General features: G+C 38.1%; 1 protein-coding gene and 1 long non-coding RNA gene across 2 annotated transcripts; one reads left to right on the top strand and one right to left on the bottom strand.

The window, feature by feature from the left end:
- Positions 1 to 42,691: 42,691 nt before the first annotated feature.
- LOC307107842 lies at positions 42,692 to 68,623 on the bottom strand. The gene is made up of 3 exons (XR_013814261.1): positions 68,468 to 68,623; positions 44,524 to 44,672; positions 42,692 to 42,827 (listed from the first exon to the last, which is right to left on the bottom strand). It is a non-coding gene; the product is annotated as an uncharacterized lncRNA (long non-coding RNA).
- A 3,027-nt stretch (positions 68,624 to 71,650) lies between these two features.
- AHR (aryl hydrocarbon receptor) lies at positions 71,651 to 123,955 on the top strand. Its single transcript, XM_079785681.1, has 11 exons — positions 71,651 to 72,361; positions 84,649 to 84,836; positions 105,385 to 105,488; positions 105,823 to 105,912; positions 108,009 to 108,132; positions 109,041 to 109,171; positions 110,800 to 111,002; positions 111,719 to 111,828; positions 112,035 to 112,176; positions 113,594 to 114,821; positions 117,033 to 123,955. Exons 1-11 carry the CDS (start codon positions 72,297 to 72,299, stop codon positions 117,174 to 117,176), a joined length of 2,529 nt encoding a protein of 842 aa, XP_079641807.1. The 5' UTR covers positions 71,651 to 72,296; the 3' UTR covers positions 117,177 to 123,955.
- The last annotated feature ends 20,224 nt before the right edge of the window (positions 123,956 to 144,179 follow it).

The following is a 144,179-nucleotide window of genomic DNA, read 5'->3' as shown; positions in this document are numbered from 1 at the left end:
CTGCAATGATCCCAGGACCTGGTTGCATATGATGATCAAAAGTTGCCACACATTTACTAGTAGATCAATGATTTTCAACCTGTGTGCTGCAAGAGTTGTTAAAACATGCAATACCTGAGTATTTAGTCAGGGGCACTGACTTTTGTCCTTAGACTGTCAAATAAAAAAAAAAAATGACAACAGCCAATACAACAATAACTGTTCATTGTGAATGAATCAAAATTAAACCTTTTTTTGTCAGATTGGCATAAAATGTAATATATTTTTTGGTGTGCCACAAAATGTTAGTAATTAGTTTATGTGTGCCATGAGATGAAAAGGGTTGCAAATCGCTGATTTATATGAAGGTGTATCCTGTGACCTATCTTCTCTTATGGTCTGCTATGCTGTTCTAGACTCTCTCCTCTGGACTTACTTTCCCATTATCAGCATCCCTCCATCTCATGTTGCCTTGGAAATAACTTCTCTGTCCCTCCCACTTCTCTATAGAGTGCTCGATTTAGCGAATTGCCTTCTCTGAAGTCTGATTCTGCCCAGAGAGTAGTGCTTTCTTGCAGCTCCTTCTAGATGAAGGTGCTATTCTCACATGCTCCAAGAACTACCTCCTCCTACGTCCATAACACAGATCCAAGGATCTGCCCTTTCAACTCTTCTACGTCACGCTCTGCTTTGATATACTATTCACCCAGTTCAACTATTGTGAACTGGCCCCTACGGGCCTCCTCCTCATTCTGAACACGTATCAATGACACCGACTCATATCATAATCTCTCCCTCTCACACAGCTGCAGCCACCATTTTGGGGATTCCTAAACATCTCCAAGATGTTTTCTCTCTGTAACCTCATAGTTCTTTTGTGTGATCCTCTGCATAGAAAATTTCCTCCATATCAGCAATACCTCGCAGGGCCTTTTGTTAGAAATATTATTAGCCGGAACAGCGGCATCTCCAAAATCTATGACTACAAGAACTGACGATTTGACCACAGCATCCTTTGCTTCCTGCGCTCTCACACAGCTTACTCTCACGACACTTCCTCTGATCACATCTTGATCTCCAGTCTTGCTCCACGACCTCCTTTCTCCAAGCCCAGAGGTTCTTATTGGCTTCACTTCCATCTACACTATGGGGCATCATTTCAATCACTCTCTTGAAAAGGCCTCAACCCCCTCCACTCTGGGGTTCTTGTGTCCTCCATACACAGAATACCCCACCAAAGACCACAATACACTTTCTTATCTTTAGAGCTGCTAAGTGTTCCTGAAAACAACTATGCTGCTATGGAGCTTGTTGTTAATGAAAGTGGGTGACCTCCAAGCTCAGGTATTTGGTAATCTCTCTCGGCAACTCTGTTATTATTTTTGCTTGATTGGTTTCATGTTAACCTCCATTACTCCTCTAAATGTTTACTACTCTCTACCTAGGCATTTTGTATTCTCTTTCCTACTTTTAGCACATGACCTTCCACGCAATTTTATGTACAAAATAGGAGCTTTAGGAATGAATTCTTTCGTTTCCCCCTTTCATATTATCACATATTATCAAATGCATCTTTTGTAAGTGCAGTATCAGAATATGAAGTGTTCCACCTCATAATCAGAACCAATTTTTTCATGTATATTTTGGCTCTGAGATATTTCCTCCCCCCCCCCCCCAAGATCTTGATCCAGGTTTCAAACTCTCTCTTTTCAAACTCTTCAACTGATTGGCTCTCCTCAGTACCCAAGCCCATCTTAAAACAAAACAAAAAAACCACTCCGCTTGTCCTGAGTCTTTCATCTATCACTCTATTTTTCTCTTTCCAATTATAACCAAACTCCTAGATTTAAAAAATTGAGATTTTACTTTCCCATTTCCTAATACTTTTCCATCCTGCTCAAATAGCTTCTACTTACATCAGGTCCCCGAGATCGCTCTTGCTACTTGCCGATGCCCAATAGCATTTTTTTTCAGTCCACATTTTACAGTTATCCTTTGCCATTCTTGGCCTAGTTTTCATCCCATACCTGTCTGGCTGCATCATATTTAGCCTTCTTTTTACTACTTCTCACTCTTTAGATGAGTGTTGTTCAGCATTTTACTCTTGCCCCTCTTCGCTTCTTACTCCTGATTCTTGCTGGGTGATCTCTGCTCAGTGTTAATGAACTCCTCCACACAGATGACTTTCAAATTTATATTGCCAGCCCAGACAAGGCTTCTGCAACTCATACCCATATACTCAACTTCCTCCTACTCATTTGTAACTGAATATTCTATGAACTTCAGGTATAAGAGTTGAAAACTGAGCTCATTGTTTATTTCTCCTTCCCACTGACCTATAAAATGTAGTCATCTTCCGTTCTCATGGTGGGTGTTAAGCACCTCATCAGGGCTTCCACTAGCCCAAATGGAACTTTTGTGGGAATTAACACTGAGCAGAGATCACTCTTTTTAAAAATATTAAATGCAGATTTCCTCAAAATCTATCACTGTTTGCCAGAACATTTTTCATAATAAATATGTACACCTATCATGCCTGAGATTGGAATGTGGCCCTTGAGGGTTGTGAAATCCACAAACTCTTCAGCCTTAGATAATGACCTGACCACTTCACCTAATATTCTATGCCAAATAGAACACCTGGGGGTGTTCCCAGACTCCTCCATTCTTTATGAATGTGTATCAGTTAGAAAGATGTCTTGCCAATATAAGCATCTCAGGAAATGTGCATTTTGACCCTTCTTCTCCATAATTTAGAACCATGCCCCATTTCAAACTCTTATTCTAGATCAGTACATCAGCCTCTTAACAGCAGCCTCGCTCCCTAGTACTTCGCCTCAGCATTGCCTCCTGACCACTATTCTGTGGTTCACAAATATGATCATGACACCTAAAAACAAACTAATTCTGTATAATATACATTCCAAAAGGTAAAGAAAGCAAATCCAAATATGCAGCTCATTTTCCCCCCCCACAAAGTTAATACAGGTAACTACCTCCAGGTCAAGAAATAGAGCTTAACTCATTCCCAAATCACTCTAGTGACTCTCACTGTCACTGGTCTCTCCAAATATACCACTAATCATGCTCAGAACTGTGGAACTATTTTTGTCTGGTTTTGAGTTTTATTTAAGTATAATGGTTTGGTATGTACCCTTTTGTGTCTTGGTATTTTGATTCAATGCTTTTTGAAAGTAGGGTTGCTAGGTCTAGGACATAAAAATACAGGACACCTAGTTAAATTTGAATTTCTGATAAATAATTTTTTTAGTATAGGTTTGTGTTACATGTGATACTTAACTGTGTGGATTTGATAGTATTTTATATTTAACAATATTTATACAGTTAAACAATATTTAACTATATTTTATCTGACAACCTCTCCCTTCATCTACCAAGGTCCATATCCTGGGATCTTTCTTGGCATCAGAATTCTGGTCCGGACTTATCATTGCTCTAATGCAATAGTGAAATATGTTGTTCTTTCAGCTACTTATTATAATACTAACACACAATAAGAAAAGGTCAGACAAAGGTTTCATGCTTTATTCAACTTGATCCATATTCTTAAGGGCTTTATAACACTTCCTCTAAAGTGACTGAGTTCTTGCATCAAAACTACAATAAGTAACAAAAGAAAAACTGACCATTGGTGAATGCAAATTACCTTCATGTCCAAGAAAGTAGGAGAAAAACTTGTGAAGTATCTCTTACCCTTTAATTACATAGAATAAGTTATTAAAATTAATAAACAGCATTTCAAAGGCACTTACTGGCTGATCTAATCTAACTATAAATGTCAGCTTGATGACGTTATTTTCCATACTTGCCTGGTTATCTAGAGGCAGCCATCATTCAAATAATTTAGCAAAAAAAGCTTTATGTATTACTTAGAGAGAAAATACTGTTTCAGAATAGTTGCAGTCTTAATTGAAAAACATAGTTTTTTGTCTATTGGGAGAGGAAAAAATGGTAAAGGAGCATTGGTAGTGGTAAGGACCTGAGATTTTGAAGCATATAAATCAGAATTTGAGTCCCACTTCTGTAACCATGGGCATTTAACTTAATATCTCTGAACTTGAGTTTCTCCCTCCTGTACTTCAGGATCATAATACCTAGCTACCTCACAGGATGTTGTAAGGATTAGAGAGAATATATTAACAGTACCTACCACCCAAAGTCAAATCATCTTCCAAAACCATATATTTGGCTTCATTATCCTTTATTAGTGTCATTCAATTAGTAACTAAAAGTATTTCAGCCTCAAAATTTATCATGTGAATCTGGCATGATGCATAAAGTTTTCTCTTCTCAGCAGTTCTATTTATATCTACAGCCACTTTTACTTATTGAAACCATCAAATAAACAAGGATGTCAATTGTTTGGTGACCATGATCTCAAACACAGAGGAAAGTCAAGAAATTTATTTTAATGCTGATTCTTGTGAAAGACAAATTTTCATTGAAAACAGGGCAGTAAGACACATGGGATCTGTTTCTCAAATAATCATGAAATGATTCTGTTAAAAAAAAATAAAAAGACTCAAGACACCTGCAATGAATCTCTAATCACTAACAAATCCAGAATATACCATAAACAAGATATGTTTAATTGATTACTACCTTATTCTGTCTTTAATATATATATATATATATATATAATAATTTTTAAATACTTTAAGAAATATAGATGTATTGTCTGCTGTTATTTTTTGAAAACTTGGTTAGTAACATAAGCCTTTGTTAATATTTTCTATGGGGAAATGAAATTTAACTGACATCATCTTTCTTATCTTATTGAGCAGTAGCCTTTTGAGAGTTAGTTCTGCTGTTTGAGAAAAGTATGGAATGTGTTCATTCTGCTAATATTTACCTACAATCCCATGTTCTTTGCCTGTGGCAATTTTGGGGGCAATTTTTAGAGCACCTTTAGAAATAAAAAGAAACAAAACCTGTTCTGCTATTGGTATCTGGCTTCCCAGATTTTTTTTTCCTTTCCTGTAGAGCTGGTTGGTAACTAGTAAAATGAGAAGCTGGGAAATTAAGGCTACTTGAATCTCCACATTCATCAGCTAAACATACCGTGCAATTACAGAAAAATTCTAAAATCAGAATTATCTCCGAGGATATAGCCTTACAATTTACTCTCATCCTTCTTATCTGGATGAAGCAAAATTTTAGAAAGATAATCCTGCATTAGAGAATTTCAGGTTGCTTTGAATAATGATTAGACATTGTTTTCATTGTATCCTATTTTAATATCTCTTATTATTTCTATGGAAGATGGTATTTATGTGGTTTTCAGTATTGGTGCATTAAGTGCTTTCTTAAATCACCCATAAGAGTGAAACAACCAATCATTAAACACAAAGATAGATAGATATTTGGACTGTTCTTAAATATCATATTTTAAATTCCATACATATGTGACCCGTTGACATCAATGCGATTATGCTTTGAGGTGAATAAGAAACAGTAAACCATTTTCTCAGAAAAAGACTAGCTTTCCTAGCTTTATCTGCAGCTTACTTCCTCAATTCTTCTCTTTTTCACAACAGCCAACAACAAGGGTCCACAATTTGTGATCCTTTGAAGTCCTACCTGGTGAATCACCATGAAATTTCCAAAACTAAAGTCATGTACAAACAGCAATTGTTATATTTTAGGAATGAGAGATAAGGTTAAAAAGAGTAGAATCACTTTCAGTGTGTGATTGTTTTTGTTTGTTTAATTCACTCAACAGATAGGTATGAAATAGCCAGAACCGCCTTAGTCCCAATGACTGAATCTCAAATGGTTTCTCTGTTGGAGTAAGGGCACTACAGCGCTTTAGAGCATGGCTCTCAATTCCTCTGGCCAGAGTTCCAATTCTCCAGTCTTGATCAATCCACTTCACTTTGCTGAGTCTCAGTTTTCTCCTTTATAAATAGTGGACAATGCAGTAGCTACTTCTTAGGTAGATGGGGACATTGAATGAAATGGAGCACACCAAGTGTTTATGACAGTGCCTCATATATAGTAATTATTCATTATGGGTATAATAATAATGTCATTAGCCGAAACCGGTTTGGCTCAGTGGATAGAGCATCGGTCTGCGGACTGGAAGGTCCCAGGTTCGATTCCGGTCAAGGGCATGTACATTGGTTGCGGGCACATCCCCCGGTGGGGGGTGTGCAGGAGGCAGCTGGTCGATGTCTCTCTCTCATCGATGTTTCTAGCTCTCTATCCCTCTCCCTTCCTCTCTGTGAAAAATCAATAAAATATATTAAAAAAAAATAATAATGTCATTACAACTATTACCATATATAAATATACTAGTGACCGGGTGCACAAATTTGTGCATGGATGGGGTCCGGCTGGCCCTCCCCGATCGGCCCTGATTGGGGCCCAGCCGGCTGGGGGAAGGGGCCAGGGGAGGTTGGCTGGCTGGGGATAAGGGCCGTGGGAGGTTGGCTGGCCAGCCCCGCCCCCTATTGGGCTGGTTGGCTGGCTGAAGTGCACGTCATAGCGACCAGTCATTCTGGTCATTCCGGTCACTTGGCTTTTATATATATAGATTATTCCTGTTTGCTACTACTTGCCTACCTTAGAGAAAAATAAAAAGCAAAGCCTACTGCACTTATCATGAGCACTCTCCTGCTGTAAAACTAGAGTTATAACAAGGAGACTAGATCAGACAAGAGGCCAGGAATGTCCATAGACCCATAGACACACAGAGTTGTTAGGTGCCTCAGCTCCCTTGAGCATGCTATGCACAGCACAACTCCACAAAGCAGCTCTGGTAAGCTGCAAATTGGTGACCCCCCAAAAAAGCATCACATTGTTTGTACAAACATTTAACTGTTGCTAGGTTAAAATATTGCCACTTTTGGTCTTCAACTGTATTTTGAGAAACAATGCTTTTAAATTTTTAGAAAGAAAATATGGGTTGACCTTTTCTAATATAGGGGTGTCAGAATCAATAGAAGGATGGAATTACTAAAAATTTAAAGAAGGAGCATTGTCAATGAGAGTTATAAAAATTGAATGAAATTATCATGATGTTAATGATTTAATGGTTAGGTCTTCCTCTCCACCCTACCTTCCACTCCCCAATACATGTTTGCTCATGCCTTTTGTACTGTTGCAGTAGCTAGGGCAGTCCAACCCCAGCCTTTATCTGCAGGAAGGAAATGGGGTAGCAATAGCTGAACATAAATGAAGTCAAACAGAACGACAGCCAGCTCTACAGATAAGCCTAGGGCCAAGCCACATATGCAGGATTGGCTAAATAATATGTGGGGCTCAGTTCAGTATGAAAATGTGATGCCCCTTGCTCGATTATGGTTAAGAATTTTAAGGTGGTGTCAACCAAGCATTCACTCAAGCACTAGCCTCTTTTAAGTATGGAACCCTGTGCAACCACCCATACTGCATGGCCATGGGACCAGCCTTGCACGCATGTTTTTTCTTCCCCCTGAACACTAGTCCTATCCCTATGGGAAACACCTCTTGTGGTCCAGCCTTTAGCGTGTCTATGGACATTTACCTTAATTCAAACCCAAGCAAATATTCAGGATTTAATGGCGGATACCTGACCCACCTAATGATTTAGGATTAAGTAATCCTCTTCTTTTTCAAAGCCTCAAAGATGAGGCCCTTTAATCAACTGCCATGCCCTCATTGTCTGAAAACTAGACACAGTGTATAACATATGTAAATGTGTAGAAAGAATAACCCTCAGGAATTACTTAATCCTCAGCATGCAATGGAAAATATAAATGGAAATATCATTTGTAGAGAGGAGGCCAAATGTTTAACAAGGAAACCATGAGATTCATATATAATACTAGAGGCCCGATGCACAAAATTCATGCAAGAGTAGGCCTTCCTTCCCCCAGCTGCTGGCACTGGCTTCCCTCTGGCACCCAGGACCCAGGCTTCCATCATATCCCTGGCTTTGTCCGGAAGGTCATCCGGAAGGATTTCCAGTCTATTTATCATATTATGCTTTTATTATTATAGATATTTCTTTATTTAGAATGTTTTAATTATATACATATTAATAATTACAGAACCAAGTCATGTGGTTGGAAAAATAAATACAATCCTTTAGCAATAGGTGCATTTCTCTATAGTGATGTCTTACGCATTAAAGCCACATGGGTTGTTTCTTTCTTATACTCCAGCAAATACTCAAAATTAGATTGCATTTTAGTTTGCAATCTTACCCTGGAAATCCTGTCATTAATCTTTAAGAATTCTTGTTCTCTGCTCCTTTTTCACGTTAACCTACTCTTCTTTCATGGAAACTAACCCTCTAATATGTTTACATAGAATTATATATATTTGTTTAAGTTTCTTTTGAGTTTTAAGGATTTTTTTAATCTTCCTTTAAAAAATAAGGTCAGTGCATTTACATGGTATGAAAGTCAAAACTATATTTTAAAAATGTGTACCTAGATGCCTCTCCTGACCTTTCTTCCTCACTTACCCCTCCTGCTCTCTAGAGTTAACCATTTATTAGCTTTTTAAAAAATCATTCCAATGTTGTCCTGTTTGCAACAGATACATTTCCCGTTTCTTATATAAAAGATAGTATACCATATATATATTATGTACCTTGCTTTTTCATTAAGGAATATATCCCAAAGCTCTTTCTATACCAGTACATAAAGATATTCCTCATTTTCTTTTATTGCTGCATATTACTTTATTATATGGATGTACCATAGTTAGTTCAGGCAACTCCATATTGTTAATACTTGAGTTATTTCTAATTCTTGCTACACAAATAATACCACAATGAAAAACTTGGATCATATTTCATTTTGGACTTGTGTGGGTGTGTTTATAAGCTAAATTCCTAGGATTGCTGGCTCAAAGTGTAGGTGCATCTGTACTTTGGTTAGACTTGCCAATTCTTCTCCATAGAGTTTGTACCATATTCTAGTCCTCCCAATAGCATATGATAGTTCCTAGTTCCTGACAGTCTTTGTTTTCTACTTTGGTTTTGCTAGTCTGATGGCTGAGAAATATCTGTGCAATTCTTTTTTTTTATGTTTGAAATCAAACATCTTTTCATATGCAAAAGGGCCAATTGTATAATTTTCTTATGATCTATCTTTTCATTTGTTTTAATGCATTCTTGGAAAAATAAGGGGAAAAAAGCCCTGGCCTGGAAGGTGGGGACTCATAAACTGTCATGACTTTTCAGTGAACTAGTCTTGGTTCTTTGGCAAACCATAAAACTTCTCTGAGCCCAATTACTGTTTACCATCCAAAGGGTTTCTGAGGATAAAACAAATACAGTATGTGAACAGGATCTGGGGATCTGTAATACACAGCATACTCTTCCTCATCTCAGTAATCTGTATTTCACAGTTGATTCAGTACTCTTTCCTCTCTCCTAACATGTAGCATCTGTGTCCTATAGCGTATAGTCGTCATAACATCTGGAATGAAACACTCATGATTTTTATATGTCCAGCTTCTCAGACAACTGGTTTTTTACTGATGATCATTTAAGTTGGAAGGGAGTCTTCTACTTCAAAAACATCTAGAAATTCCTTTTACCTTTTAATGTTATGCCTTTTGGGTTATTTAGATAATAACTATGGTATGCCTTTCAAAGATTGAAATGTATTTACTCGTCATCTAGAATCTGAAGACTGGTGAAGGAATGCGAGAGGAAGTTGATAAATAAGAGTGCCAATCTTGACAACAATCAGACCAAGTATTGCACCGAGTCTTCCTGAAGTTTCCCCGGGTTTGGGCAGTGGCTGGTGTGCATTGCGATTGCTGGACCCTTCCTCAGAATGCACATTCTGTTTTGTTCTTTCAGAGGTTCTTACTTGGGGGTGGGGGGGGGAAGAGAAATGGTGAAAGTTAAGTTCTCTCTAGATTAGCCTTTTTGATACTGGCAAATGGCAAAATTCCTTGTTGAAGAAGAAATGACAGCTGTTTATATAAGCAGATTCCACTCACTTTAATTATTGCTTTTGGCAGGGCACAAAGAGTGTAATCTTTCCTAAGCCCCACGTAATGCCTGCCGTCTAAGAGTCTCAGTTATCCTGGACTAGATCTTCTTCAGCTACTTGCTATGCACTGATGGCAATGTTACTTGACATGGTTAAGCCTAGTCGAAGGGCTAATTAAATTAATAGCCAAAGAAATAGGGGATACATACAAATCCAAGTCTTAAACAGATATCCTAACAAACATTTAGATCACTGACCTTATTTTCTTTCACTTTCATGATGGAGGTCGAATGTTCATCAGACTTTTCTCATTTAGTCTCTGCAGAGCTAGAATATCTAAAAAAGCAAAATAAAACTAAAAGGAGTTTATTAAATAAGTAGACTGATTGGGACTTCAGGTCTTAATTCTATATGTGTGTGTATGTGGGGGGGGGGGGTGCTCTTTTTCTGTATTATTTTTTTTTAATTACTGTGCTTTTGTATAACTTCAAATTTTAAAAGATACTATGTAAAAATGAAAGCCAGTGTTTTAAATTTGACAGTCATCGATTCAAATAACAAAGGAGGAGCCTTGATTTCTCAAACTTCTTTCCAGATTTTTTTCATAGTAATTTTGTTAAGTGCTTATGTGGAACTTACTTTTCTTTTTTCAGGAACATCTCCACTAAAATTCAATGTTCTGAAAGACATAGAGGATGTTTCTTGCAAGATTAATAAGATGAAGGAAAAGGACAGGAAAAATCCAAGAGTCTATTATATAATTTGCATTTTTATAGAGATTTGCTTGCAAACCTTAACTGGAAAAAATGAGCCTTAGATTAGATTAAGTTAATAATCATTTAATGGAAGAAAAACAGAACTTCTTTTTTGAAGTTTTCATTTTATAGGCCAGACAGAAGGCTGCCTTTTTCTTTTTCTGCCTCTCAAGTTTTCTGAAGTTGGCAACATGAACATGATATCTAGAAGAGAGATTGCTTGCAATGAATAAAGGGGTCCAATGTTTTATGATTAATTCATTTTTATTTAGACTGATGTCTATAGATGGTTTGTTTGGTTTAATGTATTGAATCATTAGTAAAAGCATTCCATTGGCTAAGCAATTAGTAGGCACACAAGAGAGGCTAGAATAAGAAAAAGGTAATTAATTGTATAAAGGCATACCTTGTTTTATTCACTTTGCATTATTGCTTTCCATAGATGTTGCATTTTTTACAAATTGAAAATAAGACCCTCCATCAGCAAAAAATTACAACTTGTTTTATTGTGACACTCACTTGATTGCAGTGGTCTGGAGCTGGGATATATAACACCAGGTTTTCCAACTTCTCTTCCTACGTTCTTTTCATTATACCAAAGATTGAAAAAGACTTGATTATTTACCAAGAAAGAATTTGAATATCTCTGAAGACAAATCACTTGAAAACAATTGATTTTTCTATGATTTTGAGTCTCCAGCCAGCAGGAACCCACTCTTAAGGTTTTAAAAAGACCTTGTAATACACCTGTCACACTTAGACATACAGTTTTGCCAAGACAGTACTTACGTCTAGGCCCTGGGGATCTTTTTTCTTTCCTCTGAATTTTCCCTCTTACTTGACATTTCAAACCTATTGCAAGTGTTAATCTGATCTGATGACTCATTACTATAGCATGTCTTAGGTAATCAAATTTGAAAACAACTTTACAAAGCAGCTAGCTTTCAATCTTTATCTAGAGTTTAATCTTCAAGAGAAATAGAGAATAATAGCCATGGGTCTTCCTTAGAGTTTCTTTTTTAAAAATATATATATTTTTATTTATTTCAGAGAGGAAGGGAGAGGGAGAGAGAGAGAGAAACATCAATGATAAGAGAGAATCATTGATTGGCTGCCTCCTGCACACCCCCTACTGGGGATTGAGCCCACAACCCGGGTATGTGCCCTGACCTGGAATCAAACCGTGACCTCCTGGTTCATAGGTCAATACTCAGCCACTGAGCTGGCCAGGCTTCCTTAGAGTTTCTATTGCTGTCTGCACAGCTAATATGAACTGGCTACTCTCATACATGTTTTTGAGGTTACACAGTTAATTGGATTACTGACCTCTGCATATGACATCTTTGTAGCATTTTCATTAGCAGCCAGATAAGTTCTTTTTTGCAAAGGTACTATATGAGATTATCTAGATGATTAATACAAAGTATACAGGTATTTATAAGGAACACTGTACATGCAACTTAAGCACTGCTGATGAGTATTTGTTCATACAATCATTCTGAAGGAAATTTTGATAAAATGTTTTAAAAGCCTTAAACTCTTGACCCACCATTTCCACTTCCAGGAATTTGAACAATAGGAATCTTGAGACATATCTCCAAATATTTATTTAATAAAAGTTGACCAAAAGATTATGTGTAATCATAAAATTTTAAAAACAGCTTAAATGTCCAATAATGATGTTTTGGATAAACAACATTAAGCACACCCAGCCCAGCCAGTGTTTCTCCATGGTTGAGTGTTGATCCATGAACCAAGAGGTGGCTAATGTGATTCCTGGTCAGGGCACATGCCTGGGTTGCAGGCTTGATCCCGATGGGGGTGCAGATCAATGTTTCTCTCTCATTGATGTTTCTATCTATACCTCTCCCTTTCTCTTTCTCTCAAAATCAATTAAAAATATTTTTTAAAAATAAATTAAGCACATCCATGGTTTGTACCTTTTAAATTTATGATTTCAAAGTGTTGTCAGTGGTGGGAACAGCACTGGGTGTTAGTTTAGACCAGGGATCCTCAAACTTTTTAAACAGGGGGCCAGTTCACTGTCCCTCAGACCGTTGGAGGGCCGGACTATAGTTTAAAAAAAAACTATGAACAAATTCCTATGCACACTGCACATATCTTATTTTGAAGTAAAAAAACAAACCGGCAAAAACACCCTCATGTGGCCCGCGGGCCGTAGTTTGAGGACGCCTGGTTTAGACCCATAGGGCCAGACTGGATCTGGGTTCAGCAACTTTGGTACTTGAGTTCTGGCTAGGAAAGAATTCAGAGCCAAGATTCCAACTATGAGAGGACATTTCTGTATAAAATCACAGAGGTACAAGAAGTATTTCCTAGAAGAAATGGACTAAGGAAACAAGTTATAGAGGTTAAAGAAGGGCCCCTGGAGCTTGGGAGTGAGGGAGCTAATGGTTATGTGCCTGGGGCAGGGAGGCGGAGAGGGAAGGGAAAGGCAGGGGCAGGAGAGGGAAAGTGCACTGGTTTGGTGCCAGGGCGGGGATCATTGCTCATTGTGCTAGTCCTGAGGGCAGCCATGGGCTCTCTGGTCTGGTTTTGCTGCTGTTGTGGACCTAGAGCTGAAATACAACTGAGGCCTAGATGTTATTTCTAGGGAGGATAGGTCAGGGGGTCCAAACCTCATGACCAGCGATATGCTAGGGGAGCAAAAGTCACCCTGGAGGCAAAGTCCCACCCTACAATTGTCCTTACTAGGCACCTGGAGGTTTCCACCCTGGTGACTTTCTGTACCTGGCCCATCGTCCTTGCTCCGCTCAGGTCTGTGGAACTGCCTGCCACAAAAGGATGACTATTTGTCACATCTTATGTGAAAATAATGGGTTTCAAAATAGTATGCACAGCAGGGTTATATGATATTCTAGAAATGATTCTGTGTCTATGTCTGTAGGTAGGTATTTGCATTAAGCTTTGTCACTTGGGCTTGGATTTGCAAGGCATCATCTGTATACTCATTTAACCCATAATTCCTTCAGATCCATACGCTTTGCAAATCTCTGGACTTCTGAGCTGAAAGCCTTTCTTCAGAAACCATTGCTATCAGAACATGAGCTGTGAAGACAGATGGGGCTACGTTAGAGTTATTCTTTGGTCTATCATGTTACTACTCCATTGTCCTAAATTTCCCTCAATCTTTGGGCTATGAAAATGGAGATGCAACGACAATGTTTATGTAAAAGTTTTTATGAGTATTTTCAATGGGACCGATCATTGTGTTATTTTTCATTATATTTATTTTAAGCCTTGTGAAATATATTGATTTTTAAATAGGATGGGAAGTTTTGTCTTCCCTATGCGCTGTAGTGAACTTGAAAGAGATCCAGGTATCGTTTTATTAGTAACTCTGTTAACTCATCTACTCCAGGCTTTGCAGCTTTAGAGTTTTGCAGTTGTGTGGATTTTCAGTCTTTTTATGCCATGCAGAATTACAGGACATGTATCAGACAAACTATGTATTGGACATGATAGAGAACGGACATGTAACTCTTATGTTTCCATTTTGAGCGAAGTCTCCTCGGCTCCTGGGAATGCCTATTTTATGTTGGTAAAGATCACAAGGAAAAAAAAAAGATCAGAAGGAAATTTACCTCTTTGGACCTCATCATTTTAGCTAGCTCTGTTCTCTCTCCAAAAAAGAAAAAGCTGAACTCATAGGTGAACACGTAATACAGACAATATGAAAAGTGATTATACTAAGAAATAGAGAAGATAAAACAATTAAGATTCAGTCATGCTTCTTTCATTCCCCTTAGATGTGAGAGTGACTTTTACGTGACCGTGTTCCCCCACAATCAAAACAGTGGGTGTGGTCAGTGGTACACACCCTTGTCCTGAAGGCCTAGTCTCACCACCAAGTAGCTCTTCCCCTGAGTGTTCCTCCACCCGCAGGTCGAAGGCTTCCAAGTAGGCTGTTTCACAGAAAGTGTGTTGACACGAGCTTTAAAAAATTTCAAACATTTAAAACATCAGAGACAGTGTCAGCAAATTATAAAAATGAATGTTTCTCGATTTTTTTTTTAACTTCTCCTGGAAAGAAAATTGTATCAAGCAATAGAATAGGTATTTTGTTTTCCATGAGTTTTGAATGGATTATCTGAAACATCTTTACATTTTACACTAAAATATTCTGAGAGTCCAAAGGTGTTTTATTTTCCTAAATGATTAAAAATTTCTCCATGTCAGACATGATGTGTGATTCAAAACTCTTCCTAGCAGTTTTCACCATGGGACTCTTGCACGGACTAACATGACCCCATGCAGATTTTGAGAAATCCCAGTACTAACAGGAGAGCTGGACTACAGACGATGCTGGCTGCCTCCCCAAACTTAACGCTATAGACGCAATGTAACAGAGTGAGAGCAAGAAGAGTGGGTCCAGTGAGCCAACGTGGACACTGTGACAAACTCTGGTGGATAAAGGGCAGAGGTGGCTGTGTGTGAAGGTGACAGGCGGCCTGGAGTGCCAGGGGTCAGAATCTCCTGCAGGAAATAGGCTGGCAGAGGAGCTTCTGAGTTCTTCCTTTTCTCTTTCCATAAGAAAAAAGAGCAGGATCCTCCAAAACCACCTGATGCCCACGGGACCACATTGGTACAGCGCCCAGGGAGGAACAGAAGCAAGGCAGACAAAGGAACTCTACACGATCCCTACTTGCTTCCCAGCAATTTCTTCAGAAACTCCTAGATTATAACCCAAAAACATCATCACCTCTCAGGATTACTTTTTAATTTCCAAAGGACTTAATGACAATTTCTAAAGGACATATTTTCCTGGCAGCACAGAGCAGCATACATGAGACATTCACAAAAACTGTGGCAGAAAACAAGTAGACAAAAAACAAAACAACTCTTTGGTATTAAGACAAATAAACTTTCCTTTGTCCGACATTTATTTTCATTCAGAATGCATTATTCACATTCATCTATTCATTTTCATGTTTCTATGACACTTGGATAATATTGTATGAGAATATACAAATATACATGAAAATAAAGTGGTTCCAGAGTGTACCACTTTATTGTACAGTTATTACGTTCAGAGTGTTCTTTACATTATACATTTTGTGCCTAATTCTTTCTTTTAAAAAAATGCAAATCCCAGATTCAGGGAAGTAAGTAAGTAGCTCTTTGTCATACAGCCAATAGAGACAGAACCAGGATCTGAACTCAGTACTGCAAGATCACAAGTGGCTCACTCTTTCCACTAATCATCCAAGAGGAAGATGACATTGTCTAGAAGTGGATTTATAAAGAATTACAATTAAAAATAATTGTAAGAACTTTAGTATTCCTGTGTATTTAGGACTACACAATTTATTCATTAGGCCATTTTAATTGAATGTTTACCATTTGCAAGACATCACTGAGAGAATATTTACCGATAAAAAATTAAATTAGTAATATTTGAGATTTCATGTTTCATAAACCACTGTCATCAAATATCAGACACTAATCTCCTCTGAAGTCATTTTGAAATTATGCTAAAATGCAAGTTTCCTTCGGAACCGGAAAATCCACTAAATGAAATTACATTTGGTAATTTGTGTTCTTCAACAACCAGTAGGTTACATCATGGGGTTATGGAGATAGTAAAAACATGAAAGAATAAAGGGGAAATGCTTATAATCAAAACTGTTATTAAACTATTATTAAAACTATAAATGCCTCTTCTGCCTTTTGCTGATGCTATATGATGTACTAGGCAGGGTCTAATTTGCACTCTTTAAATGTCATCTCTAGATGAAAATCTGAGATTTGATCTTTTCCAGTAAACACTGAGGATTAGAGGCCATGATAAGAGGCAAATTTATCAAAGACTAGTCTTTTCATGGAGAAAGAATAAATAAGAGGTTTCCTCACATTGAACTTAAAGTAGCTTAAATGCAAAGAATTCCAACTGAAAATAAAAGCTTGATTCAGAAGATAAATTCAAATACAGTCTCTGTCATTTAAGTATATACTATTCAAAGAAAAAAATAGTCTTATAAATATCACGTGTAAAATAAAACAAGTTTTAAAAAAAATGTTTTTATTGATTATTTTAGAATGAAAGGAAAGGGATAGAGAGATAGAAACATCAATGATGAGAGAGCAACAATGATCGGCTGCCTCCTGCACGCCCCCTACTGGGGATTGAATCCTCAACCCAGGCATGTGCCCTGACCAGGAATCAAAGCAGTGACCTCTTGGTTCATGGGTCGATGTTCAACCACTGAGTCACACCAGTCAGGCTAACAAGTATTTTCTTATTCATTTCAAAAATTGCATCTTTGCTTAAGTCTTTGATCTAAACTAGTATCCTAAAACAGTATTTAATTCATCTAATTACTGCAGATATTAAATGTTTTCAAACTAGTTGATCTTGGAATAATATAAACCAATGTTTATAGTTGGAGATTTTATTTTTCTCATAATGAATGAAAAAATAATTATTTTTTTAGCCAAATGTCATATTACCTTTACTAATTTGAAGATTTATTCGGTTAACTTTAGATTTATGTTTCTATTTCAAAATTATTTCATTGTAATATAAACTATGTTTATTTATCCTTGATCATATAGTCAGTCATATTTATCCTTTATAAATTATTATCTTTGCTCCTATGTCAAAATATTTCTGACAAGAGATGGAAATATAAGATTGTAATAAAAGGACTATTTTTTTTTTACTGAATATAGAAATTCAAGAACCAAAAAGTGATTCATGTGAGAACTATTGTGATATTTGAGAATTGTACTTCTCTTTTTATCTGAAGATAAAACTTGTACCAATAAAAAGTCTGATGGAAAATATAGATTTAAAGCAATTTACACCAAACTTTGTAATTTTGAACAACTGACTGAGTTACAATTACATTGACGTAGTAAACCTCTCTAAGAATTTTCATATGATCTTTCCTTTAGGCAAATTAAACAAGTCTGACCCTTGGTACATTTGATTTTCTTTCTACTGTCATAACACATTATTTTGGAACAAACTGAAAATACAATAGAAGTACCTCTTCCAGTGACATGAAATGACATAAAATAGTTAAAACTCAGTTATCCACAGATAAGCATTTCAGCTTTCCCACCATCAAAGCTACGATTCAAAATCTTGGTTTGGAATAATTATTTGTGCCTTTGCTCTTTCAGTTGTCTTCCCTCTTTGGCCCCTTACGCCAGGCCACACATCAGCTTCACATAGCAGCAAGAGTTTTCTGGCCATTGTTTTAGGATGCCTTACCCACCACTGCATTTTATCTCAAGCTGCTTTAAGCTCACTGGTTGAGCTTTCTTTTTTTTTAAATTAAAAAATGTTCTTATTGATTTTAGAGAGAAAGATGAAGCGAGAGGGAGAGAGAGAAACTGTGAGAGAGAAACTGCAACCTGGTTATGTGTCCTGACCCGGAACCGAGCCAGTGTCTTTTTGGTGCACAGGACTGTGCTCAACCAACTAAGCACACTGGCCAGGGCTTGAGCTTTCTTGACTTGACAGACCAACATGTAGATAGTATGATTTTTCCATTTTGCCTTGTTTAGTTGCAACTATGTTTAGCTGAAAATTTCTTAACACAAGGGTTTTTCTGGGCAAGATGACTTTGCCAGTGCTTGGAGATCTTGCTAACAATATTCTTGGGTATCTGCCTGTCCGTTTTGACTGCTGGTTATGTAGCAGGTGTGAATTTAAAATGCGTTAATAGTAAAATTCACTTCACCTAGTGCAAGTTGAATTGTTCACTTGAGGGAGTTTTCTGAACTCCAAAGGTAGTTTTGATCATTAGCACCAAGTTTAGTTTCCATTCAGTATAGGTCAGTGGTCGGCAAACTCATCAGTCAACAGAGCCAAATATCAACAGTACAACGAATGAAATTTCTTTTGAGAGCCGAAAACTGACTTCTGCGCATGGGCCACGAAGTTTCAATTGCACTGTACGTTTCAATCGCACAGATATTTTGTGGAAGAGCCACACTCAAGGGGCCAAAGAGCCACATGTGGCTCGCGAGCCGCAGTTTGCCAACCACTGGTATAGGTGACCAACTGTCTTGAAACTAGATATGGGCTTGGAGATAGTCAGACCAGGGACTTCTTACAAAAGGATGGCTTGTTTCTCCTTATTGCAGAGCCTCATTTTGGCAATAACAAGTCGGGTTGGGTTGAGCAATTCCAGTACAGGGCACTATTAAATGTTATTTTTATTTCTTAGAATACTATAGCCTGACATTTTCTTAATTTACTCAGGCAGATTAGGAAAATAGGAGAGAGGGGTGAAAGGAAAGTTAAGAAGCACTTCATATTCTTATTTGTCCCAGGGGCTTATTCCAATCCATAACTCATGATACCATGACTAATAATTATAATGAGTTGAAATACAACCAGAGTCATGGAAGTTGGCCTGCAATGATGCTATGCAAGCTTGCCCAGTTCTTTTCTATAACTTCTATCGGCCCCCCCAAAAAAAAATTTTTGACCACCTTTATCCAATGCCCTCTATCCCCTCTGGTAACTACAAATCTGATCTCTTTTTCTATAAGTCTGTTTTCTTTCTTCTCTTTTTCTTTATATTTCATATATAAGTAAGATCATATGGTATTTGTCTTTTTCTGTCTGAACTATTTCACTTAGCATATGCCCTCAAAGTCCATCCATGTTGTCACAAATGTAGAGATTTCTTTCTTTTTATGACTGAATAAGATTCCATTGTGTGTTTATACACCACACCTTCATTATCAATTCATTCGTCAATGGACTCTTCGGTTGTTTCCATATCTCGGCTATTATGAATGACACTGCTGTGAACCTTGGGGTGCAGATATCGATATCTCTTTGACACAGTGTATTTGTTTCCTTCGGAGATAGTCCCAAAAGCAGGATTGCTAGATCATACGGTAGTTGTATTTTTTATCTTCTGAGGAACTTTCATATAGTTTTCACAGTGGCGGTATCAGTTTATAGTCCCACCAACAGTGCACCAGGGTTCCCTTTTCTCCACATCCTCACCAGCTTTTGTTTTCTCTTATCTTTTTTACAATAGTCATTCTAACAGGTGTCGGGTAATATTTCATCATGGTTTTTTATTTGCATTTCCCTTATGATTAGTGATGTTGACCACCTTTTAATTTACCTGTTGGCCATTCACAGGTCTCCTTTGGAAAAATGTCTATCTGGGTTCTTTGCCCATTTTGTAATTGGATTATTTGTGGGGTTTGTTTGTTTATTTTGCTATTGAGTTGTGTGAGTTGTTTGTATATTTGGATATTAACCCCTTGTCAGATACATTGTTTGCAAATATTTTTCTCATCCCATAGGTTGTCATAGCTTATATTTCTTTGCTGAGACTTTATTTTTTATTTGTTTCAAGAGGATATGTAATTGATTTTTACACTTTATGACAGCTGCTTTAAAATTCTTGTCAGACATTCCAACATCTAATTGTACCAGTTGATTATCTTTTCTCATTCAGATTATGGTCTCCCTGGTTCTTGTTATGATGAGTGATTTTCTATTATATCCTGGGCATTTTGGTTATTATGTTAGGAGACTCTTGATATTTATATCCTGATATCCTATTTATATCTTCTGTTTAGGTTGACCTGATAGGTTCTGGTCTACTTTGGTTGGCTTTAGTTTTCTGAGGCTTTGCTATGTTATTCTGCTCAACTTTATTCTTCTGATGTTGATTGGGTATTGCATAGTTTCTTCTGGTGACATTTTTGGGAGTGGAAGGCACTTTCTTAGCTACCTACCATCACTGGATGATCTTCTGGGGAAGACCCAACTGAAGAGCAGAGAAAAGGGAGTGTGTTGAACTTATTCCGGAATTAGAATTCAGCTCAGGTCCTTAATTATCTCTCCAAAGAGTTCTTGGGAGTCTTGATTACTAAATACACAAGGATGTTGTCCAGAGAATATCCAGGAAGGGGAACATCTGTATGACAACAACCAGTAGCAAGATATACCCTGGTGAACAGAAGTCCATTTATCAATGTTTGGAACACAAGGGAAGCACCACACAGGTCAGTGGACATTTTCCTGAACTCAAATTGCCCGATTCATTTATTGAAATCCGCCTTCCATTTCTCACGCTCACGCTGGGTTTCCTGTGAGACCGACAACCCAGGCTCCAGAGTTGGTCCAGGCGTCCCACTATCAGGAAAGTGGACAGTAATTCCAAATAGTAACCACACTGAGGCTTTAGAAACCCTGGCACAAATAGGTTCTCCAGTCTTACTTCTTTTTGAGGAATATTTTCACCCTGTAGGGAAAGTGGATAGTATTTTGTCATTATTTCCAAAGCAGTTTACACCGCTCAAAGGCTAATTGGTATTTTAGATGCTTGTTCACAGTTCCCCCGACTCCTCAATTACATCTCAGCCTGGTTTCTCTTTCTTTCATGACCCTACTCCAGCATTGGGTTCAATTGTGTATCTTTCTCAGCATATCCTGCATCTCTCATTTTAGTGGATATGTGACTTCAGGAACCCCAAGATGGTGCTATAGCACCTTTTGCCAGGCAAAAGGGTCCAAGTTGTGAATGAAAAGTCACAGTGTCCAGCACTAATTTAGTTTCCTTTAGAGCAAGCCCGGCACTACTGATAGCTCAGAACTTACAGTAGAAGTACAGCACATTAAGTCTTGTTTCAAAAGAAAACTACATCTATCCGTGTCAGTTCATCTTTATCCTTCATTCTTAGGGATAGGGGCTTCTAAAATGCTTGGGCCCACGGCCTGTGAGTGCCCTAATCAAAAACAAACAAAAAACTGGATTTGATGGAATGAGCTTTTTTAATCATTCTTCTTGGTTGACAGGCTTGTCACAAAGCTTTCATAGCTCTGAATCAGATATTAAAGCAGATGTTTATGCTGGTCCCATAGAGAGTCCTTAAGACAATCAAAAAACTTACGTCTTAATTTTTCCACCAGCTCGTCCCAGCATCAGAGATTGGAAAGGCCTCACTGCTGTTCTTTATTGAACAAATTCCCCTTGTTTTACATTCATCTAACCAATGACCCTTTGATCCTTTCCTTGTTAAAACAAGAAATTGTGGACGCAGTTCCCTGCTATGAGGCATTTTAAGGCAGATATGCAATGCTTATTTAATGTATCCCTAACATTTTCTAGTAATACATTTATTTTAGACAAATTTTCCTCTAACAATAATCATAGGTTTACCAAACAGAAAACATTTCAACAAACAGTTACAAATGACTTAATATATTCTGGGTACTGTGCAAAGTACTAGAAAGAATAAAAAAGTAATATGGATCTGGGTTCTAAGAATTCTGCAGTGTAATAGCATACAAATTACATACTAGTACACACTTGAACAAAAGTTAACATATATTATTATAAATGCAATATTATAATATGGGCAAGCCAGAAGTCCTTACCCAAGATTGCTTTTGACAGGCAGTTAAATCAGGAAAGACTGAGCAGAGCAGGTGATTGTGAATTAAGTGCTGAGAATAAATAGAAACCAAGCACCTAGGAAGGGAGCGGAGACATTCCAGCCTTAGCAAGGTCCATGTGCCACGCCACAGAGCTGTGGGGCAGTAATAGGAGTTGAAAGCTTTAAGTAGCTTTGCATTGCTCACGTACACATGGGTGTGAGATGAGGCCAGCAAGCGCTTGACATCCCTTGAAAAGGACATTGGATTTTATTCTCTAAGAACTAGGAAACTTCTGATAGATTTTAAAGTGGGAAGAGATGATATAATCAGGTTTGCATTTTAGAAAAAAAACAGCTTATTACAAGTAATACTTTAACACCCATTTAGTAAATTTAAATGTATAACCTCATACTTAATCATATCGATCCTTCAAATAGAAGAAGGGCTCTAATGTCAAATAACTTGAAGCATAAAAATTCTTAGACATCTTATACCTCTCAGGTGGGGCTCATGAAACGTTTGTTTGCCTTATGGAAACATAAAGAGAAAATATGTCCATTTTATAAGAAGAATCATTTTTTTTTTACAAATTTTCTAGTGGGTATCAAAGTCAAATGAAGAAAACCATTCTTAGAATGCTTGCTATTATCCCGTCCTGCCGTGTTCCTAGTGGGATGGGAGATGGTGCCCTCTGCAAACACAGTGCGGGCTTCTCTGTGCTGTAACTTATGTCCTGTGGGTGTCTTCCTGACAACTACCCCTAAGACAGTCTTATTCCCTATTTCCAGATAAGAATTTAACTCAAAGCACATATTAAAGGAAAAATTGAGACTGTATATGCAATGGAAAGTGTCCATTTATGACTGGCCTTCTCTCACGATTTGAGTGTACTGATATATTTATGTTGCTTGATAAAGAGGATTGTCAGAGGGAAATAACAGACCAGGGCTATAGGAGCGAAGGTGTGCAGGACCCACGCGTACTAGTCAACCTAGCTCCCTCCCCGTCTCATGTCCTCCTCTTGCCAAAAATGACCCAGAGAAGCAGGCCGCATGACCGAGCTTGGCTCAGACTTCACGGGCCATGGCTATTACTACCAAGGCCCATCAGCCTAGATTTTCTGGAGTAAAATACAATTTCTGTTGGCTTCTTGGTTCTTTATAGAACATCCCCCTGCATGAGGAAAAGCATTGGAAAAGCCTTTTGTAGATAAATAGAATAAAAGCCTTCTCACTGGCTTCTCAGTGTCTCGTGGATGGGACCTTCACAGATACTTACACCTCTCTGTGCAGCTGACGTTCCGTTCATTAGCCATTTTTTTTAAATAAAAGAGTAGAGAAGTTGCTCTCCTGTGGCTTTTGCTGGTACTTTTTATAGCCATGGTGTGGTAGGAAGTAGGCCCCAAGTTCCCTTGGCAACAGGGTGAGCAGAAGCCATACACAGAAATCTGAATCATCGGTGAATCATCTGAGGATTGCTGTTTCCAGTCCTTGAAAAGAATTTACTGATTGTTGTTGTGTTTTTTTTTAATCTGTGAGATGTTTGCTGACTTCAAGTAAACACCACAGAGAGCGTAAGAGTTGAGTTTGATTCATCATTTAAAAAACATTCGGAATGCTCCAAGTGGACCTTCCTCTGGATACCCAAGCAACACTGTGCTTCCTTTAGGAAGACAAGACACTTGCACTTGAGGGGAACAGATGGGTGTAGCACGGCATCGGCAATGAGGAAGTTCCCCTTCTACCAAGGAACCTATGTCCCCGGCAAGATGTTTCAAGACATTGCTGCATGTAACTAACTTTTTCTTAGCAGCTAGAAAAGGTGGTCTCTGTACCGCTCAGCGTTAGTTACAGAGATTTTCAGACAGCCTGAACGAGAACTGATAGGGCTCAGACCTGAAAGATACACGTAATCACACACACACACACCTCTGAGACTCCTGGTCATCAGTTACCCAGTTTCTCCTACGACTTTTTTCACTAACACATCCCTTGTATGATCCCTGTATCTCCGTTCTTGTTATTTCACATTTACCCCTTTGTCTTTTGCACTCAGGTTGTCCTTGACTCCATTCTTTGTGCAGGGAGAAAAATAACTTCCCAGAAAAATGCTTTTTCTCACGTCAGTAGCGCAGTCACAGCTTGTTGATGGTTCAATGGCTTCCTGAGGAGCATGACCTATTAATCACTGTATTTGCAGTACACATCAAAAAATGTTGGTTGAATGATTTATAATAATTGTGGTATTTTTGTTTATAGGCCTTCTGCAATAGATATAAATCTACTTGTGAATACAAGTCTAATCTCACAAGTGCTTGTATCCCTAACTCCTAGTCTCTGGTATGTTGTACACATTTAACCAACATTTATTGAAATAGGGAATGAAATTTAAAACGTGGACTCTGGCATGCATATTGTAGTCAACCCTACCTAGGCAACCTCATTTCCTACCACTCCCTTCCTTCCTGTGAGGTGAGCCTTTGTACCAGTCAAGCTCCAGGTAATCATTCAAACTATTTCCCTCAGATGAATTTCTGGCACCATTCCTACCACCTATTTAAGTTCTGTCCTTCCTCAAGGTCCTGCCTAAGTCTCATTCTCTTTACAAATGAAGAGACTACTTCATTCATCTAGCCCTCACAGATCTTTATATTCTTTAAGCTTATCATGTCTATGGCCTTTATTCAAATTTTGTCCCTGATGCGTTCTTCCATTGTTTGCCTCCTTTTTGACTCCTGGGTGATGTCACCTATTTCCTAATCCTTGGTATCCTCCACATGTTGATGACACCAGCTCCTTCATCTCCAGCCCTGATGTCTCCTCAGAGCATCAAAACATGGTGTTTCATAAGCTTCTCATGCTCAAAATGTTCAAAAGTTAGTTCATATTTTTAGCTATATTTATTGTATTTTATTATAATGAGGGTTTTTTTTACCCTCAGAGATACATTTATAGATGAAAAATGCTATCTTAAATTTATTTCAAATTAATATGGGAGGGATAAAAGGAAGGAGTTATGCTACTCTATGTACTATGTGTTTTAAATTTTTTTATAATACAGACTTCTTAACTTGAATCATTTCCCTCTATTCTTATCTTCAGCCATGTCAAACCTGCTTCTCCTTTGCTTAAATGCATCATGCATCCCCACTTCTGCCCCAGCCCTCTGGGATAGTCTCTAGAGCGGGAGCAGGGACTGACATTCGAGGCTGAGCAAGTTTAACTGCTCTTATGACCAGTATATACTGGTGTCAAGCCAAGCAATTAAAGAATATTTTTTGAAAGCAAAAGCTCTATTCTGAAAGAAAAATAAAAGAGTTGAGAGTTACCCTTCTACCCCATCATGTCCCCATTTTTTTGATTTTCTAAAAGCTCAAGAGAAACATCTAAAATCCATGGTCATGTTGTATCCTTTGCTTGAAATATCGTTCCCTTCTCTTATCTACTTAGAAACGATCTACCTAAGCATCACTTGCAATGCTGCTCAGCCATTCCTTTCTCTTTGCAGCACTCCCTGACTCCCTCTCTTGGTCTCCCATAGAATAAAATGCTTCACCGGTATTCATACAGGACATTGTACCTACTTCCTTTTTAACTCCCTCTCTGTGGAGTATAGTTATTAGTTTGTGTGTTCTTCTGGCATCATGCTACTTTGGAGAGAAATCTTACTTAGACCATCTCCCCCAAACTCTAAGGTCTGAGTTCAGCAACTGTCTTCTTCTCCTTGATTCCTCAGTTAGCACAGTGCCTTACAAAGAGTAGATAGATGTTCAGGGAAAGTCTGAAGTTGAATCAGAGAGTCTAATTTCTTTGGGTATGTGGCTCCTTTGTTCTGCTAATATTCATATATTGAAGTCTTCTTTCCTGGTCTCTCCCACCCAAAAGTGTTCTCTCTTCATCGGAATTGACAGAACTTCTTTTCCCCCCACTTCACAGCACGAATCACGATCTGCTTTGGTTTTGGTGTCCTACCTCCTTTGCTGTCCAGGACTTGTATGAACACTGATCAGATCTTTTCCTCTCGCTATTCTCTACAGATTTTGGGCAGGGTTTGGTTCCTCAGCATACTTGAAACATTTGTTGAATTTAATACTTGGTGTAAATGACATGTGAGAACAGCAGTATCAAATATTTGGTGTCCATTATTTGCTCAAATGACTTCACAAGCTCCATTATTTATAGAGGGAACAAAGAGGTCTGTAAACAGGCAGCTACAACTCACCGAGGGAGTACGCACATAGGTCTTTCAGACTTCCAGAACTATGTAGCATGTGTCACCACTTAACGGGTTACTGCTCACGAATAAACAACAATGGAGGGTTTGTTTTAGAGTTAAGGAAACTGAAGCTACATGAGCAGCAGAGTCAGGAAGAGAGCTAAGAATTTTATCCCAAGACTTCCTTTTTTTTTCAATTATGCTTTTTTAAAATTTTAAATCACAGTTGACATACAATATAATATTAGTTTCAGGTATACAACACAGTGGTTAGACATTTATATAGCTTATGAAGTGATCCCGCCAATAAGGCTAGTACCCACCTGGCACCATACATGGTTATTACAATATTATTGATTATATTCCCTATGCTCTACCTTACCTAAGACTTCTGAATCCAACTCCATTGTCCATCCCATCTACACCACAGATGCCTGTGTGTAAGTTATGACAGACTTAGCTCAGCTAATACTTCTCATCCATTATAGAAACTGTAGAGAAGCATTACAGCTTTGAGCATTAGAAAAAAAGCCTCTGTGTTCAAATCCTGCTCTGGCTAGTGGCATGACCCTGGCCAGCCAACAATCACTCAGGAGAAAAACCCTTTGAAGCAACTCAGATGGCTGCTGTGGTAGCTCCTTGCTCTCCAATGTGCTCACTCTGTGCCTCAGTCTCCACATCAGTAAATAAGAATGATAATGACCCATATCTCATAGAGTTGTGCAGAGTGTTAGATGAGCTAATATACACAAAGCATTTAAAACAGTTCCTGGCATATCGTATGCACTATATAAAATGGTTTGCTTTTGCCACTACTTTGATAATTTATTTTAAAATAGAGCATATGTAATACATTTTGCATAATAAGAAAAGCAGAAATATTCAGTGACTTCTTGGGTCAGTTCTTGAGACTAGTTCTAAGATTTTTATGGCATTGGCATCTAAAATTTCTGTCATATTCTCCACAACCTTTCCAAACATATTTAGTTTGCAAAATCAGATTGGACATTTTACAAGAATAGCTTTTCTCATATAATGCAGTGATTTCTATTCCATTCCAGCTGGAGTCTAAAATACTGTCAGATGCAGAAATTTAAAATGATGTGAAACAACATGATCTAAACTCATTTTGTATTTTCAGGAAAGGTATCATTGGTTCGCATGTGGAATAAAAGCAAAGTTGATATCACTGGGGTTTGAATCACCTCAAAAAATAGGGCAAAATGCCCAGCCAAGGTGGGTGGTTGAGCATCGACCTATGAACCAGGAGGTCATGGTTCAATTCCCAGTCGGGGGACACGCTTGGGCTGTGAGCTTGATCCTCAGTGTGGGGTGTGCCATAGGCAGCTGATCAACGATTCTCTCTCATCATTGATGTTTCTATCTATCTCTCACCTTCTCTCCTCCTCTTTGAAATCATTAAAAAGATATTTAAAAAGAAACAATAGCAAAAAAACAAACAAACCATATTGGGAGTTATTTTGATGTCTGGTTGTGAGAGAGAAACTAGCAAGGCTGTAAAAATATCATATGATTGATCTAATCATGGGGTCTATCAGTATCAGCTGGGCACTCGTGGGTGCCAGGCAGTATTCCAGAAAAGGGACGCAGACCATGTTCTCCACGTGGAGCTTACCTACAAGTGTGTAAGGAGGCAGGACATAAACAAGTAAACAAGTTAAATAATTGCAGGTTTTAAGAGGGAAGTTATGGAAGAACTGTAGAGGGTGATGTGACCTACTAGATAGTGAGAAGATGGAGGAGTATCTTTAAATAGGGTAATTTGGGAAGGTGTGAGCAAAAACCTTAAAGACACTACATTGTGAAAAATAGTAAAGAAACATCAACCATAGAGAGATAATTTGCCAACTGTGTTTTGTTGTGTGTTTTTTTTTTTTTTTGGGCGGGGGGTGGCGGAGGGTTGCTCATTTTCTGTGTATTTTTTGTTCTATCAGTAAATTTGATTTGGTTCAAAGTTAAAATAAGCTTGGACAAAGGTCAAACATTATCTAAGATTCATATCTCTTTCTTTTTAGTATAAAAGTAATACTCATTCTTAAAAAAGGTTTAGAAAATAAAAATTTTAAATAAAATAGTATTTACCCACAATCTAAAAACTTAAATGTAAGTGTTGCTAATATGTGGGTCTATTCCTAAAGCAGATTGTTTTTTAAGTTCTGTTTGTGGTTACCTAACCTTTCTGAAATGAGGTTAAATAAAGTAGGTAGTCGACTCAGCTTAGAAAAAAAAGAGAAGCAAAAGCAGAAGTCATGCCAATGTTGAGTTCACATGGTAATAAGCATGTTTTGGTTTAAAAGTTACAATTGATCAGAAAAAATGTTGTAGTGGTCAGAACAATATGGCCAAGAAATTTTTTTTTTTAATTTCAAATATTACCAGATCTTATCTCCCTAAGCAGTTACACCAAGAGATATAGCTCTGCCCCACTTTGGAAGCAATAGCCTCGAGGGAAAGGGACCATTGAAAAGTCACCTTATTCTGAGGACAGAAGTCGGGGTGGGTGATGGAATTGGTGGTGATGCTTCGGGCCCTGACACGGCCCACTATGGTCAATCACTTCACAGTTTGTCAAGGTTTTTAACCCATATTGCTCTCACAACAGCAATATTTAAGAACACCCTTCTCATTAAACCCAGCATTATTACCTATCTTTACAAAAGTCTTGACTAGCATGAATTTTAATAAAATGTAAGGACTAAGAGCCAATTTTTATTTTCCTTTCTATTTTTTCTTATAGCTTTTTTGGGGTGATGTGTGAGAGATCAAAATAAGATTTCTATTAGAACTAGAACAAGCACAAAATGGCCAGCCATGGTTAAAAATAAACAACAAAAAGAGTGTGTCATTCTAAATTGTGCACAGGATTAGCCTATGGGTTTATTTGCAGGAACAGTATTTTTTTTAGGGCCATTTCAGTGACTTTAGGTTAATACTGCTTTTGAATCCTGCACAAAGTTGGCTGTTTTTGAGTAGAGATTATTTCTGGTACTTTTTAGGCACTAATGTACCTAAAATAATATGAACCATGTGTTAACATTATGCATGTAAGTTACAAAGATTTTTTGGCTAAAGTGTTTCCCAGGCTGTAACACAAATAGCAGGTTTAAGCATTTTGATTTGCAATATAAATTATGCTTATTTCATTAAACTACTTATAAATGAAATAATTTATCCTCTGAAATATTTTGGAAACATTTCATTTTACTAAAATGTAGACTAAATGAAAATTGCTTGATTCTGTGGGATTTTAGCAGAATTAGTGAAATAAACAAATTATTTCCTATAGTTGTCAGATCAAACAGCTGCTTTATTCCTAATAGCATTTTATCTTTTTAATAGTTGTCATCCTCTTTGTTGAAATTATAAGATAGATTAATCAGCTTTTCTCCACAATGCTTATTTACCTCACTACTGATCTACCTATAATATATCTATTTTTATATATCCATCTTATATAAAATTTAAAAACTATATAAAGGTCAATGTACTTTTGACAATAATGCTAAATTCTAGCCCCCTCTACATAGCTAACCACTGCCATTAGATTAATGTGGATATTTTAGACTTTGTTCCAGGCATCTGCGAAAATCAATAATTACAGAGAAAAATGTATATTATTGTTTTAGTCTTTCTCTTTTATATAAATTGTATTACATCTACCATAATACCAAAAATCCAATGTTTGCCTTATCAGTGCCTCTTTCCTTTAAACTACTACATTAAATTCCATACTACAGATGATGAATCTCTATACAATGTCTATTAGGTTCACTTACAGTTCTTTGCCATTAGAAATTTACTTATTTTAATATTATTTTTATTTCAGAACACCTTCGTGATCCCAACATAAAAAAATAAATTATACTATAATTTAGTGTAATACTTTTATAGTATTATATTTATGCTTAGATCATAACCTTCTGAAATTTGTCTTTATGAATGATATGAACTAACTGTATCTTTCTAAATATGTAAATGATTTTCCCAAGAACTTGAACTAAAAATGTGCCCTTTACCCATTTAATAAAAATACTACTTTTATCATCTCTATATATAAAAGCTAAGTGACCATCACAACCAAAAGGACAACTGAACAGGCTGCGTGGGTCAACCAGGCCAGCAGGGGGGTTAGTGTGGGGTGACCAAACAACTGAGCAGCAGGCTGCATGAGGCAACCAGGCTGGTGGGGGGGCAGTTGGGGGCGACCAGGACGGTGGGGGGGGGTGGCGGACAGTTGGGGATGACTAGGCTGTCAGGGGGGCAGTTGGGTGTTACCAGGCCATCAGGGGGGGGCAGTAAGGGGCAATCAGGCAGGCAGGCAGGTGAGCAGTTAGAAGCCAGTGATCCCCAATTGTAAGAGGGATGTCCGACTGCCGGTTTGTTCCCTATTTATTTAGGTTTTCTTATATGCCTTCCAGTGAGTGTTAGGATCATACCTAAGGATTTGATATGGTATTACTATTATAAATAAACCTATTGTTCCATTTTCTTTTCCAATTGGCTTAATGGTATGAATAAAAACTACAGGTTATGTTATATGCTGAGTACATAACATTTATAAACCGGCAGTCAGACATCCCCAAGGGGTCCCAGACTGGAGAGGGTGCAGGCTGGGCTGAAGGGATCCCCTCCACCTCCCCATGCATGAATTTCATGCACCAGGCCTCTAGTATACTAAATAACTATATATGCTTTCATCTATTTTTAGAGTCTTATTCCATTGATCTAGTTATCAATTCCTGGCCTACTATACTATTTTTATTTCTATAATTCTCTAATATGCTTGATAGGTAGTAGGCAAGGCCTTCCCTTTCTGGTTTTCTTTTATAGATTTATTTTGCTCATTTTTACATATTCCCTTTTCTTTATGGATTTTATAATAGGATTCAAATTTCCATAAAACATAATTTTACTTTTTAATTAGTGTTGTACTAAAGGCATAAATTATTTTGGAGAGAAAAGACATCTTTAAAATACTGAACCTTCTCATTCATGAACAAAGTATTTTGTTCCCTATTTATTTAGGTTTTCTTATATGCCTTCCAGTGAGTGTTAGGATTATACCTAAGGATTTGATATGGTTATTACTGTTACAAATAAACCTATTGTTCCATTTTTTTTTCCGATTGGCTTAATGGTGTGAATAAAAACTACAGGTTATGTTATATGCTGAGTACATAACATTTGGCCATCCTGATTAAATTTTCTTGTTGGTTTTTAAAATTTGGCCCATTGGAGTTTTCAGATAAATGCTTATAGTATCTGTAAATTGTGATAGTTTCATAGCTTCCTTTCTAATATTTGAGTTGTTTTCCTTGTAACACTGGCTGGGTCGTTGAGTAAACGTTGAACAGGTGTGTGCTTCTTGTCAATATGGGTCTGCTTCAATATTCCATCATTAAGGGATAGGATAGTGCTTGATGTAGGTCTTTGGTAGATTCTTTATAAAGTGAAAGAAATTACATATTTATTTTATTTTACAGAAAGCTTTTTAAAAATTGTTATGAACATGTCAGATTCCTTGATTTTTCAAAATTGAGATGATCAAATAGTTTCTCATCCTTTAATATTTTCATGTAGTCCATTCCATTGTAATATTCCTAATGTTGAATCATTTTGCATTCCCAAGATAAATCCCTACTTGGTCATGCTGTATTAATTTTTTTTACAGTAAAATGCTAGATTCAACATGTTACCATTTTAATATTTTGGATCCATAGTCATCCTGTTTAAAACAAAAATTTTTTGTTTCTAATTATGCTCAAAGTCCAATAGCGTTAGTTGCATTACTTCTTTTTTCTTTTCTTTTCTTTTTGTAGCGGCCCCAGCCAAATATGAAGCCCTAAATTAGTAAGAAAATCTATTGGGCTGATGGGAAATATTTCTGTGCCTGGGAAAGGAAGAATTGGTTAAATGGTGTGAAATACAACCACGGGATTCATATCTCTGGCAGGTTATGCTTTTTCTAACAAAAATATTTGTGCACACTCATATCCTCTCTTACACCACCTTAACTCAGAATTCTACTAATATAACTGACTAAGGTAAGTTTCACACAAAACCCAGTTTTGCAGACATTTTATTTCTTTGATGTTTTCATTATCACCTTTCAACTTATGGGGTTTTAGAGAGCTAGAAACTCTGTTGTGGTTTTTTTTGTGTGTGTTTTTGTGTGTGTGTTTTTGTTTGTTTGTTTTTGCAGAGCACAGCCTTTCTGTTTCCCCTACTTTTCACACACAGTTTTGGAGATGACTGGCTATCAATCTAATCTTGTTAGAGCCATGACCTTTACACCACAAAGTTTTAAGAACTACCTGTTAGACCGCTCCGCTGCCTGATACCATTAGGAAGTAAAATGCATGGGATATATAAAGTTATCAGGCCAAAGAGTATTTGCTCCCTATTGATATGTATCTAACAAAACATTACACAGAATACTTTCTACCTGCTTTAAAAGATTTGGATTAATTCTCCTTTTCATTCTGAGGTAAATAATATTTGCACTTCAATTAAAATTTAACTAAGTTGGGCAAGCTGCAGGGAGTTCAAAAGTTTATGGAAGTCCGGGAACGTTCATATTTTATTTGAATTGGACACTCACTTTTTAACCTTAGCTCCATTGGTCTGATTTCTTCCCACTCAGAACTCACTTATCCTTGAATGTAATAAAAGAATTGATAAACTAAATGTGACACAGAAGTGATTGATAGTGACATTGTTCCTAAATGAAGAAAGATAATATTTTGCAAATAACTCACCATGCCTACAAAGAATTATTTTGGGTTCCGAGTGGTATAGGTATATTGTGACTATATTTACTGATTTTTTAATAGACAATTGCCCAACTCTCTTTTTAATCCTTGACTATATAATTGTGTTCTAGCTTGTGAGAATTAAGCACAAGTATCAGGTTTCATCTGTAACCTTTAATGGTCACTAAATACAAAAGACAAAACAAAAATATTCATTGGAAGAGTAAATTCTACATGAGAAGAAATAGTCATTAGTTGGCAAATTTAAAGCCCTGACAATGATATACTAAGAGGTCTAAGAAAAGAGAAACTCTATGAGTTTTCATTTTTAAAAATGTACACTTATGTCAATTTTTATTCTTTTATGAGTAAAAAAAGAAACCCCTGTCTTTGACCCTTCATTAGTAAATACTATAGAATTTTGGTAACTTAAAAAGGTTTTATATTTCCACTTATCTAAAACATTTTGCTTGCTTAAATGATAGCCAGAGCAATAACTGGAAGATCAAAATTCAAATACAGTTTCTGCCATCACTTGGTCCAAGTCAGAGAATATGATCTTGACCTTCAGGTGAATTTGAAACTGGACAACCAATGGGCCTGGGCTGCCTGTCCCTACTTGAGCCAATTAAGCAGAGACAGGGTTGAATCATATTTGAGCATTGATTCCAAAAAATGTGAGCAGTATGGGAGAGCAGCAGGTCAGCCACAAAAATCTGCTCTGCACCTCACCATCAGCCAGCTGCTTATATTGGGTAGAAGGACGAAGATGACATGGGAAAGAAGGAATTACAGGCCTGGGGAAGTAGGCAAGGTATAATGGTTACAGGTTATAGGCAATGCAGGCTGGGTAAATGGCGGGTGCCTCTGGGACCAGATTGTGTCAGCAACAAGGTTGCTAATCTTTCCATGATGATAGGCAGTTCTGGGAAAAGGAGAATGGACTGACTGCACTCCCAGGTTAACTCCCATGTCCCGGGGCATACAGCTCTCAGCCAGGTTAGAATGTGCTTTCTCAAATCAAAACAGAACCATCAGGGTTAACAGAGCATCATTACTATTTCTCATAATTATAGACAGTCCCCACTACTCTATTTCTGCCCCTGACAAATTTTCAGTGTGGAAACAAATTATTTTGGGCACAATCACATACTTTAATCATGGTTAAATTAATCTTGTTTTGAGGAGAAAAGTTGCTGTGGTATGTCAGAAAACTTCTAAATTGTGGGTTAAAAAGTCTTAACTTCCTTAATTTAAATACTTCTCCATATTTGTCTATTGTCAACCTACTGAGAGAAGTTTTATTTAAAAAAAACAACTTTAAAATAAAAACTCTATATAGTATATATACCATCATAGAAAAGAAAATGTGAAAAAGCCCATATTTCTTTTCCTGGCATAATGGCATTGAGTTTACATAGGACAAGTAGTTCAATTATTTTGGTTAAAAAGTGTTTCGGTCACTCGATGAAAGTCATGCTGTTGCTTGAGACGGTGGGATTGTTGATGATGGATAGCATTTATATATGCAGGTATCACTGGGAAGACTAATGTGGTCATAACAGACCCTTCCATGCTCTTTATGCATGTAGATTGTCCTTTGACTGTTGAGGTTGTTCACAGAGCCTGTAGCTATGTGTCACCCAGTCCCATAAATGCCCAATGGCCCCAGCCTTTGCTCTTTTCCTAGGGCTGCCTGCCAGTTGGTATGTAGGCTGCTGTGGTTTCTCATCTATTTAATTTCTCATACAAGTTCACCCCAGAGGATCAAAAAAGTGTGTTTTGCCTACCTCCATACTTATGGCTATTCCCTTTAGTTTAATGTCCTGTTGATGTACCGTCTTTCATATAGCCATTCCATCAAAAGCAGTGACGTATTTAGCATCTTCTTCATGATAAATCTCTCTTATTCACAGAAAAGTAATCAAGGGATGCCACCAGTTAATGACAAGCCATTCACTTACCTTGGTAACCTTAAAATTATTCAGTTAGCATTTATGTTCCATGTTCTTATTGGATTTGAGATACTATCTGTGGGAATCTGTGGGAACTAGTCTGAGTTACCAAACTCACTCAGAATTGCTAGAATCCAGGAAAGCTTGTTATATTTTTTCTTCCCCCACATTGTTTTATCTTTTAAAAAATTTTAGTTTAATATATTGTAAATAAGTTGATTGCATTCCATTTACATGGTTGTATTTATATTTTTGAAAATACATCACCACCTCTCAGGAAAGGAGAGATAATGTTAATTGCATGTGCTCATTGTTTCACATGTACTATTTCATGGTAACTCTGCTAGGAATGAATACAATGATTATTAATTCTGCAAATTTTGCAAATAGGCATGAAGAAGTTAATTGAACAACTCAAGGTCATATGGGTATAAGCAGTGAAACCAGGCTTTGAACCCAATTGTCTAACTCCAGAGTCTAGCTACTTGCTCTCTCCCCTTCTCTATCTGCATATATATATGAATGATGAACGTACTATGTGCCAGCAGCTCTCCTAATACTCTATATGTATTAACTCAATCTTCATAATAACCTTTAGGTAAGCATACGTATCATGTGTTCTGTATAGATAAGAAGACTGAGGTATAGAGAGATTAACTTGCTCTTGTTAACACAATTGGTGGGTAGACAAACGGGGAGCTCAAGCATTTTAGTTTCAGAATCTGTGCTGTTAGTCATTATGTGATATTCTCTTTCATCAGAAAAAAATGGTCATAGAAAAAACTTGCCATTTAAAGTAATAGAAACCTATGCAAAGATATGCTTGCAGAAATAGAGTATGTTATTTTTGTTCAGATGTATCTTTATTTTCCGCCTGCATTGCCAATGTTTTTTTAATTGGCAATTTCTCAGATGTGGCAATACCTTTGAACATTTGTATTATACGATTTACACATATGTTTTGTATTCATTCCAGTTCATCATGATTGTTTTTTCTAGTGCTTACATTTATACTTGGTTTATTTATTCTAAACAGGATTCAAATAAAAGGGGAGAGATATTTGGGGGCTAAGAGTGATTTAAGGTGGATGACAAATTTCAATTTTGAGAAGGATAAAGAAATCTCCGCTAGAAAAATAAACATGAGTTAAAACACAAGGATCTATCCACACCCATGGTCCCATTCATAGTGTGAGGTCCAAATTCATACACATTTGCCCTTGATGGCGACAGAGTAATTCCAAACCCAGTCCTCATAATACTATGATTAATATTGCCCCATAATATTAGAATCAATAATAAACTTATTGTCATTATGTAGCCAAGGGGAACATCATAGTTTCACCTAGTATGACTATTTGATTAATCCTTATCATATTCTCCATTATACAAGTTCCATATTATCAGGTACTAGGCCTGTTTTAAATCACTAGTGTACACCCGGTTTTAATATGTGCTCAATGTTGAGCACCAGAGAAGGATTTCAATAAATATTGAAGGAGTGAATCAATAAATGCAGACATAATAGTAAAATTTCAGTGCACATAACCCTAAATTCCATCCCTGTGTACCAGATATGAATCCTATGGTACCAAGTTTAAGTCCAGCTTGACAGTTCATGTAATAATGCTGCTACTTTAACTCCTACCTTGGTGTAATGGCTGAGCCAACTAGGAAGACAACTGTAACCAGAGCCACTAGAGTCTGGGGACATTTGTTCTGTTTACTCCTTGATTCAAAATTAAATAATCACTCCCCATCAGTAGCTTTGACCCAGTAAATTATTTCTTCCCTCTTGACACTATTTACTTAGTTGACTCTGAGGACACCATACTATCCTGGGTCTTCCTGTTGCATTAGCCACTTGTTATAGACTTTGGCTGGTTCCCCCTCTTCTTAAGTTTTTGTATTTTCATTGTTTAAATAGGGGCTGCCTTGCCCAGCTGGTGTGGCTCAGTGGCTGAGCATCAATCTGTGAACTGTGAGGTCACAGTTGGATTCTTGGTCAGGGCAAACGCCCGGGTTGTGGGCTCAATCCCCAGTAGGGGACGTGCAGGAGGCAGCCAATCTATGATTCTCTATCATTGATGTTTCATCTCTTTCTCCCTGTCTTTCTCTCTGAAATCAATAAAAATATATTTTTTAAAAATAGTGTCTATCTTTAGAAGTGCTGTTAAAATTTTAATAGAGTCCTGTTTCAATTATTTTCTTTTATGGATGTGCTTTTAATGTCTCACTTAAGAAATATTTGCCTACTGCAAGATCATACAAATTTTCCCCAATATTGACTTCAAAACATTTTATCATTTTATAGTTTTCAATTTAGCATTTAGGTCTATGGTATATTTTGAGTTAAATTTTGCATATGAGGTGAGCTATGAATCAAAGTTCATTTTTTTGGGGGGGGTATATGAATGTCAATTTATTTCAGGACTATTTATTGAAAAGATTAGTCTTTCTCTGCTACATTACCTTTGAAACTTTGTCAGAAATCAATTATCAAAGAGAATAAAAAGATAGACTACCAACTGAGAGAAAAAAATTGGCAATCATATATTTGACAAGAAACTTGCACTGGAATAAAAAAGGAACTCTGAAAATCCCATCATAAGAAAACAACACAAATAACACAAGGTGGAAAAACTAGCAAAGAGGATATTCAGAAGGAAAATAAACAGACGAAAAGATAGTCAACATCATTGGCCGTTGGAGAATGCAAATTAAAATCACGATGAGTTACCACTGCACACATGTTAAAATGACTAAAATAAAAATTACTGACAGTATAAAATGCTAGTGAGGATGTGGAATAGCCCATACATTGCTAGTTGGAATGCATTAAAGATCAGAATGTGGAGACCATGATAATATTCCTGGCTTCATTTCTTATGACAGCAGCAATATACAGTTTTTCAAAACAATTTTGACTTTACAAAAGCATGCATTTGTCTTATTTTCAATATTAGATTAAAGAGACAACCTATGTTAAATAGTAAGATGCAGCCTATATCAAGATAAAAAATCAAGGCGACATTTTAGATGTGACATAAAACATAATAACATAAGGAGAGGAATTTAGAAAATATTAAGATGGATGATTTTTTCCTCGCACCTCACTTACTGGAATTATTTGAGGATAAATAGTTCTTTAGAACTAGCAGGACAAACAAGATCCTTCTCACAGCCAAATCAATGAACTTTTCATGTTCAAAAGGACTTCAGCTTTTGCCTAAGCCATTTCCTCATTTTTGGTGACAGCAAATGAGTGGTTCATTTTCTTTTTTACAGTGTTATGCCCTTTAGCTAATTATAGTAAAACTGCTGCACTTGTTTGGTGAGAATATTTTCAACATTCCATGCTGAACATTTCCATTGTTCACAACCAGACCACTTTAAGTTCTGAGCCTAAAGACAGCTTCCAAAACACAAAGGCTAACTAAAGTGAAAATAGGATGATGTGAGATCTTCATATTAATTGCCAGTGGTCTGTCTTGAGTTGTTTATAAATCCAACCTGCCCTTTCCAGTGCCTGCTCAGGCTGTGTAATGAGAAATTTAGGATAAAGGCTCAGAACAATTCACTTAAGCTTCACAGGTCAAAGGTCAACCTCATGATTTAAAACTTTTACTTGAGACTTTATAGAATTAAGTCATGCTCTCCACAGGTCCATAGAGTGACTGGCGTGCTGTTCACTTCCCGGTAAACATTGACTAATGTATGGAGAAAAAGGCATATAAAGCATAAAATGATCATGATAAATGTTTGACACTGTCAGCATAAATAATCAACAATCATTTCTCCTCACTGTATTTGGGGCTATTGCCGTTAAGCAAAATACTTTCCAAACACAAACTCTGCTACTTAAAATTCGGTCCTAAAAATATTTTCCTGGGATTGATTTCTATTTCTACCAACGTCTCTGTGTCAGCACCCAACCAAGACTTTAGTTTATTATCAGCACACAGATAAAGCTCATACATAGACCATATTTATTGAATTATTTCCTATCATAGCCTCATTGAAATGCAAAATGCTTGGTGCTTAGAAAAACAGAAAGCAATTATTCCAATCTGGAGTTTGCAGGGAGAATGTCAAATGAAATTTCAAGGTCCTAATGTATAAAATTGATAGCTGAAAATGATGAGTTTATCAAGGACATTTTGGCTTGTTAATTACACAAACAATGCATGCTCATGACAGAAATGTTCATATTTTGTTAGGCATAAGTAATTTCGATTGACTTTCTCAACTGTAGCTTATTTATAGTAACCCCTAATTCCAGACTCAACGTCCAAAATAGGAACTAAGATGCAGCAAAAAAACTTTAGATTTAGGAGTCTGAGTGAGAGGTGCTTATGGGACTTTCAAGTGGTAATTCCCAGAAGGCCCGGAATCTGTGGAGGTGATGGTATAGAAGAGAAACCTGGGATAAAGAGGCAGACTTGTGACAAAAGCTATGTCAATGGGAAGAAAAGACCCACTGTGTGGAAGAGTATGTACATATGAGGAAAGAAATCTTTTGGGATGGGTAGAAGAAAGTCCAAGAACAGAAGGAAAAGCAGAGGTAAGAACGGAGCAAGTCATCAAAGAAGCCAAAAGAGAAGAGAGTTCAAGGAGAGATCTGCCCACAGCATCATTAGAGGATGCTGAGACATCAGATAGGATAAGTATCCCAAAGTCTCCAATTCTTTTAGACATTAAGAGATCATGGTTGATGTGGACTGGTAGATTTCAGCAGCATGCTGTGAGTGGTCAGTGACCAGCCAGAGGCAGAGAAAGGAACAGCCTAGGTGCAAAAGGCAAAATTCAGGGTGGAGGAGGATTTGAAACAATAGGAAACCCTAATCTTATTCCTTTAGAGATAGTCAAAAGTAAGGAAGCAATGATATTCCAGGTTCTTACCACATGATCTAACAATAATACATCTGTCCAGGTAAGCTATTCAGGCTTTCCTTGATGAAGCTTCTAAAAATAATGCAGAAGCCAGCCGAAAGGAAGGCATAAAAAACCAATACACAATTCCTTCCAAAGAAGTGGTATGACCTTACTGGGGAAGGGGAAATTCTGGAAGAAGCCTAATTGGGGAAGGCAAAGGGACAGCTTGGAAACACTCCACTGGGGTCCTCTTTGCTGCTTGTAGACCAGGTGTGGTGACTCTGGGAATAAATAGAAACCACAAAATAAAATTCATGGACATCAGAGCTTCTCCTGACAGAAGGCATTATGTCTTCCCCAATTTTCTCCAGTACCACCAACAAAAAAATACTCTCATCTATTCTTATATTTCTTTTTATTTTTGAGACAGTTTTCAATTGGACTTACATTGAAGATACTATCTTTCCCAAAGGTCCTAAAAAGACTTTTAAAATTAACTTTAAAGCAGATACCCACTTAAAAAAATATTTATGACTCAGGCAGTTGGTGCATCTGTAATATGCCACATTATTTGATAACTAGAGGCCTGGTGCACGGGATTCATGCACTGGTGGAGGGGGCGTAGCCTGCGGGGATAGACCCGCTGTGGGAGTGCCGCTCATCCCAGTCAGCAGAGCTGCGCTCCCACTGTGGGAGTGCACTGACACCAGGGGACAGCTCCTGTGTTGAGCGTCTGCCCCCTGGTGGTCAGTGTGCATCATAGTGACTGGTCGACTGGTTGTTCTGGTTGTTCTGCTGTTCGGTTGCTGGACTTTAATTATATAGGATATTTATGCTATAAATAAAAGATACTGACAAAAATAATTTTGCCTTTGAATAGTTTTAATAGAAATATAATATTGAAAGGACTATAACTTGATAGCATTTTATCTTATATGTCCTCAGTTTCTTGAATTACTGGTAGATGTCTTCTAAATAAGTTATTTCTTCAGTTTCTCTGCTACATTTTCAAATGCCCAAATTTATAGTGTGAAACCTGAGAAAGAAGATTCCTAGTAAGCAGGGCTCCTGCTAATAATGGCTTTGGGAATGAGAAAAGAGAGGTGATGGTTGCACAACACTGTGAATGTGCTAAGTTCCACTGAATGGTACTTTAAAGTGATTAATTATTTCTTAACTAAAGGCCTGGCGCACAAAATTCATGCACTCAGGCGGGGGGGGGGGGGGGTCTCTCAGCCCAGCCTGTGCCCTCTTGTAGTCCAGGAGCCCGCAGGGAGTGGGCCTAAGCTACCAGTCTGACATCCTTAGCGCTGCTGCCGAGGAGGCGGGAGAGGCTCCCACCACCGCAGCTGTGCTCGCCAGCTGTGAGCCCAGCTTCTGGCTTCTGGCTGAGCAGGGCTCCCCCTTGTGGGAGCACACTGACCACCAGGGGGCAGCTCCTGCATTGTGTGTCTTCCCCTTGGTGGTCAGTGCGCTTCATAGTGACCCGTCATTCCACTGTTCAGTCGATTTGCATATTAGCCTTTTATTAAATAGGATTTTACCTCAGTGAAGATAAACACTATCAAGTTACAGATATTTTTCTGTGTTTTTACTTCAAACATCACATGTGTTGGTAAATAATGTTGATACCTTTGTATTACAGTTAAAAGGATTATTTTAATATCACAGTTAATTATTATTCATAAAAGCAAAAAGGCAGGAAGTAAGCTTTGTGGAAATGCCTTTGCATCTATGCTCTCTTCTCAGGATATTTCCCAAAGTCTGTCTGTCTACAGAGTCCAACTTATTGGGCATTTTCTGACAGAAGCCTTCCCTATTGCCTAAAAATACGTTTCCTCTTTTTTGTACTCCTCTCTAGCCTTAGTTTCTACCTAGTCCTGCCTGCTAAACTGAAAGCTCTTTGAGGACAAGCTCATGCTCTTTTCCTCTTTGTATTTATCAATCATATAGTACATGGCTAGTCAGTGCTGCTTACATTAAAACACATTGATTTGTAGTTATTAAAATGAAATTTTCTTTCTCAACTGGGCTTTGCAAACCATTGTTTTATTATAATTTTTCTCAAATGCTCCATTCATTTGGAATAAAGTAGACATAGAAACTTAAAATTGGACCTGGCTAGTTGGAAAGACATTTTTTTTTTATTTGTCCATTGTCTTTCTTTAAGAAGCAGCATTTCTTACTGTTTTACCATGAAATTAGCTGCTAACCACTTGTTTCTCATATGTTTTTTTTTATTTTAAAGAAAAATATATTCTTGATTTCTCTCGGATGTCTTCTTGATCTATTCATCATAAGCAAAACAGTTCAATTTTCTAACAGATACCTTTGATTGTGCAGTATCCTGTTGATGACAGTCACTGTTCTTGAAAGACTTAGACATGGTCAATCAAGATCAACTATAAAGACCTGAACTCATTCAAGGACAACAGTGAAACAATTATTCAATGCAAAGTTAAAGGCAATAAAACACATTGGTCATAACACAGTTATTTATAAAATAGTTATTTATAAAATATTTAAAACTATTTGCAAAATAGTTTATGCTGTATATCAAATTTTTTCCCCATGAAACAATACTTTATGCAGAATAAACCAGGATGTGGTGCCAAAATTTGAGCCTTGAGAAGTGGCTGAGTTTGGAGATCTGGGGAAAATGACACGTGGAGTGAGACGTCCCGGATAGATAGGCAGAGACGAAGGAGGTCGGTGTCGGGGAGCCAAGAAAAAAGGTTCTTACTTGGAAAATGAACAGAGAAAACCTGCATCTCCAGAAGAAGATTAGAAAGCTCCGAGGAAGTAAAGAATCATCAAGTGCATGGAATGGAATTGCGATTTATTCACATCTTCACTCAGGTTTGAAAAGAAAATCTAGCCTTTCCATATCTCTGTCACAACAGGTCATCTTGATGATATATACCTAAAACCTGGGAGATAAAAGGAGAAAAGTCTAAAACTTGATCTCACACAAAAGCTAAATCCACGAACACATGAATCTTTGGCAAAAATGAGCGAGATTGTAGAGGCTCTCTTGTTCATCCTTTTCAGAAATGGTTTTTGCAGTTTTGGGGCACGTGATTGATTTGATCTCACAGAGGCTGTGGGCAGGGGTCGCCTCTGGAAACTCTCTGAACTCTGTGGAGAGTGCTGGCCTGGGCTGCCTCCTGGGCCAATAGAAGGATACCCAGAGCATCTGAGCAGTGTTCAGGCATCTGCTGTGCCAGCGCGAGCTGGGGAACTCAGGGTCTGAGCACCCTGGACTTGGTCAGGGCACAGTCATCTTCCTGCTGACTCAGCCCCACAGTAACCTTCAGCATTAGATTACACAGCTACTGAGCCTTGACTTCTGAGCTCCATGGAGCAGCCCTCAGCCTAACTCTCAACTTTCTTCCACAAGTCCCCCTTAGGAAAGACAGGCACTTAGAGGTCTTATTTGTGACACCCAGGGAGCAGATGTAGAAGAAAGCCAAACTCAGATGTTCTCTCTGCCTAATCACTCTTCAGCACCACACTCATCTGCTATGTTGGGCCCAGGTTGATAGGAGACTTTTGAGAGCATGTCATCCTGTCCCCAGGAGAACTTCAGCCTGGAAAGGGGAGACGTAGACATGATTTCTTTCTGGATTCCTCTACCTTCCCCTCTCTTTCTCTTCCCATCAACCCTTGGAACCAAAAGGGTAAGACTTTCCTTCTTCCTCTTTCTTTCTGACTAGAAACTTTTTTTTTTTTTTTTTTTGCAAAACTCTATGATCAATCTTGCTAGGCCAGTTTCTAAAAGTGTTCAAAGGAAAAATATAGGCATTTAGAAAATCATTTCGAAGTCTAGCTTTCAATCCAGTGTCTGCCTGCTTATTGCCTTTGGGAATACTAGTATCTTTCTTTTTTCTTTGCCTTTCTACTGCAAATCTCCTAATTTCCCCTAAATTCACAAGTGTGTCTAAGGAAACAACCATTCATCAGGAAATGAAAAAAATCATAAGCACATTACATTTCTCAAAATATTATATCCATTATAGTCTCATACAATGCTAGTCTTTCTCTAATAGTACTTCTGTGCTTTATGATATTTTTCTTAAGAGAAAACGGAAGTTTGTTTGATTTCTAAACTTTTAATGCCCTTTCCTTTTTTAATTCTTTATATTTTAGAGCAGTTTTAGGTTTATAAAAAATTAAAAATAAGTACAGAGATTTCCCATATAACACCTCTGCCTCCACGTATGCACAACCCCACGCCCCCTTATCAACCTCATACCTCATTCTCTAGAATGGTACTTTTTTTTTTTTAACTGAGGCTAAACCTATATTAACACATCATAACCACCCAAAGTTCATAGTTTACATTAAAATTCACTCTTGGTATTGTACATTCTATGGGTTTAGACAAATGTATAATGATATACATCATCATTATAATAAAGTATTTTCCTCGCCTTTTCATTATTTTCTCCATGCTTATATTTATTTATTTCTTCCTGGGTAACTAACTTCTTAGTTTTCTGATGCTGTAAAAACACAATGTTTACTTTTACTTACTAAGTTGTTCATATTAATTTCTGCATCTTAAAGATAAAAACTAACTGGGTTTATGAAACTTTTGTACCATATATACTAGCATTTACATACCTCTTTGAGCTCCATTGTGTTTATGTATTTTCTTTATGGCACTTTAGTTCACAATGGTGATTTTAATTCAAATATTTGCCTTCCAAGATGCTGGTTCCACCATGTATAATTCATATCATACCCTTTTATAGAACACTGCCTGGTGTTATCTGCAAAATTAAAGAGGATGTCTTTCATTTTCCTAAGAGTATTTGATTATATTTGACTTCTGAGCTCCATTGAGTTTTTTTTTATATATATAGTGAGAAAAACGTTAGGAATGTTTATAGTAATGTATCTTTCATTTTTTTCTGAACTCATTTTAGTAATTGGTAGTTCCACTCCAGTTGTTTTTAAACACTTAAACTACAGCTATATTTTTGGCAGGGGAAAAAATTTAAATTTGAGGTTAAACACTGCAAACTTCAGAGTCAGTGAACCAAAAATTCAACTGTGTGACTTAATCATTTAAAAAGTGATAGACGCTGTTTTGACTACAAGTACTAGTCATATCAGTGGGAAAGGACTTTGGACTAGAAGATAGAGACATAAACTCATTGTAATTTCTCTGCCTCTTCCTTGACGGTTTTTATCAGATTACCATGTAGAGCAACTTGCCATTCTGTGGTTACTCACCTCTAAAATCGTAAATGTCGAGAAATACCAGATATCACCTTGGACTCCAAAGTGTGATTGTTTTGGGGGTATGTGGTTTCATACCCAAGTGAATCATTCTGCCAAGAACCTTGAGAATGTCAATCTAGTCTAGACATTTCAATCTTAATAACTGATACACCAGCCGTGGCAGAAGATTATATATCTTTAGAAAGAGGATGTGGGTGTAAAATAGTACAAGTATTATATACTTAAATCCACGAGACCTTGACTAGTCATTTCCTCTGCTAAGCCTTTTCATTCCTACCATTTTCATTATCACTTTTATCAATAACTGTTCATCAAGTGACTGCATATCTTTTAATATAATCTCTGCCTGTCCTATTTGTATTTCCAGCATGTACTGTGATGCCTATTTTAGTAGCTCCAGTAAAACTCTATTATTGAATGAATAATTACTTCAAAGGACTTACAGGAAAGCCATTGTAAATGCTTTCTTATACTTTTATCCAACTCCTCTTTTCCTCAGTCTTTTCTCTAATTCCTAATGGCTTCTTGGAATTTGTCACTGATTTTCACAATATTCTCCTACTTTATCAACTGGCAGATATGACAATAGCTATAAATAATAATATAAATGTTATTGTTATTTTTTAACTAGGAAAATCAAGTTTAATTGCAAGATATTACTTAACTTTGGGGGAATATCTGGGAATATCAGTCAATTTAGCATAAATAAATTTGCTAGAGATGGTCATAGCAATTAAAATAAAAGTTTCGAAAACTGGATGATAATATTACCCCATGCTACTTTTTGAAGCTACAGTCTTCAGAAGGTTTTGAGAGTTTGGAATCAGCTGGTAAATACAATTTGAATCCAATAGAATCTCATGAAATATTTAGATGAACATGATATAAAAGGATATATACCACTACAAAAAATTAAATGTATGCATTTTTTTCTCTTTAGTGAGAAAGGGGATCATTCTCTGTGCAATAAGAATAGCAAATTCTTTTAGGGTCACCAAGGGTAGCATCCCGTAGAAAGATAGATATAATGGGAGGTTCCTCTTTGCCTGGGAGAGAATTATGTGAGTATCTTTTGGGTTTTGAGAATTGAAAAGACAAACTGCCTATGGCTTTAGCTAAACCAAATTCAGGGCTGCTATTTATGTGATATGGCCATATCGGTTGTGAAATTATAAATATTTCTGTTAGTGACTGTATGGCTGCTTCCTGCTTTATTTGCCCTGTTTCTTTTCCTGGAAACAGTAACCCTCCTTACAATCAAGCCACGAACTAGAGCATGCCCAGTGGCCTCCAGAAACCTTCTTCAGTTCTAGGGCTTGCTTTAGTTTTGATTCACGTAGGCCCACACAATGTCACCTGCTGAGGGATTTTGAGTGTAGGTCTGCCAAGCAAAATGGGGTAGAATCCCCTTCATGGCAAACCTGAATGAGTGTTTGTGCCAGCACCTAAGATAACAGGCAGAGCAAAGGACCCAGCCCCTGGCCACTATGCCAATGTCCACACCTCAGATACAGTTTTGCCCATTTCAACTCTAGTACTCCACCAGAGGGATGCCATTACCACCCAGTTACTCAGACATAACTACCAGTATGTTTTGAAAATACCTGTCCCCACAAAGCCACAGCTTATGCCCATGGCTTTGGTCTACAACATACATATCCCCACAGCTTAAGCTCTACACTTCACACCCACGAAGGTACAGGGAGTAGAAAGATCTTCTATTTCAATGGTTGAGGTGACTTTGGAAAACATTCTACAATGCATAATATTGGGGATACATCTGTCCCATTCAAGAGTGTGGAGTGCTGATAACCTGGCCCACAACTTGCTAAGGCCAACCTTTACTGTCCCACCAGAGCATCTCTGTAGCAGACTGGGCATCAAGACAGGAACAAGCTAGTCCAGACTGCACCATGAAACACACAAAAGCCCCAAAGACTATGGACAAGTGAAACATTATTTCTTCCTGAACTCAACTAACATAAAATACTAAAAAATGATAAAATAAACATGCTCTTATTTGAGAGAAACTCCCCCCCCCCGCCTTCTTTAACATTTTATCAGCTTTCCTTTTGATGAAAAATCTCAAGAACATGTTGCCTTTTTTTTTTTCTTCTGGTCCAGTTTTTCACTCTAATGCCTATGTCTTCTTGATTCTTTGCTCCTTATTTTTAACCAACCATTGTAGACAGTACAATGGTCTCCCAAAACTGTCCATGCTCTAATTCCTGGAAACTGTGAACATACTGTGTTACATGGCAGAAGGGAATTAGGTTGCAGATGGAATTAAGGTTGTTCACCAGCTGAATTAAAGATAGGAAGATTATTTTGGATTCTTGGTAGGCTCCATCTAATTCCCGTCCTTAGCAGAGAACCTTTCCTGGCTGTGGTCAGAGAGAGAGAGATGATGATGGAATAATGGTCAGAAAGATGCTACTCAAAAAAGATTTGACTCACCATTGCTGGCTTTAATGGTGGAAGGAGTGGGCCATGAACCAAACAATCTAAGCAACCTCTAAAAGCTGGAAAGGGCAAGGGGATAAATCCTTCCCTTGAAAGCAGGGATGGGAAACATTGGGCCTGTGGGCCATATGAGGCCCAAGAAATTATTTGGTCTGACCCTGCCATGGAATTAGAGGTGAGTTAATTAAATGTTTGACCAAATATAGCGGGCTAATATTTAAGTTGATAATTTTGTATGGCCCGCAAATGATGTTATAAATATCCAAATGGTCCTTGGCAGAAAAAAGGTTCCCCACCCCTGCTAGAAAGGAACGCAGCCCTGCTGACACCTTGATTTTTAGTCCAGTGAAACCCATGTTGAACTTCTAACCTATAGAACTATAAGATGAAATTTGTATAGTTTAAGCCATTAAAGTTTGGTAATTTGATACACTCAGCTATAGAAAACTAACATACTAACACTCTTCCCCTCAAAAAACCCCAAAACTAAATAAGAGAAGTTTATGATAATGACACAGCTCTCTTGGGGCACAATTTCTGGAGCCAATAAAACAAAACAAAACAAAACAAAAAAACTCCCCCTCAATTCCCTTTCAGTTTGAGAGATTTTTGCTTCATTGTTGGTCTCAGTCTGGGCTCTCACTAACAAATTTTTCTGAAGTTATTAAGAAAACCATCAGGGTGAGACATACTTTAAGACACAACAGAGAACTATGAGGCCCTTGGATGCGCTACAAGTCATAGTGTGAGGTTAATGTTCCTGAAAGAGAAATTCACACTTTTCTTGTCCAGTTCCAGTTCTCAACATCTATCAGTTGGGATTTCCCCATCACTAGTGAAACTCATCTTAGGCCTTACTAGAAGCCCATCGGCTGCGAGGCCTGGCTGCCACTGCTGACCACCTTGGAGGATCACCTGTACAGGGGTCCACCCCACAGAGCAGGGCTTACTTCAGCAGGGCTCTGGTGCCCACTGAATCTGCCCCTTGAGTGTGTCCCTGGTGGAGGTGGTTGGTGTTTTGGGGTGGTCTAAAGCTGTCCATCTGGTGTGCTGGCTCGGGGGTCTCCCAGAGGTGCAGGCCAAGGTCAGCTGCTGCCTCTCCCCTGCCCCACAGTCCCTATGAGCTAGTTACAGAGGGATCATGCTTATGTGACAGGGAAGCTGTCAGGGTCAAATGAGAAGAACGGTGAAAGCACATATTAAGCTATAAATGAGCATCTGTGTGAAAGTTGTTATAAATATGGCCATTTGCATCCCACATTAGATATTTAACTCTTATAGGTAACTACTCCTATAGGTAATAACTGACTTATTACTACTTTTCTGATATTATGGCTAATAATAATGCTATTTACAAGAATCCTAGGAGCTACATGATAGGTGAAACATATTTAAAAAAATCAGTGACTGCTTGGAAGAAATTTTCATACCTTTTAACCTTCATAAAATCCATAATGCATGAAGTTTTTAAGATGCATTTTTTTTAACCAAAGGGGGTGAAATGAAGGAAAATGGAAAGAAGGAGGAAGAGAAAAAGAAGAGAGAAGCTTCCTCTGTTCATTCTTAAATACGTACATCTTTGAATTTTGTATTGTGGATACCCTTTTGTTCTTTACAGGTGATAGTGTCTGAGAAGAAAAAGGATCAGGGAACATAGATTTTGAAAGCTAAAAGTTTTCTTTAATCATCCACTTCAAGCTCTTTACTTTACAGTTGAAGAAACTGAGACACAGAGATGAGACAGGAATAGCATAGCAATTTAAAATCTGATATCGGCAGATGAACTTTTTGCTAAAGGATTTGCAGTTATCTTCGGATATATTGTTCTTCTAGAAAATCATACACTGCTGCTTCTGTTTCTTATAATGGTATCTTTATTTCCTAGGGAGTCTCTCCAATGTGACAGGAAGTGCTTTTCCGAGAGCTATGAATAATAGCCTCTATGCTTTGACAGGCACTGTAACTACAATGCAGGGAACAATACCCCAGTTCCCTAGTGGAGTTAATGAGCCTCCCAAGGCTACTAATTTGCTATGATGGAGTAGTTCAGAATTCAGGAAGATTAGATTCTTCTTTATTATATCAGTGCTCCTTTATTTTGTTAACCTAATGCCCCTAACATTTCCTGCTATTATACTTCTTTCCTTCCTTCTTTTCCCTATGTCCTTAAATGACTCCTATATGTTTTACCAGCTTTACCTCTCACCCCTTAATTTGCTTTTTTGGCTGTTTTCCATAAGCCAATATTCCGAGTGTCAGGGACTTCTCTGCTAGACAGATTCAAATGTCTTTTCTTAATTTTCTCCTGGATTTCTTTGTCATTAAATTAAACAGGTTTGGCTATTGCCCTCCTTTCATCACTTAAATTCTATAATCCTAAACAACAAACATCCTGACCACCCCTCCAATTACACGTCATCCTTCCGTCCCTTTCCTGCTCACTGGTTTTCTCACTCTTCTCTTTCAACACATTTATCGATGGTGATGGCCTGAATCATCACATCCGTGTTGATGATCCCCAAATCTTGGTGCCTAGTCCCGATCTCTAATGAATATTGTAATTTATAATTTCAGTTGTTCTTCTCTTAGATCTCCTGCCATATCCTAATTTAACATATCTAAAACTAAAATCATCATCCCCTTTCCAATACACCATTAAAAAAATAAAACTACAAATTTCTAAATTTTTGCACTTCAAACATATAGTTAATTTTGCTCCTACTTTAAAAACGTATTTGAAGAACTGTGAATAATTTTATTATTTTTTTCTGAGTTTTCTTAGCAAATGCCTTTATTTATGTACATGCTGTCATCAGATATAGAATGTGTCCATCCATCCAACAACCCACCATCATCCCCTGGCTAATTTTCCTCCAGACAAACCTACGTGTAAGTGGTTTGTACAAACAACCTTCATTGCCAGGTTTTACTGGATTAAGTATACGAAGTCTTCTTGAGTATGTCAAGTATATATGGTAGCATTGCTAATCTTCACCTGCTGTTAACCTGACTTTATTCTAAATTAAGCACCACACACCCAACATTTCTGTTACAAAGGCTGAGAACAGTAATAGTGGGAGACCAGCCTATCCTTTGTTCTTAGTTGGGTTGGGAACCACTCAGTTAGGAATGAAAAACATGGAGAAAAATGTCCCCTCATAATGCTAGTTTATTTAATAGTTTTCTGATACCAAAGTCATCCTCACTCATGAGAACTATCCCTATATATAAAAGCCTAAGCGACTGAATGACCAAACAACCGAATGACCGTTTGACCAGTCTCTATGACATGCTCTGTCCACCAGGGGGCAGACACTCAATGCAGGAGCTGCCCCCTGGTGGTCAGTGCACTCCCACTGCAGAAGTGCCACTCAGCTGACTGACAGGTGCCAGACACCAGGCTCACGGCTGGCGAGTGCAGCTGCGGCGGTGCTAGGCTATCCCGCTTCCATGGCAGCGAGCTACTGAGTGGGAACAGTGGGGATCAGGCCAAAACTGGCAGTCTGACATGCCCCCAGGGGTCCCAGATCCCAAGAGGGTGCAGGTCAGGCTGAGGGACCCCACGGGTGCATGAATCCGTGCCCGGGCCTCTAGTTAATTCATAATATCTAGTTGTCATTTCTAGATTTTGCTAAAGAGTTGCTTCCCTTTATGTGTACAGCTTCCAACAACATAGCATTTGGCTGCTCTACTCAGAGAAGCTAGTTTCTGTGCCAAATGTATGCATCGTTCTGTGGAATTTATAACTGCAATCTTTTTTTTTAAGAGCCAAGTATGGGTAATCATCTCAGGGGATAGGTTTCTATATTGTAACCCTAGAAAAATGTTAGTAATCTATTATTTTTTTTCTATAGATTTTAAATCCTATTGTTTCATAAGCACATTGGTTCTTCAACTTATGGATTCATTCATCTGAGAAATATTGAGCTACTACTATGAGATGCCAGGTCCTTTGGTGCTGAGAATAAAATGTTAACCATGATAGACACAGACTCTGTCTTCATAGAGTGAGTAGTATCATGATGAGGGAAGTACTGAGTTCTGTGGGAGCATATGATATTAATATTACCATCTCAATTCAACCCACTACCTGTTGGCAGTGAGATCGAAATAAAGTTGCTTAACCTCTCGAAGACTCATTTCCTCATATGTAAAATTGTGGCCAATAATAATAATACCTGCTTCACAGATTTGTTATGAGGATTAAATTTTCTAAAAAGGACTCAGGACAGTGCTTAACACATAATAAGCACCCAATAAATGTTAACTGCAATAATAAAATAACATGAATTTTATGTTACAGCATCATTTTACTGTGTTCATTTTCATTTCAACAACCTCAAATTATTTTTTTTCTTATTTCTCAACAGCAGTAATTTTTACTTCTGACTCAGTGCTAATAAATCTTCAAAATGACCCTTTATTAAATTCCTCAGGCATTCTTTTACTCAACAAATATTTATTGGGTGCCCACTCTACACCAGACCCTGTGTCAGACACTAATAATTGAATAGGATTCTTGCCCTGAGGGAGCATATAGTCTCCTCAGACAGATGGGCATTGAACAGATCATCCATGAAGAAGTGTAGGATGACAAACTGTCTCAACACGTGCATAAAAACATTGAAATATAAAAGATCATGGTTTTTTACTAGAGGAAAGGCAACGAAGATTCAAGCTATGAAACTGAAAAAAACTCATTCCAATATCATGCAAATGTTATGCTTCCTTCAGGAATCCCAGATCCTAAAACAAGCAGAGAAAAGTTAACCTTAAAACCCCAGAATACTGTGTTTCCAATTACGTTCTGCCTCCTTGCCCTCAGGTAACTGACAAAAATACTATTTATTACAATTTAAAAATGGGGTATGTCATACATTGGCATTTCAAATAGGGTCATATTCTTTAGAATGATACTTACGCTAAACACTGTTTATTAGAAATGCACTACTCTATTTCAATCTAACACGGTAATCTGCAGCATGCATGTTTGTTTATTTTGCCAGTGAAGAAAAGTAGGTACATTGAGGAATATGCTGATGCGTTATTTAATTTGTTCCTAGGCACTAGTGCAAAGTCCTTAAGGATGTGGACGGTGGAATCTATCGTAGTTGTAAGACCTGAGCTGATTATTTAAATTTTTAGTGCCCAGTGTCTTCATTACTAAAGTGTGATTAATAACAGTATCTTTCTCAAATGGTTACAATAGAATATGGCACATACTGAGAACCCAATAATACTAATGATTAAATGTTAGTTACAGGCTCCGGCTAAGTTTAAATAGAGGAAAATGAACTATTTGAGACCACATAGGGTGTGATTTAGAGTGACCAACTTGCCTGACATGGGTCTTTCAGTGCTCACGGGACAGTCCCAGACAAACAGCATAGTTGGTTACACTAAGTCTAAATTCACATATATAGTAGACCCACAGGGACCGTGCCCTGGTTACATGACACCACTAATCTGGCACAGGGATGACTACTATCTAAATCACATGGACCAATGATGAAGGTGGTGATGAATCAAGAATCATGATAAATCTAATTTGGAGTACCTAAGGTTCTTGAAGTTTTGTTCTTGAATTTTGAATTGGAATTTTGAATTGTTCTTTAGTGTTTTTCATGGCCCACAATGAAATGCATGGGTCCTCAAGCACATCTGAACTAGTCACAGGGGAGATCTGCCTTTTGAGACTTGTTAAGTATGTAGCCCTCTGATTCGATTCTACTTCTTAAAAAATAGATGAAAAAGAACAGAATTTAGCTCTCATTGTTTAACAGGTCCTTAAACAACAATAACTTGAAGAGAGAAAAGTTGAGGTGAGAGAAGAACCACTAGCATGATCCTTAGCTAGTGCTAAGAGCAATAGCATCAGAATAGGTAGAACAATAGAATGAGGAACAGTGCTAACATCAATGCCTAAATTCTAGCATTCTTGTTTATTTTCTCTGTATTTATTTCTTATTCTTCTCTTGGAAGGTCTGCATATTATCCAAGTGTTTTTTCATCTCATAAATCTTGAACCTGTTATGTTCAAGCAAATGTCTAGCAAATGTTAGGTTCTCACCAAAATAAAATGTTGAATTGAATATCCGTTAAGGTTGATGAGATTTTAAAAAAAATATCCTATTTTTTATACTTTCAATTCAGTACCTATTGCAAAATTACAGATCTGTTTAAAGGAATTGGAAAGTTCCAGGGTTAGCTGTCACACAGATGAACTTTCAGGTTGAAGTTTATTGGCTCTAACATCATAGGCACCCTTTACAGATCTAGCTTTGAGACGTGACATTGCCAGTTTCCTGAGCTCATGCTTTGCTATGGACACAGTTATTGCCAATTGTTGTAATGTTGATCAAGGCAGCTACTGTATTTAGCAACTGTTCCAGTAAATCATTCTCCAGCTGTCTGGGAGTCACAGCCCATAGTCTCAAATAGATATATCTGTCATCAGTTTTATTAGCTTCAGGTTATATGTGTCATCTGTTGGTTTGAGGTGGAATAACTAGTATGGGCAAATGTTTTTCTCAAAATGTATTTTTTAAAAGACACACGCTTCCCAATTTGTTTTTGTTTTACAAATGTCGAATTTAGAAACAATTTTGTATTTTAACTATATAATCCATCACATTCTTTTTATTTTGGATCCCAGAGTCTAACTGAGACTATCAGAGCTGTGTAGAGGCCTGTGTGCCCTGTATCATTCCCTAGCTGCCCCCTGAGCATGTGCTCTGTGGAAAGCTGCTATGGAGGCTGGACGAGCCTCGAACTGTTGGGGAAACTGCTAGATGAATCAATGGGAGAACATGGCTTTACCTCTGCAGCAAAACAGCTTGCAAACTCTCTTCCTTCCTAACCCCTTCCCTAATTTTGTTTTGGGACACCCCAAGGGTATACGGAGTTTGTATCTACAGAGGAGACAGTCCCAGAAATGCTACCTTTCATCGGTTTAGGGCAGAGAAGCAAGGAATAAAGGGTGGGGTTCCCCTGTACTTCACCATGTTGAGAAACATGGATCAAAAGATGTTATGTATTGTCATGTAACTCATTTTTTAGAAGAACTTATTTTATTTTCAAGCTCTAAACTAGTTGCTCCCTGTTCTCCTGTAACACATGTTCCCGCCACAAGGCTTGAATGTAATCATAGGTTTACTGATCTTTCTCCATTCCTAGATAAGTCCCTTGAGAAGAGGAGCTGTTAGTTTTTCTAAGCATCAGTGATGGTAGTGCAGTGGCAGGTATTCAATAAATTTTTATATAATGAATAATATTTCATCTTTATCTGCTCAGGAGATTGATCATCTGTGTATAGAGGAAACCACAACAGAATATACCTTTAATATGGCCATTTTCCTTACACACATATATACTTTAAATAATATTATGTAAATGCTCCACAAAATGAGAATTTGAAAAAAAATTATTCACACTTATTATATTATTTTCACAAAGTTTGCCTTTAACGCTTAGACAAGCTGATACAAATCTGAAGGGAAAATTAGTTGTTATAAGGGGATGTGAGTAAGGTGATATTTCCTAACTTGGTATAAGAGTTGTATTGTGCAAGAAATAACACTTCAGAAATGTCAAAATAAAAAATTATAGGAGTGATATGATATGAGAGATTTCAAGAAACTGTTTTAAAAGAAGATGAAGTGGATTAAAAAACTGTGGTACATCTATGCAATGGAATACTATGCTGCAGTAAAAAAGAAGGAATTCTTACCATTTGCAACAGCATGGATGGACCTGGAGAGCATTATGCTAAGTGAAATAAGGCAGTCAGAGAAAGATAAATATCACATGATCTCACTCATTTGTGGAATGTAATGAACAACATAAACTGATGAACTGATCTAGAGACAGAGAAGCATCAATCAGACCATCAAACCTCAGAGGGAGGGTGGGGGTAAGGGGAAGAGATCAACCAAAGGACTTGTATGCATGCATATAAGCCTAACCAATGGACACAGACACCAGGAGGGTGAGGGCATGAGTGGGGGGTGTGGGGGGCCAATGGGGGGATAAGGACACATATGTAATGCCTTAATCAATAAAGAAAAAAAGAAAAAAGAAGATGAAAATGATTAATATTGGAGGGAGGGTGCAACACAATTCAATGGGGGAAAGGATAATCTTTTCAACAAAGGGCCTGGGATACCTGGATGTCCAGATTCAAAAGAATGCAGTTGGACCCTTACCACACATCATGCACAAAATTAACTTGAAGTGGATCGAATACATAAATGTAATAACTAAAACTATAAAATTCTTACAAGAAAATATAGGCCAAATCTTTATGACTTTGGATTTGGCAATGGCTTCTTAGATATGACACCAAAAGCACAAACAGCAAAAGAAAAAAGTAGACCAATTGGACTTCAACAAAATTAAAAGCTTTTGTTCATCAAAGGACACTATTAAGAAAGACCCACAGAGTGGAAGAGAATATTTGCAAATCATGTATCTGATAAGAGTTGAGTACTCAAAATATATAAAGAACTCTTAATACAACAACAAACATGGGCAAAGGATTTGAATAGAATTTCTCTGAAGATATACAAATAGCCAATAAACACATGAAAAGATACTGAACATCATTATTCATTAAGGAAATGAAAATCAAAACCACAATTAAATATCCCTTTATACCCTCAGATGGCTATGGTAAAAAGAACAACAATAATGTGTTGGCAAGGGTATGGAGAAGTTGGAACCCTCATACACTGCTGATGGGAATGTAAAATGGTATAGTCCATTGTAAAGCATAGTTAGCATAGACCCATCAATTTTACTTCTAGATATAGACCCAAGAGAAATGAAAACATGTGTCCACACAAAAACTTGTACATGAATGTTCATAGTAGCATTGTTCAAATTAGCCAAAAAATTAAAACAATCCATCTGTCCATCAACTGATGAGTGGAATGAAATACTGATAAATGCTACAACGTAGATGAAAACATTACACTAAATAAAAGAAATTAACCCCATTCCATTTATATGAAATGGCCAGAATAAACAGATCTTCAGAGGGAGAAAGTAGATGAATGGTTTTGTAAGAGCTGGCAAGAGGGGGAATGGAGATTGACTGCTAATGAATATAAGGGTTCTTTTCGGGGTGCTGAAAATGTTCTGGAATTAGATAGTATTGATGGTTTCATAACCTTGTGAATACACTAAAAACCACTCAATTATAGGCTTTTAAGTGGTGAATTCTATTTCAAGTTTTTAAAAAGGCACCTGTTTCACAGGGTTGTAAGACTAAATGAAAGTATGTAAAATGCACAGGGCTATTATTCAATAAATACTAATTTTCATTTTTTATAAAAATGGATTGAATGAGAAATATAGATTTTATTCATTTTTGAAAATTAAAAATAATTGCAGTTTATATAAGCTATATGGAAAGTAAATGCAAATGTGCTAAAACTTTTTTTAATCAAAAGCCATCTACAGAGCTTATGTGCCAATGGTAAGACAAATGCCCACTTTATCAACATTTTCCTGATTGGTGCATTTTGTGTTACATGAGTGCATTGAGCTGTTTGTGCCTCTTAAAAATATCTCCATAATAGTCTAGCCAGTTTGACTCAGTGGATAGAGCATCAGCCCACAGACTGAAGGGTCCCAGGGTTTGATTCCGGTCAAGGGCATGTATCTCAGCTGCAGACTCAATCCCGCCGGGGTGCGTGTGGGAGGCAACCAATAGATGTGTCTCTCACATCAATGTTTCTCTCTGTGTGTCTCTCCCTCTCCCTCCCACTGTCTAAAAATCAATGGGAAAATATCCTCAGGTGAGGATTGACAAGACAAACAAACAAACAAAAATCTCCACAATAGCAAACTCAGGTGATTGGCCTGGAGAAGGACACCGCACCCCATCCAACTACTGTATTACCATTATGATTAATATTTCGGTTGCTCCATCTCACAATAGATATTATTAAAAATACAATGCAATTGCAATAATTATGTCATGGTTTCATGTTATCATGAATAGAGTCACTGCCTGTACCAAAAAAAAAAAAGTTTTAAGTTATTAGGCAAATCATGGGTGCAATATGTAGTGGTGAGCATTTAATTTTTAACAGTAGCAACACAACTTGTAAAAGTCACATTATGTCATAAGAGGTGTAGCAACTAATTGTTTATGGTTCTGCATTCCTGAAAAATGCACTTGCTGTGTGAAATGTTTAACCTGTCCTGGCCCAAAGGAGAGTGTAATATTAATTTTGTTTTGATGGCAAGTTGATTCTATACAAAAATTGGTAAGAAACATAGTTCCTGTGTCATCTCATCAATGTTATAACGAAATGACATTGAACGAAACATCATTCAAGGACCTGCTGTATAGTATACAATGTTTTTATTCTTTAAATTACTTTTCTAAAATCAACAAAACCAATTAAGTTCATGATACACAAAAGTATACTAGACATTTCCACAAGTTTTTTTGTTAGATCTCAAAATCCCTAAAACAAGCATGTCAAACTCAAAGGCTAACACGGGCCTAATAAACAAGGTTTAAGTTTATGTGGGCCGCAAAAAAACAAAAGCTTCAATTTTCATAGAAATGTAGGTTCATTTTGATAGACATGCTGAGTACAAAGGGCTGAAATAAGTGAGTAATCCTTAACATAAAATAATAGAACATTTTAATAAAAATTAATATTTTTTCTTGAACATTAACTTACCAGACACTGAATAATGCACAAATTAATAAGCGTAACGCAAAATAAACCTATTTTTCTTGTTCTTTGAAAGCGAAATATTTCCTGTTGTGCACACCAAACAAGTCAGTACGAGACTAATGAGGTGGCAATCGGCTGCTAAAATATTCCCTGCTAGTATTAGTGGAGAGAAATGGTGCGCCTGCGCGTAAGGGAAATGAATGCAACACAATTATAGTAATCAGTCAGTAGCAAATGTTGTAGTTCGTTATTAATAATTATGTATAACAGGATATTATACAAATTAAGTTATGAAATTTTTATGAAAACATTTCTTACATACCGTTATATTGGCTGGGCCCACAAAAAATATTTGTTGTGGGCCGCATGCAGCCTGCGGGCTGTGAGTTTGACATGCTTGCCTTAAAACATAAGAAATGAGGTTTAAAGGTCCTGCTAGTTTTCCATCCAGACCCCCTTTACCAGCTGCTACACCCCGCTGCACCCATCCCCCTGAAGCGCTGAGTATTGGCTGCGTGGCTCACGGCTTCCCCTCCTCAACATTTTCCTGTGTCCTGTGGAAGCCAGATCCTCCCTCCTGGCCACCCTCACAGCAGCCAGACTTCTTGCCTCTGTGATTCAGTTCATGCTCCCGAGTGACCATGGACCAGGCTGAAGGTGGGTCCGGCTGCAGCTAGACTCCTGTTTAGCTCCTCGTCCTGTCCTCTCCTACTTCTCACATCCCTTCTCCTGGGAGCACTCTCTCTGTGAAAGCCCTTAGGAATGTGATCTAAGACAGGATCAAAAATAGTTTTCCCCTTGCAAATATTTTAGGAATAATAATTCCTTATGAAATATCATTTTAAGAAATATACCTAGCATGTCCTTTTGGTTTGAAGTAATTTTGTTAGATTTTAAGATGTGAACTGGAATCATAGAAAATCTGAATCAGAACTAAATATGCCAGTGGAGATTTTAAGAAATCAAATTAACTTTCCCTGTATTCATTGCTTTCAGATCTTGCCCAGGTTTCCTCTGACCTTCTCAAGCCTTGTTGGCTGGGGTAATGCCTACTCTTCAGGGATCAGCTTGTCCCTTCAGAACCCCTGAGTTTAGATTAGGTGTCCTCTGTATGTGCTTTCAGAGTACCTTGTACATAACCCTCAGACTCATTATATTCCATGGTGATTTCCTGCTCACTCCCCTCAACCTGCGTACGTACCCTGTAGGTTTTCTGGATGTGAGGTAAGGATGATGTCTTCTTTATGCTGTTTCCACTACTCAGTATTTATTTGTTGCAAGGATGCACCCTATATGACTATCGAATGTATATTATACTGTGCCATTAGTGAAATGATCTGGCTTCAGCATGCAAACTAAATTACATAGTTCATCTTGAATGACAAGTAATATACCAAACTTGTTATTGCCATCTGCAAAAAGGGACATTGTAGCTGAGAAAACCTATGAGTGATCGAACCAACAATTAAACATAACATGAGTGTAAGTTTTAGGATATTTAACTTCAACAATAAAATGTTCAATATTAATTCAACTCAATTCAACACATTTTGATTAAGTACTTAATATTTCATCAGCATGTTCTTCAATTTCATGGGAAATATGGATTATTAATGAAAAATTACAAATAATATAAAACATGTTAATACGAAGAACCTATGGCACAAGCAAGTACTTTTTGGGATTGATGGGTTCAATTGGAGTAAGTAGAGAATAGGTTTTACAATTAAACATGATGATGAAGAGGGAAGTAAGAATTTGACATATCCAGGAAATCATAAGAAAATTAGTATGGCCCTGGAGGGTGGTTCAATTGGTTGGAGCATTGTCCTGTATGCCAAAAGGTTGCAAGTTCGATTCCTGGTCAGGGCACATGTGTAAGGCAACTGATGGATATTCTCTCTCACATAGATGTCTCTCTCTCTCTCTCTCTCTCTCTCTCTCTCTCTCTCTCTCTCTCTCTCTCTCTCTCTCTCTGTCTTTCCCTTCCTCTCTAAGTGGTCTGATTGAAGTGGAGGCATGTTTTGTGGAATGGGAAAGATACAATTAGAAAGTAAAGTTAAATTACTTGATGGAGTATCTTATGATAGCTATTTCAAATTGATTTAATGGACAAGGAGCAATTAGAGGTTCTTGAGAAGGGAAGTGGCATATGTATTCAGAACAAAGAAAAAAGTATTTTCAGAACAAAACTTGTGGTAGCATTTCAGATGGGATGGGGAAATTTGAGGTAAGTCTGAAAATTAGGAACTATTATATTAAGGTTAGAATTGGCCTATAAAGAAATTATAGATGAAATTATGAAAGTAGGGTTTATTTATATATGTGCAAGTAAATAAATAAGCTTTTATCCACAGACCACTAGAAAATTCGATCTCGTTTATTCTGTCCAATATTTAAAATTATGTTAGAAAGTAATGGGGACTCAGTGTAAATCTCTTGTTTCCTGAATTCTCCTCCCCGGGAGAACTAAAAGGTGTTTATCATAATTGAGGCTCAAATGAATTTAAGTCCTAAGGGCCCAAAACTATATATATATAAAAAAAAAACCTCTCAAGGAAGAAAAGCCAGTGGAACGAGTTCTTTTAGGAGAAGCAGAACAGGACTCGGTACAAGTCGAAAGGGCACAGAAGATGATACAAACATAAATGGAGACAGTCAGGAGCCAGGCTGAAACCAGAGAGCAGTGAAGCCTCGTCAGAAATAACTGATCTGAAGAGCTTTGGCTCCCTAACGGGGGTTGGGCATGTGGGCGGGTTTAAAGGCAAAAAGTCTCTGCGCTCCACAGATCTTACAAGTGTTTTGGAAAAAAAAAAAAGACAAAAGGTGATTACAAAGGATTGTTTTATTCCTTTAGAAAGTATGAGCTCAGAGAACACGGAGCAAAATTTTTCCAAATCTGCTCAAAATCTTGACAGACATGGAGTTATGTTCATCTGTCCATTTCCTTATAGAATTTGCCTTAATGCTTCTAATTATTGCCATTATAAAAAATGTAATATTAAGAAAATATAAAATTGAAGTGACAACTATTCATTTTAATTACAAGAAAGGTATCGCCCTGCTGGTGTATCTCAGTGGTTGAGTGTCCACCCATGAACCCAGAGGTCACGGGTTTGATTCCTGATCAGGGCACATGCCCACCCAGGCTGTGGGCTCAATCCCCTGTAGGTGATGTGCAGGAGGCAGCTGATTGATGATGTTTCTCTCTCATCAGTGTTTCTATCTCTCTATCCCTCTCCCTTCCTCTCTCTCTAAAAATCAATAGAAACATATTTTTTAAAAGTATCATTGTTAAACTCATGGACACTTTGGGGAACGAGATTTGGAATATCTAGATACCTATTGAATATGCAATTCTTTTTCTGAGTTATTAGCCCAACAGAACCAATACATACTTCACAAATGTGTTTAGACCAATATTATCTGAATAAAATTAGTGACAGGAAAATACCATGAGGCGATTTTGATAACTGCTTGTATCAGGAATGCCCACCTTTCAAAAAAGAGGAAACAATATTAAATATACTTAGCTAGCTGGCTTTGGTCTTCTTAGTTTTATTCACACCTGGGAGGTGTGGATAAAATTTGCACATGTGTGTCACCTAGGGTCCAGTAAGGAAATAGAATAAGCTCCAGGTACTTTAAGTAGACCGAAGGTTAATAGAGAGAATTAAAAGCTTAAAAAATAATGGGAAAGGCAGAGATATTGAGGCTCTAGGGTGAGTGCCGAGGACAGAACACTGCAGAAATGACCTATTGCGAACTGCTAAGTCAGAAAGGTGAGGAATCCAGAAGTCACTACTGTTGTGTCAAGGGATCCAAAAAAATCCTATCTAATAAAAGAGTAATATGCAGATTGATCATCACTGCAACACACAATATAGCTGCCCCCATGTGGTCAAAGATCCTGCCCCCATGTGGACACAAGATGGCCACCACAAGATGGCCAGCAGGAGAGGGCAGTTGGGAGGCACCCGGCCTGCAAGGGAGGGCAGTTGAGAAAGATCAGGCCTGCAAGGGAGGGCAGTTGAGAGGGACCAGGCCTGCAAGGGAGGGCAGTTGAGAGGGACCAGGCCTGCAAGGGAGGGCAGTTGGAGGTGATCAACCCTGAAGGAGAAGGCAGTTAGGAGTGACCAGGCCGGCAGAGGAGGGAAGTTGGGGGCAAACAGGCTGGCAGTGGAGGGGTTAGGGGGTGATCAGGCTGGCAGGCAGAAGCGGTTAGGGATAACCAGGAAGGCAGGCAGGCAAGCAGTTGGGAGCCAGCAGTCCTGGATTGTGAGAGGGATGTCCCAGATTGGAGAGGGTACAGGCTGGGCTGAGGGACAACCCCCCTCCATGCATGAATTTCATGCACCGGGCTTCTAGTAAATAAATAAAGCCCTGCTGCCACCACAGTAGCCTTTCAAAACCCTTGAAGTTGGATGCTGGAACCTGTCACATAGAACTGGTGTCTTCACAGTCTCACGTATTAGCAGCAAACCATGCAAGCAGCAGGAAGATGACCTCCACTTGACTTCTGCTTTCCCAATCTCAACAAGCGCATCCAATTGGTGGAACCTAATTTGCATCTGCAACTCTAAGAGCACAGGAATCTAGGAAATGCAGTTTTTCGCTTCCCAGCTTCTGCCGTGCAGAAATGTACACTCTATAGAGGAGGACGGTTGCCAGTTGGCCACATCCACCACACTGTCACTCAGAGTCTAGAAATTTCGTATCCAAGGTCATAGAACTAGTGAGTGCTAGAGCAACAAACTTGAATTCCTAGAGGTTGGCCCCTTGCCCAGTGCTCTTTCCACTACATCAGTCTACAGCACTGATTACTCTCGGAAGACATTTGCCAAAGGAGACATATTTTCAAATCTGGTGCTAATTATATTTTTCACTGAACCATTAATTCAGGCATCTGTGAATACTGTTACCTTTTAGTCTTGTGTCAAATCTAGTTCTTCTTCCAAACTCAGACTTAATCTTATTTTACAGTACTTACAGTTAAACCAACACTGCAAGGGTTTAATACCTTTGAGTATTTTTCTCAGCAGGCTTGCTGCTTAATCCATTTAATGTCAGAACAACACAAACCTTCTTATTAAAAGGGGGGAAGGACATTATTAGAGACTGCATTAGTGGCTTTCTTTCTGCTGGATAAAGCCTGCCAATATGGCAACATTTGTACCTTATTATTATTTTAATTTGTGTTTTCTGCTCATCATAAAAAAGGAAAGAGCTGGGATGTCAAATCCTCTTGAATGTTAAACATACTTAAAAGAAAAATAGAAGAATGAAAATTCTCTTAGGGAAATCTTCCTAAGTTTGTACTTTAATATTAAAAATATGGAATATGCAAATAAAATATCTGGACAAATGGTAAATGCTTAATGTATCAGTAATCTCATTATGTCATTTAAATCATAACTTTAATTCCAAATGCTTTTTAAAGATTTTTTGTGAACACAGGTTATATGCAGGATACATTTCTGTTTAGACTTACCAATGATACTACGATACAATTAAAGTTCCATTCATGTTACTATATAAAAATTCACTTTCTGCTAAAGTTAATATTTGACTCTGAGCTGCTCAAGAATCACTAAAAAAAGTCAAAGTTTGCATTAAATCACTCAGATACATTCCATATACAATCTAAAGCACTCTAGCAAGACTCAGATTGGTGTTTTCCTTAATAAGTAAGTGTATGCTGACTCTTTTTGTTTTGTGGTGTGTGTGTTTTTTGTTTTTTTGTTTTGTTTTTGGTGGTGGATGTGGTGGTAGTGGTGGTGACTGGCTTCAAAAGATCACATTAAAACTTGGCATAAATCTGTGTGCTCATAACATCTTAGTTTAAATAAGTAAATATGGGGAAATATATTATCTCACAAATATTTGAAAACCCTAAATTATTTACATTATAAAATAATCTGTTTGGTATTTCTTTCAATGCCCATGTACTCCAAAATAATTATTTAATTTCCATGCTTTTTTTTTTCTTCCAGAAACATATTTACTTTATCTGATTTTTTATTTATAGACTGAGATAATCAGAATGGATTCAACCCAAAGCAGGGACTGAAAGAATGTAAGAAATTGGTCCCAAAACTGGGGATAAATTGAATCCTTCTAACGCATTTCCATCAGGACTCCTTGATCTGTAAAGGCAGATGGGAAGTCAATCTATGTTCAGGCAGGAAAGAGGCTCAAATAAAGTTTAAAGTTTTACAAGGGAAATTCTTCCACCCTGCCTTAGGAGGGAAGGGTGGAGAACAGGACACTCCACCCTCAGCTACATCCCCTTGATTAATTATGTAACCAGATCTCCTTTATCATTATCAACTTACCAATCAGGTAATGGCAGATTTTCCCCAACGCTTTATATAGAGTCTAAGTTAGGAGTGTCCTGAGACCCTTACTTAGTATACTTGTTTTGCATAGCATTGATGTGAACAGATTGAACTGGGGGTGCAAGTGAACATTTTTCCCCAAAGATTTTTTTTAAAGCTACTGTTTTAGCATGTACGATTTACAGTTATAAATCCTGGTTATGGATGCATTATAAAATCTTACCACATGTCAAGGAGTATATGCAAGAAAGTTGATAAAGAAGACATTTCAAATTTACAGTTTTAAGAATAACTAAAAAATACTTGTAAGTATTAGAAACTATTAGCATTTTAGTATATATAACTGACTGGTGACTACAACGAAGTGAATTCTTTGTGGTTAATATAAACCAGCTAGATTTTTGAAATGCACAACTATCTACACATACATTCCTCAGCCCCAGATGCTAAAAAGGAGGGTTTGGGCTTCGAAGTTTGTTTTTAACCTGGAGGAGAGCAGACATTTCATTTGAGTCATCTTTCACTTATCATCCATCTGTTTCCTGGAATCCCAAGGGTTAGAGCAAGTTCTAAAGCTTTATCTTATGTAAGCACTGGGTGATTAATATAGCAGACCTGGCCCCACCTCTCAGTGAAACAGTTATCAGGCTTCAGATAATGATTTTGTCTCTGAATTTTTAAACTTGAGGGTAAATGGCTATTTGTTTTCACTCTTATTGTTTTCTCTTTTTATTGGGAAAAATGTCAACATATGGAAAAGTTGAAAGAATAATACAATAAATACCTCAAAACCCTTCACAATTGTGTATGAATGTATAAATATACGTGTGTGTGTGTGTGTGTGTGTATCTTTTGCTAGACCATTCTTAAGTTACCAGTACCAGGATATTTCACATTTAAATGTTGCAGCATGCATTTCCTGAGAATAAAGATTTTTCTCCTATATGACCACAATATAATTATTACCCCCTAAAATCCTAATACCCAGGCCACAACCTATATCAATTACATCAAGGTCTCTGGAAGGCATCAATATTTTTTAAAGCTCCAAGGTGATTACAATGTACAACAGAGTTAAGCACCACTGTCTACAGTTGTTAAAATTCAAGTTAAACATTTTCAAGAACACATTTTATTTTTCAATGTGCATAAGAATGCACTAGCCTCTTAAAGTTTAACAGATCTAAATTATAGATTTCAAATCAGTGTCACAATAATATACATGCCCTTAAGTTTTTCATATTATGTTAATGTAATTTTCTTCACTGAGGCCACACTGGCCAGGCCAATTTTCTTTTTAAATATTTCTTTAATATAAATGTATTTGAACTTTAGTTTCTTCTTCATCATGATTTAAAATGCATAAAATATGTATTGTTATGTAGATCCTAAATACCTATATATCTAAAGCTAAATGGCTCTTAACAAAAATTTTATACATATATATATTATTTGATAAAATGGTTAATAAATCACTTTACCTTAGCATGTGAAACATAAAGCTTCTTCGTAACATTTCTCATAATTAAATTTCATATCCTATATAATAAGAAAGGAATATGCTAATTATCCATTACGCCCTGAGGTGTAACTACCTTGTAAAGACCAGATCACGGATCTGCAGGAGGGTGGGGTGGAGAGCTACAGGAGGGGGCAGGGCAGCAAACTATAAGGGGGGAATGCGGGGGGAGGAGCTACAGGAGGGCGGCAGTGACCTACTGGTGCACGGATTCATAATAAAGAGGGTCCAGCAAGCAAAAACAAAAATCTCAGCCTAATACATGTTAATATTTTGACAGATTACCTATGTTTTCTCGTGTGTTAAAAACCTTTCTTACAACAAAACATTATCCCTGAGTAAATAAATAAATAAAAATAATTTTGACTAATAACAAATTATTCCTACATTTTATTTATTGTAGTTTCCTTCTCTGTGTTAAGATTAGCATTTGCCTAAAAAACATTCCCAAAATTCATGAATACCTATTAAGTACTTTTTGGGGCTTCTGACTACAATATTGTTATCAAATATCCAAGCAAGGAAAGAAGACATTAAGCTTTAGAATTAGCCCTTAGGTAAGAATATCTGTTCTTTAGGAATTAGAGTCCAAATTAGCATTGTGTAAACTGATAATTTTAAAGAAATGAATCAAACCAGTCATTGTGAGGTAAGTTATATATTTTTGACTGGAAGAGAAGGCACAAGACCTGAATTCTAGGCTATGATGAGTAGGCCACTTATTTCCCTGGGCCTGAGGTATCTCATCTGTTAAATGAAGGGTTTAGCTGTGCCAAACATTCTCAAACTTTTCCAGTTCATGGCACTTTTTGTGTTTCAGTAATTTTTTCATGGTGTGGCATGCTAAAAGAAACACCTATCAGTACTATTCACTAACTAGTTATGACCAAACTTATTATATATGTCTATTCTAACAACTTAGTAGCTTTTTAAAAAAAATAATACACATACATTTTTTGAAAGTTTATTTCATTCTTAACAGGATATCCATGTCTGGTTGGCACTTTACAACTTCTCAGACCCTGGAATTGGATCGGAAACCACTGCTCTCGTTTCCTGTTCTATGATCCTTATGTTTTATAATAATAGCAACTTACAAAAACCCAGCCTCACAAAGGTATGATGTCATCAATGATATGATTTAATGTTGAGGTTCTTTGAACTACCTGGAGCTAATGATTTGCATCGTTTTCAGCAGATATCATTGGGTTGGCTTTGAAAACTTTAAATACCCATGATGATGCCCCTTCGTGTTGGCTGTGGCACCATTGGGGTGCCTCAGTACACACTTTGTAAAGCACAGGGTATGCTCTCTAAAATATCTATAATAATAAAAGCATAATATGCTAATTAGACTGGATGCCCTTCCCGACAAAGCTGTATCGGACAGGGGCCGAGGCAGAGGCTGCGGCGGCGGTGGGGAGGGGGTGCACCTTGCACTAATTTCATGCATGGGGCCTCTAGTTAACTATAATTATAATGTGTGAATCTAATATGTAAAAGAATATGAGTGAAATACTATTAGATCATTCTGAGGGCCTGGGGTAAGGAGCTGCAGGATTGAAGAGGAGATAAAAATTGTGATAAATGTTCTAATTGCATGGAATACCATTTCCTCCCCACTTTACTTAAAAAAAATAAAATGCCTACCCATGCCTCAGAATTCTGCCCAAGCTTGTTCAGGCCAAACTCCACTAACCAAGTCAAATTCACCTGTTATATTCTCAGAGTACTCATTTTCTAGCACTTATCACAGTTACAATTATGCATTCATTTGCATAACTACTTAATTCTTGTGTCTCCCATTGCAATGTAAGCTCTAAGAGGGTAGGAATATGTCTGATACTACCATTGTTTCAGTGTTTGTGGGCTTGCTAATCCATAAACAGTGAACTCCCCTGTATGCACTGTCTTCTTTGGGAGATTGCTCCATCTTTTGCCTTAAATTTAAAGCTGGCTCTCTCTGAGGCTATCATTGTCCTAACATTTGGGAAGTTCTCCCAAATGGTGCCTAATTATTTTCTCTCATCACACATCCACGATACAGTGTTGCTGTCCGCCTAGTTCCCTGCTACCACTCCCAGATCCCTTTTACTTTATAGTTTGTAAAGTTAAAATATAAAACAAACCCATCAACCATAAAACACACCTGTTTCTTTGTAGCTCATGCGATAATACCCCCATCACAACAACTTCATCTTTCTGATCCTAAATTACCAGCCTGCTACATTTCACCCACCACCCTCCTTATCTCCAGCTTCTGGACAGCAATGCTCCTCAAACTTTATATACATTTGACTCACCTGGGAGATCTTGTTAAAGTGAGACTCTGACTTGGTAAGGCCATCCAGAGAAGTTGTGGACCGCTTTGAAGAGTGAAGCAGTAGATGACCTATTTCTGCTTTACGTAACCTACTGAAGTCCTAATTTCCTGTTTGTGCTTTGGCACCAGTCCCTCCTGTTTTTATGTATATCTTGTCCCTTTACTGCTCCTTGTCTTTCTTACACAGCAAACCTCAATTTCTCTCCTGTCTCTCAACTGCTTAAGTACATCACCCATTTAAAAAAAAAAAAAAAAAATTAACTCTTTACGCCCCCTAGCTACCATCTTAGGTCTCTCTCTTTCACAGCCAACGTTTTCAAGAGAAATTGTGTTTGCCAACATCATTTCATCTCTAATTCGATCTGAATTGCAGGTCCATTAGCCCACCAACATAGTCACAAAAGTCACCAATGACTCCATGTTGAAAAGTCAAAAATATATTTTCATTTCGCATTTTATTGGAACCTCTCAACAGCATTCAATACTGTTAACCACTCCTGACATTTCTCTGTCTTGTCCTCTATGACACAGTAGCCCCTTATTCTCCTGTTACCAATCTAGCAACTCTTTCTTGTTGGTTTTGCAGGACCATCATCTCCTAAACACCGATTAGATATAACATATGAACGTTCTTTGGGGCCCAGTCCTTCTTTTCTAGTATATATCCACACCCTATAACTTCCATGCTCTTGCCACCTAAATGCAAATGACTTCTGAATCTGTCTCCGGCTTATACACCTTCTTTGAGTTACAAACCTGTATGTGCTATGGTCTACTTGACATCTTCTCTTAGATGTCTCATAGGTAAGAAATCCAAAGCTGAATTAATAATTTCTCACCAGTACATTCCATTATCACCTAACCAGACACATAGTCCAAAAAATCTTATATTTTTGACATAGGCTCTGTCTTCACTATCATCTATCTGCTCCATTTTCCAAGACCTCCCAAATACCTTGAGAATCAATTCAGTTTTCTTTATCTCCACAGTCACCTCCACCATAGCATCAGTAATTGCCACCTCTTGGCTAAGCTACTGTAAATAGTTTTCTAAGGAATATTACTTCCACCCATTCTACTCTGCTTCTCTCTCTTTAATCCGTTCTCCACACAATATGGTATTATTTTTGAAACACAAGTATGATCATGTGTGCCCTGATCATGCTGAACTTGTTTTAGTCCCTTATACCTGCTAGCCTCCTGCCTAAAGGGACATCGCTTTACTTTTTCACTGGCTTGAAAAGCTCTTCCCCTCTTAACTTCTAGCTAAGCCTACTTTGTCCTTCAGACCTCAGCTTAATCATCAGTTTGGGGGGAACGTCTCTTTTCACCTCAATGAGTAAGTCAAACTTATCTACTAGAAAATTATATTAAATCATGTGCTTCTCCATGACAGCATTCACCAAGAGCACGGTCCCTTGCTGTTTTTATTCACCATTGCCTCCCCAGTCCTAGCACAATTTCTGGCCACTGGGAGTTACCACCCAAAACATCTCTTGATTTAATGTGTAGAGGGGATAATTGCAGGTGAGGAATCCCAAATGGTATGACATTTAGCTGGGCATGCTCTCTCTAATATTATTGAAGAATAAGGCAGAGGGAGATAAATTATGAGTGTTGCAAAGAACAAAATTTAATAGTATTTGCTGGAATATTTAGATATAAATTGTAAGGGAACTGAAGATGATTCATGGGTTGATCAGGAGAATGGCAGAGCCAATGAAAAAGTTTCAGCTAAAGACAATGAATTTAATTTACTGATACACGGAATTTGAGGTAACAGACTTACCAGGTGGGAATGGCTTATACATTTTAAAATTTAGGAATGGACATGGTGTGAACTGCCATCCAGATATCTTAACCTGGATGCCCTTTTGCTCCTGACAAGCAAACATAATCCTCTGTGTTCACTGTCTTGGTTAACAGCACAGAAAGAGTCAGGAATCTTGGAGCCATTTAAGATTGCTCTCTCTTCCTCTATTACCTTATTCTTTTCTGTCATATTTTGTCTTTTGCCCATCACTCCCATGGACTTAACACCTGCATTATTTTGACAAATCCCTAACTACTCTCCCTGCAACCAGTCTTGATTTCCTGTCATCCAGTTTTCACTTTCTTCCGAGTGACTTTTCCAAGACAACAGAATGTCACTTTCCTGCTGAACATCTTTAAAAAGCTTTTGTTGCCTAGGGAATGAAATCTAGGCCCTTTATCAAGGCTTTATGATTTGACCCTAAAATTGCTGGACGTCCCTTCCAGTCCCTCTGTCCAGCTATAGCCGACTACTTCTTATCCCCGAATGTTTCCCGCTTCCCTCTTTTTGCTTCCTTCCTTTCAACCTAGTTGAAATCTGACTACGAATAGCAAAAGTGATTCTGGCTGGGGAAACGCCGTTTTGAAGTATAGAGACCAAAAACAAACCAATAAACAAAAAGCCAAGGAAACTCCTAGCTCTTCTTTTCCCCCCCTTTATTGATTAAGGTATTACATATGTGTCCTTATCTCCCCATTGCCCCCCCCCCCTCACTCCCCTGGTGTTCATGTCCATTGGTTATGCTCACATGCATACATACAGTCCTTTGGTTGATCTTTGCCCCTTACCCCCACCCTCCCCTACCTTCCCTCTGAGGTTTGATGGTCTGATCCATGCTCTGTCTCTGTTTTTGTTCATCAGTTTATGTTGTTCATTATATTCCACAAATGAGTGAGATCATGTGATATGTATCTTTCTCCGACTGGCTTATTTCGCTTAGCATAATGCTCTCCAGGTAAATGCTAACTCTGGGGCCTCCTGAAGCCTTCCCCTCTGGGTAAATTTGGAGCCCCTGTTTACCTGCCAGCTCCCTACAACGAATTCTTAGCCAAAAGTAGAGGTGAGTCACTGCCTCTCCTGTAGGTGAAGCTAAGCTCACCCTCTGGCACGTCTATGCTTAAGATCCTGCAGCTACAAAGAGTTTGGCCACGCACAATTTGTTATCACACCTTTTTCAGGTCTGAACTGTGACCACAGAAGCCACCCCTTGACCTCAAGAACATGGCCACTGCGGGCCGTCGTTACGTCTTACGTCATCACGTGCGGGGAAGGTGGGGCCCTTAAGGCGCTCTAGGGGCGTGGTCAACTCGGAATGGGCGTGGCTATAAGGGACTGGGCGTGGCCGGAGAGGGGTCGGGGGCGCTTCAGGGAGTCGGCTGGTGCGCGCGGCGGTGCGAGGCAGCGCCGGGAGGGTCCACTTGACGTCCGTCCGGGAGCGTGCCCGGGACCGTCGGCTCGGACCCGGGGCAGCTGCGAAGCCGAGCGGAAGCCGGTGGCACCCACCGGGAGTGGCGGCCGGAGCCCCAGCTACTGGCGGGAAGCACCCAGGATTGGGGAAGCCCCTGGAGTCGTGCGGCGGCGCCTCCCTTACCCAAGGGGCCGCGGCGACGGTCACGGTCACAGGGCGAGGCACCACCGCGCGCGACCCAGGCTGGGATTCCAAACGCGCGGCTCAGACTCCTCCTCGCCGCGGGCCGCCTCACCTGCGGGCAGAGCCGCGCCGCCTCCGCCGGTGGAGACGACACCTGCGCCGCCTCGCTCCCGGGTCTCCGCCCGCCGCCGCCCCTCCCGCCCCCGTCCGGCGCCAGGCCCGGGCCGCGCACCTGGGCGCGCGGGGCTCGCCGGAGCCGCGGCTCGGACGGCGCGGCGTCTCCCCGCCGCCCGGGAGGACGCAGGTGGAGCGAGCGCGGCTTGGCGGAGCCGGGCCCGCCGCGGGTGCCGGAGAGCGGGCGGCCGGCGCCCGTAGCCCGGGAGGAATTGCGGGCGGCTGGGCACCATGAACGGCAGCAGCGCCAACATCACCTACGCCAGCCGCAAGCGGCGGAAGCCCGTGCAGAAAACGTGAGTGCGGGTCCGAGCGCGCGTCTGCGCCGCGGGGGCTGGGCGCTCCGGCTCGCGGATGCGGGAGGCGCCCCCACTCCCCCCCCAAAAAAAAAAAATCCCGGTCGGGGTGGGGATGAGGTCCATTCCTGACCCAGGGGAATCGAGATTCGGGGCCGGGTGGAGACGCTCAGGCGTTGGATTTTTGCCATTTTTAATCAATTGCATGTAAAGAGTTGTCCCAGGCCCCAGCTCACCAGCCAGCACCCTCTCACCCCCCCCCCACCCCCTTGCAGCTGTTTTCCCTTCTGTGGTCCTCATTTGTTGACAGCTCTGGGCTGCCGGTGGGGCTGGTGGATTAGTGAACGTAAGCCCGTCTCGGGATCCCCTTCTCCTTTTTCATATCCTCTTAGGGCAGGTGAGAGGACGGTCTGATTCTCCTTGCTGGCAGGGCCAGGTGATTCCGGGCGCGGGCTGACCACGCGCCACCTGCGCCAAGGGGCCGAGTGCCTCTGAAGCCCTCTTCGGTGCAGCTGTGTGTGGGCTTTATTCTTTGGAAGTAATTTTCTAGGGCTCAGCATGACCCTATGGGCAAAAAGCACAGAGATGGTAGCAGGTGTGAGTGAAGGTAGTGGGCAAAGTACAGCGGGGGAATTGCTTTTTTGAGCTACTTTTTTTTTTTTTTTTTTTGGAGAGTTGATCACTTTTGCGGTAGTTTTAGGTTCTGTAAAGGAGAACAGATTTGAAACTGGAAATTAGTGAAACAAGGCGTTTTCAGTCTTGGTAACTTTCTCTAATTCCCTTTCCCCCACTCCAAAGTTTTGTCCATTCTAATAGAGTGATGGCAAACAGGTTTTTTGGTTTGTTTTGGTGGGATATTTGTGTGAGATGGCAAATACTTTAAAAAAAATTTTTTTTCCAGAAAAATAAATCCATGCTTGAGACAGATTTACTTTTGTGAGTTGGCTGTATGTGTGTGTTTATCCCTATTATCTCTGAGTTAGCTTTGCTTCACATTTTTCAAGTTTTTATAAACAATTGTAAGAACACAGAGTTTATTCAGGGGCCAATTAGAAGTATGTGATGCACTCTGCTTAAAACTTCATTTAGGTCAAAAATTCTAATCAGAAAAAAAGCAGTTTAAGATTTATATCTAAAAACCACTAACTGGTTAAAAGTTTTCCTTATTCTGGACTTTTCTTTTTCTTTTAGAATTTTAATCTGAAGATCATAGTTCTTCAGATCTAGATTTGACATTAACATATATATGACTGATTATAATTTGGAAGTCTGATCCTGCAGTGTGTCTGACATTAGGAATACTGCCGAGTCAGCAGTTTTCTCTCTCTGGCAGTTCTGTGACATTGATTTACAAACTTGCATTTTGTGGAGTGATTTCCTATATGGAAATGTTTTTGTCTAGTTTGACTTTGTTCTTAGGTAAAATAGAGAGGCATTGCAAATGTCTGTTTTACGTAGCTATTGTACACTTAAAATAAATTACAATATATGTATCATGGGTTTTATGTGTATAGCCATAAAACTTGAAGATCTCCCCAATGGATTTTTAAGTTACTGAGTTCATGTCAGTGTGTTACATAAGAGCCTAGATGACTTTAAAGAAAAGTCAGATGCCTTATTTTTGTATTTATTATAAAGTTTAACATTCTGGACTTTTAATTAACATTTTATTAGTGATTTTCCTTTTAAACATATTACATTTTCCTGTTATTTATGTAAGATGTACCTTTTAATTTATCTTAGCATTTTAATATACTTCCTAAGACTTTAATATATTTGCATTTAAAGATCTTTTGTACTACAGTGTTGGCTAATGCATTCCCACATTACCTTTATTTTATTTAGTTAGTATATGTTTGTCAGGTCTTTATTGAGCACCATGCATTACTTTTAGTCATGTAAATGCCTTCAAATGTCACTGCATTGCTCCAGAAGAAAAGCTTAGTATTGACATTTATAGACTCAGGTGAAATTGTTTACAAATTATTTTTACCTGAATGAAAAATGGTTAGCTTTATAATGCAGTTAATCAAAGCTCATTTTAGGAATGCAGCCATTAAGCCTAATATTAAGTTTAATATGTTTTCCTAGTTAAATTAATAGTTTGTAGCTAATGAAGTTAAAAATATGCCAGCATTGTCAGAAAAAATACTTCTTGTTTGAGCTGAAAATGCTATTAAGATTGAACTTTGATCCTTTAAATGAAAGCCATTTTAATTTACTTAAAGAGAAAAGATGTTATAGCATACCTATAGGACTATTGATAAGATGCCCATTTAAACATACAATTCCATACAATTTTGGAATTAAGTATGTGACAATTTTAACGTGAAGCTCTTCCAACCTTCAATTGAATTAATTAAACAAGATAAACTCCCTCTAGTGGCAGTTGAAATTTATCTTTATTGTAGGAAATGCATCTTAAGTGTGTTAATTCTAATCCCACTGAAACATGTTGTACATAGTAGATGCTCAGTAAATGTTTCCTTTCTTTTCTGAGTAATGAAAGTGAGGAAATTAAAGGATCTGAAGCAGCCTTTCATCTGATCCATGTTCCTCCCTACCTTCAGGAACACATTTTCATGATAACCTTAGGCATAGATTCTACTATAACTTTCCTTAAAATGTTCCATACTTAACAACCCTCCTCAAAAAAAAAAATGTTTTTACTTAAATTTTGTTCTTGTTTCATTTTCTTTGGAGATGATAATGTTTTGTCCGTTTGTTTAATTATGTTGCCTCCTGGAGATAAATGAAAAGTGTACCATTAAATAGAATCTGTTTTTCCCTAGTGATAATAACTTTGGATATATTTTTGTATCTTTGAAGTTTTATTAATACATTAAAGTTTTAGTGGTATTCCACTTACTATTGTATTATTTTTGGTACCGGCTTGGCAAAAAGAGTAAATAGCTTCTACCCTTAGAAGTGGTATCAGCAGTAGTGGTGAATAAACCAGCCATCAAGAACTGGAAATGACTTGTGAGCCTTAGCTGATCCTTTCCACTTTGTTAACACACTTGTAATGTTACCGTAAAACAAAAGCATTGTCTTCCTTGCTGCTTTTTCTAAGTTGCTGTTCATTCTGTGTAAATCTCAGGAACCTCATTTAGGCAATACCTACTTAGTTAAATAAAATTATGCAATGTTTTCCTGAAAATGTTTCATACAAATGTAGTATGATACCATTTTCCAAGTAGCCTCTAAAATAAAAGGATGTCTTTTCAAAGTAACATAATTCTTAATCCACCATAATTTTTCTTTCAAATGGCTTTATTTAGATAGCTTTTACATAGTGACTATAGAGGCTCTTACATATTGGAACTATAAAATGAGTAAGTAGGAATGCTTAGTTATCAGTAACATTTATAAAAATGTCAAGAAGAGGAAACGATGAGATATAAATGGAAAGAGTACTAGGTCTAAACTAAAAGATAAGGTCTAGTTTTTTTTGTTTTTATAGATTTGGGCAAATTCTTGACCAAAGTTGCAGGATAGTCAAAACCTAAAACTAAAATGCCACTCTCACAACTAAAATTAGCAGAACAAAATCATTTTATAAACTGCAAAGACAGCTAAAGGTATAAATGAAACAGAAACATAATTCTATTATTTAAATAATTTTAGCTTACATTATTCCAGAACAATCAGTTCTCCTGTGAAACAGTAAGAGGCAGTAGATGATTACGTTCTCAATTCTGGGTATGGCTGAAATGTGCTACTTCGCTGGTGAATAAACTTACCTAGTGCATGCTTATTGATGTAAATAATTAAGACAGTTACTTAGAAATAAGTACCTTGCAAATCTTTAACAACAGTACTTTTTTACTTCCATACTTCTGTAAAGTTGATTTTATCTATATAGTGGTTTAATAGAACAAAAAAACAACTGTTTATTAGCATTTACTATGATACAAGCATGCACTGTGTTTTGTATACATTTTTTTTAGGTTTTTATTAGTATTATGAAAAGGTAATATTTCAGCTTTATAGACAGGGACCTGAGGTTCAGATTCAAAATTGTCAGGTAGGAAATGGAAAAGCTGAGTTTGAATATCAGATCCCAAAACTAACGTTTTTACCAACTTCGCAATAAGATTTCCATACTTAAACCCATATGTGCATTCATAACCTTCCATCTAAGTGTCTTTCCTCTTATCTTACTGATTTGCTCCCTCCCTCTCTCCTTTAAAACATTGCTTGTAATGGCTGTTAGTACTCTGTTCTCTTAGTGTTTTATATAATTTTACTATTTTTCTTTTTTAGGGGGAGGTTCTGTTTTTTCCAACTTTTAAATATTTTAACTAGTTTTTCAGAGAATACCTTTGAGTTATGTGAATTTCTATGCAAATTCTTACTTATCTCCTTAGGCAAAATTCCCATACATGAAGTTTAGGGGTGCAAAGGTATGCATACTTTTAAGACTGAGTCAAATATTATGCTCTGAGACATAGTGCCAAATTGCTTTGCAAAATGTTTACATTCCCATTGGTAATCTGTCCTTGCATTTTTGCCTAAAAATGTTAATTTTGACAATTGGCTTTCCACAGACAAAAAAATGATGGGATAACTAATTGAACTTATTGTTGGGATTGTGTATGTGTGGAGTAGTAGTAGTGTCTGTTTGAAGGTTTTTCTACTTGAGATGTACTTTAAATGTCTTGTATTATATATTGTAGTCATTTTCACTTTGCTCCATTCTTGTTTTTTGATTTATTTAAAAATATTTCTATTAAGTAATACATGCACATTAAAACATCCATTAATATATATGCTGTCTTCAGGTTAGCATGCTTGGTATGATCTCCTGACATTCATTATGATAAGATAGTTAGTGCTATTTCCTCTCTCCTACACGGCTCTTCATCTTCCCAATATAATGTTATCACAATTTTAGATTAAATCTACTTTCAGCGTTTCATAATTTTTTAATCTGCAAGCATTGTTTACTGCTCAGCGAAGTAATGTACTATGATTACACTTCCCTTCTAGCTCTCTCTTGTCATTGATATCTTTTCTACCTATTTTCCATCTTCATATTTATTTGCATCTGGGTTTAGCTGTCTCTTAAGTTTATTGGAGATAGACTTTGTGTTTCTGTCTCTTGTGATTTTCTTTCTTTCTTTAAAATATATTTTTATTGATTTCAGAGAGGAAGGAAGAGGGAGAGAAAGATAGAAACATCAATGATGAGAGAGAATCTTTGATTGGCTGCCTCCTGTACAACCCCCTTCTGGGGATCGAGCCCGAAACCCAGGCATGTGCCCTTGACCGGAATCAAACCTGGGACCCTTCAGTCCACAGGCCAACACTTTATCCACTGAGCCAAACCGGTTAGGGCTTCCTTGTGATTTTCTAAAAGAGAAGGGTACTTGCAGAAAACGATATACTCTGACATCATGAAATCAGAAGTGACTTTTACCTGTCCTTAAGACCTGATTTAGATGCTACATCACCATGAAACTTTCCCTTAGTACTCTACCTGAGCTCTTACTTTCCTGAACTCTTGAGCATCACTTTTATAGCATCTACATTATTGAGCAATACATTATGTTTGATTTTGTCTTGTTATAGAATGAATCTCCTCCTCGTACAAAAGATATGCTTCTTAAAGATAGGCCTGTCTTCTGTGTTTGTATCTACCAGAGATTTGTACTACCGTGCACATAGTACGTTTTGGAGAGTTATTCACTCCTTTCACAAATGACCACTACTTAAGACTTTTTTGCTACTGTTTTAGTGATTTGGGGATAGTAGGTACATTTTATGTGGGTTTAAAGGGAAATACTAAAAAAAAAAAAAAAAAAAAAAAAAAAAAAAGGTATATTCATACAGGAGGAGAAAGGGAACAACATTCTTAATTATTTTTTTCAGGATCATGCAAGTAACAGTGATTTCTAAGGCATATTTCATATTCCAGGTTTTCACTGTTCAAGTCTGTGCTAGAGATGATACCAGTATGTTGTTTGTACCTCAGGGCCTCTCCTTAGGTAAAAAAGAGGAGAAGGGACTAACCCACGACAAATGTAGAGCCAGCTGCAGGAGAGTGGCCATAGAATTCTGACTCACTACAGGTGACATCCAGCCAGGATTCTCAGAAGTTGGAAACGTTTTTTTGCCTCATATGAGGAAGCAAAATATCCAGGTGTATTCAGCCTAACAATGGAATTTAATGTTATTTGTGCCACAGATCACAATATTGATTTTAAGCATGTAATTTATGACTATAAACTTTCCAATATTATATTATTGGAAATAATTATATTAAGCATGTAATTTATATTATATTAAGCATGTAATTTATGACTATAAACATTTAGCATTTATATTCAGGGATCAATACTTATGTACTGAAACCATAGGGAGAAAATGAAGAAAGGATAAGTTTAAAAGTTGGGCTTAACTGGATGTAGTTGGTATGGTAGTGAGATTCACTGAGGAAAACTTCGATTTCCTACCTGTTGGATGGAGAGTAGTATCATAGTAGATGCAGAGAAGGAGTGCCTAAGTTCTGGGAAGTAGGAATGAGAGGACGTCCAGGTAAGGGGCTGGAAATAAAGATAAACAAGTTATTGGTGTGCAGCCTGAAGCAGTGGGGGTGGATTAAATCACCTAGAGGAAAGCTGATAAACCATGCTCAGTGCTGTGATAGGTAATCTCTTGTTAGAAAACGTCCCTTTATTCTCAGAGGATAACTGAAGCGGTATCTTTGAATGTCATTTGAGACTTTATGATAAATCTCATTTAAAAATGTAAATACAATTACAGTAACTTAAACTGGGTTGCTAAGTTATGCAACTTTGTTTCAAACACTGAGCACACGTGATGAGCCTAACAGACATTTTAGACTGGGAAGTGAAAAATTAAGGCTTTAAAGATAACATTGAAACTGGCATTGGGCATGCCATTGGGCCTGTCACCACCAGTACTTACGGCGTGCAGGCTTCTAAGACAGAGGCATGGCATGCAGTCAGCTGGAGTCTTGCTTTCACAACAATTTTGGTTACAGGTTGAGACAAGACTTTTGAGGTTCAGGTTGAAAAAATAATACATTTTTTTTTCTTTGCCTGAGCAACATCTTACAGACTATTTCAGCTGACTTCTGAAATCCAATCTTACTGGGACATTTATTTATATTTCAGATATAGCCTTTTATTTAAATAGACACTTGGCAGTATAATTTGGCATAGGTTTAAAGACAAAGCAAAAGTAAAATTACCAGCATAACCCAAGACAAGTGTAATTGATATAAGATTTTTATTTTTTATTATTCTGTACATCTTCAGTATGTATGGATAAGTATGAAATGTTTTCACAAAATAGTTCTGAATATTTCTCACAGAATCAGTGGAAAATTATGTTAAAGCTATTACTTTAGCTTTAACAGCATTGGATTGGAGATGCCAAGTCCAGTGGGTACTTTTCAGTCTTTAGCTTATTTAATTCCTCTGTGCATTTAATTTTGTTCTCTAGTCTCCAAAATAGTCTACCCTGTTCCTTTTGGTCTTATCATTCCTCCTCCTTCATCTTTGCCTGAATCTCTTCCTCAACCTTACACCTAAATGTTGGTATTACCGAGGTGTGTGCTCAAATCTCTCTTCTCATTGTTTGATATACTTCGCATTGGGAAATACAGTTGTTATCCTAAGCTACAGACTCTAGTCATTTGCAACCTTTCCCTACCCAGTGTTTTCCTCTCCCTTACCTCCTATACTTAAACTAGAGGCCCAGTGCATGAAATTCGTGCATGGGGTGTGTGTCCCTCAGCCCAGCCTGCACCCTCTCCAATCTGGGACCCCTCGAGGGATGTCCGACTGCCCGTTTAGGCCCGATCCTACTGGGATCGGGCCTAAACGGGCAGTCGGACATCCCTCTCACAATCCAGGACTGCTGGCTCCCAACTGCTCGCCTGCCCACCTTCCTGATTGCCCCTAACCGCTTCTGCCTGCCAGCCTGATCACCCCCTAACCACTCCCCTGCCAGCCTGATTGATGCCTAACTACTCCCCTGCCAGCCTGATTGCCCCTAACTGCCCTCCCCTGCAGGCCTGGCACCCCTAACTGCCCTCCCCTGCAGGCCTGGGTCCCCCCCAACTGCCCTTCCCTGCAGGCCCGGTCGCCCCCAACTTCCCTCTTCTGCTGGCCTGGTCACCCCTAACTGCCCTCCCCTGCAGGCTTGATTGCCTCAACTGCCCTCCCTTGCAGGCCTAGTTCCTCCCAACTGCCCTCCCCTGCTGGCCTGATCGCCCACAACTGCCCTCCCTTGCAGGCCTGGTCCCTCCCAACTGCTGCTGGCCATCTTGTGGTGGCCATCTTGTGTCCACATGGGGGCAGCCATCTTGTGTGTTGGAGTGACAGTCAATTTGCATATTACTGTTTTATTAGATAGGATTGGTCAGCAAGTGTGTTAAATTCAGTGAACATCTGAGTCTGGCTATGTACCCAGCTTTATGATAGACACAAAGTGCTGTGCTTAAATATCTCAAGGCAGTGTATACTTACTATCCTTACTATTAATGCCTTCAGTCAGGCTCCTGTAATTTCTTTTCTGCACATTTCTGATCAGCAAACATTGAGAGTCCACTCTGTGTCAGGTACTATGCTGAGCAATGGGGTTACAGAAATGGTTAATTTTTCATAGCAAGAGCAACAAACAAGTATATGCAATGTACATTACAGAAAGCTTGATTTAGGAAATGCAAACTCATGGTAAATGTTCCATCACGTGCATACTACTACGTTAGAGCTGTGGACAAGTTTGCATTGTATAAAGAATCAGTCTCATCTAGTTCAGGATTGAATATTGCAAAGAGCCAGCACAAGATAGGCAGCAATACTACTTGGAAGATTACCTCTAAGTCTCTCTTGTACTGTTGAAATTTGTCCCTGTGTCATATCGGATTGTCTTGTCTTGCTTCAGTGTTTGTTTTACTCTTTTCTCCCCAGTGTTTCATAATCTTTACTGGAAAGCTACCAAGAGTGCAGGGCTGGATTTGATTTTTAATTTATGGGAAATGTTATCTGCACTGAATATTCTTTAATGGAATGGTTGTGTAAGACATTTACATAAGATGCATAAGGTGCTGAAGTAGTACAGGAGGAATCCATTGTGAGTAGGTAGGGGAAGACCTTACAAAAGTGATCTAATTGAGCAGGGCTTTGAAGCTGGTGCGACAGCAGGGGAGTAGCACTATGAAAGCACCCAAGTACATACTGGCAACTGCAAGTCATTTCTTAGCTCTGGCATATAATGGACAAAGAAGGCTTTAGCTGGAAACAGTGGGGCCAGAGGAATAGTTAGGGGCCATAGGAAGATCAAGAAGCACTTTGTTTGTTAGGCTAAGGAATGTGGACTGTGTGGAGCTACTGAAAGGGTTAAATAAGAGGAATGACCTGGAGTTATATTTTAGAAAGAAGTGCTCACAGGGGTCTGCTGTGCATTCTGTGCTCACTGTCACCAGTCAGCTTAGTAAAATAAAAATACTAGACTGGCATGCCAATCCTAGCTGAAAGCTCAAGATGACTCCAGATGCCAAAGTCCAATTTGGTTGCCATTTCTGTGAGGAGAGTTGCTGAGTCCGCTACCTTGAACATTTTTTTCATCAGACACCCACATGGCTCATCCTTTGTTGTCTTCGTGTCTGTGCTGAAACATCACTAGCTGTCAAAACCAGCACCCTGTCACTCCTTACTTCCTTACCTTGTTTTATTTTTCTTCTTAACCCTGACAGCCCGAAAAGTTATATGTTTATGTATGTATCCTCCCACTGGAATGTAAGCTTCATGGGAACAGCAGCTTTAGTGGGTTTTGTTCATGCTGAGTGTTGTGTTTGCGCCACATGGTGGGTGGTCAATATTTGTTGAAAGAATGTGGCCCCAACTGATACTAATAACAGGAAGGGAAGAGGGGGAAGGCCAGACTTTATAGGCATGTTCCCTGCAAAACATTGGGGCAAGGGGAGTGGACAAAGGGAAGATAGGTGCATTCCCAGAAAAGTTGGGGGACTGGCGGAGGTGCTTTCTGTCAGTCAGACCTGAGGACAGAGATCATGGGCCAAAATGGGTGTGGCCACTGTAAGGGCAGGAAGATTTGGGGTACATAATCCCCTAAACAGAGGAGTTTGACCTCTTATGCACTTGGCTTTGTTGGGACCCCTGTGATTCTGGGCTTGTGGGGCTCTTTTGCTCCTGCTTCCCTGCATTCGCACACACAGCGGACTAATAGACCGGAACTAGCCTGATGCTGAACTGGACCCAGCTCCTACATGGAAAGGAAATCTGGACACTGGCTTTGCTCCTAGCTTTGCTGAAACCCCACCTGCGCTTCTATGACTGGACTAAGGGAAATGGGACTTTAGAAACGCAGGGATTTAATTCCACACAAATAAAAATCACCCGTTCTCCCGTGCAGGACTCAGAAAATTCCTTTTCTGGGGCTCTTGTTAAGAACTTCACCTCCAGCAGCACCCAGCGGGGAAGAGGATCCCCACTTCATCAGGAACCGCAACAAACTTCCCCCTTCTCTCTCTCTCGCACTCAGTGCTTCACACTTCACACAGGGGACTTCTCGCAGCTCACCCTTCCCCAGTCATGTCGCCTCCTGAAATCCGGTTCATCTTTTAAGATCCATCTCATATACCACCTTTTCTGTAAAAATCTTTTTCCAGGTGGTAGTTCCCGATACTTAGCTCCCATAACACTTTTGGAATATGTAGAAAAGTGTTTTTCTGACCTGCCAAGGACATGACAGGTGCAAATAAATAACAAGTGATTGATCCATAGAGAATTACTCAATGAGGTACACATGCATTGTAGATAAAAATTGAAATTCAGTTGATTAATTGGAGAAATGTAGTAACTAGGTGTGACTTCAGTTTGATTATAAATGCAATATGATTAAGGGAAAATACATAAACAGTCACCATTTAATTATGCAGTTAAACAGTCTGGAGGTAGTTCTACTGACTTGTATGTATGCCATTTTACCAGTTAAATCTTTTTTGCAGAAATAATTTGAACTATAATAGAAAAAAATAGAAACAGGCACGTTCTGAAGAAATGACATATTAGGGACAATGTAAAAAATGTTAAAATTTTGTATTTCTTATCTTTTGCATAAACTATTACTAATTCACATATAACATTGAGAATAAATTATCTAGAAATGTTTTGATTGCATCAATAGCACTATACTCAAATCAATTTCTGCTTTTTAAAGATACTATCATTTGAACTGTCAAAATGTTTTTGTTTTCTCAGTAACACTGGAAAAAAGGTGTTTGTTATAAGAACACTCAAGATAATTATTTTTCTGTCAAATGGAAAGGTGCAGGCATGATCTTAAAATTACTTTGTTTGGTTTTTAATAGCTTCTCTATATTTTAGCATGAGTGTCTAAGGATCTGTAAATTCTCTTTTCATTGTGAATTCTGCTATGAATTTCTGACTAAGGCCTTTGTGTAAAGTAGTCCAGCTTCTCATTTCTAAACTCAAGGTCTACTTGTAACCATAAGTTTCTTTTCTCTCAGATGAAAATCATAACTAAATGTTGGGATGTCATTGAATTTTCTAATTGGGGCACAAATTATGGATGCTAATAAAGTAGAATTACTGACCAGTCATAAAAGCAAGATTTGCCAGTAATCACAGTTAACTTCCAATATTTGTCATTCAACAAATGTAAATATCTAAAGTCAAATGTTTTCTTATTTTAATACTGGAAGACACATTAGATGGCATTAGGACCATCTGGAGATGCCAAAGAATTTTGAGAAGTTGTCACTAACAGGATGAAATTGTTAAATATAGGAAGCTGGGGTGATGAATATAAGTTTTTTATTTAGGATTGCTCTTTTTTATCTACAAACATAAATGATGCCAAAATGCTTCCAGAAGATTGCGAAGCATGATTTTCACATAATTTATTACAGATTTTTTTTTCCTTCCCTAACAATGGTTGTGTTTAAAGGGAATAAAATCCTAGTAGATTTGTTAGTTGGAAGTCACTGTACCACAAATGTATGCATTATAGAAAGTATATACGATATACTTAGTCCTATCATGGATTCATAAGCTTTTAATAAAAACATTATGAAGAATTTTACCCATTCCCTTGTTTTGCTTAATTAAGATTTTAAAAAGGATAATTTTGAAAGGATTTATGTAAACTGAAAGTAGATTTCAGATGTTTGTTTTATGAGAAAAATATTTGAGGAGATGCTATAAGGCAATAGAAAATTTTGCTTTATATATTTTAGAGTATTTCATGACATTTTGTTTGTTTTTCAGCATCAAGCCAATCCCAGCTGAAGGAATCAAGTCAAATCCTTCCAAGCGACATAGAGACCGACTCAATACAGAGTTGGACCGTTTGGCGAACCTGCTGCCTTTTCCACAAGATGTTATTAATAAGCTGGACAAACTTTCCGTTCTTAGGCTCAGTGTCAGTTACCTAAGAGCCAAGAGCTTCTTTGATGGTAAGACAAAAGGGTTTAATTTTTCTATAGTCGCTTATAAAATGCTTACGTTGAATTTGGCTGCTTCTGTGTTGAAAACTGCAAAAATTAACCATATGTGAAAAAGTTTTGTTTATTGCTCTATGGTAAAACTTAAGTAGCAAAGCCAAATTGCTCATATTTCCAAAAGTCAGTTTTCCAGATTTATTCATTAAACAGATGCTGCCACTAAATGATAATGTGGTGTCATTCTTTGATAATTATGTATTTGGAGCTTATGCTCATAGTAAGTATTTCACTTTCCAGTTCCACTTCTTTTTCCAATTTGCTTTTTGGAAGTCTCCCTCTCTCTCTCTCTCTTTTTTAATGGAAAGAGTAAAACACATAATAAGTACTATGGATTTCCTTCAGTACGTTTTTATAGATAGGTCATTTCATTTATCCTTTCAAAATTATGTATACTTCTGCTTTATATGAACTGTATGTTAGGAACATGTAATTAAAAGTTTTCTTTTCCACTGAAAAAGGCATTTCATTATAGGAGTTAATAGAATTGGATTTCAGTCTCCATTCAGTCAAACTAGTTAGCAGCTCCCTACCTCAGTATACGCAGCTGCAAAGTTAGGGATTTGAGCTAGGTCAGTGGTCGGCAAACTCATTAGTCAACAGAGCGGCAAACCACGGCTCGAGAGCTGCATGTGGCTTGTCAGCCGCAGTTTGCCGACCACTGAGCTAGGTGATATTACCTTTTAATCATACAGCATTTTCTCTTCATGAAGCATTTAAAATGGAAGTTTTTGTTTGAAATGTTTCAATGTGTCTTCTCATATTAAATCATTTATTGATTTCTTTTTATCTGTTTATATGTCAGAAATAGATTTTTTTCAGGAAATGTTCAGTGTTTGAAATGTATAATGTTATTTTACAAACAGTAAAGGATTAATAAAGTCTCAGTGGCCTATCAGGGCGTCTCACTGCAGTGTACTTACAAATCACTTAGGATCTTGAAAGAGGAAGGTTTTTATGCAGGAGGTTTAAGTATGCCCAGAGACTTTGCATTTCTAGCATGCTCTCAGATGGTGCTGATACTGCTGCCCTGGTCACATATGCAGATACTTGAATCTGTAATTTGTGTTTAGAATATTGCAAAACAGTTATTTCCTTTTAGGTTTATATTTTGATGGTTTGATGTGTTCAATCTGAGCATCTTTTTTATTTTTTGTTGTTGCTATTTGTTTTTTATTTTGGATAAAAGCTATATTGTTTAATGGTTGTGATCTAGGCAATAAACATGAGTTTGAAGCTAATAATTTCAAGGGTTCAAAGTAGACATTTAAATTTTCTCTGATCTATATAAAAAGTCTTTGAATTTTCTGTTTTCATCTGTATCAGACCCTTCATCTTCTAGATGAGTTATGTGATAGTCATTGGTGTATGTTTATCAGCTGTATAGCCATTTTATGAGAGCGTTGGAACTAGAACCCAAGCTTCCAGATTCCCTATATTGTTTTTCCTGACCATGTCTCAATTACTTCTCTTTTTTGGGAACCATTTACATGGCAAAAACATGGGAATTTTCCCCTAGATCCATAGTGCTCCAAGTGTAGTCTGCACACAAGCAGATTCGCATCACCTGGGAACTGTGAGCAGTGTCAGATCTTGGGCCCCACCCCAGACCTAGGGCATCATACATTCTGGGGGTGGGGCTAGATGTTGCATGTGGAGGTTTAGGAGCCCCTGTGGTTGACTGTACCCCGAGGCCATTCCCAGCTTCACGGAATGCTGTCCTGATCCCCAGCATTTCTTCACTTGCTGTGCTTATTGCTTGGCCTTATGGTCGGGTTCCATGACATGTAAGGTGTGGTCTCTGTCTGCACTAAGAGAGAGTTAGTGAACAGTCTGGAAGCCAGGAAGGCATTAGTATTCCTTGACTCTGATAAAGATTTATTGATGTGAGTCATTTTGCCTTTTCATTTCCTGCTGCTCTATAATGAGAAATCAAACTATATATTACAGAGAGAGAGAAAAGTGTACAAGTTGTTCCCCATTTAGAAGCAGTGGAGCAGAACCGAAGCTGCTTAGTGGATGTGTAGCCAGTGTACTATTTAATACTTACATAATTCCTGCTTTCTAGGCTGTGTGTGCATGCATACACACATATACACACATTAATATATATGTGTATTTAATGTATACATTTACATACATATTTTTTTCATGATTAGATGTGTGTCATGTTCAGTACCTCAAGTTAAGGAATTTCCAAAGAATGCCATAGTTTAGCAGGCTCATTATGGAGTTCTTAGTTGTTACAAAGGATTTTCTTAGCTCTGTTAATGACTTTATTTTTTGTTCTGGTTCAGTGCATTTGATAGTAGTTTCTTATTCCCCTATTTGCATCATTCCTTAATCAGTTATATTATTTTGAATTGTAGGTGCTTTGTATTACTGGTTTTTATTGTGCTTCAGAATAGCCTGAAGAGCTTGTTAAAAATGCACATTCTAGGGCATTCCACTTTTATGCTGATTCTACTTAAGTTCTATGTTGAAATCAGGAATCTGTATCCTATATAATAAAAGCGTAATATGCTAAGTGTCCAGTCGTCCAGTCATCCATTCAACCAATCAAAGCATAATATGCTAATGATATGCTAAGGATGCTCAATCGCTTGCTATGGTGTACACTGACCACCAGGGGCCAGACGCTTAATGCAGGAGCTGCCCCCTGGTGATCAGTGTGCTCCCACAGGAGCTGCCCCCTGGTGATCAGTGTGCTCCCACCACCGCGAGCACAGCAGCAGTGGTGGGAGCCTCTACCATCTCCATGGCAGCGCTAAGGATGTCTGACTGCTGGCTTAGACCTGCTCCCCAGCAGTCAGACATCCCCCAAGGGCTCCTGGACTGCAAGAGGGCACAGACCAGTCTGAGCGCGCGCGCGCGCACACACACACACACACACACACACACACACACACACACCAGTGCACGAATTTCGTGCACCAGGCCTCTAGTTTTTAATAAGCAGCCTAGATGAATCTGAGGCAATGATTTAATATGGCCTTGATAAAACCCTGAATTAACTTTTAAAAACATTGTTTACTTTGCCTTCAGAAAGACAAATCCAAGTGTACAAAATTTGAGGAAGACCACAAATGTGTTTGCTTGGGTTTCAGTGGCAAGCGTACACTAAACAGTTTCTTAGGTTGTGCCAAGTACAAGAACAGAGTTAGATGGAAGGTAAGGGAAAAAATCAGTAAAAAAAAGCTCCCAAAGTCGTGTCTAGTGGTCTAGGATGGCAATCCAATCTTTTGAGAGAACACAGGGTAAAATTTTAAGGTAATCCTTATGACCTGAAGGCACACTAAATGCAAACTGTTGGCAGTCAGTAGGATTCCTGTGTGCTAAAACCACTATTAGGGAAACAGTCTAGTGAAGTTAAGGGAAGCTCCAAGTGAATAACAGGATGCAAACAGGGGGTGTGTGAATTCCTGCGGAAAGGACAATATAAACGAGTAATCATACAATCTTGTTAGAAAGGAAACTCAAGTTTTACTGTAACAATAGATATTTTTCCAAGAAAATACATCTATTTATTGCAAGTTTAAATAATCTAACTTGGATGGATCTTTTTAAACTTTGGGGCTCTGCTATCCTGCTTAAGCAATGCTTAAACGTTTTTAAGTACAACACTAATATTTATACATATTTAATTAAAACATTCTAAAATATAACTGAAGTGCTTGAGCAAGACAGCCATTCTTTTCAGTGAAGGTTAGAAGCAGTTCTTTGACACTTAAATTTAAATTGTTTTATAATAAATTTTGTAATTCAAGATTGTGCTTTATTCTAAACACTGTGTGGGTTCTGAATTCACAAAGAAGAAACAAAGGGGGAAAAACATTTCTGCCCTGATAGCTTAAGGTCTAGTATCTCAGAAATTGACATACAGTATATTTAATAATTTCCATTAAATACTTGTAATGCAATATTTAAGGAATATTTTCAAGGGATGTGTTATTAGTTCGGGCTTCAATTAAAGACATATTTGAAGGAAACGTTGAATGTTTAATCCTTAAAAACTCTTGAACTACATATATATTCTAGGCAGTGAAGCTCAGAGAATCATTTTTCAGTTTATACTCTTTGCTGATGCTACAGATGACATAATCATTATAAAAATGTTATAATATAGTGCTTTATTTGGGGGGGGGGGTGCACTTAAACATGCCAGATATTGCCTATTTCTCTCACTAGAATGGAGGTTCCTTGACAATAGCTTAAACACTTAAAACAATGCCCGCCCCATAGTAGGCATTCAATAAACGTTTATTAACTTAATTTCATTAACTTATGTCTGAAAAGCAGTGTAAAATTCATATTGAATATTCTAGATTGATGTGTTTAGACATATATTTCTGCTTAAGATGTTAGTATTTTTTTTACTATTTCCAGATAATCTTTCAGTTAATAGCCAATTTGCCATTGTTGGTTGTTCCAATTAGTTTATTCTCTGTCTATAAATATCCAGATGCAAGAAATAATTTGTTTTATTGAATTGTAGTCAGAGTTCTTACATGGTCTGTGGCTGGCTGGGTTGGACAGTGAGACATGTATGCGTATTCAAGGACTCAAATCTCTGTCGCCTCTTTTGAACCTACTGGTATCCCTCTCCCCTTTCTCGGTGCTTTCAGCCTGCCCTGTGCCTTCCTTAGCCATCCTCTGCATTCCTTTGTCATCGCTTTATGTTTGTCCTCTTGTTCCTGGGCCACTGCACCTTTTCTTCTTTGCTGGATGTTCCTTTTGTACTTCACAGCAGTCTGGCAGTCTTGTTACATTTTTTATTTTGTTAGCATCGATGGGATGTACACATAGGCCTCTGGATTTAAAAAAAATCACCTCTTTTGCAAATTTGAGACATGAAAAGTTACAGAATAAGGTGATAGTTTATTTTTTTTTTAGTTCTGCTCAATGGACACATTTAGACACGTGTTGAGATTAGTCACATACTAATAACAGAAATCATGTATTAATTAAAACAGTAGAAGCTGCTTAAGTTCTAGTCAGTTTTCCTCAGTAGCACTGCTCTTCTGTGTTACCTTATATTCCTCCTTGCTTATTCTTATTTTTTAAAGACTTCTCTAAATTATTGTATTTTTTCAAGTATTTCTGGAGATCCTTTCTGTTTTTAGCAAATAACAGAGATCCAAAATTGCTGTTTTCTGATGTTGGCAATTAAACATTGTCAAGTGCAAGTTTTCACCTCTCAGGAGAGATGAAGTCACAGCAGCAGGGAGCCGAGGACAGCTAAGTGGGCACGTGGAGCGATGTGTGCCCTTCTGCGCTGGAGATGCAGACTGGAAGGGGTCCTAAAATCCTTAACGTCACCTTCGAACCTTCTCACCAAATTCCAGAATGTTAAGATGATACTGTCCTTGTTTAATAATAATTTTTAAAAAAGTGGAACATAAAAGGAAGAAACAAACCACAAAATGAGTATTACACTCAAATACCTCTGAGATGGAAAACATTTACTAAATTTAAATAACTTCATGACTGTGATCAATAATAGTTTATTAAGAGAGAGTAGGATGTGGGCAGTTACGATCCAGCCTTTGAAATTGGTTGATCTCCAGAGAAAGGGTAGTTTCCTCCTATACTGTCTCTCTCTGTGTCAGGATGAAACAGTGGGCATTGGTCTTGTTGACCAATCTGAATAGGTACGGTAATGTTTTATTGTTAGGAAGAGTAATTTCAGCATATGAAAATTTGAATTAGAGTTCATTATCACCTTTTAAAATACTCACCATCATATAAGTATTGTGTTTAAATTATTCTCCTTTTGGACAGCAATCCCCAGAATTAAAAACTTGGGAATAACTAATCCATGTTCTCTGTTGAGACACAAATATCTGAGGTAAAAGGACAGAAAAGTCTTCTTTCTATTAGACAGTAGTAGGGGTCAATGGCATGTAGTATTTGATAATTTAGTAAAATATTCAGAGTAAGTATTGCATCATTTAAAATGTAATCATTAACTGTGAAATCTTTTACCTCCAACATGCTGTCTGAGTCATGGGTTATTCTGTATGACCCTTTAAATAGATGAATAAATTTACTTTGTGGAAAGGGAACAGTTTTTCTTTCCACAAGAAACAGAAAGATGCTTTTGTGCATCCCTAAACTCACTTTTGTCACATTGTCTGACAAAAGTGAGTTTAGGGATCTGAGTTTCTAATTCCAGAATCTTGCATTTGCAAATGTCATAGGGAATAGTTTTCTGGTTATTTTGTAAACTAGGTAATGTAGGGGGAAATCTGAGTCTTGAATCATTAAAATAATCACCATTTTATAAAGTGTATTATTTGCATACTGGAATATTTTAAATCTCAGTAAGTCTAAAAATGCTGTGTGAGGAGAGGATGAGAACAGTTAACATTACGTGATGACCCAACATTTATTCAATTTCACTGTTTACTGTGGGTCTTTGTTGACTTTATTTTAAATTAAAAATTATTTGTGCTCTCTTCTTAGTCTTCCTTTAGTAGGTGCTTTAACGGTTCATTTCCTGTTGGGTTTTTAAAAGAGAGCTATGGTGTTTATTCATCTTTCGCTTGCATGTTTCCCTGGATTTCAATCTTGTTCTGGTATCTGTAACAAGAACATTATCTTGAAAAACAAATATATATGCATGTATCAATGCCAAGAATGAGCTTGAACAAGCAGTAAAAATGAAGTAAAAAGCCATTTGAAGGGTTGATATTTTATAAAGTTAAATGGGTTTGTATATGTCACTGTACAAAGTGATTACCATATTATTGACTATATTTCCTATACAGTGCATTACAATCCCCATAAGTTATTTATTTTATAACTGGAAGTTATACCTCGTATTCTCCTAATTCTAGAAATGTTCAAAGTGGGTTTGTTTGCCTAAAACAGTGGTCTGCAAACTCATTAGTCAACAGAGCCAAATATCAACAGTACAATGATTGAAATTTCTTTTGAGAGCCAAAGTTTTTAAACTTAAACTTCTTCTAACGCCACTTCTTCAAAATAAAGTCGCCCAGGCCGTGGTATTTTGTGGAAGAGCCACACTCAAGGGGCCAAAGAGCTGCATGTGGCTCACGAGCCGCAGTTTGCCAACCACGGGCCTAAAAGATCAGCACATTTGAAATCTTCAAATAGTGTTCAGTTTCATTTACCCATGGCATTAGCCTTCTTACATTGTAATTTAGCTATGTATTTTCCCCCTAGAATTCACATTTAAATATGAAACTCTATAATATTTGTGACACTTTCAATATCTAAAATGATAAAATTTAGAGATTCTTTTGAATTTTAATTTATGAACTTTATATAATCAAATTGAGACATGGATGAATAAAAAGAATAGCATTCATATGGAGTCAGGTTAAGGTGGTATTCAAATCTTGGCTCTTACACTTAATAATATAAACTCTTTGGATCAGGAATATAATCTCTTTTTCATCCCATATTCTAATTTAAAGTGTGAAGTTCATTAGATTTTATGATTAAGTTTAGTATTTTATGATTTTCTATAGGTTACTTTCATCTCTGAGTGTTTTTGTTTGCTTTGACACATTTTTTTTAAAAAAAAAAAACAGTGACAAATATATATCAAAGATTCAAACTGTAATTCAAACTCATTACATCCTTTATAACATGTTTTGCTTCTTTCCTGTCTTTTAAATTTATTACTTTAATGGGTTTTCTCTTTGATCATTACCAAGTGTTTTATGACTCTAGGATCCTTAATTGCTTGGCCATGAAAGGTCCAGTTGGTCATAAATTTATCCTTTAGTCTTATTTTGGGGGGTGGGAGGAGATAATACTAAAAGCCAGCCAACTTTAGGCGATTTTTTTATTTTTTCCCAAATACGTGTTTTAAATATCTATAATTAAATCACTTGATTTTTTTGTGATGCTTTGTGACCTGGTTAATGGAAAATTACATCTTCACATTACAGTGTTTTAGAAACTGTGTTCATATAATATAACATTAATCACTTTAAGGCCTGTAATGACACACATTATGACTAATTTTTATTTATTAATCTTTTTATGTGTTATTTTTAAATCCTGCTCTTACAGCTTTTTGACTTTTTGATCAACCAGTTTTATTTTTTTTTTTTTTCAATTTTTTTATTAAGGTATTATATGTGTACATATCTTACCATTGCCCTCCCCACACCCCCCTCCCATATATGCCCCCACCCCCCAGAGTTTTGCATCCATTGGTTATGCTTATATGCATGCATACAAGTCCTTTGATTGATCTCTTATCTCCCCCACCTCTCCCTAACCTTCCCCTTGTAATTTGACAGTCTGTTTGATGCTTTACTGTCTCTGTATCTATCTTTTTGTTCAAGATTATAATGTTCTTTATTATCCATAAATGAGTGAGATCATGTGGTATTTTTCTTTCATTGACTGACTTATTTCACTTAACATAATGTTCTCCAATTCCTCCCAGGTTGCTGCAAATGATGAGAATTCCTTCTTTTTTATGGCAGCATAGTATTCCATTGTGTAGATGTACCACAGTTTTCTGATCCAGTCATCTGCTGACGGGCACCTAGGCTGTTTCCAAATCTTAGCTATGGTGAATTGTGCTGCTATGAACATAGGGGTGCATATATCCTTTCTAATTGGTGTTTCTAGTTTCTTCGGATATATTCCCAGGAGTGGGATTACTGGGTCAAATGGGAGTTCCATTTTCAGTTTTTTGAGGAAACTCCATACTGTTCTCCACAGTGGCTGCACCAGTCTGCAATCCCACCAGCAGTGCACGAGGGTTCCTTTTTCTCCGCATCCTCGCCAACACTTGTCGTTTGTTGATTTGTTGATGATAGCCATTCTGACAGGTGTGAGATGGTACCGCATTGTTGTTTTGATTTGCATCTCTCGGATAATTAGTGACGTTGAGCATGTTTTCATGTGTCTCTTGGCCTTCCTTCTGTCTTCTTTTGAAAAGATTCTATTTAGGTCTGTTGCCCATTTTTTTATTGGATCATTTATCTTCCTTTTATTAAGTTGTATAAGCTGCCTGTAGATGTTGGAGGTTAAACCTTTATCAGTGATGCCATTTGCAAATATGTTCTCCCATGCAGTGGGCCTTCTTGTTGTTTTGTTGATGGTTTCTTTTGCTGTGAAAAAGCTTTTTATTTTGATGTAGTCCCATTTGTTAATTTTCTCTTTAGCTTCCATTGCCCTAGGGGCAGTGTCAGTGAAGAATTTCTTTTGGCATATGTCTGACATTTTGCTGCCTGTGGATTGCTCTAGTATTTTTATGGTTTCCCGTCTTATGTTTAAGTCCTGTATCCATTTTGAGTTTATTTTTGTGTATGGCGTAAGTTGGTGATCAAGCTTCATTTTTTTGCATGTATCTGTCCAATTTTCCCAACACCATTTATTGAAGAGACTGTCTTTATTCCATTGTATGTTCATGCCTCCTTTGTCAAATATTAATTGAGCATAGTGGTTTGGGTCAATATCTGGATTCTCTATTCTGTTCCATTGATCTATATGTCTGTTCTTGTGCCAGTACCAGGCTGTTTTGAGAACAGTGGCTTTGTAATACAGCTTGAAATCTGGTATTGAGATCCCTCCTACTTTATTCTTCTTTCTCAGGATTGCTGTGGCTATTCGGGGTCTTTTTTTATTCCAGATGAATTTTTGGAGAGTTCTTTCAAGGTCTGTGAAATATGCCGTTGGTATTTTAATGGGGAGTGCATTGAATCTATAGATTGCTTTGGGTAGTATGGACATTTTAATGATGTTGATTCTACCAATCCATGAACATGGTATGTTCTTCCATCTGTTTACGTCTTCCTCTATCTCTTTTTTCAGTGTCCTGTAGTTTTCCGTGTATAGGTCTTTTACCTCCTTAGTTAAGTTTATTCCTAGGTATCTTAATTTTTTTGGTGCGATGGTAAATGGGATTGCCTTTTTAGTCTCTCTGTCTGTAAGTTCACTATTGGTGTATAGAAAGGCCATAGATTTCTTGGCGTTAATTTTGTATCCTGCTACATTGCCGAATTCATTTATTAAGTCTATTAGTTTTTTGACGGAGTCTTTCGGATTTTTTATGTACAATATCATGTCGTCTGCAAATAAAGACAGCTTTACTTGTTCTTTTCCAATTTGGATGCCTTTTATTTCTTCTTCTTGTCTAATTGCAATGGCTAATACTTCCAGTACTATGTCAAACAGGAGTGGTGAGAGTGGGCATCCCTGTCTTGTTCCTGTTCTTAGGGGAAATGTTTTTAGTTTTTGTCCATTGAGTATGATGTTTGCTGTGGGTTTATCATATATAGCTTTTATTATGTTGAGGTATGAGCCATCTATTCCCACCTTGTTGAGAGTTTTTATCAAGAAAGGGTGTTGGATTTTGTCAAATGCTTTTTCTGCATCAATTGATATGACTATGTGATTTTTATCTTTCAATTTGTTTATGTGATGTATCACGTTTATTGATTTGCGGATATTGTACCATCCTTGCATTCCTGGGATAAATCCTACTTGGTCATGGTGTATGATCTTTCTGATGTACTGCTGGAGCCGATTTGCTAGAATTTTGTTGAGGATTTTGGCATCTATGTTCATGAGGGATATTGGTCTGTAATTCTCTTTCATTGTGTTGTCTTTATCTGGTTTTGGTATTAGGGTGATGCTGGCTTCATAGAAGGAGCTTGGAAGTGTTCCTTCCACTTGAATTTTTTGGAATAGTCTGAGGAGGATAGGTTTTAGTTCTTCCTTGAATGTTTGGTAAAACTCTCCTGTGAAGCCATCAGGCCCCGGGCTTTTGTTTGTCGGAAGCTTTTTGATGACTGCTTCAATTTCGTCCATAGTTATTGGCCTATTGAGCTGTTTAGATTCTTCTTGATTGATTTTTGGAAGGTTATATTTTTCTAGGAATATGTCCATTTCCTCCAGGTTGTCCAGTTTGTTGGAATAGAGTTGTTCGTAGTATTTTGTAACAATCCTTTGTATCTCAGCGGGGTCTGTTGTTATTTCACCTCTTTCATTTCTGATTTTGTTTATTTGGGTCCTCTCTGTTTGCTTCTTGGTGAGCCTGGCTAGAGGTCCATCAATCTTGTTTATCCTTTCAAAGAACCAGCTCTTGGTTTTGTTGATCTTATGTATTGTTTCTTTGGTCTCTATGTCATTTATCTCCGCTCTGATCTTTGTTATTTCCTTCCTTCTGGTTACACTGGGCTTTTCTTGCTGCTCTTTTTCTAGCTCTTTGAGTTGTAGGGTTAAGTAATTTATTACCATTGTTTCTTGTTTTTTGCAATAGGCCTGTAGAGCTATGAACTTCCCTCTCAAGACTGCTTTCGCTGTGTCCCATAGATTTTGGATTGTTGTGTTTTCATTGTCATTTGTTGCCATGATGTTTTTTATTTCTTCCTTGATCTCTCTGGTGACCCAGTCCTTGTTTAATAGCATGCTGTTTAGTCTCCATGTGTTTGATTTCTTTGGATTGTATTTATTGTAGTTGATTTCCAGTTTTATGCCACTGTGATCTGAGAAGATGCTTGATATAATTTCTATCTTCTTGAATTTGAAGAGACTTTGCCTGTGACCCAGCATATGGTCTATCTTTGAAAATGACCCATGTGCACTTGAGAAGAATGTATATTCTGTGGCTTTGGGGTGAAATGTTCTGAAGATGTCAATTAATTCCATCTGGTCTAGTGAGTCATTTAGGATTGCTGTTTCTTTGCTGATTTTTTGTTTAGAGGATTTGTCCAGTGGTGATAGTGGGGTATTAAAGTCTCCTACTATGATTGTGTTGCTATTAATCTCTCCCTTGATATCCTCCAGGAGTTTTTTTATGTATTTGGGTGCTCCTATATTGGGAGCGTATATGTTTACCAGAATTATTTCTTCTTGTTGGATTTCTCCCTTTAGTATTATGAAGTGGCCTTCCTTATCTCTTGTTATGGCATTTACTTTGAGGTCTATTTTGTCAGATATAAGTATTGCTACCCCAGCTTTTTTTTCATTTCCATTTGCCTGAAAGATATTTTTCCATCCCTTCACTTTCAATCTGTGTGAGTCTCTTGTTCTGAGGTGGGTCTCTTGTAGACAGCATATATATGGGTCGTGTTTTTTTATCCATTCAGCTACTCGATGTCTTTTGATTGGAGCATTTAGTCCGTTTACATTTAAAGTTATTACTGAAAGGTATTTGTTTGCAGTCATATCTATTTTTGTGTCTGTATTCCTTCTTACCTGTTTATTTCTTCTTTTTACAGTATTCCCTTTAGCAATTCTTGCATTGCTGGTTTGGTGGTGATAAACTCCCTGAGGCTTTTTTTGTCTGCAAAGCTCCTGATTTCCCCTTCAATTTTGATTGATAGTCTTGCTGGATATAGTATTCTTGGATTCAGTCCTTTGCTTTGCAACACTTTGTATACCTCCTTCCATTCACTTCTAGCTTGTTGTGTTTCTGATGAGTAATCATTTGACAATCTGATGGGTGTTCCTTTGTAGGTAACTCTCTGTCTCTCTCTTGCCGCCTTTAGGATTCTCTCTTTATCATTTATATTTGCCATTGAAATTATGACATGTCTTGGCGTGGGTCTTTTGGGGTTGATCCTGCTTGGGACTCTCTTTACTTGCGTAACTTTTATCTTTCCCATATCCGGGAAGTTTTCTGTCATTATTTCTTCAAATAGATTTTCTAATCCCTGCTGCTCTTCTTGTCCTTCTGGCAGCCCTATTATACGCATGTTACTTCGTTTCATGTTGTCCCGAAGTTCCCTTAGGCTTTCCTCCTGCTTTTTAATTTTTTTCTCCAATTGCTGTTCAGCTTGAGCTTGTTTCTGTACCTGATCTTCTAACTCACTAATTCGGTCCTCTGCTTCTTGTAGTCTACTGTTGAAACTTTCCATGGTGTTTTTGATTGTAGCTATATCACTTTTCATTTCTTCCTGATTCTTGCATAAGTTGTTGATTTTCTCATCCATCCGATGTATAAATTCCATGACCATTACTCTGAATTCCTTTTCGGTCATGTTGCAAGCTTCATTTTCACTAATTTCCTTTCTTGGCGACTCCACATTTTCTTTCCTCTGTGAGTTATTTCATTTCCCCATTCTGGCTATTACCAGAAAGCTCAAGCTTCTGTTTGCGTGGACCTGGGCCGTGTGCTGTGGGGACTTCGCTCCACCCTAGTTTCACTGAAGTGCTCTGACACTAGGATGTGTGGCTGTCTTTGGTTGGTGGGAACCAGACTTGCCCAGGATCAGTGTCCCCAGTGTTCTGTGTGGTCTCGTGTGCACATTTAGAATCAGGGGCCCTGTCTGCACCACACTGTTGGTATGTGCCGAGAATGAGATCCTTAGCATGTGCCAGGAGTCAGAGTTTCCCTGTGTCTGCACCAAGACTCGAGTGTCAAAGTCTCTGTTGCCTTGTGCGGTTTCTCGTTGAGAATCAGGGTCCCTGTGTGTGCACGCACCAACAATTGGGGTCGCTGGCTCTTAGTGTGAATGCGCTGTGAGTCAGGGATCCCAGGCAGCTGTGTCCGGCGTGCCAAATTCCCTGAAGTGGAGCTGCGTCCTGTGTGTGCTCTCTCTGCTGAGCCAAACCGGCTAGAGCGCACTTTCTTAAAAACCTGAAGGTGAGCCGGCTCAGTGCACTCTCCCAAAGTCCCAGAAGGGGGGCGGAGTCCGTCCTGCGCGCCAAATTCCCCAAAGGGAAGCCCCTCTGTGCAGGCTCTTAAGAATCTCCGAAGGGGGAGCTGTGACCCGCGAGCCAAATTCCCCCAAATTCCCCGAAGGGGAGCCCTCTGTGCGCACTGACAGATTTCCCCGACGGGGAGCTGCTTCTGTCCCGTGCGCGAGCGCGCCAAATTCCCTAAGAGGGAGCGCGTCCCTGCGCAAAGCTCGGCAGCTTGGGCCGGGGGCGGGTCTATCAGTTACTATGGCGCTGTCTGTGCGCGCTTTGCGCGCTCCTGTGAGCAGCTAGGGCGAAGGGCGCGTCTATCAGTTACTATGGCGCTTTCCGCGCGCTGTGGGCGCTCAGCAGCTTGGGGGAGGGGCAGGTCTATCAGTTACTATGGCGCTATCAGCGCCTGCGAGGAGGGGGATAGGCTCTTTGACTCACGGAAATCTGCCGGGAAGTCTGGATTCTTGTTGTTTGTTTGTCTGAAGCTGTGATAGCAGTTCTCTGTCCCCGGTGGCTGCAGGGTCCTGGTTTGTGTCAGAAGCCAGGATCTGAGTCTCAGGCAGCTCTGTTTCTCAAGATGGCGTGGTCTCTGCGTCCGCACCAGCCGCCGAGAAGTGTCCGCTTTGTGCGCGGGGCTCCGAAGTCTAGGGCTGCCCTGTTCGGGAGCCCCTTGGAAGACCTGCAGAATCTAACTGACCCTATCTCATACACACACACACACCACACACATCTACACTCTCCTCTATGGGTTCCTCACTCACACTCTCTCTCTCCCTACCTTCCTGCCGGTCGCCATCTTTTTTTTTGATCAACCAGTTTTAATCAGCTCAAATTTGCTTGATCATGGCTGAGATTTAGATTTTGGAGTCATTATAATATAGTTGGACTAATATTTTAAACCGTGGAAGCTAATAAAAATTTCCAGGGGAAAGTATATAGCGTAAGAGGAATAATAGCAAAGATGAAATGTCTTTGTGATGGGCAGAGGTAGAGGAAAGCAAATTTGTACATGTGTGAAATATGAAACCATGGTAAGGTGATAATGAGTTCACTTAAAATTGCTTTCATTTGGTGTTTCAAGTTCTTAAATTAGAGGGCCAAAGAGAAAATGGCACATGAAAGTGTAAACAAAAATGGAATGGAAGTCCATACAGAAAAAGAATACTAGAGAAAGTAATTTCTGGTTCTTGGTTGTCCATAGAAGCCATCAAACCATTCAGGTGTCAGCAGTGGGTGGTAAGCAGTCAAATTGGCTCAACTCAACCTAAAATTGTCTGTATTGAATCCTTTCTGTTTCTTCTAGCCTTCAGTTTGCCCACATGATGTGGGCGTGCCTTTTATGGTCAGTTTTAGAGAATATTTCAGTGTCAGCTAGATTCTTGACAGTGTCTCGTTTCAGGTGTCTAGTCTGTGTGTGATGAAGCCAGCATTCCCTCTCCTTATCTCAGCATGGTGCAGGGAGAGTGTCATGTAACCAAAGCACCTGCAGGCAGGAGACATGCAGGGAATTCCGTTCACTAATCTTGTGGCCTTAGATAAGACCTTTAACCTCCACGGTCCACGTTGTCTTCATCCTCTCAGGACAGGAAAAGTGCTTGCCTGCCTGATGTTTTGAGTTGGCAGTGGATTTGTCCTAAAAATAAGAGATTTGTGAAGGAAGTGTTACAATTAAAATTGTTATATCAATGATAAAGAATTTTTGCAGCATAATGATATTTTACTTTTTTTTTTTAATGGAGAACTTTGTTGTTGAATATAGGTAGAGGCATATGGACCTGATATTAATATAATTTGAGAATCCCTTTGTGGAATTAATTTTGTATTTTTCAGTCTTTTTGATATAATGTGTAATAATTTATTACCCCCCCCTCTGTTTCAGAAGTGGCACACACTCAACTTTAGACACTTTGTTCAGGGACAAGTGACATAGTTTGCTTTGGTGAGGGTAGAAAGTATGGATACAGTGTGCTTGCTAAACCAAATATGTTTTCCTTTTTGTTAAGAAATACTGCATTACTTAACCCTACCTAATTTATAAAAGTTTATGTAGTTGAATTTTATAAGTGATAGCTTTGCTCTCTTTTATGCTTATATCAGTGTGGGAATGGAATTTAACTTTTTCTTCCAGGAGTGAGATGATAAATATTATAAAATAAATTGAATTTATAGCAACAATTAGATTTAAAAGGCTTATGATTTTCCCTGGCAAGACATTTATCATGTCCTCATTCTGTTTAAATGCAAACTATAGTAACAAAATACAAAATATAGTTTACCACATGCCAATATTTCTTCCTCTTGAATTTCTCTAACAATTCAGTCTATTTTCTGGAGAGGAAATACTTGGCTTATAGGGGAAAATGGAAATCTGAGCTTAGATATATAAGGAAGAAAAGTGCCGTACTAGGAAATGTGGATATGGTTAAATGCATGTGGGAATAAGACTTGAATCAGTCTGTAATGGGACAGTTTGATAAGCTTAACATATTTACACTTAAATTCCATCATCAATTAAAGTTTTACTTGTACTTCATTGATCTTTCAGTGAAGAAAGAGTTGAAATATTTTTAGTTTACTAACATTCCACGGAATGTTCACTGTCACATCTGCACACTTTGGAAGGTGTGGTAATCCCACACGTGGCGTTTTAACAAATGTCTGTTTAGTACGCAAATGCTCCCCGAGCAGCAGAATCAGCTAGTGACTTTTTTTCAGAGATTACATTTTCTTTCTATGAACTGTCGTGTGTTTAATTCCCATGGTATATGTTAAAACTGTCCTTATGCATCTGACTAGGCATATAGTTTTTATAACCATTTACTGTTTTGTGGTACTTTCAAATCTTTGTTGTAGATAACATTGTGGGTATCACAGAAGTCTTACTGGATACTCATTCATACTCTCTGTTTAGAGGTGAGAAAATACACCACTATTCCTGGTGTGCACTTCGTGTTAGTTTTCCATAATGTTTTGAGGGTGTGTAAACGCAGCATATAGCTGTGAGTTATAGATTCCAGGTCTTATCACCCAGGTACTCTACATGTTATTTTAGGCTTCACAAGAATGTGTCTCCAGATCTATCACTTCCTCATTTAAAGATGAGGGAACTAAAGGTCGAAGGGAGTTAGCAGGGGGAGACGTCTGGTAGCTGGTTAATAATAGCACACACATTCAGGGTCAGGCTACCTCTAATCCATGCTCTGCCACTTAGAGCTCTATGACCTTGGGAAAGGTTCTTAACCTCCATAAGTCTCAGTTTCCGAAAATATTGAAAGGTCAAGAACGTCCAGTCTCATAGGACTATTATGAACATTAAATAAGATATAAGACATGGAAACTGCTTGACATACAATGTGTGCTCAGTATGTCTATTACTACTAAGGGAATTACTGAAGGCCACTCAGATGCTAGGGAGCGGCACTGATGACAGCACCCTAGGTCACTTTCTGACTCTTCTGCTTTCTAACCAAGGCATGAGATGTATGTGTGAAAGTGAGTAGTATTAATTGCTATAGCTTCTAGTAATTTTAAGAAGGGAGAGGTAGTGGGTATATCAAGAAAGAGAGATCAAACTTCATGGAAGGCATAAATTACATAGCTGGGGTTGAAAGGCCAGGACATAAAAGAAGTTTTCTAAAATGTCACATTGTATTTTTTTAGATGACAATGGAAAGGGAGTTCACCCTTCCTGGACGCATCTTTGCACAATATTTACTTAAATCCTTTACTGATTATTAACCTTAAATATGAGAGCAACAGAAACATTCGTTTGTTTTCCCAAGTGCCCTCCAGTGATCCTTCCCCAAAACGCACTTGTCACTTTTCCTTCTTAAGCAGTAGTTATACACATTAAATATCCTTCCAACATTTAGAATGGTAGGCATTGCTGTTTAGAACAAGTTTCTTCTTTTCTGTCTCAAGTTCCTGTAATACTTTAGTTAAATCTCATTTGGTACTTACTATTTTTGACATTCTTTTCTAGTTCTTTATTTCCATAGCTTAGATTCCCTATGTAAAGGCAGTCTGTCTAATGTATAATTACACTGGCTAATATCCCCAATACAAGGCCAAAAACAAATTGTAAATTACTCTGAGATGAATGGTTTCTTTCATTCCTTATTCATCTTCTCAGTGGGCCAATAACTCTAGTTGGAACTAACATCAATTCTATTGATTAAAAATTAATTGTAAAAGATTCCTACTAAGATAATTTAGAGAGTTTAAGTTTGACACTTGTTAGTGTGTCAATTTTCAAGATTGTTTCACTTGTTTCCTAATGTAAGAGTTTTAGTTTTGTGTGTACATTTTTGCTATAATTTTAATAGAAAACTTACTGATATTTGGTATAACTCTTAAATTGTGCCACATACTGCAGATTTTGGAAAAGAAGTGGAGTTAACCCTGACATCATGAGGTTTTAATGCATTTAAGCAAATTTGGCCATTAGAAAGCAAACAGCAACAACAAAACGTACAGAGTAGTAAAGGAGAAAAAGCCTTTTCAGTGAGAAGAGATTAAGCATTTCCTTTGGTCTTGATTAACTGTTAGATCAATTAATTTACCTAAAAGTATTTTTTTGGCCTAAGGAAATCTGTTCTCTGGCCTTTTGCAGTTGTTATATTCAGAGGCCAGACTTTTGGCCTCTTCTTTCAAAGGGATATGTTTCAGGTTCTGCAAAGGCAAGAATTTGGCATGAGATCCCAGTGTGACACATGCACTTGATGATTTACCAGAACATAAACTTCAAACTAGAAATGGTTTTATATGACTAGTGCCCCAATGCACAAATTAGTGCACGGGTGGGGTCCCTCAGCCTGGCCAGCGATAGGGGCAGTCTCACCCAGTCCTGATTGGACCCAATGGGGGCCGGCCGGCTGGGGAGGGACCATGGGAGATTGGCTGGCCGGCAGGGGAGGGACTGTGGGAGGGTTCCAGGGCGTGTCTGGCCCTCTCGCTCAGTCCCGATTGGCCAGACCCCAGCAGCAAGCTAACCTACCGGTCAGAGCGTCTGCCCTCTGGTAGTCAGTGCTCATCATAGCAACTGGTCTAGCGGTCCACTGATCAGTCAGACACTTAGCATATTATATAGGATGCTTTACTCAGATTGAGAGAGAAGCTGGTTATTAGCAAGTCTCCAGTTTTCACCAAGCCTCATTATCTTTCTCACATAAATCTACTGAAATCAGAAGTCTTTTTTTTTTAATATTTTTATATTGATGTCAGAGAGGAAGGGAGAGGGAGAGAGAGATAGAAATATCAATGATGAGAGAGAATCATTGATTGGCTGTCTCCTGCACGCCCCCTACTGGGGATCGTGCCCACAACCCGAGCATGTGCCCTTGACTGGAATCGAACCTGGGACCCTTTAGTCCGCAGGCCGGCGCTCTATCCACTGAGCCAAACCAGCCAGGGAGAAGTCTTAAAAGTAAAGTCAAAGTCCGTTTTGTTTAATGGTTTCTCTTATTTAACTATCACATGTTAAAAGAGAATAGACAAATGGAAAGATATTGTGTCTGTATCTGAATGGTGATACTTTGTAACTAGTGAATCCGTAAGCTCTGGGAAATGGGGCTAATCATTAAAGCTTCCATTTATTGAACATATGCCAGGAACTTCACCTATATTCTCATTATTCTTCACAGCAATCCTGCATGATGGTTGGTTGATTTCAGTTATCACTTCACATATTAGGAGACAGGCTGCAAGAGCTCACACGTTAAGTGGCAGAGCTAAGATGTGAACTTAATTATATCAGACACCAACATTCACATGCTTCTAAATAAGATAATATTTGAGAGTGCTTGGAAAAATTCTATATAGTAAATAGTAGTTATTATTTCTGTTCAGCTGTTGCCTCCCAGACTGTAAATACACACACTCATGTGTGTGCGCACACACACAATGAGAAAGAGAGATGGGAGAGAAAAAAGAAGAGGATAAAAACATTACAGTATGCCACTGCTAGTAGTAAGCATCCCGCCATGCAATCAGCCTTCCTTTCATATATATAGGATATCCCCCAAAATGTATACACACTTTGAATAATTATTAATTCCATGGGTTAAATATAAAAAGAAACAAACATCAACTGAGCCATCAGAAAAAAGTGTGTTTACATTTTTGGGGGACACTCTGTATTATTCACAAGCAGTTAGAAGATAGTAATGAAGGAGAAGCCACTTGACAAATGTCTGATACTTAGGATTAAACACAAAAAATTAATGTGCAAATCTTTATTGTGGATGACTTGAATACACTCTAGTGGGATAAAGAATATAGACTTGAGCCAATGGAAAAACATACGTGTTCTTGGATAGAATAATTCAACATCATAAATATGATAATTCTTCATGAGTTGATTTGGAGATTTAACATGCACCCAATAATAATACCGACAGCATTTTACCCCCAAACCAGTCAAGACATTCTAAATTTAATGGAAATATATTCTTGATAAGGTGTATGGTTGATTCTTTCTATTGACCACCACTAGTTCGTTAATGTTTAGAATATTACTTGTAGGTATTAAAATTATTTTTATGGGTTATGTTTTGATGAACCTTATTCTCATAAGTAATACTAGTATAGGAATGGGAGGAGTATTTATAGCAGCACCATGCAATTCTTTGAAATTCCTAAACTAAGTTATATTCCAAAAATTATATAGGGAACCCATCAAAAATTATTTATAAGAATCTGTCACCTGAGTTGGAAATCACCCATGGGCAAAGGGTTATTTACTGTCATTATAGTACACACCGACATTTCCTTTTTTCATTTGGTTTGGTACACAGAGGTTTTCCTTCGGAGCCCTTGGAAACCATTTATTTTTAAAACTTCTTACTGTATCATTGTTTTTCTGGTTTTTCCAAAGTTGCACTAAAATCCTCCCCAACTGACAGAAATGGAATCCAGGATAACTGTAGAACACAATTTGGGGAAGGCCTGAACTTTCATGAAGGAGAATTCTTATTACAGGTAAATTTTAATAAATATAGTTCCTTATAATTAGGATGACAGTTGCAACTGGAGAATCCATTCATGGATCGTTTAATTATTTCCAGTTCATTTTGAGTTAAAAGTCACCCAGAGTCGCATTCCACTTCTATTTGCACTGCAGTAGTGTGTAATGCTCCACTCCCCAGATGTGTGGTATGTTTGTGAGTGTGTGTGTGTGTGTGATTTGTAATCATTTAGCCATTTTAAAGAGAAGAGTTTTTAGCAATAAAAGTAACAGCCTTAATTGAAGTCAATATTTATGAGTGACAATATTATTAGTCACATACTGATTTTATAACTTTTTTCTCTGTAGGCTCTGAATGGCTTTGTGTTGGTTGTCACTACAGATGCCTTGGTCTTTTATGCTTCTTCTACTATACAAGATTATCTGGGATTTCAGCAGGTAAATATTTATTCTCAGGTCATTAAAAAAAATTGTACTTTTTATGTATCTTATACTTTAGGGACACAATTGATAATTGCTATATATAAAATATCAAAATATGTGCTATAGAATAAAAATTATGTATTTTCAGCTAATATATTTTATACTATTTAATAATTTACTACATTATAATTTCCTTAAATGTTTATGGGATTTATGCATATTGTTTTTCTCCTTTCACTTATGAAGGAACTCTTATATAAAAGAAACGTTCAGGTAAGGGGCAGATAGGGTTTGAATGGGGCAGGCAAGAGGATATTTGCCATCTAATTCGTATGGATATCCTCTGGAGAACATATGGCAACTATGAAGTAAATGAGGTAATATGTAAATGTATACCATGGCTTATACCTTTCATTCTGATTTATGGGGATTATGGAATCTTTGCTGAGGGAAATGGTATTTAAGCTAACTTAAAGAAAGTGTAGGATTCAGATGGGTTGACAGTTGTGGAGGGAACACAGGGAAGAAAAGACAGAAGTACTATAAGCAGTTGACTGGAAGTCCTTCAAAGAGTTGAATGTGTCTGGTTTGTTTAATGTTATTGAATGAATAGTGAATAACTGGACTGGTGACAGTAAGGTGTTTGATATATTTGAGGGAAAAGAATATAAGATGTGATTTGAGCACAGTTGAATGCTAGGTATACTTATGAATTAATAGTTCCTAAATTCTAACCTGCATAAGACTTACCTGAAGAACTTGATAAAATTTTATAAAAATCTTTAGGCCTCAAACCCCCAAGTATTCTGATTCAGTAGATCAAAGCAGGACCCATGAATTTGTATTCCTAGCAAGCTCACAGGTGATGTCAACTGCTTGTTTGAGAAGCACTGTTCACACTAGTATTTAAACTGAAGATTAATCTGTGCTCCATACACACTGGAAGCCACTAAAGGTTTATGTTAAAGGGAATGTGTATACTCCAGCTTGTGTTTCATTAGATAACTCTGGCAATTGTGTAATGGCTGTCATAGAGATGGCTTAATGCTAGGAGGTCAAGTTCATAGGGAGATTTCGCTAAAGAGCTAAACTAATGGAATCTAGCTGTTACCACAATTTCTAAAGATATTCCCAAAGATAATTTTGCTGACCCAGCCTTAAAATTGCTTTCAGACTTTTTAAATTATGAAGAAAATACACTGATGTCTGTTGAAAGGCCTGTTTGAAACTTAATTACCTAGTTATCTTAATTATTTGATAATGTAATTCCTATGCATCATGAAATCAAAGAGATTAGCTATTTCCCAATCTATTTTTTCCCTATATGTACACATTAGCCTAGATGTTAAGAAAACATTCGTGTCTGACATGGGTGGTGGCTTAGGCACCATTGAACTGCAAGTTGTCACTCCTTAGTGGGCAATGATATAGATATAGTGATTCACCATCAACCATTCTTTTTAGTTGCTTAGTATGGCATAAAATAGAATACACAAAGTGTTTTGTGAAACTTCCATGTGTGTATATGTACATATGTGATGGATGGAAAATGTATTCAGTACCATGAGTTGCAGTAAAAAAAAATTAGAAAAATACTGGTTTAAGGATTAAGGACTCATCACAGGAATAAATGCTGGGAGGCAATTAGTGGAGGAAGAATTCTCCCCTTGGTAAAGGCATATTCCTTACTTTTATGGAGTCTACTTAGAATAATTCAATCTACAGAAAACTATTAGAAAACAGTGAAGAAAATACATAATGAATACTATTCAGCTTAGAGAAGTCAGAGACAACTGGGTATTTCCATAAGGTTTTGTTAAAAACGTAGGACTTAAAAGATCAAAAAGGGATAAAAATAAGCAGGATGTATTATGTTGCAGTGAAGAAGTGACTTACTTGACTGAAAAACATTTATGTGGCAAATAACTTCTGGCTTATCAATTAGAGCTAGTCTCTTTCTAGCGTTTCCTGTCTTGGGTAACTGGAGAGCTTTGCAAGCCATTTGCTTTATTCATCACTAATCTAGCTAGGTTCTGAAATTACATTAGTATGTCATATTTATTTCTTAAATCGGTACTATTGTTTTATTTCTTTGTGTTTTTTCCCCTTAGTCTGATGTCATACATCAGAGTGTGTATGAACTTATCCATACTGAAGACCGAGCTGAATTTCAGCGTCAGCTACACTGGGCATTAAACCCTTTACAACATACAGACTCTGGACAAAGAATTGATGGTAAGAATGTTTATAAAAAGATAGCTTTGGACCCTGACTGGGTATCTCAATGATTAGAGTGCCATCCCAATATGCCAGGGTTGCAGGTTCGATCCCCAGTCAGGACACATACAAGAAACCAAGGAATTCATAAATAAGTGGAACAACAAATCCATGTCCCTCCCTCTCCCTCTCTCTCTCCCTCTAAAATAAATAAGTAAAATTTAAAAAAGGTAGTTTTGGTGGTTTTTGATATAATTCTATGAAAAGAGGCAGAGAGCCCATAGGGGCAAAGAACTCCTTGGTGAGGGTAGGAAAGTAGTGGAAAGCCATGTGTCTGTACCTGTAGTTCACACAGAGGCTGGTGAGCTACAGAATGGTTTTTTCTACAAAAAATGATTTTGTTTATTTTGTTTCTTATTTATATAATGATTTTATTTGCTATTAATAAAAAATGAATATATCTAAGGAATATGACAGCCATTGATGACTATCAAGTGGGAAAGTGTTGCCATACTCAGTAATGCATTTTATAAAATTATTCATACTGTTGTGAAAAATGGGAAGGAGTGTGTGTAAAATGTTGTGTTTCAAAAGGCACACAATTTTTAAAAAGCAAACTAGCATATCCAAGTATAAAAAAAAAAACACCCTTTCTCAATGTAAACAGTATTTCCAGAAGTTTGTGGAAGTGTTATAAAGAAAATAAATTGGCATTAAAAAATGGGGAAACTGTTAGCAGTTATTGGTCAATAGAAATTAAAAAAAAAACACAGTAAATTTTAGTTTCTTTTCATTAGCCTCCTTTTCTGAAATGATTATCTTTTTGTACAGACTCCAATTTAGAAATTAACACATATTTCAACTATCTAAACACTTAATTTTACAGCAAAGTGGAAAATAAATTTGTGTTGCTGTTATTTCTCCAGAAGCGAATGGCCTCCCCCAGCCAGAAGTCTACTATGACCCAGACCAGCTTCCTCCAGAAAACTCTCCGTTTATGGAGAGGTGCTTCATATGCCGACTGCGGTGTCTGCTGGATAATTCGTCTGGTTTTCTGGTAAGATGCAAAATCTTACGACCCTGTCTTTTACTATTAATTTATAGAAATAAAATAGTTGAAATGAAAACAATATTATTTGGTTATATTTGAGTTTGGCTTTAAAAATCTATTTCATCAAATAATTAAGGAAAATAACTTTTAAAATATCATTATTTGTGATATTTTAATCTTTTCTATAACTCCAAAACCACACAGATTGAGGGAAATAACCTAGAAGCTTGTATTTTGCCTATTTTTAGGACTTTTTAGATATATGATGAACTATGTAGCCCTTCTTTAATAGAAGAATGCTTACTCTCTTTGGATGTAATGCCTGCTAGACAGAAATTATACTGGCCTTTTCCACATGGCTAGAAAAACTGCCATGTAGAAAAATGGTTGTACATTCATGATTGCAGAATCATCATGTGGTATGAGATGCTCTTGCCTGGTCTGAATACCTGGGTAGGGTAACCACAGAGCAGTTTAGGCAGGATACTGAGACTGCAGATGGTCTGCACCCTTAATGTAGCACACTCCAGAAGAGCAAGTGCCCAACTAAGTTTGGGAGACAGTTCTCAAATTTTGGATGGGTTTTCTTACTGCAGGGCTTTTCAGAGCCTTTACCAAAGGTACATATTATGCTGTGATCCTGAGTGGAGATGATCATCGAACCCTTTGTGAGAAGGTCTAGTTCCATTCATCTTGGAGCTCTTCATCAAATTGCAATACTTGGCTTCCTAGGCTGCCTATGACACATGAAAGAGGCATGCAAATCTGTCAAAACTTGCCCTGTTTTTTTATTTAGAAAATAAAGGGCAGCATAGCTATCCCAAAGTGTACCCCCAGCTCCCCAGAAAATATAGCACACCCCACCAGCACAGGAGAAAGAGACTACAAGGTATGTTGCATATTACTTTTGTGAGTTATCAGGAATTTGAAACAGATTAGCAAACAATGATTTTTGTTTGTGTTTATGTCATAATGTTGCTGACCCAGAGTTAGAATTGCTTTGGGATAGTTTTCGTAGTACTGATGATCCATTAGTGTGTATTTTCTGAGATGGAGTATGAGTGTAATTGGGTCTTTTCTTTCTTGTGCTGTTATCATACTGATATTAGAATTATTCCTTGGCCTGGTTATTACTGTTTTAAACAACTAAATAGATCATGCTCCTGCTTAAATTGCATTTGTTTCCTCTGTCTTCTACAATTCTCTATCTCTACTCTGATAGATCTCTGCATTCTTTGTGATTTTTAATAAAACTGTATTTGAGCTGTGGAATATAGTTCATGTGTGTTTGAAAATTAGTATGTACTTGATCACCATTTATTCAGTCAGAAAATATATTTTGAGTGCATGGTGTGCAAGCAGCTGTGCTAGGTGTCAGTGATGGGGGACTTGCACACTTAGGAAATGATACAGGTATTCTTGTTGTGACCATTAAAAAGCCAGGAGTGTTTCACCTCTCTGTCCCTTCAGAATAGTCCTCATACTACTTGGGGATTGTTTTCCTGTGGAGAAAGGAATGAAAGAAAGTAGCAGTTGTCAGCTTTAAGAACCTTAGATGTGGCCAGGACTGAGCCTTTTAAAAAGGAATGATTTTAAACTGTTAATTTTAATGAGCTATCTTTTGTGTTTTTAAGGCAATGAATTTCCAAGGGAGGTTAAAGTACCTGCACGGCCAGAACAAGAAAGGGAAAGATGGGTCGGTGCTTCCCTCTCAGTTAGCCTTGTTTGCCATAGCTACTCCACTTCAGCCACCCTCCATACTTGAAATCCGAACCAAGAACTTCATCTTTAGAACAAAACACAAACTAGACTTTACACCTACCGGTTGTGACGCCAAGTAAGTAAAACTTTTCCAGTTTTGTTTTTATTAGATGTATATATTGTACAATGCAGCAAGTCTCTCCTAGAATGTAAAATATAAAGTGTAGATTATAATATTGTACATTATTATAGTAGCTGTTATTTCATACTCTTTCAGTATCATCTTTAAAATAATTTCAGGTTCATCAAATGATTTTATTCTTTCATAATTTTTTTATACCACTTGCCCCAATTTCTATGTCATAACGATGATGTGCTTAAGTAGTAAGATTGTTAGTTTTACATTTTAAATTATACAAACTTTATTTGAATTTTAGCCCTGGAAGTTTAGTAACTTCCAGAGATTATGTTTTGATATATGAATGCCTAATATCATACTCCATGTCATTGCTTTTCTCCTTTCAAATATGGAAATACAGAGATGTTTGAAAAACCCTGCCCCTCAAAATGGAGTACAAGCATTCTAGATTTTTACTAAAGGTTTTGTTTTCCCACATAATCTGCTCTATTAGTTTTATCTTTAACTTTTGTGGTCTTTATTCAGGAGAAGAAAATGGTCTAAAACTGAAATTTGTAGCCATAAGCAAAAGAGAGCAGTTACAGAGATGTCCACCTGCTAATGTAAAATTCTGAGTGTTAAGTAAAACCTATTGCAGCAAATAGCATATAGCTGACACCATTTAATATGAATGAAGTAACAACATAATTTCAATTCATTTATCTTTTTCACAGAGGAAAACTTGTTTTGGGCTATACTGAAGCAGAGCTGTGCATGAGAGGATCAGGGTATCAGTTTCTTCATGCTGCTGATATGCTCTACTGTGCTGAGTACCATATGCGGAGTAAGTTGTAGTTCCTTGTTAACATGTCCATAAAAAGGGCATATACCCTAGTGCATGTTTTAGGAAACTGTTTGAATAATTGTCTACTCAATATCATACCTTTATGATTAACTGCTCTACAGCTGCCACAGGAATATATAGTAGTTGATCTTTGGTGATAAATATGTCAAATTTGGGTTTGATAATTTTTTTCATTTTTATTTTAGTGATTAAGACTGGAGAGAGTGGCATGATAGTGTTCAGGCTTCTTACCAAAGACAATCGATGGGCCTGGGTCCAGTCTAATGCCCGCTTGGTTTATAAAAATGGAAGACCAGATTACATCATTGCAACTCAGAGACCTCTAACGTAAGCACAAAGACTTAGAATGCTTGCTGTCATTGTTTTTTATTTTAATAACACTTTTAAAACACTCTTGCTTAAAAACTTAAATTCTAAGAGAATTTACTCTGCAAATAAAAATTAAAAAGTTAGAATAATACTAGTATGTTTAAAAGGAGAAGGCATAGGTGAAGAACATTAAGACGGAATTGACAAACTTTACTGAACAACTAAATATGTAGATCTATGGGAGGAGAAGAAAGAAAACTTCAGGAAAGATGGAAATCTAGTGCCATCTGTAAAGTAAATATATCATTGCTTTGCTTAACATAGTTTTTCTAAGCAAGCATTGATTTTTAAGTTTCTTACATATTCTGGAAATGAGTATTTTGTCAAGTATGTGCATTGTAAATTTTCTCTAGATAAGAAATCAAGATCAGTTTTCTTTTCCTTTTTATATCTATTAAAGCCCCACAATATTTATGAAGCAATGCCTCTAGCCATAATTTGCAGTGCCACAAAGTTTTATGTTTATATTTTAGGTTGTAGTAGATAATTTTTGCAGGGGGAATCATAAACCTCCCAAATCATCTGTGGTGAGTATATTAATGGATTAAGGTGCATTTTTGGATTAAAATGAAAGCTTGTACACTATTTAAAAGTTGGATATATATGTCCAGTTGACCAGTAACATTTATTAAAAATGCCATCTTTCCTCTCCTGCACTGCGTTTTGATCAGATGATGTGTTTGTTTACTTTTGCAATCACAGCACATATGATATCTAAGTGTATGCCTTCCATTTTGATTGTATAGGATTTTTTGTTCTTCAACATTGCCTTGGCTCTTCTTGACCACTTTTTATTTTCATAATACATTTTAGAAATCAATTGTCAGTTCCCACCAGAAAAATCTAAAGGGATTACAGTGTAATCTCAATCCTGTATTTGGGATTACAGTGAAACTCTAGCTCATTTTGAGATAATTAACATTTTTATAATACTTCATATTCCAACTCATGAACACAGTGGGTGTATGTATATTTACATAAGGGTACATGGTTGTGTAATATTTACCTATGTCTTTATCTCAATAATGGGTTGAATCTTGTACATCTTATTAATACTATTCCTCGATATTTGATGTTTTAAATGATGTGAACACACAATTTTCATATTGTGAATTATGCTAATCTTTTCCTTTATAGCTTCTGGCTTTTGTGTTTTATTTAGAGATGTCTCCCCCACTCACATTCCCAAATTCTTACAGTTGGTGTTTATGTTGGGATCTTTGTCCAACGCCTACACTGTTTTTTGGGACAAATTCTAAATCATTTAAATTTTTCCAAAAAATTTTATGGCACTAGGAAAATGTAATTGACAGTAGGGAAAAGCACTTTTATTTTGACATACACTGTATTTTCCTTGCTGTTTTTGTAATTTTAGAGATGAAGAAGGAACAGAGCATCTAAAAAAACGAAATATGAAGTTGCCTTTTATGTTTGCCACTGGAGAAGCTTTGTTGTACGAGGTAACCAACCCCTTTCCTCCCATAATGGATCCCTTACCAATAAGGACTAAAAATGGTGCTAATGGAAAAGATTCTGCTACGCAGTCAACTCTCAGTAAGGATTCTCCCCATCCCAGTTCTCTCTTCAGTGCCGTTATGCAACAAGATGAGTCTATTTATCTCTGTCCTGCTTCAAGTAGTGCTCCTTTCGAAAGAAATTTTTTAAACGAATCTATGGACACATGCAGTAATTGGCAGGACAGTATTGCACCAGCGGGAAATGATATCCTGAAACATGAGCAAATTGGTCATTCTCAGGAAATGAACCCGACACTTTCTGAAGCTCATGGAGGGCTCTTCCCAGACAATAAAAACAGTGACTTGTACAGCATTATGAAACACCTAGGTGTTGATTTTGAAGACATTAAACACATGCAGCAGAATGAGGAATTTTTCAGAACTGACTTTTCTGGTGAGAATGACTTCAGAGACATTGACGTAACAGATGAAATCCTGACGTTCGTCCAAGATTCTTTAAATAAGTCTACCTTCGCGTGTCCAGGTTACCAGCAGCAGCCGTCCAGGGTGCGGAACTCAAGCTGTATGGTCCAGGAGCACCTGCAGTTGGAGCAGCAGCAGCAAACGCAGGTGGCCATGGAGCAGCAGCAACTGTGCCAGAAAATGAAGCATATGCAAGTCAATGGCATGTTTGCAAACTGGAGCTCTAACCAATCTGTGCCTTTTAATTGTCCTCAGCAAGACCTACAACAGTATAATGTCTTTTCAGACTTACCTGGGACAAATCAAGAGTTTCCCTACAAATCTGAGATTGATGCTATGCCTTATACAGAGAACTTTATTCCATGTCATTCGTCTGTGTTAGCACAACAGTCCCAGCGGACACAGTTAGACTTTCCCCTAGGGAATTTTGAACCATCCCCATACCCTACTACTACTTCCAGCTTAGAAGATTTTGTCACATGTTTACAAGTTCCTGAAAACCAAAAGCATGAACTAAATCTACAGTCCCCTCTAGTAACTCCACAGACATGTTATGCTGGGGCTGTGTCCATGTACCCATATCGGCTGGAACCTCAGCAGAGCAATGTGGCTCAGATGCAGTACAATCCAACCATGCCAGGCCCACAGGGATTTTTAACCAAGGTAAGGATGTTCTCAAACGATGTATTTATCATGTAAGAAGAATCACTAAAAGAGTTTATTTAGTTTATGTCAGGACTGATTTAATCTATTATCTACAGCATTTATATCAGAACATTTCTAATTATGTCTGTGACTACTTTTTTTTTTATAAGCCAGTATGTTACAAACGCAAGTACTAGTAAAGGAGAAAGCAGTCAAGGGCTGAATATGTCCTTATTAAGTTACCCAGTAAAAGTAGTTACAAGTATATTGTTTAGAATAGAGATTTTGATTTATCTTTCTTGATTTTTAAAAATAATTTTCTTGGTGTTTTGATATATAGTTGAAATTGGGTTAAAAGGTATTTCTTTGCATGCCTTTGCCTCCGAAGGACACTGGAATTTAATCCTAGGCTCCTTCGTATTCTCTAGCAATCCCTCTGTCTTATGTGCCACAGCCTCCTTTTATCCCATCAGGGGAAATGTTTTTTTCTGATGTTCTTAAAGGGGCAATACAGCTGGCTTTCTATCACGGGGCTGGAGGTTGATGTTGTATTTTTACTGTTTAAATGTGTCATCAAAACCCTTCTAGCAGCAAGCACACTTTAAATCTAAATCACTTAAAAAATGTTAACCTAAGTAAACCTGAGTATATCTGCTCTCTCTGGCCGCCCAGGAACACAGCATGTTTACATTTATGCTTTTCCATTATAAAATAGTTCATTTAAAAATGTATTTAAAAGTTTAGTTTTGAAGAACATCCTGACTAAAATTAAGTTCATTGTTATGTAATAGAAAGAAAAGGGCAGTGAAGGTTTTTCTTACTCTCGTTCCTAACAGCCTTTAGTTATAGTCTATTTCATCTTGCTGTGAAGTTAATCATAGGTAGGTACCTTAACTCATATTCTCTTGAGTAAGTGGTAGAGAACTTACTTGTGTAATATGACATTTTGAACAGAGCTCGCATTAGCTCATGAGTTCTCTACAGTGATCCCTTCACTACTTCTTAATCAATAAGAATTCTGTAAACCTATATCTCTCCCCCTCTCTGCTGGGTAGCCATTCTATATGTGGCTAGTCCCAGATGAGGTGTACTAAAAAATCTGCCAATTTTGGGGATTTAATTTGAAAAAAAGAATGTTGAAATTATGAATTTCAGCTATATTAGGTTAAGGAAAATATATTAAAATTTCACTTTTTTAATGTGGCTCACATTTCCATTGAACAGCACTGCTCTAGATAATACATTTAGAGTAACTTAAGATCCAACATTCTCTGGGCAAATAATATACCTTCCATTTGAAGACTTGACATCATTGAAGATCTAGATTATGTGGGTATTACTATATATTTAATATATGTTTTGAAGGATCTTTGAAAGTAATCAATATTTTGATTACTGAAGCCTAGTGTTAAAGGTAGATTTTATTTGAAGGAATTAAGGGTTTGGTTTTAATCTGAAAGTTTCTATAACTCTCACTAAGTATGTACTCTAAAGGCTCTGGTATCTATAAAACACTACAGAACTATCTGTGTGTCCATCTCCCCCCGTAGCAGTTATAAAAACCAGACCAATTTCATTGTAAGATGGCAAGAAAGCATTTTAATAACTTGATTCTGAAATTAGGACAGTAATCATAGTGACCCTAATTACAGAATCAGGTTATTAATTAAGAAATTGGTTTAGGATATCAGGTCATCTGCAGTTCCAATGTAATAATCTCAAGTGTAATAAATTCCCTGGTCCCCAGAATTTGACCGAGATGAAATCTGGTCAAAGTAAATTTATTACAGAGATTATACAGTGTGGGGCGAAAGTAGGCTTATAGTTGTTCAGATAGAAAATAATATACGAATAAACTCTGTGTCATATTGTATACCTACTTTCACCTCACCCCGTATTACTTATTACTGCTACTCTTTGATTTATTAGTTTCTATCCAAACTGAAGGCAATGCCTTGATCAAATGCTCTCCTGATATATGGAATACCAAATCTGAAGGACGCAATTACATTACTCATCTGTATCATCTATTAGAGAAACCAAAAGGTTATAAATGTGCTAATATATGTGCTCAGTATGTTTTCATTGAATGACTTAAAATTTAGCAATAATACAGTAATTTGAAGTTTAACATCATGTAGGGTGAAGATTTTAAAAATACATTTTAATATTTAATGATTTAAGATACTTTAAAGATCCATTCTAATAAATTGCTGTTTGTGTTTTCAGTTTCCGAATGGAGTTTTAAATGAAACCTATCCAGCTGAGTTAAATACTATAAATAACTCTCAGACCACCACACATCTTCAGTCTCTTCACCATCCATCAGAAAACAGACTTTTCCCTGACTTGACATCCAGTAGATTCCTGTAATTCCAAGCCCAATTTTTACCTTGGTTTTGGTTTAAAAAGGTGGAAGATTACAGTTACTAAACTGTCAATGTTGGACATCAGCAAGTTCACATGGAGGCATTGATGTATGTTCTTCCCAAACCACATTTTAATGTTTTTCAAAGAGGAATTAAAAACATCAAAATTACATAGACTGTAATCATTCAAATAGAAAGGATATGCCACAGGCTGGTGAGATACCATCTACATTTCACATTCTGAGCACCACAAGTTGTGAAAAAGTTTTCTCTATTGGAATTATTTCTGTCAGAATAAAAAGGAAATGCTTTTGAGTTTTCAACTTATGAACCCAAAGTTACCAAAGTAAACTATTTCTCATATTAAGTGGTTTGGTGCTTTCCTTCTTCATTGTTAATGTAAGTGCCTCAAAGTTTTTTCTACCTATAACACTGTAGGATGTATATTTTATATACAAAATAATGCTTTTTCTTTTTAAAGTTAATAACATTTTTACACAAGTATTATTTGCATTTCTTAAATTCAATCATTTTTATTAATCCAGGCATGTTTTAACTGCACTATTTACCTACTTTCTTCAGGTAAAGAACAAATAATGACTGAAAAGATAATTATTTATTATGAATAAACTAGTTGCTTCTAGACTGTAAATGTTGCTCTGTGCCTTACACTGAAAAATATTTTAAAGTAAAATGCCTTTTCAAGTTATTTCTTAATTATTATGTAAATATTAATAGCAGCACTAAAACGTCAACAGTGTTTTCAGAAGAAAGATATACCGCCCTTTACCTCTGCTAAAGTCTCCACCCTGGTAGTTGAATGGTGCGGCATGAAAATCTGCTCATGTGACCGCGTTTCTCAACCTACAGTGAAGAAAGAGCAGGAGCTTGATTTCTGGGCCACTGAGTAAATTACCGCAAAGCACCCATTTCAGTGTGTGTACATTTTTTACAAACTGTTTTACACCTATAATATTTTAAGATAATGGTATGTTGACTTTATAAATTTCACCTCTTAGTTTGCACTGTACTAAGAAGTGAAATTTATATTTGTGGAGTGTTAAGATTGAATATAGCAATGTTTGGTGCAAAGTATTGCTATGAATGAAATAAATGGTGCATTGTATGCTTTACAATGAACAAAATTATTTGTAAAATATTTTTAATTTTTCATGTAAAAATATTTCATATTTTGTATGCATATAATGTTTTACATATTTTATCAAATAGTGAATGCAACCCACTTAAGTTGGTATTACAAAAAAGATAATCGTGCAATTTTATTAATTTCAAACATTAGGTTGTTTCTATGGTAGAGTGACCTTTATTATCAGTAAGGCAAATTAATCACCCTCCTAACTACTGTCCTCAGGTGATTTAAAAGAAGTGCCACCATCTGACGTTCTTTTATTCAACTGTGATGTCAAGGGTGTAAGACAGATTTTGCATGTATTATAAAAAAAAACATGATGGAATCTTAAACTGAGATGTAGGATTAACATACATTTTTCTTTTTTTGTAAGTTAATGTACATAAAAGTGGCTTCAGACAATATGTATGTCAGTTCTATGCATTTTCAGTCAAAATTTTGAATCTGTAGAATCAATGTAAGTATTGAAAACAACAAATTTGCCTAAAACATTTCATATTTTGTTTCCAGCATGAGGTGTCACTGAAGATTTAGACCAGAGGGTCTAGATTAATAATCCATTTTTACATTTAAACCTTTCATTGAAAGTCTTACGGCATTTTTGTTAGTCTTCCTTCGTGTCACTGGATGAACTGGTTAGTGGAAGACAGGCTTTTAAAATTGTGAATATGATGACAAGCAATTGTACACATAAAAAATATACAATATTAGTTTAAAATTTTATATCTCCATAAAATAACTAAAGCTTATCTAAGAATAATAAAATCACATTAAACCAAATGCACCTTTGTCTACATTGCTGAGTGTGCCAGAACAAAGAGAAAACTCTGCTATGTTGAGGGAGTGTTGTTTTTTTAGATGGCGTGCACTTCTAAGAACCTGGATGCGTCTGATGTGAACTTTTCCTATACGAGTGGTTCTCACAGCACCTGAACATGGACCAGTGTTCTGATGTATTAGGAAACCTGCAGTCGTTCCTATGCACAAACGTAGTGTTTTTCAGTATTACTAACTTGTAGGTAAATGCTTTCAGGGCTTTTCTCTTTCCTTCTAATGTTACTGCTGCTTTACATATGCCATGCATACATTTTTAAAAAATATGATTTATAAATATCCTTACTATTAAATAAAATGGTATGTAATAATATATGGTAATAAAATAATCACCAAATATTGATATTGTTCAATGTAAATTCTTTCTGGTTCATATAAAGGATGTTAGTATAGTATTATAACTATGTTAAAGGCAATCTATAATGTTGAAGGGTATGTTGTCAGTAATTAATAAATTTCTTATAAAGTTCGGCCCCTGGATATATAAAAAACACTTTCAGTAACATTACAGATTTAAAATGCTTCTGAAATGGATGATTCTAACCCTAACCCGTGTTAGTTATATTTAGTGCTTTGATTAGAGTATACTGTCCACAACCTACACTCTCTAACATACAAAGGAAACACTATGCCTTTGCTGTTAAATTTATAACTGCTAAACACTCACCAAGAATTCTGTAATTAAGATTGTCTTAAGAAAAATTTCTGAGAAAAACAGTATCTTATTCTAGCAGTCATTATATTTTGTTATGGTTTAGGCTTATCCTTTAAAATAATTAGATATTTTTCTCAACAACCTAATAGCAAGTTAGCATCATATTTAATTTCGAACATTTTAGAAAAACCAATACTGAGTCTTTTGTCAGGTAAAAATCCAGATAGTCATATTTCTGATCTCTGCTTTCCCTCACATGCCTTCTGTCAGCATGAATGATGTCTGCTTGCCCTGTTTTCACCAGCCTGCCCAGCACTGGCCCAGGGATGGTAGCTGCCTCCAGGACTAGGTAACACCTCTCCTAAGTTTTCTCCCAATGTGTGCAGGTGGCCTTGCCTCCAGTTTTACTAATGAAGACCATCAAATAAAAATCCTAACATCCTAGGTGTGTCTGTACCTTCACCTCAACAATACCACTATCCTTGGTCTGTTAGGCTCACCTCCAATAGATGGGGAGGCAAGGTTCCCCTAACTCCAAGGTTCCCACCCTTCCTTTGCAGTTTTCATGCATTTAGCATCCACATTTCCCTAGTACAGAGCCTTCTCTCCTTCCCTAGAGCCCTGGAAAGAAAAATTTGTCCCTCCTACATCACTTTTCTTATTAAATTCATTATCTCCTGTCTCTAAACAATTTTTGATCTCCTGAAATCTGGTGTTGTTTTCTACCTTCCTATGTATGGTTTTGTTGAAGCTTAACTAACTCCCTTCTTACCATAGGCTGATTCTCAATGGCCCTGCAACCAAAATGCACCCTCAATGAACATTTTTCCCCCCTTTTCACTTCCATGATATTAGTTGCGCTGCACCTTTCACTTTTGTTAGTTCCTCTCCACCCCCACCACTACTCCCACCTAGCAGCAGGCTTGGTTATGACCATTTGTGGTTCTTTCTCTACCTCCGCATACTGTCCTTTAGGAACTCATCCCTTCTGCAACTGCTATCTTTCACCTCTTTAAAAACATGAAATAAAAAGAAACCTTATCTCCGATGTTTATGGAGCATTCTTCTCCTTTGAGAGCATAGCAAAGCAAAGTACACAGACTCTGGAGTCAGACTATTGGCTTCAACACACATAGGATATGAATGATTGAAAAGGTATCTTATTCTTTCTGAGCTTGAGTTTCCTTTATACAGAAGGAATATAATGGTAATACCTGCCTCATTGGATGGTTGGAGTCATCAATAAGTAATTCATGTAAAACCACTTAGTGCCCAATGACCAATAACTGGAACAATTTGCCTCCCTAATATGATGCTATGACAAGCACACTTAAGCTCTGTGTGTATTCTCAAAACCACAAACCCAGTCTAATCATGAGAAAATGTCAGACAAACCCAAATTGAGGGACATTCCACAAAATTCCTGAGAGGAGTCTCAAGTATCAACGGGGTGAAAAACAAAGAGACCGAGACGTCACAGATCAGAGGAGACCAAGAACATGATGAGTAAATACAACACAGCATTCTGGACTTCATCCTCTAAAAGACATTAGGGGATCTGCAGGAATCTGAATGAAGTTCAGTTTTATTAATACTATTGTACCAATGTTAATTTCCTAGTTTTGACCATTATAACATGGTTATGTAAGACATTAAGTTACAAGAACCTGGATGAAGGAAACAAGTTACCTATATCCTGACAACTTTTATGTAACTCTAAAATTATTTAAAAATAGTTTAAAATAATTTTATATACTTTGCACATGGATTGAAAAGACTAATATTGTCAAAATGTCCTTACTATCTAAAATAATATACAGTTCAATGCAATGCTTATTAAAATACTAGTGGCATTCTCAGAATTAGAATAACTAATTCTAAAATTTATATGGAACCACAGAAGACCCCAAATAGTGAAAGCAATCTTGAGAAAGAAGAACAAAGTGGGAGATATTACGCTCCCTGATGACAAACTATACTATAGAGCTACCATAATTAAAACAGTATTGTTCTGGCATAAATATAGATGTATGGATCAGTGGTATCAAAGAGACAACCCAGAGATAAATCCCTGCTTTTATGGTCAATTAATCTATGACAAAGGAGGCAAGGATAAACAATGGAGTAATAATTATTTAACTAAGTATTATTGGCAAAACTGGACAGATACATGCAAAAAAATGAAATTGGACCACTTTCTTACACCATATACAAAAATAAGCACAGACCACAGGTCCAGGATTAAAGACTTAAATGTTAGACCTGAAATTATAAAACCCCTAAAAGGAAATGTAGGCAATAAACTCTTTGATATTGCTCTTAGCAGTATCTTTTTGGCTATATCTCTGTGCAAAGGAAAAAAAATAAAAAATGGGACTAAGTTTTTTCACAGAGAAGGAAACCATCAGCAAAATGAAAAGACAACCTACTAAATGGGAGAAGATATTCACAAATGATGTCATCAATAAGGGGTTAACTTCCAAAATAAAGAATTCAAACAACTAAACCAAAAAATCCAACTGAAAAATGGGCAGAGAACCTGAAGAGACGTTTCTCCCAAGAAGACAGATGGTCAACAGACATGAAAAGATGCTTAACATCACTAATCATCAGGGAAATGCAAATTAAAATTACAAAGAGATATCGCACACCTGACAAAATGGCCATCAATAAATCAACAAATACGGTTTGGCAAGGATGTAGAGAAAAGGGAATCCTTGTACACTATTGATGAGATTGTAAATTAGTACAACCACTCTGGGAAAAGTCATGGAGATTTCTGAAAAAAGTAAAAATAGAATTTACACATGATCCAGCAATTCCACTTGTGGTTATTTATCCAAAGAAAAAAACACTAATTTGAAAAGATAAATGCACTCCTATGTTCATTGCAACACTTCTAGTAATAATAGCAAGACATGGAAACTACTTAGATGTCCATCAATAGGTGAATTGAAAAAAAAAATAGTTTGTTGACTGTCACATACAATAAATATCTGCCATTACTATTTCCCTGATAGCTAACGCAACCTTTTCAACTGGAGGTAAACCTGTGCACTGACACCAATCCTCCTCCTGTTTACTGTTGATTTGATGAGTATCTTGGTTTTTCTCTCAACTCAATGGTCCTTTCCACTGTGATCTCCTGACATCATTCTTCTCAATTACCTTGTTTCCATAGCACCTATACATCAACCATAATAACCTATTTTCCATGCCAGTTAAGGACAGCCACACCTCAGACTGTGAGCATTGGTAACTGCCTTACGTCAACTTGAAATTTCCTCTTCTAATCACAGCCTCTTCTTTGTCCTTTCCCAATCCTTCTTTGTTCAACTAGCTCTTTACTCCATGGTGATCTCCAGGCCATGAGCACATATTATCCATTAGCCTAGACCCATAGTTGGCAAACGGCGGCTCACGAGCCACATGCGGCTCTTTGGCCCCTTGAGTGTGGCTCATCCACAAAATACCACGGCCTGGGCGAGTCTATTTTGAAGAAGTGGCGTTAGAAGAAGTTTAAGTTTAAAAAATTTGGCTCTCAAAAGAAATTTCAATCGTCGTACTGTTGACAGTTGGCTCTGTGGACTAATGAGTTTGCCGACCACTGGCCTAGACCTTAGAATCAGGATTTCAGAAATAGTTCTGCTCATATTCTGGAGCTGCCCGCTCCCTTATTGGTAACAGCCACTCTAACCCATCACTCTGGCCAAACACTTTCTGATCAGCAGTCTTGCTAGAAAAAAATGACAAAAGTGAAATAATGAGCCTTACCACAGACTTTTGCCCGTGTGTGGCAGAGACTTGTCCACACCAATATTATTATTCTCAGCAAGAGAACCCTAATTTTACTCTGGAAAGTTACCCTTGATTATGTTAGCAGACCCAAGGGAATCACAAGAGTCCTTGTAGGGGAAAGGCAAAAGGGTCAGAGAAGGGGCTGTGGTAATAGAAGTAGAGGTCACACACGACACACACACTCACGCTACACACTACACACCACACAGGACACCACACACACACACACACACCTCTTGATTGATTTGAATATGCCCTGATGCTGGCTTTGTAGAAGTAGAGGTCACACACACTATACACCACACACACATACTACACACCACACCATACCACATACGTGCACGTACACACCCACACCCACTTGATTGATCTGAATATGCCCTGCTGCTGGCTTTGAAGATGGAGGGCCACAGGTCCAGGAATGCAGGCCGCCTCTAGAACAAGCATGTCAAACTCGTGGCCCGAGGGCCACATGCCTCGCTTATTTGGCCCGTGTTAGCCTTTGAGTTTGACATGCTTGTTCTAGAAGCTGGACGACACAGACACCCAGTCTCCCCTGGAGCTTTCAGGAGGAACACAGCCCTACACACACCTCGATTTTAGTACTTCTGACCTCCAATACCATGAGATAATGAATTTGCTCCAAGCCACTAAGTCTGTGGTAACTTGTTACAGCAGCAATAGGAAACGAATACAGTGGTTCTAGATTTTAAGAAGATAAGAGAGGCATTTGGGAAGAAAACATTTCTCCATTATAATCATTTCTAAAGAATAAAAATGCTGTTCTCTGTACCTCTCGCTGGCCATCCTGTGAGGGAGGACCAGGAAGGGCTGGGGTATTCCCCAACCCTCCTCTTTATTCTGAGCTACATCTGGGCCTGCAAAAGAAACTCCACTTTATGAGAAGACGGTGTGCCTGATGAGCTGCAGTCTTGCCTTGGCATTTCAAAGAAATACACTTTGCCTTTTCCAGATGTGTAGGTTGTCAGAAGCCAGGAAATCATATTGCTTACAGCCTCACATGTGCTTCTGAAGAAGGGTCTTAAGACCAGTATGTGTCTGGTCTTTGCAAATGACCCTAAAGTATTTTATTTTTCAGGAAAAACTGATTCCTAGAAGAAAAAGGGCTTCACTACAGTAAGTTAGACATTACACAAGCAGTGTCAGTTAATACATCTTTAAGTGTTATTTTTCCTGCACTTTAAAACAACAAAGCTATTTGAGGATGCCTTCTGCAGCTATGCATATCAATGCATATACAAGAAAGTAAGTTTTTACCTGTACTATGATGTTATCACCTAGTTGGTTCTACAAAAAGACCATTAAAAAGAGAATGTGTGACCCAAAACGGTCAGAAAAGCTTTTCTTTTCTGAACACAGGGCCGCTCACACTTGTTCATTGCTTTGCACAGCAGTTCACATCCGTGACTGGAATTGATTCTGATTACTACATTATACGGGGAGTTTTTATGGAAAAGGAAGAACCCGTGAAGATGGTTCCACACCACATAGCTAGTAACTGATGGCAGCAAAGATTGCATTCAAGTCATCTGACTTCCAAGTCCAAACATTTTTTAGTATTTCAGGATGGTCTTCAGTAGGCCACAGCAAGAGTTGAATCATTAGTTTAAATACATGCATGAGGTAGTACAATTTCCCTTGAAGTTCAGCTGCTGAACTGTGGGTTAAACTTCAGCTAGTAAAGCAGGATTACTATTGGACCCAACACTTAGTACCCCAGATTTTAAGACTCCCAACTGAGGGACAGGACAGGCTCCCCAAAACATCTAGTCCTTAAAGCCAACAAGTCTGTTCATAAGACAACAGCAAACTAAGGGGCAACTGTTAATGGGCCCCAAGTACTGGTAAGTATGGCTATTCCCCAGGGCTCAGTGCAGAGGGAACAGGCAAAGTTGCCAATCTCCTAGTCCCGTGGTCGTCAAACTGCGGCTCGCGAGCCACATGCGGCCCTTCGGCCCCTGGAGTGTGGCTCTTCCACAAAATACCACGGCCTAGGCGAGTCTATTTTGAAGAAGTAGAAGAAGTTTTAAGTTTCAAAAATTTGGCTCTCAAAAGAAATTTCAATCGTTGTACTGTTGACAGTTGGCTCTGTTGACTAATGAGTTTGCCGACCACTGGCCTAGTCTTTCCCAGTAAAAGGTCCATCTACTTACTTTGAAAGCTGCTGCCTATGGATCAGGCTTCTAATTTAGCGCACATATGGGGGCTGGCGCCAATCCTCCCTGGAGACCAGGGAAACTGACAGACACCTCTCCCACTGGCTCCCTGAAGTCTGCTCCAAGCCACCAGTATGTTCCTGGAAGGAGCTTGTACACACGTCTGTGCCCCATCTTTTGAAGCTGCCACCCAAGGGGTGAGTCCCTGGTATGTCTGGCTCTGATAGCTGGTGGGCCCTCCATTCACAAGTCCAATAAGACTAGCAATCAGGATCACCTGGGCTTGGTGCGGGGAAAATATGCACCTACAAGTTTCTCCCTGAGAGCAATTTAACTACATACATTCCCAGCTGCTGCCCGAGGGTTCCTTCCATTAAGCCTGCATCTGGGCACTGTATGTGATTCCGCAACCCCACTTCTGGATACATATCCAAAGGATATGAAACCATTATCTTGAAGAGTTATCTGGACTCCCTTGTTCATTTGCAGCATTGATCACAATGGCTAAGGAGTGTATACAAACTAAGTGTTCATGGATGGAGGAGTGGATCAAGAAAATGCAGTATATATAAATGCAATTATTATTCAGCCTTTAAAAAAGAAGGAAATCCTGTTATTTGCAACAACATGGATGGCCCTGGAGGGCACTATGCTAAGTGAAACAAGCCAAGCAGAGAAATATTCTGCATGGTACCACTTATATATTGAATCAATTTTTTTAAAAAGTCAAAACTCATGGAAATAAGAGTAGAAAAGTGGTTGCAGTGGCTCAGGGGTGGGGGAAATAGAGGATAGTAAAGGGGTACAGACTTTCAGCTCTACGGTGAATGAAGTCTAAGGATCTAATATGAAATATACTGACGACACTGTATTGTGTAATGGAAATTTGCTAAGAGAGTAGAAATTAAATGTTCTCATCAAAGGAGGGAAAAGGGGGTTTGGGGGTATGTGAGGTGATGGGCGTGTTAATGAACTTGATGGTGGGAATCCTTTAACAGTGTATACATTTATAAATTCCTAATGTTGTATACCTTAAATATCTTACAATTGTATTTATAAATTACACCTCAATAAAGCTGGGTGGCAGAATATAATTTTGAATGGTAGAAGCTGACTATGAGGCAAACCAGCTTAAAAGGAGTGCCTCTTCTGTCCTGATGTGGACCAGGGCTTCTCACTCATGGCACTATTGACAATTTGGGACAGAAAATTCTCCCCTGTGTGGAGGGCTGTGCTGTGCCTTGTAGGGTAATTAGCAGCCTCCTTGGCCTCTACCCAACAAATGCCTGTAACAGCCCTACCTCCAGGTGTGACAATCCCAAACTTCTCCAGATATTGCCAAATGCCCCTTGGCATTGTGTGTGTGTATGTGTGTGTGTGTGTGGGGGGTGCCTTTGGTTGAAAAATCACTAATAGAAGGAACATTTCAAAAAGAACACAGTTTCATGTGTTGGAGATGGTCCAGGAAATGACATTAAATGGTGATTTTCTAGGAGGTTTTAACTACTCCTGTATCTTTCTCTTTACCAACTGCCCCCATGAAATTAGTCAATAGCTCTTTGCTCTGTGGGGCCTAGCTAGAATAGATCACCTGGCAGACAGAGTCGATTAGAAGGGAGCCAATTATTCATACAGAGACCAAGAAGAGAGGCCTTTGATGTAATAAATTATGCACGATGAGTAAGGCTTGATAACATGTTGATTATGAAACAGTAGTGGGGTGGGTAATATTATGTAATTAAAAAGTGTTCGCCTTCATTGTTCATCTTAGCTTACCAAAGTAATATATGCGCAATGTAAAAAGCCAAACATTGAGCATGTTTACGAAAGTAGTTACCTGCTACTGCAAAACATTCAGAATAAAGAAATGCATAAAAACAACAATAAACATATCATCTCCCCAAACCATGCTCCAGTGGCAACCATTTTTAGCGGCCTGATGTATTGATGTATACTTGCATATTCTATTCGTATGCAATCATTTCCATGTAGAGTGTGTGTGTGTGTGTGTGTGTGTGTGTGTGTGTGTGTGTGTAAAGCTTTTTCAGTCAACATATTGTTGACATTGTCAGGGCCCAGGGCAGGCTGACCTACGTTATCCCAGAATGGCATATTGATTATTTTGGTGTACGTGACAATGCTCCAACCAACCGAGCCACCTGCCAGGGGCTGGCATGTTGATTATTTTGAACTAAAATTACCTGAGAAGCAGCAAGAACAGGAAGAACTCTATGTTACCCTTCTGTCCCCCTGAAAAGCAGGAAATAAATATCCATGATAAGTGCCCTCCCCGCTCCTGAAGGTCTGAGAGACAACTTTATCACAGAAATTATAAAACCAGAGGCAAAAGCATGTGCAAACAAGCCTCGTGCTGCCTTTACTAATTTACAACTCTAGCCCAAACTTCGTTTAGACTCCTCACTAAGGAATACCCCATCTGCTTAGATTCCTTTCTAATGAGCACTTTCTTTGTCCTGTTCATTTCTTGCAGGTTTATTGTTTCTTTATCTAAAAGGTATAAAAAGATGCCCTCATTTGAGCCTCATTTTATGATTTGAGAATTATTTCGAGATTCTTCAGTGTGCATGTATTAAATTGTTCTTCTCTTCTCTTAATCTAGACTTGTGTCTATTATATTATTTTATAACTAGAGGCCTGGGGCACAAAATTTGTGCACTGGGAGGGGGGGTGTCCCTCAGCCTAGTCTGCACCCTCTCCAATCTGGGACCCCTCAAGGGATGTCCGACTTCCCGTTTAGGCCCGATCCCACCAGGCAGTCGGACATCCCTCTTACAATCCAGGACTGCAGGCTCCCAACCGCTTGCCTGCCTGCCTGCCTGATTGCCCCTAACTGCTTCTGCCTGCCAACCTGATCACCCCCTAAGCACTCCCCTGCCAGCCTGATCAATGCCTAACAGCTCCCCTGCCGGCCCGATTGCCCCTAACTGCCCTCCCCTGATGACCTGGTCACCCCTAACTGTCCTCCCCTGCAGGCCTCGTTGTCCCCAACTGCCCTCCCCTGCAGGCCTCGTCCCCCCAAAGTGCCCTCCCCTGTACGCCTGGTCACTCCCAACTGCCCTCTGCTGGCCTGGTTGCCCCCAACTGCCCTCCCCTGCTGGCCTGGGTGCCCCCAAACTGTCCTCCCCTGCAGGCCTAGTAACCCCTAACTGACCCCCCCTGCCAGCCATCTTGTGTCCACATGGGGGCAGCCATCTTGTGTATTGGAGTGATGGTTAATTTGCATATTACCCTTTTATTTGATAGGACTAGTCAGATAGAAGCACTAAAGAAGGGAAGGTGGGGAATTTGCTCCACTCCCCAACTGCATGGTTGTACATATAATTCACTTTTTCCTTTTTAGGATTTGGGTAGTGATTTATTGTATTCATATACCATACACTAGCCAATCTATGCCCTATTGATGAAAATTTAATTTGTTTACACGTGGGGTTTTTTTTTGTTTTTGTTTTTACTATTTTACAAACAAAGCAAAAATAATCACCTTTATACATACATCTTGTGCACTTCTGGAAATATTTCTGTTTGATAAATCCATAGTGTTGGAATATCAGCATCGAAGGACATGCACATTGAAAATACTGAAGGACAGCTGCCAGACTGCCCTCCAAAACATGGTAGCAATGCAAATCCGACTAGTGTTTTAAAATGCACCAAGCATTAATAATCACTTCACAATTTTTACCATTATGATAGAAGACAGACTGTTTTTACCCCCAACACATAGTACATATTTTAAAAAAGAACCAGTCCCAGAGAAATAGAGTTATTTGCCTAAGTTCATAAGGAGAGTAAGTGGCAGAGCTGAATAGCAATCCCAGGCAGTTTGGTTCCCAAATTCATGCTTTTCTCCTTCTCCAGTGATTCCCCAGCCAGGCCAAGCATCTGGAACAACCATGGAAATCTGAGAAGATACAGATGAACTCCCCCATAGGTGGATCTGTACGTGCTAAGTTCTCCAGCTGATTCAGATGGTCAGTTGTGGAGAGTATTCTAAACCTAACATTCTAAGTGGAGCAGACTGACCCCTGGGAGCTTAACCTCCATTTACTAGCCTTTTCTGTGTGTGCCCATCTCTGTGCCTTATTCATGGAGGGGCTCGAGGAGGCGGCATTGTGCCTCATTAGCAAGGAATGAAAGAAAGATACTTCCTCCTTCTTGTGGGGGTGGAAGAGCTATTCTTTTCCATTTCTGGAGTCCACACTCTTCCTAATGGGACAGGGGGAGTGAACTAAGCTATCTGCGAGAGCCCCCTGGCCGGCAGAGAGCTGACTATGCATGGGGCTGCAGGGCCAGCCAGCACGTGGGAGAGTAGAGCCAATGTGAGGAACAGTCCAGCTCTACAGGAGCCACCAGTCTGGATGCCACCCATGCCTTCCACCTTACCACCTGCTGGAGAAACAAGGCAGAAGCCCTCTGAGGTTTTGCACGGCATGGGGCAAGGGAGTAATACCGGCCGTTTTGCTGGTCTGGTGGTGGGCAGCTGAGTCTGGTTCTAATTTGATTTGGGAAATGAAGAAAGGTGACGTTCCTTCACTGCTAGATCATAGAGCAGTTTACACTGGCTACCTATACAATAATAAGCTATTATTTTATGCCCTGATTTATAGTAAAAATAAGTTTAACTTCTCTGCTTTAATGATTCCATCTTTTCCAGAGGAAAAGTCACTTTGAGCACCCCTCCTCCCCCCCCCCCCCACCCCAACACACCTATACACTGTACTTCATGGGAAGAGAGAGGCGTGGTAATTCTGTGACTTGGCAGGCCATTGTGATCTTTCAGTCTCTTGAACTGTGCAAACAAAACAATCAAAAGCACCACCTCCCCAGGCACTCTCCAGAGCAAGCTCTTGGAAGACGTGGGATTGCAGACACTTTTCATCTTCGTGATCTTGCTATGCCCAACCTTTCTGTTTTCAAGGGGTCCTGGCTAGACGGTAGCTGGACAGCCTCTCCTTTAGGACTCGATTGGGATGCCCAGGAACAAGTAGGCACTGCACAGGAGCCCACCTTGCACACCCGGGCAGAGCCTGCTTGCACAGCCAAGGCTGGCGCTTGACAGTGGGTCGATAATCCATGACGTTCAGGCCACGGGGTGGGGGTGGGGGGGTGGGGGGTGCGGGGGGGGGGGCAAGGACTGCCACTGCAAAGCGTAGGCCCAAGTGCCAACCAAGAGGCACACCCCTGACTTTTGTAGGCTCAGATTCAAGGTAAGAGGTGGGATATTTTGCATAAGAAATCTAGTGATGATCAACCTGGGTCTGTGTATCTATGTACTGGCCAGAGACCTTCTTTTTCTGAAGTTTACCCTTACCAAGACAACTCAGCTAGTTAAAAACCATGTTTACACTGGAGGAAAAATATCATATTTTCCACAGTGTCAAAAGTAGAAAAGAACATAGAGGTCCTCTTGTCTTTACTCTCTTTTTACAAATGAGAATACTGAAGCCCAAAAGGTGAACCAGGCTGCCCCATACAACATACCTAGTCACAAGCAAATGCCTGCCTATTTTTAATAACAGTTAAGTCCATTTTATTCAGTCTCAAAAATTAGGGCTTCATTACCATAGAATGAAGACTATCAAGAAGTACTTGTTAATCTTTAAAGTACAGAGTAATCCCCCCCACCCCACCCCTGCCCCCATCTGGGTACAATGCAGGTTCTGATTTAGAAGGTCAGGGCTGGGCCTGAGATCTATATTTCTAACTAGCTCACAGGTAGCACCCCAGCTGCTGGCCTTTGCTTTTGAATACCAAGCACTTATAGACAACACTCTGGCCTGATGTGTGGGGACCTGAGCCTCCAGCAGAGAGGTATGCAAGACTTTCCAGGGGAATTCATTCTTTCCTGGTATGATAAGGAGTTCCATTCAGAGAATTCTGTTGCTGTGCCTAAGGCAAAAGGAATTGGTTGTGAGCGCTTCTTTCAGAAAAAAATAAAAATGGAAACCTGAGAGGATGGATAATTTGAATGTCTTCTATTTGTGTAAGTGCACAACTTGTATTCCTGAGTGTCCTTGGCAGAGAAACTTTCTCATAATTAGGAAGGTTCACATCTGTGTCTCCCACTCAGTCTGAGAATGCTTTGCTTCCTCTTAAGTAATAATCAACATTGCAAAATTGCAGCTAGGCAACTAGCAAAATGTTCCCAGGAAAAATAACTGCTAGCTTTTGCTCATAACAAGTTCCCTTCCCAAACCCACATTGTTCTCTATGGCATGTACTCATTCATGGGTTTCTCAACCTCAGCACTGCTAACATTTTTGGACAAATCATTCTTTGTTGTGGGGAGCTGTCCTATGCAGTGTAGGATGGTTAGCAGCATCTCTGTGCTCCACTCTGTCTAGTTCGGGTGCTACAACAGATACCATAGATTGGGTGGCTCACACACCATGCATTTATTTTTCCCAGTCCTGGAGGCTAGAAGATTCCAACCAGGGTGCTAGCATGGTTGAGTTCCTGGTAAAGACCCCTTTCCTGGCTTAGACATGTCTGTCTTCTCATTGTAGCCTCACACGGTAGCTCTTCTCATAAGGGCACTACTCTTTTCATAGGGGTTCATGACCACATTACCTCCAAAGGCCCCACCTCCAAATACATATGAAAGACATATGTGAACATGTGAATTTTGGGGAGACATGTTTAGTCCACAGCAACCCACTAGATGCCAGTAGCACCCCACCACCAGTTGTGACAACAATGTCTCCAGATATTGCCAAATGTCCCCAGGAGGGAAAATCACTCCCAGTTGGAAACCACTATTTTAAAAGACTAACACTATGTTGAAAAAGACAAGTAGTTTAAAACATACCATTATAGATCTAAAAGGAATCTTAGAGCTCAGCTGCATTTTGGGGTCACAGGTTGAATTTAGGTGAGAAAGACCATTATTATTATTGGACACAATGGTTTCTGTACAAACAGTGAATTCCAGATATTATCAATGTTCCGTTTTTCAATGGTACAAACTTCAGTTAAGCAAAATCTCAGGTTTATGTCTAGACTGAGTCTTTGCTGATGTGGTGAGGAGAGTTGGGGGGGAATCAATACTTTTCCCCATTGTCATCAGTACAAGCTTAGACAAACTGAAACCACAGTTGTATGGAGACTCCCACACATCCCTAATCAGGGACCAGGGTTGTGAAATGTCTTCAGTCTTATGTAAAGTGCAAATGTACAAACATCACTTCAAGATAAATTCCCCAACCCCTACTCACAGTGGCTTGGCCCTCTAATTAGCCAGCTGAATTGGGAGCAGCTTGTGTTGACATTCAGTGACAGTAGGTCAGCTTACCATATGCTCTACCTGATTTGGGGAGAGGCTGACCCATGGCAATGTTAGTGAAGAGCCTTTTACTAGCACTCCTTTGACAACAGAGGAGAGTGGGGAGAGCAATGAATCAGCTATTCGCCTTTTGGCAAATGCTGAACAACAGTGATCTACTAGAACAACCACTTGTTCTTAGATTTATTGTCTCATAGTTCAGAGAACTTGGAGAACTCTTAAGTACATATGCTGTACTTAAAAACTCATTGCATGTTCATAGATTCTCTGACATTAGTAAAACTTGGTGGTCTCGAGTATGTCAATGTCAACACAAGTTATTTATGGTAGCTAATATTAATAATTTGAGGTCCTGGCACAGGGCCAGAGTGAAGGCCCCTCTCCTTTACTAGAAAAAAAGAAAAAGAAGAAGAAGGAAAAGCTGGTCTCTCTCAACTAAGGTAGGGGTGACATCCATTGATTTCCAATAAACACAGCTCTCCCACCACCGCTATTCACACTCAACTAATATTTCTTGTACAACTACCAGGTGCCAGATATAAATCCAAGCACTTCCACATGACTTAACTTTTACAACTCAATCCTGTTGGGCACTATTGAAATATAAGGCAAAGCATTCAGGCTAATAATACCAAGCCTATTTTAGAGTTCTCTGTGCTCAATTAAAATTACTTTCATTTTTATTTTTTATTTTATTTATCCCTTATAAATCACTTATTTCCTTGTTTGATTTCTTTATGCAATAGATATGCTCCCAAAATTTGGAAGTAATCTACAATTTTCTCAGTTGACTCACTTTTGAAATGTCTTAGTGTGACTCAATATTTAAGACTCATTAGCCTTTAATAAACAAAACATCTTTTGGTAACATGACTAACCACCTTTTTATCTGACTTTTAATTTTGAATTTTACTTAGAAGTTTTTTTAAAGATGGATATATATATATATAATATTTTTTTCAAGTCATCAATGAAATCTAAACCAACAACTTATATTTTTACAATGATGCAGTAAACTTATATACTTGGTGTAGCAATCAAGTATTAACATCAATGTAATTTTAACTTGTTCCATGGAAATAAAATGAAAGCTAAAAAACTATCCAGAAAATCCAGACTTTCACTCTATTCATCAGAGATGTTGATAATTAAATACCACAGAACATTGGCTTTGAAGTGAACAATGGTTCTAAGAAAATTGTTTCTAGATGTTGGCAGTGCCTACAAAAAGAAGACTGAACCAACTTCAGTTGTCTTGCAGGATCATCTCTGTGTGTGATGGGGAGGGGGAGGGACAGGTAGGGATAGCAGTGGAGGTGGAAAGAGGAAGGAGAGAAAGATTATGTCACAGCCTGTGATGACAGTAAGCCCAGAAGATGAGAAATAGGACATTAATTTTGCAAAGCATCATTTATCACCAAGAATAAAGAAGATAAAGAAGTCCTTGCCTCACCCCCAGGTTCTCAACCTAGGAGGATTTTTTTAAAATGCTGATGCCAAGTCCCTCTCCAGACCAATTGAATCAGAATCTCTGGGATGGGAGGAAGGGGAGGTAAAAAAAAATTTTTTTAACTGCCCAGGTAAGTCTAATGTGCCAGCTGGTTTGATTATAACTACAAGCAAAAGCAGCTCAAAGAAACTGTCCACGGATGAAGATCAGTGGTATGAACTAAAAATGCTTGAGAAGGTAAATTTCAGCCTGGCAGAGAACATGGCATCATGGGGCTGGTCTTCTGCTGGCTAGCCCTACAACCTTCACCTCTGGGACTGAGATTCTTGTGACGATGGCACTAGTGATACCACCTACCCTCTGTGGTTGCAGTGAGGAATACTGAGGTCATCCGCAGCTGCTGTGAGCTGCTCCTGGTAATGGGTAAGTGCTCAAAAAGGAGGTGCTATTAGAATAAAGTTATCATGGAAATTTACATTAAAATACTGCCAGGGAATGAAATCCTTCTATTTTTTAAGCACTTTATACATGTATTTTATGTCAGCTATATTTTAGTATCCAAACAACCATACCAGATTGCCCTATTTATCAGATGATTTTTCTCAATATCAGGAAAAGCTGTGCTTTGCCTGAGCATCTAGTCTGCTTTCATGTTACTTTTATTTTAACTTGGATGCTAAGAATCTTGCGGTCAATTTCTCTCTTTGCTTTGGCGTAAACCTCAGAACTAAATACAACTGACGATTATTTTTTCCCCTTCCTTCCCCCCTTTTCTCCTTAAAATCTTAGCTTTGACTTTATAGTTTTCTATAAAATCTATGTACATTTTACATACATAACATTTTACATATTTTTATAAAATGTGTTTTTGTAAGGTGACACAAGTACTTTGTGGAACGGGACCAGCATAAGTTAATTACATTAGAAGCATTTTTTTTTATGATAAAATCCAGACTATTAGGTAATTGGTTAATTGGGGAAAAATGCAGTTAAGTGCAGGGAGTCTTGAAAACATGATGCATACACCTTAAAATTGTTATTTTAACTTAAAACATACAAATGTGCATCTTTTCATTGATCCTTTGATATACAGCCAAGCCTTGTCTTTAGAAATAGACCTACCCATGGAGCTTGTCCCTGTCATTTTTGTATCTTTCATATTTGTAATTAGCCACTAAAACCATTTTTTAATGGAATGAGAACTCAGAGACACAAAACCATTTTTAATGGAATGAGAACTCCGAGACACACAGAATCTCTATAGAAGGTTAATATTTTCCTCCCTAAACTGTTCCAACTTTCTTGCACACACCTAACAGCTTTTTTAAATCACTTCTTTGCTCAAAACATTTTAAAACTTTTAACTGAATTTTCATAGGCAGGGAAAATTTCTTCCTTGTTGCACTTATTTCATTTGTAATTTCTATAATTACAAGTTTGGGGTACATAAAACTGAATCTCAGTCAAGACACAACTCAACTGTTGGAAACAAAAGTACATGCGGCCTATAAACTGCGAACAGTCTGTGTTCTAGGGCATTGTGTGTATGTTTTAGAGTGGAGAGCTCTGTATAAGTTGTTGACATAGAAAAATAGCTAAACTAATAGGCCATATGAAATATATAGCTAGCCTGGCTGTTGTGGCTCAGTAGTTGAGCATTGACCTATGAACCAGGAGGTCATGGTTCAATTCCCGAACAGGTGACATGCCTGCGTTGCGGACTCAATTCCCAGTAAGGGGAGTGCAGGAGGCAGCTGATCTATGATTCTCATCATTGATATTTCTATCTCTCTCTCCCTCTCCCTTCCTCTCTGAAATAAAAACCTATTTTTAAAAAGAAGAAATATTGAGCTAAATTTAGCAATGAGAACAGTCAGAGGTATCCAGACATACACATATGTGGAGGACCATGAGTGGATTATCAAGGGTTTGTGTTTGTGTAGCTGTCTGTGAATGTGTGGATGTGCACATGTCTTCCCACAGATTATTTCCCTTCTCTCCCTCTCGTGGGCTTGCTCTTGCAAAGACCTAGCAATACCTTTAATTTGGTTGCCATTTCCAGAATTGATCGTTAAGTTTTTATATTGGTGTCTAAGAGTTCAAAAGATGCTTCCTAAGGTGATAGTCACTGTTCATTAATATTTCTAGGAGAACTTCAGATGATTTTTTCCCCAAAGTAAAAAATATATATTTTACATGGCATGCTTAGTAGAGCACATACTTCCTCTTTGTGGCCTTTTTAAAAAATTTCTAGATCATAGTGCCTCAAATTATAAAGTAAATAATTCTCCACTTAGGGGATTAAAGGCATAAAATAACAGATCTCCTTAAACTGGCAGGTAGATTTAACATTGACTGAGCAATGAAAACTACTAAATATTAAAGTAAGAATTAAAGTTTTACCCCTTCTGAAGCCGTAACTATTACCTTAACACCATGTTGCCTGAGACTTTCTATGACTCTCATGGAAGAAGAAATTTATGGGAGGGGTGGAGGAATGGTCCTGATGATGGGTATGGAATTCTTTGAGGTGCCTCAAAATGAAAATTGTCAAATTGGAAAGCGTTTAAGGCAAAAGATATTATCTAATGCCATTAAATGAATCAGGTGTATCTGTAGAAATGTATAAATTTTTGGTTTACTTAAAATTACATGGCATTTGGACCAAGAATAGGCCTCTATAGGACCTTGGAACACAGACTGTCAAAGCTAAAAATGTAATTTAAAAGGAAGTTACCCAACGTTAACAAATAATGAAGCTTCTCTCTATCAAACATTAAGGCACATAAACTTTCTAGATCTCTACATGCATCCACCACTGCCTATCTTAATGGCCAGCCTGGCAACCTGAAAGGAAAGTGTAGAAGTCTAATTTATTTAACCATATCAAGTGGAATCACAAAGTTCAACTGGGGAAGTGCCAGTCTCTCAGCGCCAACACTATGTCCTATTGTGCATTATATAGGTTCTGAAAGCTGGTGGGCAGCATGCCTAACAGGCTGTGTTTTACTATTCTAATAGCACAACCCTTAGGTTGCAGGTTCGATGACAAATCCTAAGATTTATCCCAAAGCACTCTCTCCCAATGCGGCTAATCAGTATGTTAATATTCTATGGGTAGTATAGTTTATTAATGATGTCTTCCTATTAATTATAAATTAACACATATGCCCCGAATACTTTCAACTTAGGGAGAGTGTTTAGGCAAATTACATACAAAACAGTCAGTCCAACATCTTGATTTTTCTTCCCCAGGGACCAAAGCATTAATATGAGTAAGCCAAATGGCTAGCGTAGTCATATTAAGGCAGAGTTGATCATTATTCACAGAAAGAATATTAGTCAGATGAATAATTAACATTATTTGAATCAGAGCCCAGTGAATCAGTCATGGACTGAAGAGTTACAGTAACCTGATCTTAGATCTTGGGATTTTAAAACACTAAAATACCTAAGAGCATTAGTCTCTATAGTCCTATTCATGCCTCTCAGGAAATGCACTGAAGAATCCAGTGGGGTCAGGAAGTTATTACCAGAATTTAGATTAAACTTACTTTTTACATGAATAGAAAACAAGCTACACTCTACTAATATCTGGTCCACGGCTTGACACTGATGGCCATGGTTCTTAGAGCATTTCGGAAGGCACAAGTCAGGGACAGCATGTGACTGTCCTAGGGCTTGGCAGGGCTCGCCACAACCCAGTTGTGTTCTTAGTCATTTACTGCCTATTAGAATTTAGAGATTATTGCAGTTTACCTAGAGAAAAATTTTGTTAAAATATTATTCCAGATGTCAGAATCACTTATGTTGATTTTACTAATACTTTATTGCTTTTGTTTATATTCTAATAATTTTATGTACATTTTCTCTTAGCTCCTTAATAAATAAATCTCTCTCTCCCTTTCCCTCATTCTAAAAAGCAATGAAAAAATCTGTAGTTTTGCATTTGTTTTACTAAAAGTTTCCAAAATACCTTTACAATTTAGTTTAGTTTAAAATCACACATAGGAGCTTTATCAACTTTTAAAGTAAATGTTATATCTTGAGTTTGAGGTTTTCTTCTGTGTCTTTAAAAATATATTTAAAAGTTCTCATGAGAAAAAAAATTGTAACTATGTTGGAGAGCAACTAGACTTAGTATGGTGGTCATTTTGCATTCTATACATATATAAAATCATTATGTTGTACTCCTGAAACTAATATGTTCTACGTCAATTATGTCTCAAAAAAAAAGAAAAATATATTTTATTGTACCATCTCCCAAGGCCTAAACACCTTTTCAATGGGCAGAGCATCTTGTTATAGATTCTCAAAAGGAAAATCCAATTTGGTATGTGTGTTTAAAATACTCAATTTTTAAGACAAACTTGAAAAGAATATATAAATATGTAACTGCTGTAAAAACATGTAACTGGTCCACAATTTCAGGTTGTCCAGGAGGTGGCTCTTCCTCTCCTGAGACTTACAAAATGAGCTGCTCATGGACATATTCTACTCATAAATGAATTTGAGAGAATGCCATCTGCACCTTTCATTACAGCCAAACAATCAAGACTAATTATGACTGTCACCAGTTGTTCAGTGGCAGGCTACAATTGTCCAAAGCCTCTTTGATGAGTAAAGTCACAGATAGAAGGCTTTTAGTTGGGGGAAAAGAAGTTAAAAATCACTCATAGGTTTAAGTGTTTTAATAACTACGCACCATAATCACCAATTGGTTGATGCTTGTTAGGTCCAGGACAGGATCTGCAATCAAGGACCTGTATTTGATGTTTAATTAATCTATTCCTTTTACTACTCTTTATTTTGTTCATGTTTTCCAATTACTTTAATAAATTGTTATATATTTTGATAACTGACAATTGATTTTGAATCTATTCCCCAGAAACCTTTGTAAAAACAGATCTGAGTCATCAATGTATTTAATGATTCTACGATTTCTATAAAATTTCCATTATTTGAAGAATACCATAGTTGTATCATGCTCTCTGAAGGGCAAACCTTTTTCATTTATAACTGTAATAACTGAACTGGCCCCTATTAGCACTTCAAAATAATACAAATGCTTTGTCTCTCCTAATATTCAAGATGTTAGTCAGAGGCACTTTTATTTGATTTACATGTAATCCAAGCGAACAGTGGTCTTTGTTATCTGTCCTACCAGGACTCTGTGAGGTCCTCTGATGTACAGAAAGCACCCAGACCTGCTGCTTTATAAACTGCTTTAAACCACAGATCCAGAATCTTCAGAGCAGTTCAAAACTTTATTTTGTAACAATAGATGCATCCGAAAGAAAGCCGAGTAGACTGAAATGTTTAATATAAATGTTCTTACAAACCCTCAATTTTAAGTGAAGTTTCAGCCAAGTGAGCCCCTGATGACTCTAAATCCATCCTGCTTTTCATTAAAAGGTAAGGTTTGATAGAACTTCAGAGATCAGATAAATCCTAAAAATCCCTTCGGCAAAGCCAAACTAAAGCAAAATTTTACAGAAAGTGATTTTTTCCCGCTGGTCTTCCTCCAAAAACATTCAACCCTCCTTCTTCTATATCCCCCAACGGTATACTTAATCCAAATCCCACACATACTTAATTTCAATTTTGTGGTGCAACTGCTCATAAAAATTTAGCCCCGTAGAGTTCAAAGTCTCTTCCTTCTTTTGCCAAAGAAAGTTTGAATTGTTAACTTTTCATCATTTGCAAAGGAATAGCTCCTTTTTCCATAGACCTTCTGCATCTTTAGTGAATTAACCAGCTGTGTGGTTCTAATCACATTTCTCTCTGCTGCCGCAGCAAACAGCCAGTATTTGGAGATTAAATCAAGTTGATTTAAATAAAAAGAAACTGAGAATAGCAATATAGCGTGATTTCAAATGTATGTTTTCCCTTGGATCATTTATTAACCTCTTATCAGAAAATGGACCAAAGACCAAAGTTCTTATTTCACTGGGAAGAAATGTGATGATTCAGTGAGTTGCTCCCTGCAGAATCAATAGAAGGCAGATGGTTTGTTTTCCCTGCCTGGCAGTCAGTGCTGCCTGCAGATCCTGTTCTAGGATCATATAGCATGTTGGCATCTAAATTTAGATTTGCGTAATTGGAAGTCATGTTCAGGATTGCTGCACCACTCCCATTTGATTTTAACAGAAAATGGGCTGTATTTCATTTATCAGAACTTTGAACCCAAATAAATTTGCCCCTATAAGCACAGGGCCATCATGTTAGTCTAGACCCGTGGTCGGCAAACTGCGGCTTCGCGAGCCACACGCGGCTCTTTGGCCCCTTGAGTGTGGCTCTTCCACAAAATACCACGGCCTGGGCGAGTCTATTTTGAAGAAGTGGCGTTAGAAGAAGTTTAAGTTTAAAAACTTTGGCTCTCAAAAGAAATTTCAATCATTGTACTGTTGACATTTGGCTCTGTTGACTAATGAGTTTGCCGACCACGGGTCTAGACCTAGTTTCTTTAGCAAATGTGCAACTTTAAACTATCCTTATGCTTCCATAGACTATTCCACCCAGGTTAAATATATTACTTCCCAATCAAAGAAAATAGCATGGCGAGATAGGAATGCTCTATAAAAGAGGCTGTTCCAAGCATACAGCTGGCAAAGCACACCCTACCTGTTTTCAGATTAAGGCTTTATCTTTGTTACTGTAAGCAATCATTTTGGGTAGCTGCCACTTAAAGCTGTAGATGAAAGTGTATTTTATTATTATATTACTTTCTCCTTTTCCTTATTTTTTTTTGAATCTTCACCTGACGATATTTTCTTCATTGATTTACAGAGAGAATGGGAGGGAGGGAGGGAGGGAGGAGGGGAGAGGAAGAGAGAGAGAAACATCAATGTGAGATACATCCACTGATTGCCTCCCATACCTGCCCCCACCAGGGCTGGCGAACCTACAACCGAGATACCTGCCCTTAACTGGGGAATCGCATCCACCACCCTTGGTCTACAGGCCAACGCTCTAACCATTGAGTTAACTGGCCAGGGCACCTTTTACTTTTTCTTAAAATGAATCCATGTCATTTATAGAATAAGAATATTACAGGTAAGCAAATAAAATAAAAACTGATCTGTAAACTCACCAATAGCATTCTGTTCCGCTTATTTCCAGGCATTATTATAAGTTCACCTTTCTCCTAAGGCAGTGGTCGGCAAACTGCGGCTCGCGAGCCACATGCGGCTCTTTGGCCCCTTGAGTGTGGCTCTTCCACAAAATACCACGTACCCTAATTAAGTTAATAACAATGTACCTACCTATATAGTTTAAGTTTAAAAAATTTGGCTCTCAAAAGAAATTTCAATCGTACTGTTGATATTTGGCTCTGTTGACTAATGAGTTTGCCGACCACTGTCCTAAGGTTTTTCACTATTGTTTCTTCAGCTTAGAATGTTCTCCCCCACTTCGACACGTGCCTGCCTCATTCAGGTCTCAATTCAAATGTCACCTCTGTAGAGAGGCCTTCCTGGACCACTCTAGACAAAGCAGCCCTCCCTAGCTTCCCAGTCCCTCTCTATCACATCCCTCTCCTTTACCTTCTTTATCGTCCTCAGCAGTACCTGGAATTCATTGGTTAGAGGTTGTATTATGATTCTATGTCTATGTCAACTGTCATCTCCAGAGCCTCTAGCCAGTGTCAGGCACATTTTTGTTTTTCAGGAAGTAGTTGTTGGTCTGCTAATCGGAACTGACCATACCATGACCATTTTTTCATGTCAGGAAAGATTTTCCCAGGACACCATGGGGATAGCTATAGCCAGTGGCTCTGCATGTCATAAATTTTTTTACCAATCCTTCTAAAACTGCAGGACATGTTGGTGTTTTCCAATTTTTCACTATACTAATCATGCAGTGATAAGCGTCACAATAGCTACATTTATGTGCACATCCAGGATTATTTCCTTAGGAAAAATTCCTAGAAGTAGGATGGCTATATTAAACAGCGTGCATTTTTAAGGCCTCTGACAATATGTATTAAATTATACTGCAGAAATATGGAACCAATCAACACTCTCACTAGCCAAATTAGGAGAGTGCTCTTTTACTGCATCCTTGCCAATCTCTGAGCACTGACATTTAAAAATCTTTGCCAGTGCTATTTTTAAAATAAAAACTGAGCTGAAATGATAAATATTTAATGTACATGCTGGTAGTCAAGGTAGCACTAAAGAACTGTGATGAGGCAGAAGTCTCAATCTTGCTCCTTGGGACATTCATCATGACATACCTTTAGTTGAGCATCTTTCTACTGAAAACTGGACCACTTCTTGGTTTTGTTCATCCTTCTATATTGGTTGTAAATCTGAAGCTAAATTTAACTGTCTCCAAATGAACTGCTTTAAATTGTAAATATTACCCAATGCATTTAAATCCAGTAATGTTCTAAATATAGCTCTCATTATTTTATTTACATCAAAAAATCACATAAGGAGAAATAAATCTTAGGCCAAATTTAAAAAATGGTTTGGCTACAATACTTGGAATTCATTGCTAAATCTAAAACTCTTTATAAGAATTGCAGGAACACTAATAACATCTGAAAATCACATGGGTTAAATGAGAAAATTAAGTCTATTTTCTGAATGACCTGAGCAGAAATAGAATGGGATGGATTAACTGAGCTCTTCTTGTGGATCCAGAGTGTTGCTCAGTAATTCATTGAGTTGGTTGAAAACATAAGCACTGGAAAATGAGCTGATCACTGATTCCTGTAAAAGATGGTGCATGGGAGATACCAAGGAACATCACAATTGGACCCTAAACCCAAACATACTGTTAACTGCTATGAATAAATACCAGGTCCCCAAAACAAGTTTTAAGGCAAGAATACTGACAAAACTCAAGGAAATATACAAAACCTGAGTTTATGTGTCTTGGAAGAAAGCAAGCACAGAGGGTATGACTGTGCTTGCAGAGGTGGAACCAGGAACTGAGCTGAATGGAGTTAGCATTTAGTCAAAAAGATAAAGAGGCGGGGGAGGGCAAAGAGTTTCTTGGAAAAGTAGGAGGGAGTCTATGTTCAGGAGATGGACAGATGGACGGTAGACCATCAGGTGTGGATAAATATAGAGAGAGGTTTGGGGAAGTTGGGTGCAGGCAGACGCTCAAGGACCTTGTGAGCAAGTTTACTGAGAATCAAAGCGTTAAGTAATAGTGTTTGTTTTATGGTTTAATATCTTTAGGTAGAAGACAATCCTATATAATAAAGAGGTAATATACAAATTGACTCTCACGCCCTCAAACAAGATGGCCACCCCCATGTGGTCAAAGATGGCCGCCACAAGATGGTCAGCAGGGGAGGGTAGTTGTGGGAAATCAGGCCAACAGGGGAGGGCGGTTAGGGGCAACCAGGCCAGCACGGGAGGGCAGTTAGGGGTGACCAGGCCTGCAGGGGAGGGCAGTTGGGGTGATCAGGCCTGCAGGGGAGGGCAGTTGCGGGCGACCAGGCAGGCAGGGGAGGGCAGTTGGGGGTTACCGGGCTAGCAGGGGAGGGCAGTTGGGGGTGATCAGGCTGGCAGGGGAAGGCAGGTGGGGGCAATCGGGCCGGCAGGGGAGCAGTTAGGTGTCGATCAGGCTGGCAGGGGAGTGGTTAGGGAGTAATCAGGCTGGCAGGCAGGCGAGTGGTTGGGAG

The sequence above is a fragment of the Cnephaeus nilssonii genome (genome assembly GCF_951640355.1).
Source record: "Cnephaeus nilssonii genome assembly, chromosome: 12".
NCBI classification, from domain to species: Eukaryota; Metazoa; Chordata; class Mammalia; order Chiroptera; family Vespertilionidae; genus Cnephaeus; species Cnephaeus nilssonii.
Note: the sequence above shows the minus strand (reverse complement) of the source record. Positions and strands in the feature narration are given on the sequence as shown.

Bases quoted from the DNA above. Each gene is read 5' to 3' on its own strand.
- AHR (XM_079785681.1), top strand. From the start codon at position 72,297: ATGAACGGCAGCAGCGCCAACATCACCTACGCCAGCCGCAAGCGGCGG. The intron at 111,003-111,718 runs GTAAGTAAAACT...TCTTTTTCACAG, and splicing joins CCTACCGGTTGTGACGCCAA to AGGAAAACTTGTTTTGGGCT. The intron at 112,177-113,593 runs GTAAGCACAAAG...TTGTAATTTTAG, and splicing joins GCAACTCAGAGACCTCTAAC to AGATGAAGAAGGAACAGAGC.